Below are 144,179 nucleotides of genomic sequence, written 5' to 3'. Positions count from 1 at the left end.
GTGAGATATGCACCACTGCTAGCTTATTCAAAGGCTAAGCTAAGCTGCAGTGGATGGCTCTGTGTTTCCTTACCTTCCGTATTACTTGGTGGTGTTGCAAAAAGTGGAGGAACTGAGTAGTAGCATAAGAAAGGTAGCAGCTCTTCAATTTTTTATTTTTTTTTTCCCTTTGAAGACTGATAGATCACTTCATTTACTGAGGATGATCTTTAAGAGAGATTTATCAGAGAAACATGCAAAAGGACTATGAAAAGCAGGCTGTCCTAATAAAGTTCTTCATAGCAACAGACATAAATGTTCCCTCCGAGTCAACAGTGGTTTCAATGATTTGCCTCAGTGGTACAGTGGTAGAGTCAATACCTGCTTGGTACTAGGAGGAAAGCACTAGAGTTCAATTCCATAAGGTATCTAGGCACCAAATTTCTAAGCCAAAAGCTTTCTTTGCTTAGGTCTTCAACACTTAAGACCAGCTTAAGTGGGTCTCAGTGCCCTAAGCTGGAGGACTATGACTGCAAAAATGATAAACACATGCTAGGCTCTGTGCAGAATCTGTTGTTCCAGCTGGATCCCTCTAACTCCATGGGACCTCATGAGATTAATCTGAGAATACTGAAAGTTCTGGCTGGTGTCATTGCAAGGTCTCTCTCAATGATTTTTGTACTGTCTTAGACTCTGGAGAGATCCTAGTTCACTGAAAACTGGTTAATGTCCCAGTGTTCAAGAAGGACAGAAAGGATGATTATGGAAACTACAGGCCTGTCAGTCTCACTTCAGTGCCTGGTAAAATTATGGATAAGATTATTCTTCTGGGAATGATTGAAAAACACCTGAAGGACAAGTGAGTATTGATCAGAGCCAGCACGGCTTCATGACAGGAGGGTCCTGCTTGTCAGCCTAATTTCCTTTTATGACAAGGTAATACCTGGTTATTCAAGGGGAGACAGAACACATAATCTTTTTGGATTTCAGTAAAGCTTTCAATACTGTCTTTCACGGTATCCTCCTGGAAAAAAGTGTCCTATGCACAATGCAGCGAATGCCTCCGGGAATGGGTGAGCAAGTGGGGTTGGGCATGGGGGGTTTCAGTGAATGAGGTGACAGCAGACTGGTGACCTGTCACTGCTGGGGTTCCACAGGGCTCCATCCCTGGCTCTGTGCTCCTCAACATCTTCAAAAATAATTTGGATGCAGGGCTTGAGAGGATTCTGAGTGAGTTTGCCAATGATCCTAAACTGGGAGGAGTTGTCTGACTCTTGTAAAGGCAGAGGGGTCCTTGATAAATCTGAGGGCTGAGCAAACACCAATGACATATTGTTTACAAGGGAGGGTGCACCAGGGGTGGGGCTTCCCTGGATGTATGGACAGACTGGGAAATGAGATGCTGGGAAGCAGTGTCAGGGAAAGGGACCTGAGGGTCCTGGTCAGTGGAAAGCTGAACATGAGCCAGCAGTGCCCTGGCAGCCAGGAGGGACAACCCTGTCCTGGGGGGCATCAGGCACAGCATCACCAGCAGGGCAAGGGAGGGGATTGTCCTGCTATGCTCTGGGCTGGGGCAGCCTCACCTCCAGTGCTGGGGGCAGTTCTGGATTCCACAATATAAGAAATTAAACTGTCAGAGTGTGCCCAAAGGAGGGCAATGAGGATGGTGAAGGGCCTTGAGGGGAAGCTGTATGAGGAGTGGCTGAGGTCACTTGGCCTGTTCAGCCTGGAAGAGACTAAGGGGGGACCTCACTACAGTCTAAAACTTACTGAGGCGAAGAGGAGAGGCAGGCACTGATGTCTTCTCTGTGATGACCAGTGACAGGACCCAAGAAAATGGCCTGAAGTCAGGGGAGATTTAGGGTGAATATCAGGAAAAAGCTCTTCATCCAGAGGGTGGCTGAATACTGGAATGAGGTCCCCAGGGAGGTGGTCATGGGAGAGTTCAAGAAGAGTTTGGACAGCATTTTCAGACACACAGTGAGATTCTTATGGTTGTCCTGCATAGGGCCAGGAGCTGGACTTTGTCAATGTTTGTAAGGCCCTTCCAACTCAGGATAATTTATGATCCTATTATTCTAGCAGTTTGGTGAATTATGCACTACCCTTCATCCAAGGCAACAGAAGAAAAGCCACGTCCTCTGAGAAAAGCATAAGGACATGCAAATTGGTAGTAAATACAATGAGAAACTTGTCCTGTTGCAGCCTCCTATTTTTGTTTCTTTTTCTAGCCAGGTGCCAAACTGATAAAGATTGGCACAAACAAGAGTGAGCAAGGTTAGCTTGGTCAAAGCTCAGTTTCCTCTCACACTCCATGGTGGTGCCCTCAGGGCTGCAGTGCTACAGTCCCAGCAGCTCGGCATCAACAAAAGGCACAAACACTCTAAAATTTTTGGAATTAAACATACTGAAGGCATGTATCATGAAAATAATAGAATTGCATATGAGTGTGCATTGATGGAAGCAATAAAATTAATTTGACTGCTCATGTTGGCCAGATCCACTAGGCAAATAGAATAAAAAAAATATACATCATCTGACTTGAAATACATATTACATAGTTCATGTCCATAGTCGATCCAGTTCAGTATTTTAAATTCACAAAAACATGAATAAAACATAGTTTTAAAATAGAGAAAGCAGAGTCTTCATATCATTTTGAGGAAAAGGGTATTTTTAAATAGATAGTGACTGACTGAAAACTACAGATACAGCTAAATATTGAAGGCATTTGGAAACCTGGCCCAGATGCAAATTTTGTCTTTGTGTCTGTAACGATCTAACTCAAAAGTGAGAAGCGAACATCACAGAGCCTGGAGGTAAGGTAGTAATAGAAATCTTGGTGTGAATTCTGTGATTCCAATGTGTATCTTCCTACACATACTACTTTTGAGGGCAACCCCATCTTTATGTAAATGATGAATTCCTAAAATGTGTACCATATGATTTGCAGAATAACAATGCCCCGGTTTTGCATAAATTAAACAGCAGATCCTGATAACTAAGCTTTCCCATTTACATTATGCCTCAGTTCCAAATCCATGGGATATAAATGAGAGCAGCATATGGTCCAGAATGGGAAAGCTGTGGGACTTTCATGTATGCGCCATGGGAGCAAATGGCTGTCCCACAGATGGTGCAGTGTTTAGATGCATCTCCCGTATGATGGATGCCAACGCACAGGAGGATGAAGCCATGAGTAGCCTCTAGAGGTCCCCACTGGCAGGCATGCCTAGAACAGATGCTAGAGCTACACAAAGGGTTTGCAAGGGTAGATCTTTTTATATCTTGGCTTTCTGTGTTCATTGCTTGTCTGTATGTAGAAATTTATGGCATAGCTGAATGATCTTTCCAAAAAGCTGTACTATAGTTAGAACTTCTCTGTGACAGCAGTAACAATAAAAATAATTTTATTTCAGATTAATCACTTCAGTTTTTTTTACATGGGCAGTGCAGGGAACAGATACACTGTCTGTGGTTTGTTTTTAACTCTCTTGGCCTGGGGCTGTGGAAAGAAATTCACAGAGCAGAACAGGTAGTAAAGGAAGGTCTGAGATGCTACTTCCATATTCCTGACCTTCATAGGCACAAATTATATACAATGCCATAAACATTGACAGAGGTGAGCATTTAGACACAGACAACAGGGACAGCATCACTGATAGGAAAGCAAGAAAAATCTTTATGTGAAAAGCAATTCAGTCCACTGGTATACTTTTAAATATGTTTGGTTATTTGGAGAAAATTTATAAGATATTGAAAAAAAAAAAATTATTTCAAAAACTGTTCTGTATTTGCCTGTGAATCCATAGCCAGCTGAAAACAATAAAAGAGCTTGCCCATAAGGCAATGTGCTAGGATTAGCACACTGGTGCATGTCCCATCAGCTATAATCAAAACACGCATATAAAGCAGCAGAAAATTGTCACAACAAAAGATAAAAAAACACTTGTGACAAATGACATCACAGAACTTAGTAAAGCAAGGCGCTGTGAGCATAAAAAATTCCTCTCCCTTGCCTTCTTCTCATGGCTAACCATATCTCCCACACCCTGCCTGCCCTGCATGCACTCTCCTCCTGACCCCTCTCCCACTTCCTCCTCCTACAGCCATGCAATTTGCCCTCCAGATGCTTTCATGAGTACTTTATAGTATTTCTGACATCAGGATTCTTGCCACAGACTGGGAACTTGATGTCCTTTTGAAAATGCCCAGCTGGGCATCAAGGGGTGGGCTTCCATGTGAGTTTTGGAGAAAGCAAGTGGTGGGAGCTAAGCCAGGAGCAGAAAGGATTGATCCTTCTCTGTTATCAAAATGAGGATTTCTGGATCAGAGCCTGGCTAGCAGAAAAGAGAGCAGAAACACACTAAAGCAGGCATGGGTGCAGAGATGTGGCAGCAGCAGAGTGTGTGGTTAACTCCATATAGTGGAATTGATACTGTTGGGGAATGCTCTCTGCTTACTCTGCTTAAGGTGCCAAAAACTTCTCACACATGCTTCATACACACATGAAGTATGTTTCTTCACACTTTTGTCTCCTTGCCCTTTTATCCTCTCCTTCTGTGAAACAGTTTTCTTTCATAACAGAGTTACAGTGAGTCAGCAAATTTCCTTATAAGAATTCACCTCAGCCCTTCAAAAAACCTCTGCTAGCACTTTCTAAGGATAAGGGTCAAGAGAGAGCAGAGATAGATCAGGATTTCTTTTGCCCTTGTCCAGGTGTAACTAAAATCCCAGTTTATCCACAGCATATAAGAAGAATATGATGCATAAATGGAAAATTTTATAAAATCTTGTTATGTCTGAGATTACAGAACAGATGTGGACCTCAGATCCCTAGCAGGTTCACTGCACTGGTGGAATCCAAAGAACAGAGATTTTTCTGTGTGGTCATTCTGTAAATCAAGGACAGACTGTATATATGTTATAAAAACCTTAATCCCTGAATTTTCCCCAACCACCACCCACACCCTTGTCTCTTTATTTATTTATGTGACTTTTCTTTTTCAATTTATGTTTACATTCAGTTATATTAAGGACATTTTGCTTCATCCTACTTTTTTGTTTCAAACATCTGTCAGTTTTTTGATTCTATCTTGCTTTTTCCCCTCTTAAATAGTGGTGAATCATTTTTCTCAGCCTTTCATTAAGCTTTTATTCGTGTTCTGAGATTTTTCAGAATTCTTCTCTGTGAAGACATTTTCTCCATTTCCATTCCATTTTTGAGAGGAGGTCAGTTTAATCTCTCTTCTACCTTTCACATTTTTGTCCTTAGAGTCTCACTGTATTTGAAGTTAAAAAGCCTTTCTAGAGATTACCTATTGAGAACAATGTGTCTACACAGACTGAAAGTCACAGTCAATCCCGGGGTGGGGAACTCTCATTAAGAAGCCATTTGGTCTTCAGCAGATCAAAAAACACCCATACATACCATCTGTATAAACACATGACATGTATAATGTAATTTAGTGTTGCTTATATGAAAATTTCACAGATAAATGTACATGACTGTATAAAAGTCAACTGCCCTCTTCACCCCCAAAGGTGTTTCATAGGGGACCAAATGTATCCCTGAACAGTTTCATAGCAGCCACTGAAGTAACACAGAAACTAAATCAGGCATAGAGTGTTCTGGTAGACATCAAAGACCCATAAAATATCTAAATTTGTGAAGTACAATGACTGTTAAATATAAAAAATAATTGCAGGCAGAAGTGGTTACTATTTTTTTCCTAATCATATAATTTGAATTTATATTATTATTTTTTATTGTTTAATTTACTCAGTAGGATGATCCATTTATAAAGTTATACACACAATGCCTGACAAGTTTTATTTGGTACAGTCAGTGTCATGAGTCAATTTACTTAAACATTTAATCATTAGATCAACTTTCACTATTAAAAAAAAAAAAAAAAAGCATGAGGGGCTAACTAGATTTCTAGCCACTCACAATAAATTTCCAAATGAAAAATGCATAATCTCTTCAGTTACACTAGTATAGATCAAAATTATGACCCTTTTCTTCCACCAGTTTAATTGAAAATACAATTAATCTTAGTAACTCTTTTCCATTTCTTTTTTTCTATGTAAGATTACAAAAAGTTTGATAACTTCAGTAAAGCCAGGAAAAGCAAATTATTTCTTAATATAGAAAATTATCTCTAATAGCTAAAACAAAATAGAAAAAAAAATCCTGCTAATCATGAAAATATAGCAAATCAGCTCAGTGCATTTATAGCTCCAAAGTTTAAATTTGACCTGCTTATTGGCATCCAAGTGAGTAATGGAGTTTTATTTGGAAATACTTTTGGAGAGCATTCAACCCAATTTTGGCAGCAATAATTTCACTGTAGTTTGGGGAGAACTTCACCTTCTTGGAGTGTGCAACTTGCTGGCATTAACCCAGAAATAATCTGCCAGAATCACATTATCTAGTTCTTAAACACATTCAATGAGCATTTTGGGAAGAGTCACTAGAAGGACACACAGAATTTCTTCTGTTATGCATGTGGTATCTTATCTTGGTCTCAAATGCAGAATGTCAAAGTCTTAAGAAGGACTTTTCAACCAAGGAAATATTTTTCACAAATATAATATACAGACAACAGCATTTGGAGTTGAATTTACAATCTGCCCACTGCTGCCTCTCTCACTGGAATTAACCTGGTCAGAAACAACTTCCAAAAATATTTCCATCTCTTGTGTAATTATTTTTTTCCCACATAGTTACACCAGCTTTTAAACTCCATTTTATTTTATTTTCTAGAAACTTAAAGAAAACTTCTTTTTGATTGGATTTAATTGTGTCAGTTGCAGAATCATAGGATCACAGAATGCTTTGGGTTAGAAGGGGACTTAAAGGTCACCTGGTTCCAATGCCTGTGCTGTGTTCAGGGGCATCTTCCAGTAGAAGACTCACAGAACCACATTGTGTCTGATGCTAGCCAGCACCTCTAGAGAGAGTCCAGTCCTACCTCCATTGTTATTAGAGACAGCTGCAGAAGGTTTCTCAGAGGTATGTCCCCATAGTGTTTGATTATCTCCAAAGATGGAGACTCCACAGCCTTTGTGGGCTCTTCATCAGTGTTCAACTGTGATTGTTATTACAAAAGAAAAAAGTATTTTTAAATCTTATGTTTAAGCAGTATTTACTGCATTTCAGTTCAGTTTTTACCCGTCACTTCTCATCCTGTCACTGAGTGCAGCTGAGAAGGATTTGTCTCCATTTTCTTTAATCACACAGAGATTAGCATCTCCTGAGTCTTCCTTAGGGTAAGGTGTTGCAGAATTCTCAGCCTGTTTTCATATGGCAGATGCATCAGTACTTTCAAATTTTTAGTGACCTTGTTACTTCCACAGTATTTCTTTCTTGGAGGGGAAAGCCCAGCCCTGGGCCCAGCATTCCAGGGAGAGTCTCACCAATGCTGTGAGTGGAGGGAAAGGGTCACATCACTTGGTCTGTTTGTAACATTTTTTCTAATGGAGTTCCAGATACTCTTGGATTTCTCAAGGGGAAGGGCACACTGCTGACTCATGGTCAGACTATTGTCTACCAGGACTCCCTGTACCTCTTCTGCAAAGCTACTTTCCAGCTGGTTGGCTCCCAGTTTTTGTTGGTGAATGGAAATATTCCTTACCAGATATAGACTTTGCTTTCCACTCATTTAAATTTATGGAGTTCCTTGAATCCTACTTCTCCAGTGTGTCCAGGTCCCTCTGAATGGCAGGCAGCAAGGACAGCTCATGCAACATAAAACCACTCTTCCTGGCTTTTTATCTTCAGCAAATTTTATGAGTGTGCACCTATCCCATCATCAAGGTCCTTAAAACAGGTGTTAAACACTGTTGGACTGACTACTGACTCCTGGAATAAACCTGTGATTATCCTCCAGCTGGAGCTCATGCTCCTTTTACATTTCCTTATCTAGTAAAGAGATTTTGACAGATTTCAATTACTGTGCATTTATCCAGCCTGTACCTCCTCATCTTTGTCAGCATTTTCTGTGATAGTGGCAAAACACTTGTTACATCAAGCTTAATAGCATCTACTTCTTGTCCTCCTGCCCTTCGTCCATAAAGCCCTTTTTATCATTGTAGAAGACTATGGGAATGGTCAGATGTGATCTCACTTTATATATCCGTATTTATTTCTTCAAATACACTGCTTGTCCTCAATATGCTTTGAAATAATTTTCAGAGTTCTTAGTCCACGATCTTCCTGGGGATTAAGGTGAGGCTGAGCAGTGCTTCCCCAAACATTCCTTCTTGCCCTTCTTGAAGATAGGAGTGATGTTTACTTCATTCCAGTCATCAGGTATTTTTCCTGATCACCATGACCTTGCAGAGACAACCAAGAGTCATTTCACAGTGACCTGGGCCAGCTGTATCAGCACTCACAGGTAGGTACATTTTGTGAGAACCTGTGTATGCCCAATTCACTTAAATATACCCTAGCCTGATCCCCTCCAGCAGCAGTAAGTTTTCTTTGCTCTAGATTCACATTTGTTGGTTTAAATTGACTGTTGCTTAAACTTAAATATAATTTTCAGAAGGGATTTGGTCAAATGTCTCATGAAATTTAATAATCACCAAGACACAACCCTGCATCACTACTTGAAAAATTTGCGCTAAAACTTACTAAATACTACTTTTGTAACTTTTGGACAGAAATGTTAGGAAAATTATTTTTGTGGGAAGAATAGGAAGAGATAGGTTGGCTGAATGTTAAAAGTTTTGAGAAAACTAATAGCCTAAAAAGTCCTTCATGTGGAGTCTTTCAATTCAAATCACTGAAATCAGAATGCAGTATTGAACAAATTTGCATCAGTTCACCTTTATGAAATGGACTTCTCAGATCCCCAAGATAAGGAAAAAACTGTTTAATACCCAAGCTGGATCCAAAATAAGACTGTTCATGTACGGAATTATTTTTGAAAGCTGTACCTCCAGGAGTAGGTCAATACAGAGTCATGGATGACTCCCGTGCATGTTAGAAGAGCTTCCTTGGAACAAGAAGACAGTGGATACTGTCAGTAAAAGATCATCTTCTGCCAATACTAAGATTTTTATACAGAAACAAGGGCTTATTTTGAAAAACAAACATCATTTAAATATATGAAATTGCCTAAGACAAGGTAAAAAATGGGTACTCCAAGCTTGAAGAGTATGAAAGAACCTATTCCAAAACAGAACAAAACATAATATGCAGACCTTACAGCAATAAGCTTCCAATAAAACAAAACTTCTGCACATCTGTTAGTGCTGTAGGCATTATCCTATGTGCGGTGAAGAACCAACACGTTTTTGCCAGACATGAAATAAGACAAGATGAATCTCTGGAAATAGGCAAAGATGAATGATTAGATGTGGCTTCACTCTCTGGATTAATCTCTGTTCTTTCTTTACATTTAAGTGCACCACTAACTGCCATATGATATGTAGCTCAAAGTAAAATGAAGAGTAAAAAAGTTTCATCCATACCAGCTGGCAAAGAGTTGGTTTTATGCCAGTGTTAGTGGGATGTGCAGGAGCTGTGTTGGGATTTAGTAGCTCTGCAAAAATATCTGCATGCTGAAAACATCAACTCTATGGAGTTATCTGTTTCTGCTGGGTGTTACCTGTCCGGAAACAAATGCTGACCACCCAGAAATGTACTTTACTTTGATAAAGTTCAGGAAGGAATGTTCTTTGGGGAGAAGGAAAGGCGGAAATGATCTGGGAAACAATGATAAATGTTGAAATCAACCATCAAATCTACGTACTTATAAATATACTCAGTGTGAGATCAGGAAACAGGAAATGTGCATAGTGTTTATTACCCACACACAGCAGTGAGACCAGCTGCCTACATGTCCTGGAGTGGTCAGGATAACCCTGTAATTAACAATGTGCCTCAGTGGGAAAAAAAAATAAATCTAGTCATCTCATACTTGATGATGAATGTGTGGAGGAAGAGGGCAGCAAAGAGCATTTAAAGACCTCTACCAGGAATTACTGAGGAGCTGATTCCATGCCATGTTCACAATGCAGTTTTCCTGCACTCAAGCACACCCTCGAGCTGCCCAGAGATCTTCTAGAGGTCCTGTATCATACACAAGCTGTATTTCTCTTAGAAACAAAGAGATGCTACTGTAGAACTGTAACACTAGATGTAATTCTACTAGTGCCTGATGCCAACAGGGATATACAAGTCTGATAGAGATATACAATTAAGATTAACTCTTTAAGATATTATTTTTATACTTCCAGCCCTCACCTTGAAAAGAAAAAGATTTCTAAGATCTTAACAGCCAAAGGGATGGACATTTTTACAAGCTTTTTTTTTGTAGGGATGGCAAATACAGAATTTCTCTCTGGAAGACTCAAAATTGCAAAAATATTTGATTTATATTTTTTTTTTTTTTAGTGTGTAACGGCTACTCTATTCCTCCTCTGTGCATTGCAGTTTCTAAGATGTGTATTTCTTGCACTTTAAAAGTCAATATAATGCGACAACCTTGTGTAGAGAACAAGCTAAAATGTTATTAAGGGATTAAATCTGCATAACTACTAACAGGTTATATCCTTTACTCCTTCATTCACAGATAGACAGAAATGTTGCCACTGAACAGCAGAACATCTTGGTGTTGATTAAGGATCATTTAACCACAGACAAATTTCTTTCATTGATTTTTGCTAGATGAGAGAGAGTGGTTTGACGGCAGGACTGCATAAAGGAAGGCACAGATTCAATGATTCATAACAACTGAGCCTTACTTGCAGTATAATTGTCATACCCGTGCCTGCTTTGTAAGGCTTTTTTTACTTTACCATCTCAAAACTCACATTCTGTAAAGCATATAGTAGTAATGATTATTGATGTATCAGAGAGCAGCACTACAAAACAGCCTCACTGGTCTGACTAAGCCAAGCTCTGAAAATGAGGAGGGATAAGATTTCTGATTTTAGGCAGAGATAGCATTTATTCTCTCTCTACTGGGTTTTCACTTAACCCCAGATTTTACCTGAGAAGCACAGATCAACTCCTCTGATGCTGAGCAGCATTGTGAAGATACTACCTCCAAAAAGTTCAAATCCTATTTTATTTGGGGTAAGACTGTCAAATATTGGTGCCTTGGATACATTCCATGCACATACTTAAAATCACAAAATGATATTGCTATCTTATTTGGGGTAAGACTGTCAAATATTGGTGCCTTGGATACATTCCATGCACATACTTAAAATCACAAAATGATATTTCATCTTTGCTCTGACTGATGGTGGAGAACACAGTGGGCAACTTAAATAATTTAGAGTTCCCTTCTACTTCCTACACCCACAGAAGACATTAATTTTGCTGTTTATCCATGTGCCTTGACACTGTATTTTGTTCCAGACGCTGGAAATTTGTGATTTGAATGTCAAAATCATGTCATTATGACCAAAAGTGACTAAATAGTGCACAAATTCTTAGTGATGTTTCATTTTCATACTTTAATGGAGACACGAACATTTGAAAATACTGTGCTGTACTCTGCTCCAAGTGCCTGCTAGTGTGGCAAGGGATGAAGGGTTAAAAAATTCTCCTTGTCCTTTCAAAAGTTCCACTTTTGTTTTTAAGCTTAAAATAGCCTCCAGTTCATCTACGTCTCTCAAAAGGGAGCTGTTTGCAAACAGCTCTTTCCTTTTCTCCCTGCCTACAGCCCCTCCTGCCCAGACCAGAGCCTTCATTCTCCCAGCCAAGGCAAATGGGTTGCAATTCCCCTTGGATTTCATCCACAAATCCCCTTGGATTTCATCCACAAATCCCCTTAATTGGCAGCAAAGATTGCCATTGAGTGGTGTAAAGGACTCTTTCCTCCGCAGGGGTTGATTGTGCTGCCTCCACAGGACTACCTGCACCTGCCAGCCGGCAGAGCAAGAAGCCAGCATTGGTCATCATCAGATATGAGCCTCCTGCCTAGTTAGAATACAATGCTTTAAAGGGCTTCTAGAGGACTACATGGAGCGCACTTGAATATAGCATTATTTTTTTGTGACGAGCACTATTGTGTTTGGCACTCAAAATGAGTAAACCATTGCAGTACAATGTCCTTCTCTTTCTTGATGGACTTTGTGGACTAAATAGTGAGTATTTAATGCTACCTAAGCAGTGGTGTCATCATGGGATTACAGCCAGAGAAAAAAACACTGAGTAAATGGCAACGGATCAGAGATCAGCACTTTGTCTTTCACCTGTATCACCCATAAGAACATCCTTTGCAGTCCTCCTAGCTCCAGGACGGCAACTGCAGGAGAAAAGGTTTGTTCATTGAGGTACATAACCATTGGGAAAAGCGTGCCAGAGAAAAATGCTCGGTAGCATCACTTTCTCAATTGGAGGGTACTTACCAGCAGTGAATGTCAAGAGCCATGTGGGTTGGCAGCAGTCAGCTCTTGCTTTCAGGCCATAATGTTCAATGCACAATAGTAACTCTTTTCAAGCTTGTGCAGCTGTTCAGCTCCATCAAGCACCTACTGAGTTGAAGGGTAAGTGCTCTATTTGAACACTGAAGCCTCCATTTCGAAAGGCAAATGAATTTCCTGAAATCTGCAAAAGCCTTAGCAAGTCATGCAAATAGCATACATGAGTTGGTCATGGTAATTTGGACACTTAATTTGGATACCAGTTTTCTCAATTAAAAAAAATGAAAAAAAACAGGAACAAAAAAATCCCAGTGTTCCATCTGTCTCTAAATGGCTAGCCATTTTCAGTCTGTTTGTAGGTCCACAATACAATATGAGCTTGGAAAGCAAGTGGGCTAACCAGCTTTATAGCACTAAATAGGAACGAGCAAATACTTTATAGAAAAACATTTATTTGGCAAATTTCTTACTTTAGCCATTAATAAAACTCCTGAAATCAAATGTGTTCTGGGAAAGTTTTTTTCCCAAATTGTTACTGTGTGTAATTCTTGCTTTACTCTTCACCTGACGGCAAGTAGTTTGGCCTCTGTAAGTTTAGCAACTTGAAATTCAGATTGTCCTGTTCAGGTTTTGTCAGATGTATAGGAATTGCACTGAAAAATATTATCTAGCTCAGCTAATCCTCCAAATTCTCCATTTAAACATTTTACAGGATGGTGGAAGCTAGGGCTTGCCAGGTGTCACCAACTTGAGCCTATGTTTCTGAAGACCACAGGTCCTATTCACAGTCATGACCCACTTTCAGCTGCCATGCAAGTCATGCTGTAAGTGTGCTAATGTCTAGCTCAGCTTTAGATGGATACTGGAAAGGAGCATCTCACCTGGCAGCCAGTACCCCTGCCAGTGGCCATCAAACAACACTGCCTTAGTGCTGGCATAATCTGAGGCAAAACATGAGTAAAGAGTCAAAGCAGAAAGCAAGGTAAAGTTGAAAACAAATTTATGTGAAATGCCCATGGATACAGGAGAGGAATGTTGGCCTTTTCCCTCGTGATGACACACCACTCATTCTTGAGGCAGGAGTTAAAGCTCTCAATTCTCAAATGATGAATATTGAAGCTTCTTTTCTGTGTGTGAGCAAGATCTCTTTAGGACAATTTGAAAATTAGCAGAATGCTGCTGAAGACTGTTGTGCTGTTTGGCCACTCACCCCAGAAATATTACATGCAATATAAGGTAATGTAAGGTCCCAAACAGACTCATTGCACAAGAGAAAATTTTATCCAAAGACAATAGAAGCTATGAATTCTTGGAAAAAAGTGCTGCTGCATAGTTTATTCTCTGGACTGGATGTAATTCTATAGAAATGTAGCAGTCTGGCCAAGAGAAAATTAAGGAAATAAGTTTTGGTAGGGTATCTGTTTTGTTTAGTTTTACATCAGAGAACAGTTTATGATTCTAGGATTCTATGAACATTATGTCTTTGCAAATGAGGCATTCAGACAAGAAATTCAAAGTTGGAAAAATAGGTAACCTGAAAGATGAGTGCTTCATAATTAAATAGGATGTTAGCTATTGAAAGAATTATTTTCTAAAACTGATTTTTCTGATGATATGTGATTTTATTTTTCTTGTACCGTGATGTCTCATAGGAAAAAAAGGTGGAAAGGAAGATGTGGTCACAAAACCTTGAGAATGCCCAGTGCCCAGCGATATAACTTACAGCTCCACTTCTGCAAAAACTTAGTCTCCCTCCATCTGCACAGTTTCAGTTATGCCAGTCACAGCTTATTCAATTCATACTTGTATCCTCTGTATCTACATTATAAATACCCTCACTAGGAATTAGCTGCTAAGGAATTAAAAAAGAATGCAGTAACCTAGTTAGTAGTAAGGAAGGAACAGGTTTAGAAATGCAGCTTTGTTATTGCAAAGGGACGAAACTCCCTGTTAATTGACCAAGCTCCTAGTTAGGGATTTCAGTTGTGCTTAAAACTCAAAAGAAGTTAACTTTTTTATGCCTAGGTAAGAAATTATGTAGTATGGCAACAAAATTCTGTTGAAAGTCATGGGTAATACTATAGAAACAAGAACTGTAAATCTCTGTCAAACTTCTGTTTTAATCATCCCATTATCTCCAGCTTGTCTTAGTATTGAGTTACTGCTTGGCCTATACTTACACATCTATACAGTCTCTGATGAGGTCTTAAATCACATTTCAGGAGGCAAACACCCTCATCAGTGCTTTGTTCTTAACTGTCCAGATTAAGATAAACAGTTCATTCACTAACACAGTTAGTGCATTTTGGAGGAAATAATATACTGCACTTGTCTCAAAGGTAGAATTCTTCTTTATTAAAAACAATTGGGATTTTATTGAATATAAGTGGAATATTGCTTAAATAAAGCAGTTTGTCAGACCATCTCATAACATTTTCAGATTATGTAAAAATATTTTGCAGCTGCAGCACCGAACTCCACTGAAGATATTTATATATATATGAGAAATTACCTTTATAATCTCATTATTAATATTGTATGTGCAGATACCCATGTGTGAAGACTGATTAACTTGGCTAAATTCCTTCTGAAGCTTAATAACAGTAATTTTATGTAATTGTATATAATGTTGACTGAAGCATGCAAGATTCAGCCATCCATTAACACATTAACATCTGAAACTTTGGTTGGAATAAAAACCACCAATTTAATTCATTCCATTAAATTCCGTATTTGATAATTCAAACTTAAATCTTTTCTTTATTCCTTTTCTACGACCATTTAAAATACCATTCAAAATAAATGAAAGAAAAGATCCTCTTAAATGTGAAGGAAAACATTGTAAACATCTCTGAATATTTGTTGCCTTTGTCCAATTTTAATAGTTTTGACTGAATGATTAAAGGTGAAAGATTGATAGGACAAGAAATTGCTTCTTTTTCTCTCCCAGTACTAGACTGAAGTTCAGCAAACCAAACTAATTTATTTGGCTTGCTGTGTCACCTCTCCATTTGCCCATCAGTACGTGTTTTTCACTATTTAAAACCAGGCCACAGCTTCAGTCATTGAGAAGAAAGTGAAAAAAGGCAAGCAGTTGAGAATTAAAAATTATATTTTTGTAATTCAACTCTTTAACCTAAATTCCCTCTGTTAATAACATGTAGGAAAAAAGTTAGTGACTACTTCTATTGTCCTGCCAGACTCAATGGGTGGTTAATCCTAATTTGAATTTTAATTCAGTTTTAAATGAGTGTAAGGAGTGTGAAACATTGGACTAGAACCATTTATAGTTAAATAGAAACTCTGGAGCAGCCTTCATCAATATGAATTTTATCTGGATGCAAAAAAGCATTTACTATTTATAGAACTTTTTTTTTTTACTTCATTTTTCTTCACAATACACAGTGGTTATTCTAGAATGTCACAGAAGCCTTAATATATAAAAGAAAAATGCCTGTGTCAGAAGTAATTAAACACAAAAGTGTTTGGAATTATTAAGCACATTTTTTATTTCTGTCTAAATTTCCTGCACTTTGTGTGTGTGATTTAAAAGAGAGGCACTTGGTTGAAATTGCAATTTCATATCTAAAAAAATGGGAAAAGAGAAGAAAATAAATAATTTTGATTACCATGCTTCAGTTTTGTAGCTGTATGAAGGAAATGCATTCATCAGCGTGGTATCTTAATTTCTTATCTGCTGAGTTTTGAGGTGCATAAAATCATATCCCATTCTCCAAGACACAGAAAGCATAACAATAAAGTTTACAAACTGCTTGAGAATCAAGTACTCTTTCCTAGACAGTGTCCAAAGACAGTAAACAACTATGCTCATAGTCAATGTACTTTGACTTGGTTAAACAATCTAAAGATATGAAGGACCATCTTATTCTTTGGCCACATTATTTTCAAGTAATGTTGTTGTAACAAAATAAAAAAGAATAAAGTAAAAAATATATATATTATGAAGATAAGGAATTGATTTGAATTTTGCAGTGCTCTTCTAGAGGTGAACAGCAGTCTCATCTATTTTTTCTGTGCTATGGTCAATCAGACTGTAAAAGTAAATCAGCCAACCAACCAATAAATATGACCTACAAATTGTATGTCTGCTTGTAAAGTAAATAAACACATAGACAAAAACTAGCTCTTTGATGCTTTGAGAAAAGACAACATGTACTTGTACACTCAGCCTAGTTTTGATAGCCAGTGAACATCCCACTGGAAACTGCTGTAACCTACATGAAGGAAAATTGCAGGTGTCCACCCCCAATAACCACCTATGCCTGTAGGATGCTTCTGCTGTACAGGAGTTACTGGAAGGCATCATCAAGGTAGACCAGACTGCTCATTAGGATTATGAGGTAGCTCAGACTTACAGAGAAGATGTCATTTCCCTGGAAGGACTCTATACCAGCAGCTTGTGGCATTGCATATGCCCTGCTTAGGCTAAATTTTTATGGTAGACAGCACAAAGCTAAAGCTGAATCTCAAGAGATTTTCATAAGGGAGGACATGGCCTGAAAGAAAATGAGGTTGCTACCACTTATTTTTTCTTTTTTTCTTTTTTTTTTTCTTTTTTTGAAAAACAAAACAACCAACCAACCAACCAAACACCCCCACCCCCCAAAAAAAACCTCAAAAAACAAAAACCAAAAATCAACAAACCACCTAATTTCACCAGGACAAAAATATTCCAGTTTGTTTATTATCTAGCTTCTGGCACAATGTGGCCCCGGGGGTGCAGGACACAGCTGTGTTGCACAAGACCCTGTGTATGCAAGCACAGCCCAGCAAGTGTTCTTACTTTCCAGGAGCTCTGGCAGCACAGCCATTTATGAATCCACCCCACAGCAACAGTTGTGTGTAAGGCAGGAGCATCCTGTCAGGGACATATGGGCCTCCCCAGGCTGGTGATGAAACCTGGGGATGCAAGGACACAGTCCCACATGCAAACCACCAAAGGGATCTGCAGGGAAGCTCACCTGCAGCCTGGCTCTGAGGTGGATCCCATGCATACCCCACTCCTGACCTGTCTGTCTGGTCCCAGCGCTTGCAAGCAGGGGTCTTTCTTCCCACAGTTGACTATGCTGACCTCTGCTCTTCCTTGCAGCCTGAGGACTGCCTTTGTCTCAGGTCTTATCTTGGCAGTCCCTCATCCCTCATCCTCACCCTGTAACCCACCAACTGGAGTTTCCTGTTTTCCACCCCTGCACACAGCAATCTCTGCCTTATCTCCCTGCTGGTTTCATTCTCAGCTCCATCTGTTCATTTGACATTTATGAACCTCATCAAGCTTTTGTTTTCAGACCCATCCAAATTTAAATACCTTCCATTGTATTTGTGCTTGCTCGGTTCTCACATTTGTCACTGGGATGATAACTGTGCTGAATAACCTAAATTTGGTTCTAAATTTGGTTCTAACTTCAGCTTCTATCCTTTTCAAAAATCCTGCCGTACTTTCAAAGCTTCACAATGAGGTCCCCATGCCTAAAGCAGCCTTTTTTTTCGCTCTGTGCCTGTCAGGCAGTCTCCAGATGCATGAAACTTCTCATATAATCATAGTTATTCATCCTACCCCTGTCTTCTCACAGCCATAAAATGTATTTATTTGTCTTCAAACATCATCTGATTTTGTCAGACTCTCTCTTAGTTTCATGATTTAGTGATTTGCATTCCTGTGAAAAGCATTTTTTACAGTTCCGGGATGCTTTTGCCATCTCTAAATTCAACAGGAAACCTTTCCTTCACTTGGCCTTCCTTCTTAGCAGAGGAAAGGTTTGAAAAGAGAATACATTCTTTAAAAGTATATTTTTTTAAAACATATATTCCCTCCTCACTTATGGTTATATCTCTTGGATGTTTGTGCTCATCTGAAAATGTCTCATTCCTCCATAACTTTTTCTATAGTAAAGTGTTACATAGATAAAGACAGGAAGGAAATACACCTAACTTAATTTATCCTTATTTTTATCTCCAAATCTGATTTAAATCCCTCAGTTATTAAATCGGCTCAATTCCAAGTATGCCACCTGCACAGGATACTACAAGAAATATGTTGCAATCAGGAGGTCAGCTCAGGAGCTGGAACTTAAAGAAAAAAAAATATCCTACAGTTCCCCTGCCCTCAACACAAAAAATAAACTTGAAAGCCAAAAAAACCCATTTCAAATGCACAAAGTGCAGCCCAGCATTGATATCCCAACTTTGTAGATAATTTAAAACTCCACACTCTCTAGTCACCTTACCGAAGAATCCACAGAAAATCCATACCTCACTGTTGTGGGGTTTTTTGATCTATAAACTAGTTGAGTTTTTTAAATATTATCCTAGGTTCTTAGGTTAGAATCTGATAGCATGCAGGTATCCTGACTAAAGCAGCTACCAACTTTTCCTTTTATTTCTATCCTTCAGCTGTTTGGGTTCCTGTGTTCCCTACAAAACCTGCTTTATTCTTGTTCAAATGATTCTCTAGACAGACACTTTTTCTACCCAAGTACCTAGTAATGGTTCAGATTGGTTTAGTGAATATTTTTGCCTTAATCCAAGGAATTTTATTTCCATTATCAGTGTCACTGCTCATCACTGAATTTTATTTAATGTATCTATCTTTCATTAGTTTTAGGACTGTTTAATAATCTTCAGCAAATAAATCATGACTCTTCACTTCTATGATTTCTCAATATGCTATCAAATATTTTTGCATTTAAAGATGTTTTTCTCCTTCTCTCATGCTTTCCAGTTTAGTCCACAAAGTGGTCAAAACATAGACAAAGAATTTTCACAAACTCTCTCAAAATCAATGACTCTCATTTTGCCAAGCTATAGAACAAAATGATGATCACAGCAGATATTGCTATGCAATAAAGTCAAAGGAACTCACTCATAAAACTGTAGAAAATTAATTAACATGAGTATCTTTCTGAAATTAAATATGATAAAGAATCCCAGGAGCAAACAGAGTTTACTATGAACTATGGCATAGTTCTGAACTTGTTATTTCATGACCAACATGTGATCAACTAGCAACACCTGTACTAATAGCACAGCTATCTCAGAGTTGACTTCTGACTTTTCCAGGGTATAACATGGGGCAGCAGGATAGATTTGTGCAATTAAAATGCAAACACCTGGGCTTACTTTTAAAGACCAGATGTGCTTCAATTAAACACGCCCTGAGGTTTGCTTAAAACTAGCACCTGCTTTGTGGTTACATGCAGTCACCTGGGTTTCTGTGTAAATTTTAGGTTTTGAATGTCTTTGGTTATTTTTGAACAGGAAATTCCTCTATTTAGGTACTTTGCAAGCAAGTCAAATTACCTTTTCTGCAAGGTATGTTCTAAATTTAATTCTCACCCCTCAGCTTCCTGCAGAGGTTTGCTCCTAGATGTTGTAAAACAGCCAAAAGCTAAAAGCTGCCTGCTGTGCTGTCCCTCAGTACTTAGTTTTTGATACTTTTAGCTGCAGTGAACAATGGCAGAATTGAAAGCAAACCTCTAATGAGTCAACACAGCCAGTTAAACTACAGCATCCCTTAGGCCACAGGAAAAAAGGCAAAGTTAGTCAGTAGCTGTACTCTTTTGGCACTTTGTGGACATGTTCATAGGCTCTGCCTGGCAACCTCCTGATTTAAAACAACATGGATTTGACTCTGGGGATGAGCACAAATGAATCCTCTGACTAGGGACTCCCTTGTGCCATCTGTTGTGTGCCAGCTGTACTGAACCAGCATGCACTAAAAAACTCACACATTTTGAGACTTGCAGGTAAGACAAAGCTGACAACTGCCTCCTGGTGAGCAGATTCATAATTAGAGGAATATAAATTTCCACAAACTGAGCTCAGTTGTTCCAATTAATAAATCTCAGGTTCTGCATCCATGTTGTACTTATAAATATATTACTATATTTGGCGGGAAAGAAATCAGCTGGATATCTCAGTCAGCATCTCTTTCAGATATTGGAAGAAATTACGATTTCAGTGTAAATCACTATGTGATTACTTTCCTCTCAGCCTTAGTCAATGGTGGCTGATACAGAAAAGAGTTTTAAAAACATTGTTTTTTAAACAAATTAGTACTCAGGGACCTCAGCTAGATTAGGAACTGGTTGATTTTAGGGTGTTTTTAATGCCTGGTGAGATTTATGGAAAAGGGGTAGGGCTAGAAGGTGGGTCTCAATTTTTTTTCTGTTAGTCTTCTCAATAGCTAGTGGTAAGCTCTGCAATTTGCTATCATCATAAGCCAACTGGCCTAGTAAGTGGTCTAATACAACAGAGCAGAAATACCCTACCTCAGTTAATGAGCAGCCAGCACTTTACAGGGCCTGTCCAGCAGCAGAGGGAAAACTGCAAAATAAAGATGCAGCTGTATTCAGTGAAGTAGGCTGAGTTTTTACGTGGAAGAAATTTGCTAGGGACTTCCAAGGTAAAGCAAAAAGCAGAGGTGTTGTTGACTTAAAGCAGGATGAGCAACTGGTTCCCCAAGATGCTTGTCTACAAATCCCTAAGGCATTGTGTCACTATATAAGTTGACATCATGGTTTTCAAATTATCTTAATTTTTATCCTAACTCCTCAAACAAAAAACACCTCCTATGTTTAAACACAGCTTAGAAAAAAAATCACTTCTGAATCTGCAGAAACTTTTATCTCCAAGGCAGCTGAACAGCAGGATCAACAAAGCAATCCATGACTATTTTTATCTAGGTGCCTGTGGGGAGAACAGATATTTGATGATTTGCCTACAGTATCAGGCTTAGCATCATCTTTCAAAGTGTAAGATACACAGAGACGGACATGAAATGTTCAGAATGTGTTAGACTGGTCTTCTGTAGTGCCTGATGGAATGATTGGGATCATTGCATTCACCCAAAGGTGGTCAGCTTGAGGAAGCCAGTGGGAGTTGACATCAGCTCTTGATGTAAAGACTGAGCATAAGCATGAAAATATTATGGTTCTCTGCCTACAGCATTTTCAGAAGCCCTGGCTTCATAAGTAGTAACTCTTGATAGGTTTTTACCCAGGTCATTACCTAGGTAATTTCTAGAAGGCAAGTAACTTGCACACCTCAGTAGCACTTAGCTACTTTCTGACACAGCTCTTTCTGATAGTATGTAAAAGGCACAGACATATACATACGGTGTAAGCGTGCAATTTTATATGCCTAAACACACAGACAAACATCTATAAGAAAAAAATATGGAGCCAATAGTGAGTTTAATTTTACTGTCTTTTTCTGATTTTTAATGAGTATGGTAAACCTCAGAAACACAGTATACATCAAGGAACAAGAGAATGTATTTTATTGGTATTTTGGTAGTGTAAATCACTATGATTTGAGAAATATGACTGAAAGGATCCTTTATTAACACAAAAACCTCTTTTTTTTGGTACTAAATCATCTGAAGCTGTAAGTAGTGAGACTGTGCTATTCCTTTGGGTTAAGTGCCCCACATTGCTTTGTCTTGTTTTGTGATCTCTAGTTCACAATTTTAGGGAAAAGTATTTCCAAATACAAACATACATATATACATACATACATATACACCGAGGTATTTAATGCTAGGATGCAGGTTTTCCTTTACCAAGGAAGCACCTGAAGAAATGGAGAGAAACTCTCCTCTTCTGTCTCCCTCTAGCACAAAGTTTCTGGCACCCATCCCAGGCAACAGGAAAGCTCTGCCAGGACCCTGCCTGCCCCTTCTCCCAAGATATTTTTCTTCAGCAGCACTGTGCTGCTCCTGAGAACATGATGCAGCTTGGGATATAAGAATAGGCTGTGTCCTCTTTTGTGGGCAAGGCATTGCCAGTGACCTGGCACTGTATCTGCTCATCACATGCCCACTGACTGCACAGAGTTGTACAGAGAGAAGAGGGAAAGCAGATAGAGAAATAATTCAGAGAGGGGAAATTAGCTCCAGTATTGGAGCAAATGGAGAAAACAATGATGTTGAGCTCTTTGCTCCCAGAAAACAATTTCCAGAGATGTGAGAAGGAACTGAGTCTGCAAATTGGTATGTGCAAGTAGAAGTTATCCAAGGGAGGTCAGGTTTTGCAAGATGTTTAGGTGGCCACAGATGCTGATAGACACATAGCCCCAGACCCTTGGAAATATTTAGTATTTATGTATCTCTAGTAAAATTAAAAGAAATCTTAATTGAGTGTCAACAACTAATTAATTTCTGTGGGTTTGGCCCTTGTGTGTTTTCGGAGAGGAGGCCCTTATCAGATTCCTCAGGTACCTACATACCTTTACAAATCTGTCCTCACATGTCTAAGTAAAGATGTGAAATACAATCAACATTCTTATTTCACTTCCTCTAACTTGCATCAACAAGTCTTTTTTTGACAGTTAAAGCACAGAACTTGAATGACTGTAACTGAAATCCTGACTGAATTGCCAGTAGGCAGGTCCTTTTTAATATCCAGATTCTACATTGGGCCTTCTATGAGAATTACTGGCACTGGTCCATAGTTTTTCCTTCTGGATCTCACTCCCCCCAGTAGTATTCCCTCCTCTCTTATTATTGACTACAATTTTCAGGTCAGGACTGGATAATCTTGCTTTATTTTTTGAAATTAACCAATAGTGACATTTTTTAAAAAGGGAGCGAATATACATAAGACACTCAGACATCTTGGTCTGACAGTCAAGAAGTCAATGTTGCCCTATGATCACACGCAATTGTCACAGATCCACCTTACAGCACACAGCTTTACATTCTACTTGTTCTCCAGTATGTTTGAGCCTTTTTTCCCTTGCTGTCAGAGCAACACACAGGCCATTACCTAGTTCAGTCTTGCTGTGCTTGTTTCATTTCCAATGTAACTTCATCTTCCTATTCCTTTGTGAATATTCCTGTGTGATTATATTCAGTGATTCACTTTGATTTGTTCTGGGTTTTTTAACCATTGCAGAAGCTGGTATTTCGACAGCTTTGAAAATCATCTCTTCAGGGAGTAACAAGCATGAGTAGTACTGCAAATTTTCTCAATCCTGTTCAGCAAGGATACAACTCCACAAGAGAAACCACTCTCAGCTCTGAAAGTTTTTTTCTTCGCTCAGATCATTTGGGTCTTGCATTCCTTTGAAAGACAGCATGCAAGCATGGACTGGTTAATGGTGGCTGCAGCAGTATCTTTCTGACAGCATCTTGACATGGGCCATGTTCCTGATTTGTAGAAGCCAGCATGTGATGGCAATATATATTTTTGTCACAACTGCCTTAATTTGTATTTGGACCAAAGACCTGGAGATGAAAGGCAATATTTTAGCCTCTTAAGACATCCAGTATATCTTATCATCTCTCCTTCTCACTACATATTTTCTTAAATCTTTGTTTTTTTCTTTTTTCTTCCAAGTTTCTATTCATCCTCCTTGAACCAGAATTAGGCTCCTCAATAGAGCATAATCCACATATTGCAGAATCTCTACTGCACCTTTTGAATTCTCTCTCTTTGTGATATCACTATGCTTTCCATGGACCAGAAGTGTTCCATGTCTTTTCTGTTCTTTGTCTACCCTCTCGTAGTATAAAACATCCCATAATACTAGTGGGTTTAGTGTTAATGGGCACAGTTTGATTCTGACTCTCTTTGACAATGCTAATAAACTTCCTGGCCATGGGGAAGGTCAGACTGTATTTCTTCTTGCCCCAATTGAAATATGTGCCATAAAATTAAATTAAATAAATATTGCCTCTGTCAGTAATACATGAATTTAATGGCAGACTTAGCTATACTGAGGTATGATTTAACAGCAATGAAGGCACTTATAATGAAGGCAACCTAATTATGAAATAAATTAGTACCCATCATAATGGTATGACATTGACTCCTTTAGACAGGGTCTTCCCCATTGTGTTTTTTTATAAACTCCAGGAATAATAAGAAACAGCTTCTAAAACTTGCTTCCTTCAATTCTTTTTTTTCTGGATGCACTAAGAACACTAGCAGACAAGATTATTTTGGCAGTTCTTTGTCACCAGCCTCATTCCAAATTAAGCGAACCATAGATACTTTTTCTACATTTTTCTGTTCTAGTCGCAACTTGAAAAAAATAAAGTCAGCAACGTATTTTACTGTATCCACCCTATTAGAATTCCCCCAGTTACCCAGCTATAGCTTGGCATGTCAAGCATGTGCATGTGAGTCCTGAATTCTCCTGATCACGGTGACCTATTACATATGATTAAAACCAAGCAACATGATAGTGTTGGAGAGAAGTGAGCAATCAAAAGACAAAGCCCGTGACATCTGGCTGAACACACTGTCCTTCTGGTGGAGATAATTTATGGTTTGTTTTCATTTCTTCACTGAAGTGCCATGGTGTAACCTTTCTGACCTCACACTTATGGGATTTGTGGTAGTTCAAATCATCATCAGGCCTTCATAAATGCTCCCACAAGTAACAACAGAAAGCAATTCAACAGGAATTTATTGAGGAATTTTGATTAAGTCCTGAAAATGGGAATGGATTGACCTTCACAAAGTTTTATCTGAGAAGGAAAATTTCTTGAATCCTAAGGCTTCTAATATTTTCCAAGAAATGTGACCACATAAAAAATCCAGTTATTCTCTAAAGCTCAAGAATCATTCACTTACAGACATTGTATTATTATTATGCATGATGCCAGGTTAATATAAAGTACTTGTGCAGTTATTTTCCTTTATAGTTCTTTTCTTTCCTTCTTTGAGGATTTCCTTTGAGGTTTATGTAAGAATGTGTGTGGGTACTGCAACTGCTATATCAATCATATTTAGTAATTTCTTTTTACAATGTTAAACACAAGCTGCAAACAAAAGAGTCATTGATATCAAAAAAATAACAATTATTGTCTGCAAACTGAGTATTATTATTCATTGTTACAGGCAATAAAGTCTGCTTTTTGAGGAGACAGACTGTTTCGTATCAAAGCTATATGATATTATGGACGGATACAGAGCGGTTTTTTAATATTATCTCTTTAAAGATATCAAAATGCTTATCTCTTTAAGATAGCAAAGACAGGAAATATGTCCTAAAATACAGTGGATTTTTTTTCATAGGTGGAGTAGAGTGTTGTCCTTTTCTTTCTTGCTTTCTTCCCATCTAATATCTTAATGTTTTTATCATCTTAAATCATTTCCAATATATTACCTTGCTGCATTGATCTACCATTCATCTGATTGTTGAGAGGAGGACATTAATGGTTTCCATTAGTCCATTTTCTAATTTCCATGTGTTCTGATGATAATAAATCTTTACTTCATCCGTTTACAAGGAGCAGCTGGTTCCAGCAGAATGGACTGCATTGCAGATAATGGATTTTTCTAGAAGGAGAAAAAAAGCACGGAGCAATGACTATCTCTTCAGCAGGAAGGACTGCTGGTTCCTTTGCAGAATACATTCATGAGAAAGGGGAGGAAGTGAAGACAGGCAAAGGGGCTCAGGCTGTAGTATGTGATTGGAAATCTGGGGACCAGCATCAGTCTTATAAAATCAGAGAGGAGGGGTGAGGCAGGAGGCTCAGTGTCAGGGTTCAGCAATGTGCTTCCCAGATGGGAGGCAGCTTGAATCTAGGCCACTCAAAGTGGGCAGAGTGACCACATACCTACCTGAAAACTACACCAAGGAATGTAGCTGTAATTCCATGTGTATTTGTCATCCCCGTGTTGTTGGCTTTGAACTGCCTTATTCTCTGATTAGCACTGAATTTTAACATTTTGTGCAGTTCCTATATATAGTCTGAAGAAAAAGGGTGGGCTTGAAGTTGAGTTGAACTAAATAGAGTAGGATGGTGTTGATTTGATAGACCAAAAGAATAAACACTGCACATATTCACAGACTTGCACTGCACCAATACCATTAATTTATTATCTTCCTTGTTTTTTCTTTGATCTAGGTATCTTCACTCCCTGTCTTTCCTGCCAAAACCATTACAAAGACAATAGTAAATGCATCACTATTCCAAAATCTTATTTTCTATTCTATAACTTCAACACCCTGGAAAAGCACTATGCTTTGGAGCACAGAGAAGAAAATTTGAAATGTTCTGTGAAGGAAAACATCTAGGCAGAAGAGTAATTTTGAAAAAAAGGACATTTTATTCTGGAACAAAGCAGTGATGTCAGACTGAGCTATAAACTCCTCAATTCAGCCATGACATTCTCTCCTTTTTCACCCTGAGAGAAGAACTACATACCCAGGAGCTCTCAGAGGCACCAAGGAGGCCCTCAGTGGCTGATGGAGGTTCTGGATTCACAGCAGGTATGCCCTACAGGAGCCCCAATACCCAGGCTTCTACCTTGCAACAAGACTGCCACAGGACTAAGTGCCCAAATTCTTCACCTCACAGCCTTTTCTTAGAAGCTCCTTGCATTTCAGACATTTTGACAGATGCTCATTTTCACTAAAAATGCATGTATTATGTTGAGATCTGTTTAGATATTGGTGGGAAGAGGCTGTATAAATTTGCCTTCTCTTCTTGCCATCAGATTTTGTTCATTTTCATGTAACCACCACATGTTTAAATAACTGAATTTTATATAGTTGTGTGAATTTTGAAAAGTATAAGAGTAATGTAGACAGGTTGGGAATGAGGCTCATATATAATGCAGAATTCTGTTGTTACTCAGGAGCGAGACAGGAATATGCCTGTTTTCTACATGCTGTTCAGAAAATACATTGCATCCTATAGTGTAGTGTAAAAAAAAATAACAGCTAATGAATCACCAGAGCTGTTCCATGTACCAGACTGCTGTGTTTTAGAGAGAATCCTTCTTTGAAAGAGAATTGATCAGTCTAATCTACTCTATATCTGAAAAGCAGATTCCACCTCTGCTTCATCTGTTTTCACACTGTGAGGCCTGTGGCAGCAATGAGTAAAGTAAAGATGATTAGAAGAGCTTAAAGGTAAGATCAACGGAATCATCATTCCTTCTTTGGGAACAGGCAGTAATAAAAGATCATGAAGTTCTTTTCCTTGGCAAGATTTCAATGTTAAGTCTCTAAAACACAGCTTTGATGGTCATGACTTGGCAAATCATCCTTAAATGTATCACATGCACACACATATTGCTCAGTTTGAACTTGGTCTGACATCATCAGTTTCAAAGTTGGACATAAAATTCAGGACTTCAGAGTTTATTGATAAGAAGAGGGAAAGAAAAAGAAACAGCCTGATCTTTAAAGAAGACGTTCACCTACATCACAGAGAGAACATGTACACATGCAAACCTGTAAGACGAAAATTAGGGTAGTAAAAGGCAGGTTCTAATGCAAAATGAACTGTGTTAAACAATGCATCTGCTGAAAATAGGGCATACATTTTGCAAAGATATTTATTGGAAGAGTTATTTTAGCCATAATGCTAAAACAGTGTTTTAGCTAACAAGTTTTAAAATTGAATCTAGCTTTGAAGTGGATGAGAAGAGCCCAGACAATCAGTTCCAAGAAAAAGTGGTCATGAACTGAACAAGCTTTCTACTCTCACCCTCAGCATAAATACTTCTGGAAATTCTCAACAGGTTTTCAGACTCCGAGGACTGCATCTTAGTGAAGAAGCTTGGAAAAAAAGAGTAAGATACTTATCTATTAAGGAAAAAGATAAAAAAAAAAAAAAAAAAAAAAAAAAAAAAAAAAAAAAAAGAAAAAGGGGGGGAGGGAAATTCCCAGAACCTAAAACCCCCAAAAAACCAAAAAAATACCAAAACCAGCACCAACAAAAAGCCCCCCTCTCCCCAAATAAAGAAACCAAAAAACAAAATAAAATACAACAGCAGCAAAAAAAAAAAGTTAAGAGCAAACATTAAATGCTTGGCAGCATACTACCTCCCAGGGCAGTTGAAAACCTATGTGTTACACTTAATACTATTTAGGCAGAGCTACCCATGAGTTCAGTCACTGAAATAAATAATAAATGCAACCAAGAGAGTTGGCATGGCATGAGAAGCAACTGCTATATTATATGAATTGCATATTGGGATTTTGAGAGAGAGATGGGACTATAGGGATTTCTTAAAACATGATATGTTGCTCTTCTTCCGTAGTCTCATGAAGGTGCGAGTGTCCTCATCATGTTCACCAGATGTTCATGGTCAGTGGTCACAAGACCACAGGTTAAAAGGGTTTTTAAAGGTTAACTTTCACACCAATAGTAAATGATCTTGTTTTATATGTCTTTGACACAGTGGGGACTTTCTTAACTAAACATATGACACACAAAACTACTTGTTAAACCTTAAACTTCTTATTGCCTTTATAACAAATTCTATATCTTAGCTTTAAAACCTTAAAACTTTCCACTACTTAGCTTAGTGTCTTTCCTATCTAAACTACAAACCCACATTCTTGATTATGGCTTTAAATCTGGAAGTATTTTCCAATGCTTGAGGTCAAACCCTGTGTTCATGTCTATGTTTGAGCTTGCATACACAAGATTTTGAGAACATTCTGTTCTTGGAATTCCCACAACTGTACACTGATTTTAAAAACTTTCTTCAATCAATATTTTAGCTTTAGGTATGAATGCCTAGACTGAAAAAGCACTGTAAGCATTGGAGCACCCTGCAAGCACATAGAATCTTCTTGGGAAGAAGTCCTGTCAAATGAATATATGAGCTTTGGGTGGGTGCTTCTAAATCAGTCTTCTCCATCTGATGGATAATTATGTCCTTTCCCAAATAATTCTGTGTGGTAACCACAAAATGATTGTAGAAATGGTCCCTCCTGAATGTTGTAGTTAATATGTGCCCAAGCAGAAAGAGGAGAATAGTAATTGCAGGCAAAAGGAAGAGAGGAGTGAGAGACCTTGGGACACAGCCTGGAGGTGACCTCTTTCCTGTTGTTAGGGGACAAAAAGGAATTTGCTCTTTTTTCCTGATGTTAAAAATCTTCAGCTTGAAGAAAGAAATTTAAAAAAAAAATAAAATAAATAGATGTTAATGGTTCACACGTTCACATTCAGTATAACCTTAAGATATTCTACTGTATCGTTTTGAGCAAGGTGTGAAAAAGACTGATTGGCCAGTACAGTCCACTGTCATCAACAAAAAAACAAAAAAAAAGGAAGAAATATGTGGTGGAGAAAATGGGATGGGTGGAGGAAGAGAAAGGGGAACTCTGAGGAGAAATCAAATGACCAGATTTGCACTGGCAAGTGAGATTCTTCATACAGCAAGAGCAAAAGTGTCGGCATCACCGACCAAGCAACAAACAAATTTCTTAAAACATGTGCTGTTTCTGAAGTGCCTGGGGAAGGGATAAATGGAATCAGCTTCCCCCTACATCTACAGAACACAGAGGAAGAATCAATTTCTTCACACTGTATCTCCAAGCCAAAAAATCAACTCCACTAATTCTAGAGAAACACACTTGCCACCTATGTTATGCTGGGTAACAGCATAAGTTGCGTGGAGCAACAAAATGGCAGAATTTAATTAGTTTGTTTTCGTATTAGAAGCCGCATCCTAACCCCAGACACTCTTGCAGTGTAGGCTCCAGTGAAACCACATCACACATCTGACTTAATTAATTGTTAAGTGTCTCACATTTGGGCAAAAATGGGAAGGGACTCCACACCACGATGCCACAAAACCATCCAAATACTGAAACTTTTCCATAGGCTAGGACTGATCTCTGATTCTCCTAATTGCTTGTGCTGACTGCAGGAGGTGCTCTGGGTGCTCTGGCCACCAGAGAAGTCTTGCACTGAGTGAGGTGCAGGTGAGTAGCTGAGCAGAGCCACTGCTGGTAGCTGTGAGATGAATTTCTGGTAGCCATACTGGGAATCCAACAAGACAGGAGCATGGTATCCTCGATGAGCAAAGCTAAATCCCACCCTCCTATAAATGGTTTGGAGTGGGGGTACAACACTTGTCTAACCCACCCTTACACCTTCCCATGATGTGAGGCTTTGGGAAGGGGTTAAGAGGAGAGATGTAGGCTCCTGCTTCTGAGTAGGTAAATTCAGTTTGTGGAGCAATTGAAAAAGGGACTGCAATCTGATTGTTTCCCTGGTAATTTTTTATATCAATTTCAAAATGAGGAAGAAAAATTCCAGAAATTTCCAGGAAAATTTCCAGAGAAAAACTTCATCACAAGTAGTCTTGATGCCTTCTTTCCTACACATGGCCTGAGAGAGCTCATAACTCAATTAAATATGATCCAAGCCTTTTCTTGTGCTTTACAAGACCAACAGGATTCTTTATTGCATCTCTTTTCTTTGCTTATTAGTATTTGTTTTCCTTTATTCATATGCTTATTGGTTATTTATTCTAACAATAAATTCTGTCTCTCCTTTTTTTTGAAAACCAGACTGTAACAGGTTTTTTTTTCTCCAGATTCTACAAGGCATAACCTACTACATCTGACTGAATGCCTAAAAATTTAAACTTTAAATCCAAGAGATATATCATGTAACTACCCATTCACCTGACTTTGACAAAGCTTTATTTGTGTTTAAATCACATTTTCTAAACTGAGAGACAGATACTTGCTTGTAATATTAAAATTTAAAAGTTCAGCTTAGAATAAAAGGAGCGAAGAGCCAGGGAAACACAGGCAATGAAGCAGTCAAGAGTTGGGACTAATAGAAAAAGTCAAAGAAAAGCAACTTTGGGAAGTTTTGATAGGTTATTTGACACTGTAAAATATTGGTGATTAGCTTTTGAGCTACTTCTCTGCAGGGCAATCATGAAGAACAGAACAAGTAAAGCTTAGCAGGAATTAATACAAAGTTGATTTAATGTCATTGAGCTTAAATGGGTAGCCTCAGATTGCTCAGCAGAAAGTCCTACAGCTTGTACTCACAGAACAGAAGAAGACTACTTAGTTAAGCCTAAATCTGTCTTTGCAATGGCATGCTTTTTGTTTATCCACCAGTAGCCACTAGGATGTTGTGATTTTATTTAAATAACAGTGGATCTCCAGTCAGAGCCATATGTTGATGGAGTGTATTCTTTATGCCACAGTGAAAATTAGGATCCACATCTTTAGATTTCCATGGCTGGAAATACACTTACATCAACTAAATTGATAACTATGCAATTGATAATTATGATCACTGTTCTGTGCTTCATATTACATTGAGTTTAGTCCATGTATATCTACACTAAGTTTCAGCAACTCTTCATGCCTTTTTTTTTTGTTCCCTCATTGGTGCAATGATACTTGTTCATCTCAGTTGCAGGCAAACTGCAAACCTTAATATACACTGTTTTTACCCACTACAAATTAATATACTGCAAGAATCAAAGATGAATGGTGCTTGAGGAACTGTACCAAACCAGAAAAAAAAGAGCATTCATTCTCCATTGCCTTAAAAATCAGGAACAGGGTCTACTAAATGATAATGCACAACATGCAAAGGCTCTTAAAGTAGTAGAAGGAAGGGGTTACCAGTGAAGGAAGAGCTATGCTCAGGAGCAATAAAGATTCTGGACAGGAAGGCAGAAAATATTAATTTTTAGGGTCTGTAGAAGAGTATGGGGGAGGATGTGGCTTTCATATCAAAGGTACCCTGTACTTGATCTTATGAACTGCTCATAGATCTTCAGAAAAGGCATACATCTGAAAAGAGCCTAGAAAAAGGAGAACTAGGAGGAATGAGTCAGAGATTCTGTAGCAGTAACCTTGAGGAAAGAACTTGTAGAAATATGGCAAAATTTCAGCTTAATGGAAAACAGTAGTAATGTAGTCAATACAGAGGAGCAATTAAAAATTCTCTTGATGTAGATAGATGAGGAAGAGGAGCTGTTAAGCCGTTTATTTCTCATAGTAAAAAAATATCAGTTAATGGTGCTAAAGGAAATAAAGAAATCAAGAGCATCTGCCATGAAAAGATATATTACACTAAACAAGAAAAATATCTAGCAGTCATAAGAGTGTGACCTCTTTCAATTCACAAACAACATCAGAAGACATATCCCAAAATGAAAGTGTGGCAATCATACTAACTGCAGGACTGGAAGAAAACAAATCATACCAGTTTTCTGCAATTTTAAAATTAAAGTAAAATAAAAGTCTTGAAGAATGAACCCTAATATTGCTTTTAAGTAGCTTTTAAGTACAAATTCCTTGAAACACACATGCAAATACACACATGAAAAATTATTCTTCACTGAGTATATCAACTCAATCTTCAAACCGTGTGGATGTCTCCTGGGGTTTTCCAGTACAGACTGCTGATCAAATGTGATAGCTGGTGCGTTGGCTATTCTTCACATGGAGGTTGGTTTAGAATTAAATTAACAACTTCATTGTGAAACTTGAGGCTTTGTTTTGACTATTTTCCAGAGACCTTGTAAATTATTCACGTGGGGCAGTATTGCCTCCTCTCCTTCTAGTTTTACTTTTACTCACACAAGTGTACTCTGATGGGCTCAGAGCTAGTTTTTAAAAGGTTTTATTCTCCCATCAGTGTTTATGATTATCACACAGGGGAAAGTCCTCATCCTCTTACACATTGCAACTGTGGCAAGTCCACAAGTTCCCATTTGTGAAAGAATCTTCAAGTGTTCCTTTCAGATAAGTCTTCCATGTTAACAGTTACTCCAATATACAACAGATTCATGACATTTAGGTATATTTTATATCTACTAGAAGGAAGAAATACCACTGCTCAGGCATCTCCATGGAGCTTTAAAACTTGAACATAGCCCAGACCCCAAGAGCAATGTCAGAGCAACACCCAACCAAATCTTGAAGGGCATGCAAAGAAAGATAAGCAACTCAAGGGCTAGTCACATAGAAAGGAAAGTCTGATATATGTTAATATTGCAAGTATTATCCATTTGTTGTGCAGCAATAAATAACATAGCAGTATATGAAGAACATCTTAAATGCCAGATGGCTGTGACAACTGCTGCTGATTCAAGGCAAGGCTTTGTCTGAATGATGAAACCATTTGGAAACTACAGCAACTGAAATAAAGAAAAGTGGAAAGTCTATAGAGGCAATCTTCTCTAAACTCCCAATCATCCAGATTTTCAGGAAGATAGTCAACCTATCACATGACCATCTTGAATAAGTGGGGACACATGGCTGTGCCCCAGTGCAAATGTTCTTTGCCCACAGCAGGTGGAAACAAGGACAATTGGCAAGGGAAGACCACAGTAACATTTTCCAGGCATGCAGAATATTGCTGGAAAAGCTAAGTTCAGCTGAGACTGAAATTGCCAAAGGACACCATGGGAAAAAAGACAAACTTCTCTCAGCACAAGCGAATATAAAGGGTAAAACACAAACATATCATCATGAAGCTAAATGAAACAATTGAATTAGTGACCCTGGACATGTCAAAGGCTGAGATACTGTGTGTTCATTTCCTCTGCCGTTATGGAAACAACATCCCATGTCTATCCTGCCAGAGTCCCCATGAAGAGATCTGCTAGCAGAAGTGGATGAACATTAATTCTGAATTTAGTTTGTCTACTGCGGTAAAAGACAATAAAACATGCTTCTTTAAATAAATTCACAGTAAAAGGAAAGTCAAGGAGAATCTCCATCCCTTATTTGGTGGTGTTGGGAAACAGTTACAAGGGTTAGCAAAAGGCTGAGGTACTGTATGTCTTCTTTTCCTCAGTCTTTTATGGTATGAGCAACTGTTCTCAGTGTACTCAGCTGACAGAGGTGGAAGACAGAGATGGGGAGCAGAGGAAGACAGAGATGGGGAGCAGAATGAAGCCCCCATAACCCAAGGAGAAATGGTCAATGACCTGTTACACATATAGGTCTGTGGAGCTAGATGGGATACACCCAACAGTACTGAGACCACTGCCAGAATTATCTTATTGAGCCACTTTCAGTCCTTTCTGAGTGTCCCTGACTAACTGGAGATTAGCCAATGTGATCTCCATCTAAGAAAAGGACCACAAAGACAATCCAGGGAACTGCAGGCCTGTCCTCAGTGATGCAGAAGGTCATGGGACTGATTATTTGAAGTGTCATTTGAAGTGGTAGATGTAGAACAACCAGGTAATCAGGTCCAGCCACCATGACTTTGTGAAAAGCAGGTCCTGCTTGAGCAATCCAATCTCCTTCTATGACAGAGTGGCCCACTTGTTAGATGAGAGAAGCACTGTAGGTGTCGTCTACCTGGACTTTAGTGAAATGTTTGACATTGTCTCCCAGCATTCTTATTTATGAGCTGGCTGCTGATGGCTTAGGCATGTGTACTTTGTGTTGGTAAAAGCAATCTGGATGGCTGGGCCTGAAGAGTGGTGGTGAATGGAGTTGCACTCAGCAGACAACTGGTCACCAGGGGTGTCCCTCAGGGCTCAGTACTGGGGCCAGTTCTGTTTAACATCCTTATCAATGGTCAGGGAACCGTGTGCACCCTCAGTCAGTTTACAGACAACACTGGATTGGAGCATTGATGTGCTGCAGGGCAGGCAGGCTCTGCAGAGGGATCTGGACAGGCTGGATCAAGGGTTTGAGGCCGGTGATGTTAGTGTGTGTGTTCAACAAAGCCAAGTACTGGGTCCTGCCCTTGGGTCACAACAACCCCAGACAGCACCACAGGCTGGGGCAGAGTGACTGGAAAGTTCCCTGGTGGAAAAGGACCTGGGGGTGCTGGTGACAGCAGCTGAACATGAGCCAGCAGTGCCCAGGTGGCCAAGGAGGCCAATGGCATCCTGGCCTGTATCAGCAGGACCAGGGAAGTAAACATTGCCCTGTATTCAACACCAGGGAGGATCAATCCTATTTTCAGTTTTGGACCCTTCATGACAAGAAGGACAATAAAGTGCTGGAGTGAGTCCAGCAAGGGGACATGAAGGTGATGAAGGGTCTGGAACAAAAGTGAGGAGCAGCTGAGGGAGCTGGGACTGCTTAGCCAGTAGAGAAGGAGGCAGCTCAAGGCACCTCATTTCTCTCTGCAACTACCTGAAAGCAGGCTGTAGCCAGGTGGGAGGTGATCTCTTCTCTCATGCAACAAGTAAAAGGAAAAGAGGAAATGGCCTCAAGTTGTATCAGGAGATGTTTACATTGGAAATTAGGAAGAATTTTGTCATGAAAAGAATGGTCAGGTGATGGAACAGGCTGCCAAGGGAAGTGATGGAATCACCATCCCTGAGAGCATTCAAAAACTATGTAGATGTGTTTATTAACCTGGTTTAGTGGTAGACTTGGCAGTGCTAGGTTTATGGTTGGACACAATTCTTTTAAGAGTGTTTTCCAACATAAATAGCTCTATGATTCTTGAGTAATCTTGACCCCTGCAAGTCCCCAGAACATAGTAGGAAGTATTTAATGATGCCTCATCTTTGCAAATTTCTATAAAAATCTCCTGATGACAGGAAAAAGTAAAATCTTGAAGTCATCGTCAAAATGGACAACACACTAGATCAAAAGAACTTCAAGCAAGGTCAGAGGTGCCAGTCAAGATGGTGGGGCTGGAGCCTTTGCTCTGCAAGGAGAGACTGTAGGGCTGGGGCTGATTCATCTGGGAGAAGATATGGATTCAAAAGCAGACAACAGTAGTCCAGGCCCCAAGGGGAGGGGGCTGAGGAGTTGCAATTGGACTGTTTTCTAAGGCATTCAGACGGCTGATGAGACACAGTGTTCAGAAACATTGTTGATTCTCACTGGGTATTGCGAAACAAAATTTCACTATAAGGATAATTAAGGCATAGAAAAGATTGCATAGAGAGATTGTGCCATCTCAACCACTAGAGGCTTTCAAGATCCAAGACTTAGGACAATGTCCTAAGAAACCTGACCTAAATTCAGTGTTGTTCTTTTTCTTGGTGCAGAAGTCTGGATTGGAGACTCTCAAGGTCCCTTCCAAAATGGAAGCACAGTGGAAGCCTGTGGAAATTTAGACTGGAGATGAAGACTAGCTGTACCAGTTTCTATAGTTCAGTTTCTACAATTCATCTCAGTTCTGGAATTAAAGTTCTTGTCCTTTGTCTTCTATGCTTTGTCTACCACTTTGTAGGGCTTTCTTCCACCTTCTCCTGTTTTGTCTTCTAAAGGAGATCCAAGGTATGGATCACATAACACATCAGTTATGTGTCATAGGTATGAAATAGAAAGTACAATGGCAGTTTTAAATTGTTCACAGTGCAATGGCCTGCTTGATTTTTGACACTGAAAGACTTTGAGTGTCTTTGAATGAATTTAACATTATTGATGCACAAGTAGCAATAAGACGAGAACTTTAATTCTAGAACTGAGATGAATTGTAGGAAGACAAGGATTGACTGAGATTAAAACAGGAGCCTGTTTAGACTAATTTCTTCCTTTTGAGAGTAGGAAGTAATATGTGCTTCAGGAAGCTGAAAAAAGGGAGATTTTTGTCCATCTACTGTAGGTGGAGCTCCCTCTAAAGTAAACAGAATGTGTACATACATGGTTTTCCAATCAAGTCTCATTTTACCATGGAGTTATAGGTCATGAGTGCAGTGCCCTTCAACAGACCTTACAACATGTAGAACACTTCATGCTTTAAAACAGTGTCCATATAATTAAGAAACTGGATTCACATGTCTAAAGAAATAAGAAAATTTTCAAATAAGATGTGAGCTTTCTGGTCCTGCCAGCCTCAGTGGAATGTGTGTGAATTCAGCTCTTCTAAAGACTCATCCACAACTATTTATATATGAAAAAGAAATAGTAATGTTATTATTATTATTATTATTATTATTAAAATTAAAATTAAAATTAAAATTAAAATTAAAATTAAAATTAAAATTAAAATTAAAAATATTATGCATTAAAAAGAAATAGAGAAGCCTATACTCAGCTACCTAAATTATATATTGTTTTTTATGTCTTCAATACCTGGGATAACTCTTACTCACCAGTACCTGTAAACTCTCTGCTTTTTTAATATGTGTAGATATTTTTCCATTTTTTTCCTGCCCTAACATCTAATCAGACAACCATTAAACACCAACTGGAATACTCAACCAGATGTAGATGGCTGATCTGTTTTTACCAGCTTTCATTCTGTTTTTGTTTTCTCCTTTCTCTTCTACCCTCTGTTTACAGTGTGGTTGCTAAGGTGAGGTACAGCAAAATTCTTAGTTAATTTACAGCTCGTTCTTTGCAAGTCTATTCTGGTAAATACACTACTCCATTGTATACAACTCCTTAGTTTTTCATATTTGCAATTGCCTACATCAATACCACTTTCCATCTCCCCTTTCAAAACTTTGCCAGTGTAAGTGAGGGTGACTGCAAAACACTCTCGTTTGGAAGTGAAAAATGACAGACTTACATTAAGAGTCTTCCTCTTTTCTATCAGCTTGATGCAGCCTTTTAGAATTCATTTCTAAAGTTTTAAAAAACAGAAAAAAAAAAAAAAAGGAAGAAAGGTTTCATTTCATTGTGCATTTAAGTGAAATCTTTAAACCCCTTTGCATTATTTTATCACATCAGACTTGTCAAGTCACACTCATTTGAATGAGTGAGATTTGAAAACTTCTGAGTGTTATATTACATTTTCCATTGATATATGCCGTGAATCTTTATGGCTGCATGAAAATGAAGCCAAGAGCAAAAGGAGACAGCTCACTTCAAATGAGTGAGACTGGATAGGTCTGTCATATGTTATTTCAGGTGCTCAAAGGATAGCAATTCTAAGCAGAGATGGGTGATGGGGTTGACAGGTTTGCATGGATTTAGAGAAAGAAGAGAAACTTAATCGCAGAGACAGAAACAAAAGGCAATGATTCCAATAGAAGAGTCATACCCTTTGAAAACTAAATTGAGTGTCATTGCATACTGAAGAGTTGAAATGTCAGAGCTGAGGGCCCTTCTGGAGGTGCCCTTGCACTCCTGCAATGACAGAACCCTTTGTAGGAGAAAGCTGGCATCACCTGCTCTGCAGGCCATTCTTTTTGGCTGGAAGGGGGGAACTGTGACCCCATAGCCACCTCCTCCCCAGTGCATTAAGTGCTGTCACTGTCCCCTTAATGAGAAAATGTCTGTGTGGCAGCATCTGGAGACACTGCACATCTTGCTTGCACATTTGTTCAAAAGCCAGCCACAAATTGGACCCTATTCCTAATTTTCAATAATACTTTTCCTCTGATTATGCATGCAGAAATTGACTTTATATTCCTGTATATCTTTATTTTAAAGTGGTCAAACAGTCTTCTACAAGTTTTTCAGAGGCTTTTCAATTGAGATTTGATTTTCTTTGCAACCGAGGAGGGGAAATCTGGTACAAGACTGATTCCAGACCTGCGCTGTGTGAGGAGGTGCCTGCGAGTTGATGTTGTTTTAGCAAAAAATAAAAAAAAGACACTTCAAAGAGCTCATTACCACGTGCATGGGGTGTTTAGCAATGCACAGTTCTAGCAAAAAGGCTAATATGAAAGATGCCAAAGGGAAGCTCTTGCATTTAATGGGTTTGCTCCCAGAGTGGGAGCGCACATCCTAAGTGCCTGCTGCGCTCAGGGGACGCCGGGGCCAGCTCCCAAATTATCCCCAGGATCGCCCAGCCGCTGCACCAGCATGCCGGCAGCAGAGGGAGATGTCGGCATGCCTTTCGGTAGAGACTTGTCTCGGCTGGGATCTGCACTTCATCAATTCAGTACTTGAGATCAAACCAGCGTTTAAACGGCGCTGCTAATAATGCGCTAGGGTAGACATGCAATGTGGATAATTTCCACTAAAATTGCTACACAACCACAGATTTTGAGTTCTTTTGTGGGATGTTTTTGGATAGTCAGTACATCAGAGGTAGTCTTACAGCAAAATATTCTCTGGAAAGAGTTCACTGAGACATTTGTTCAGCTTTTCTGAGACTGAAAATGAATCAAATGTGATGAGTGGTAGGGAGAGAGAATCAAACTTAAAATTTGTGTTTATTTGTATATGTGACCCTTTGTATCCATTTCAAAGGAAAAGAGGCGTGGAGAAAATTAATATATATTCTTCAGTAATATTAGTCTACGCTGGATAAACATATGAGCATACTTTGATGCCGTGGTTGTGGTGAGATCAAACTTGATCATTTTTATCTCGGAAAGCAGCAATACTACTAATAATAAAAATAAAAAAATAATCTTTGTTCAGTTCAACATAGCCAAAGGGCCACAGAAGATATGCATCAAATTTGTATCACACGAGAACTTTTTCTTTGTGTCCGGATTTCATTTGCAGAGGAAAAAAAACACATGAGTGCTCTCACTTTTCCGTATGGGAAGAATAACTGGCCACTTGGGATGCTGCAACTAGAGCAAGCATTAACTCTTGTACTTCTTACAAGAGTCAAGTGGATGTTAGATTTGTTTTTAGAAACTAGGTAGAAGGAGAAATACAGAATTGATCCTATTTTGGCTGAAGACAGTTTTCAGCAGAGAGTGCTCCACTGAATTGATAGTGAAGATAAGTGTGAGAAGGGTGAGGTGCTTCTCTGCTGTTCCAAAGGAGAAATGCTTAGTGTTGATAGCTCTGCTTTCCCAGTCACTCTGCAGGTTTGCTTATCACTCTGTTCAACTCAAGTACTGTATGGAAAATAACTGGGAAGAAAGAAATTTGACAGTTTTTTCTGGAAATTGTTTTGCTTGTAGAGTTGAAACTGATTTTGAATTAAACATTCCTTAATTTTTGGGTTGATCTTACTGACGACTTTTAGCTTCTTGGATTTTGTTTAAGTGTAAAAGAAAGAAAAAGGTGAGATATTTCTTCCTATTGAATTTTTTTCAGAGGAAAAAGATAGAATTACCCAAAGATACTTACAGAGTTATCACTGTGCACTGATGCAAGAAGAACATGTTATTGAACATCCAGCTCCTTGGGACAGCGGTACTTCAAGCCAAATAAATTATAACCAAGACTTATAATTTAGGCAGCTACACTGAAGCACAAATCCAGCTTCATTCAAATTATGCCTGCCCCTTCAAGTGGGTAGGATAGGCAGCACAGTGCAGTCACACAGCCCATGCTCCCTCGGCAGGTGGGACTCACGCCATGGAGGGCAGCTGCTGCTACCAGTCAGAGTGCCAATGGGTGCTGCAGGCATGGCAGGAGAAACCTCCCTTCATCCCCTGTCCCACGTTGTGCTAATAGTTGTTTTTGGAAAATGGTGTTTGCATGAACTTTTGAAGCACAAGAGCTGTGCTTTTTCCACATTCTGATATTTCACTGGTAATTACAGCTGATCTATTTTTTTTCCATTTTGTCAATACAGAACCACGGCAGCTTTTCCAAAATCCACAGAGCTTCTCCAAACTTGATTGTGATGCAAGCAAAAGCTATGGTAGGTCCTGAATGTCTACAAGACATAAAAATATTGATTTCTACTCTGCCATACTATGAAGTGCAGTGGCAGCCTCCTACACACAAGTGTGTGGGAGAAAATGTGAAGTGACACATAAACTAATGTCTAAAAGAAATGTGAGGGATACAGTCTGATTTTTTTTTTTAAGAAAAGAATCTAAAATGTAGAAGCACTGAGAGAAAAAAAGACAGAGTTGTAATGAGAAAATTCTCTGCATTTCCTGGATCAAGTTTTTAAGTGGAAAATTGTAATGAGAAGACACTGGGGTAAACTTAGTATTACATATAGCATTAATTTTAATGATAGATTTTTTGGTTTTTTTCCCTTTTGAATAATAATATAAAGTCAAATTTAAATTGTAAATAGTATCCAGATACTACTAGTTTCCTGGCTCAAATTCTTTAGCACATATGGCAGAAGCATAAGCTTGTGCCAGTCTGCCCACTTTGGGTAATTTTGCATGCAAATAGTTTAGTCCCTATACTGAGGTGCTAGAATGTGTTTAGTACACTTGAAAATATTTGCATTGCAAAGGAAGAGCTAATCTCCTGAGAAAAATCAAATGGATATTTTTATATTTAAGGGACTGCTTTGGACATTGTGTGGCACTGTTATATGGAAAATTTTTACAGGAAAATGTTTACAGTACAGCTAGAATTTTTAACTGACCTTCAAGAGAGAAGGACCCACTACTGCTTTGACAAATTTGAAAGCTACTGGAACAGTCTCTACTTGTCATTCACCACAATGCCCCTTTTCTACTTCTGAATCTTTAACAATTTCATCACTTTGATAAAACTATTACCCATAAACCGGTTTAGCAGTGTTTGCAATGTTTAATAAGTACTCAAGTGGCTGGAAAAAAGAACCAACTCTTATTAATGGTGTGAATAATTAGCACACCTGAGTCTGCTCTAGTTTCTGGAAATGACTCTTTCATACTGGACATATTTAGAGGCTCAACAGGCCAATTCATGGCCTTGCTTCCCATCCAAAGCAATGGAAATATATGCATTCCCATTCCAGTAAGTTGATATTCAGATGTATATTCCAACTGCCCTTGACACACAATCACACATGAATCATAAATTAATCTCTGACAATATTCATCTATGAAACTGGGTGTGGCAGGTGAATACATCATCTAATACAGTGCTGGTTCATCTACTTAGTCTGTGGTCTTTGCAGCCTGTCCCTGCTGTGTATGTGGCTGGCTGTCATGACACAGGACCAGCAAGACTCAGTTCAATTTGTTAAATTCAGCTGGTGGTAGGTGGACTCTGTGGCAGTGGCGATGCTGGAGTCAGCAATGACTCAATACTCAATGCTTCCTCTGAAACCCATCTCTCAGGACACTGGAAGTAGTCTGGATTCCCAAATATTTTGTTTCCTGCCATCTGCACACTGTTTGTCAAGGTGGCATTTAAAAGGTGTCTTTTCTGAAAGTACTGCTGTAAGTTCAGCCATACATTTCTATAGTTTCAGCACAATGTGTACATGAATACATTTTCATGAATATATTTTTTATATGGTTATTTTCATATGGGGGAGTTAAGTTTTTGAATTAACTATGGTTTATGTAATTACATTACTCATGTGTAATGCTATTGTATTTAGAGAAAAGCTGATAAAGTTACAAGTTGGCTCTTTTTGTTTGGGTGTTTTTTTTTTTTTTCTTTCAGTCTAAGCACAGATTTTACTGCCCTGTTTGCTGATCCACATGCAGATACAGCTGTCTCTGTTGCAAGGAAAGCTCTTCTGAGGCCTAATTGTGTACTGCCTCACACAGCTGTCATAAACACTCAAGAAGAAAGGTGTAAGCTCCTTGGGAAATTCCTGAAGAAGTAGCCCTTGATATGGCTGATAGCCTCATCCCAAGCAGGTGGGTGAGGGATGGTGTAGTAGTCAGTGAGGCAAGGTGGAGAACTTGAGTCTCTTGCAATGGACCCATTTGTGGCAATGGAATCCATTTGTGGCAACCAAAGCTGTCCTGCACACTTTATTTTTGTTCTGATGACCAGGCAACTGATTAGCTAAGTCTTCATAATTTTAAAATGGCTATTGTAAATGTCTGCTGAACTCCAGGTGAAGTAGTTTTCAATCAGGCCCCATGAGGGCCTGTTGACTTTCAATGTGTATAAAAGGAATTTAATGTGAAATCAAAAGTTGTGTAGATACACCCTGTATTGTGAATGGAGCCTTTATTTAATTTGAATTAGCAATTAAGTTGTCTATTTTTAGTGTTTGCTTAATAGCTGTAATGGTTGCTAAAATAATTTTTAGACTTTTTAAAATTCAGAGATTTACATTTTCTTTATAAGGAAGTAAGTTTTCATGTTCTGTGTCATTGACAATCCAGACTAAGTCACCATTTATTGCAATATAATTACCATGTAATCCTTCAAAAATCCATTAAATTACTCTATTAAATACCCCAGGTACCAAACTAATATCAAGTTGCAATTTATGTGTCTTCAAACCTTCAAATGCTATATTTGAAGTCTTCTAGCTTTTTTGTTTGACTTGCCAAAAGGCAAACCTTACATCCCAATTTCAAATATGGTTATTTATGACACAGAAACTTTTGCATCCCAAGTTTTTCATTGAATAATGCTTAGATCTTTGTTTTGATACCATTTCTGAGAAGGTGTCATGCTTGCTAAATGCTGGTGAGGCAGACAGTTTGGAGGGAAAACTCTCAAGTAATACCTGTCACTTTTTGGCTGTGCATTGTTAAGGCTTCAGAGCACTTCTGTATGAATATGGGCATGCTCAGAAGCCTTTTGCCTCATATTTGTATACTAATTGGCAAGAATAATGCTGAGAGACTATCCCTTCTGTTGCTATTTCATTCTCAGAGCTCTTCTTGAAGGTGCTGTACTATCACTGAAATATGCTACTGTCTCACATTATTACTTTTAATGCTCATTTCTATTAATGTGTTTCTGTTTGTTGGTGAGTTTGGGGACATACAGTTGCTTTTAAATATGCCATGTGGGTATGGTAGAAAAAGCCACAGGGCAATTTCAGGGCTTCTTGTCTTCAGGAAGATTTTGGTGCTGTGCTCAATTTCTAGATACCAACCAAGTTCATTCACCAGTGATCACCAGTGACACAGTTCAAGGTGTTGATAATCTTTTTTGCTTGATTCTAACGTCAGACGAAAAAAGTTGAATTCCACATCAGCCAGCAAGCATCCCCTTCTCAATACCAGTAGCACAGTTAACTACATACTTTGTAGCTCTATCAGTAAGTCCCTGAATAATATCAACAAAGAGCCACCAGTAATAAAATAATAGTGATAGTATTGAAAGCAGTTCAGTCTTAGATGTATGTGTCAGGCTGACTTCGGACTCAGGCCCCTACTCTACTACATTTCAATTATTATCCTATCATCCATAAGGCAAGTATTTAATATTTGTCATGAAAACTGAGATTCTCAAGTACAATTATTCCAAAAGTTAAAAAAAGAAAGCATCCATTTGGGCAGCTGCATAATGATATTTTGGGTCTTTGTATTAATGCATCTGTTAGCATAGATACTTCCATAGGAGCGCCACCTCATCATTAGTATATTCAGCCCCATACTAACAATATGATACCTGTCTGTACAGCAAGGTGCCAAACCAACTGCAGAGACAGTTTGATGAGAAGCAGAGTTGTTGATTTGTGAGCACTGAAATGCTCTCTCTGATTTGCAGGGGACCAGCTGGTTAGAATCTGAACTGAAGCAAATAATGTGCACTTTGGTGCACACAGTCAGCTGTGCTGCTATTTGTTCTTCCATTATGTTGAATCAAGGGAAGCATGCTCAAACAGTCTCAGTACAGATCTGGGATCTCTTCCTTGTCTCACATTATTCTTTTCTGTTGCTGTAACTTAACTTCCCAGTTATATCCCTTCTATGAAGCGGCCTACAACCTGTTTTGCAGCGGACTGTGAGGCTTGCTTAGTTACATCTGTAAAACACTTAGATCAAAACCCACCAACAACAGCAAGACAGTGCCAGGCTTCTTTAAGGGAAAGCAAAAGGTTCTGATCCAAGCCCCATGCTCCAGCTGATTTGCTCTGATTTTCCACCACAATCTTTTATTTAACTTTAGTTCTTCCTGTTGTCAGGAGCAAACCTCCAGAGGTCTGCAGCCAGCTGGAACAGCCCACCTGGGAAATAAAAGAAGAAATGGGGCCAGCTGAATCTTCAATATTTGCTCAGGTACAGTCACATAGAGGTTTTACTATGCCTTTCTGCTTTGAAATATATTGTGATCCACCAGAATATGACAGAGAAGAAATAAGGTAATGTTAAAAACAAAGGTAAAAAGAGGTAATAGTTGTAAATGGTGAATATGAGAAGGGTGGAGGAGCAAAGAAAGACCACGTGGTAGCAAATGTAAGCACCTGTTCCTCTCTGCATGACACTGCCTATTCCCAGATACTGCTGCCCCTTTTAGAAGGAATATGCATCTTAAAATTAATATTAGGTAGATAGATAGCCACATGAAGCAGCAGGTGATGTGAAGTCTCCACTTTAGTAAGTCACACTTTAGTCCACTGTGCCTCCACATTTCTATTTTAGGTAAGCAATACCTGATGGGATAGTAATAATTCCCATTCTTAAATAATGTGCTGATACTTCTAGGAAAGTGCTGGAAAGACCAGCATCCTCTGAGCATCCAGGCCAGTGAAAAATACTGCTTGAATTCCACAGTGTTCTGCAGTATTTTATTTGTACGGAGACTGCCATAATTCACATCTGACCAGTGTGACTTTGTTTCAACAGATAGGCAGTCACAGGTACTGAACGTGCACCAAAAGGAACTTATTAAAAACACAGAAAAAATAAGGAGTATCTGACTTAGTATGTTTGTGAAACTCCTGTCTGTTAGCAAATAATTTCTTCTGAAAAAACAGAAATGAGGCTTCTGCTTCCTGGGGGATGCTATCACATTAATCAATCCATTAGATATGTAAATAAAGCAATAACTAAAGAATAAATAGTTTCTAAAATCCACCCATAAAATCTTCAAATATATATGTCACCAGAATGAAATGATTCATGAACAATTTGGTGGCTATAGTATATCTCAAAGCGGGGATTTTTTTCTTTTAAAAAATGAAAAGAACAGTAGGGCCAACTGGAAAACTTTCATCTCTCTCTGATCCTCCAAATCTTTCCTTTACTCCTTCTCACTCACAATTTATTGTAAGAAAAAAAGAAAAAAGATAAAAAAGAAAAAAATCCAGCAGTACATTTCCTCTAGCACAGAGGGTGGGCAAAATAGCTGCCTTCACAGATGATGGCACCATTAACTCCCTGTACTTGCTTGACTAATGTAAAAGCACATGAGCCCCTGGAAGGCACAACACACAGCTCTACAAATAAAGTGCCCAGCTCTCCTGGTGCTGCAGCATTCCATCTCCTCAACAGCAGACACAATAGGTATATGAAAACAGGCCTTCTGAATGATTCTTTCCTCATGTTGGGAAAAAAAACCCCAAAGAAATAATACATTTACTAGTAGGTAAGTGCATACCAATTCTTTTTAAGGAGGGAAACCAATTTAGAGTTGAAGCTTTTTGTTTCCATTATACCAATCATTGACAGCTTCAGCAGGTATATTTTGTGTGCTGAAAGCCCTGTACGAATCCTTTTCATTAATTATTATTGCTATGATTATGAGTTATTGCTGTTAATCTTTTAGCATTTCAGCTTTTCAACTGGACCATGCATGTCTAGTCCCATTGAAGAGACCACATAGTCGAGACTGAACTCCTAGTGAGATGGGATAGTTCTAAGAAAGGCAATAATAAGCTCAAAGTGATTGCCAGTTGCAAAGCAATGTGTTGAACAGAAGCCTAAAACTGAGGTTTTCATTCATATTACAATATTCTGAAGCCAAGACTTTTGTGGATTGGACCCTAAATTGTTTTAGTATAGCTTAAGTACTCACTAATTTAACACCATTTAAATTGGCAATAAAAACACCCCCAACTGTGTTGAGCTGTCATCCTGTTTATGCAAAATAGCTTCAAATCTTAATACTAACTATGCTAAGTAATGCCACTGGGATGAAATTGATAGTGAATGTGCACAGCATTTTTTTTTTTCTTTTTGAATGTACTATGAGGCAGCCTAGCCAAGTTTTTTTTAATTACTAGTACTACTTTAACGTCACATAGTTTTTTCCATAGTATAAACACTGGAGGGGAAAGTGTTATTCCTCCAACAACTTTGAAGCAAGAAGTCTTTGTGGTTAACCATTTCCAATTCATTACATGCTCTGCCAAGATTTAAACAGTGCCTCTTTACCACCTTGTAGTTATGTACCTTCCTTTGCAATTTGCCAGAGGAGCGTATTCTTATATAATTGATTTCTTTACAGTCTGACTTGCAGGTAAACCACAAGCACCCAATGTTAAGGATGGAGGCGGCATTCAGCAGATAAAGAAGGGAGGTACAAGAACTCCTATGCCTATCCCTGACAATCGGTCACTGAAGCATTTAATGGAAATTCTGAGATCTGAGTCAATATATAGCTGTGAACCTTAATAATGAAACACACCTTGAGTTTTCAAAGTGGCTGGAAGTATTCCAGAGGAAAGTTAAATAGTATTAAAGGAAACAATCCACACTTGGCAGTCTACTGAAATGTGAGTTTTAAGTTCCTTGCTTATTCAAATACTTCACTGACCCATTTTGCATAAAGGAACATAGATCTTGATGCTCTATCAAGCCAAAAGACATCTCTCCATCATCTCTGGCTAACATATGATTATTTTACATTCTCCAGAGACTGGGCTGTTGCTCTCTGCAATCACTGCAGGGAGCTGAAAAATGCACTACATTGTTACATTCTACACTCAGAGGCAGTGGTCCCATTTTTGCCAAGATGCCCATAGAAGAAGAGAATCAATTTCTTTGATTGACTTAAAAAAATTAATTATGGGTGTCCGTGACCAGGACTTCCCCTGTTCTGCTACAGCACATTTATAGATACTTCTTGATATTCAGAAAGAGTCACAGAACCATAGAAGGTCCTGAATTGGATGGGATCCACAAGGGCATGATGAGTGATGGGATCATCAAAGCCCAGCTTCTGGCCTTACATAAGATGGGCCCAAGAGTCACACCATGTGCCTGAGAGCACTGTCCAAATGCTTCTTGTCAGGCTGGTGCTGTGACCACTGCCCTGGGGAGCTGCTTCAGTGCCCAAACAGCCTCTGGGGGAGGAACCTTTTCCTAAGGCACAACTTAAAACTCCCCTGACACAGCTTCATGCCATTTCTTTGAGTCCTGTCAATGGAACACAGTAAGTTCTAGAATGCTGTGAATTCTCAAACACAGAGAGACAGCAATGGGTGAAGAGACAAAATAACTGATTTTTATTATTGCATCTCAAATGCTCTCCTTCTGTGTTTTCCTATATGTCTTGCTCTTCTTTTCTCTAATTGGGTCAAGGTGTGACCTTTCCCCAAGCTGAAGTCAGGTGCAATGTTTAATATATAGGTATCAATAATTTTCTTAATTCCTAACCAGAAAACTAGTTATTTTTAATTTTGTTTTTTTCTTCTTTAAGATATGTGGAAATCTGTCTGTTAGTCCAAGGGCAATGAATTACAGGAGATTCCCAAAATTAATTTTTTATCCAAACAATTTCTGCAGTTTTAAGTAACACCACAAGCATGGACAAGGAGATCAAAATCGGAAGTTTCTATAGGTGTAGAAATTGTGACAGCCATGGTTTTAAAACCACCACAATACCTTTAGAACCACAGGCAGAATATCTGTTTTGAGGACATTATCAAGAGATGTTTATTCATACAATTCTTAAAATGCAGTATATTTTACATCTTTTATATATACCCTGTTCTGTTCATCTCTTCATATTTAAGAAAGCTTTTACTGTTAATCCATGCTAATTTTCAAGCCACTGTCTTTCAACTCTTCCCTCCCCTATCCAGTCCCCCTCTGTTAGCCACAGAAAGCAACTTATGACAGCCTTTTTGTAAAACCATTTATGTATTAAGATATTGTTGCTGTGTGTCAGCTTCTTCTCACGTTCCCAAACTGTATTGAATAAATTTTTTCAACTCTTTTCCTTGCCTTTCATTCCAGTCATCTTTCTTTGGACAATGACCACATCTTTTTTTGTGTTCAACAAATTCTAGCTTCATGTAACTGTTACTTTTAATAACTTCACTATGGTTATTTTATACCAAAATAGCATACTGAAATTAAAAAAAGATAAGATATTTCAGCAAGACAATAGTTTCAGCTGACAATTACAAATACAACTAAACTACTGTTTGGGTTGGTTTATTTTTTGGTATCAGCACAAGCAGCCCAGCTTTTAGATTAAGAGCAGAACACATAGACATGTAAGAGATTTTAAGATACTGGCCAGGGATTTTCATCCAGTAACAATAAAACAGATTTAATCCTAAATTTATAATGGATCATTAGGTAAAATATTGGTTATTGGAGGCAATTTAGACACCTGCAACAGTAGAATTTTAGTAAAGTGATACCTGGACACCAGTACTTTGAAATGAGTCTCAAACTCCATTTCCAAGAGGCAAGAAATAATTTTGAAAACGTTACTCTTGATAAGAGAGGGTTGAATAAGGTTCAGCTACCAGTTTTCTCCTTCCAAGAATGCTTTATTTTTGTTTATCCAAATGCTATCATGATTCTTTGTCACAAGTCTGTCACAATCAGAAAGACCATGTTATAACTTACAAGATGTATTAACACTTCACAATAACTGCAGTGAAAATGTTCAGCCAAAGGCTGTCATAACTGAGCCATGTTTGTGCTCCAGCTCCTCTTGCCAAGTGTGGATGACCTAATCTGCCTTTGCTTAGTTTAGCTTCCCATTTCAGACTTCCCAGAATTTATGCAGGAGAAAAGTTTCTAATAAGAGGCTGCACTTATGTGCTGTCATGAAGTCTTATAAAAACATGATTCCCACAAAAGGGAAAATGTGTTATTTTGTTGTAGTCCACAGATGCGGGTGCATTTGTGGTGCTATGCCTCCTGGAGTACCTACTCAAAATGTATTGCTACAGTGTTCATCATGACCAAATACATCATATTTTTGCAGCACCTGATGTGTCAGCTCCATGACACGATTGAACAATCATAGGTCAAATGACTGCGGATACACACATCCCATATTGAATATGCAGTAGAAATAGCCATAAATAAATAAATACATAAACAATTCAGTTTATCCTCTAGATTTCTTCTCTATGGAGCATTTACACCTTTTTTTATTTTTCAGAGGAAGTTCTTCTAATTTCCAGTTATGTTTTGTTTTTGTTGTCACTCCCAATTCATACTGCCACATGCAAGAAATTACTTCATTTTGAGGATGGAGTGTTTTTATAGAGATCTTGAGAAAAGGGATCATGCTTCTTGCTCCTATTAGGCCACTTTCTTAGTGAAAAAGAAAAACTTAGTGTCTTGGGACAACACAATCATAACATTGCCACTCAGGTATGTGTGCCATTTTAAAACTGCCATTTAAAAAACATTTAATAATAAGCAACAATAAACCTTTACTGGCATGGAAGCAAGTCTTGCAGCAACCACGAGACAGTAAGTTTACTTCTTCACACCCACACCCTGTTAAGGGAAAATTACTTCAGTACTTGTTTTATAATTGCTGCATTTAATGTTGTTTGCATTGGAACACTTTCTGACTGATTTCTTAAACTACTGAATTTGTATATAGAAGAGCAAATATTCTTTTTCTGAATAAAGTTCAATTTATAGTGAGTTGTTTGGAGTTGTAAATAGGGGTTGATATATCTGATATAGATTTATCTCCTGCCAAATTCACGCCTGTGTGATATTCTATATGGATTACACAAGTACTGATGAAGTTACTTTCTTTATCATTCTTATCTTTCTGTCTGCAGTAGGTTCATGTGCCCTAGAAGTGAGTAAAAATATAATGTATTCTGTTTTAGATAAACACATATGTATTAATAGGATAAATAATTTCTGGTCTAACACCTCTGACAGATGCTTCACTCTGGAATTGTGAAATCAAGTACTGGCCCTAAAAGCCACTATATTTTAATTCTAGTTTGTGACCAAAATACAGCCATAGTATTTGTGGATGAGTCTGCCTCATTTACAAATTCTGACTTTTGTAAAATCTCAAGAGAGGGCTAGAAACATCATTCATGTAAAAGAAGATTTCGTCACTTAGATATCTAGCCCAATACAAACACATATATGAAAGAAAATTGTGAATCTTTATAAAACTTATTAAAGCTGAAAAAACCCCCATGCTACGAATTAAAATGGTATCATTTGTTTTATAGCAGTCTGTCTAGAAAGTGTAAAAAAGATTTTTGAAAAATTATTCTTTCACAAACTATGGATGAAATTTTTTTTCCATACCTCTGTCACTGAGCCATCCACAGTACAGAACTTCTTTTTCTGGTGTTGAATTTTTAGTTGCATTTCTTAAATCCATGCTGTCTCAAGGAGATAATTACTACTAAATCATCAACTGCTGCCCCAGTGGAGAATGGTGACTAGGGAAATGATATAGCTCCTCACTTATTTGCAGAACAAAACATGATTGTTCACTGGACAGAAACTGAGTCTCTAATTTTCTTAGATTTTCTTAATTGCTTTTATTAAATGGGAAGGTGGAGTTTTAATTTCTTAGAAAAAGCTACTGTACTCTTTTTCACCCAAGAGTAGGATGAAGGAAAATATTATTGTGGGATATCCATCTTTTGGTATTAGATGCAAATTTATGTATATGCCATGCAGCAGGGTGAAGGAAGGGGAATCTTCCTTCCTTCCTCAACTATTAATTCAAATTTCCACCACATCTTAGTCTTTGCATGTGGTCAGTAGGTCAAGATTCTCCCCTTCTACTCAGCCCTCATCAGACCCCATCTTCAGCAGTACCTACAAGTAGGTCTGGAGGGCTCAGCACATGTTAGAGCAGGTCCAGAGAAGGGCATGAAGACGGTCAGAGGGCTGAAGCAGCTCTAATAAGGAGACAGGCTGAGAGAGTTGGGGTTGTTCAGCCTGGAGAGGGGAAGGCTCTGGGAGAACCTCATTGTGGCTAGTAGTTAAAGGGGGCTTATAAAAAAGATGGAGGACAACTTTTTACATGGGGTGATAGTGATAGGAGAAGGAGGAGGAACAGTTTTAAATTTAGAGAAATTCAGGTTATATATCAGGAAGGATTTTTTTATTAAGAGTATAGTGAGGCACCAGAACTGATCATCTAGAGAAGTAGTAGATTCCCATGCCTGGAAGTACTCCAAGCCAGGTTGAATGCAGCCCCCAGAAACCTGATCTGGTGGGTGGCATCCTTACTCATGTCAGGGGGTGTTGGAACTAGATGATCTTTAAAGTCCCTTCCAACCCAAGCCATTCTATTATTCTGTGATTGCTCAGTATATGTACTCCACTCTTATTAATAAGGTGTAATAGATATTGTATTCAATGTAAACATAAAAAAATATGATCTCCACTCTGAAAAGCATTGCTTACCTCTCTAAATGCTGTTTTATTCTACTGTAGGCCCACCATATTTAAGAGCAATTACAACAGGCACATGATGCTCTAAAGAGGACAAATTAAAAAGAACTGTATTTTTCCCAGTGGACTGTGATGTTTAAATTTAAGTCAAGATCTGGGAAGGGGTGTTTTGTTTTGTAAGTCAATGGTTCTCTCATGACTAATTTATTACAGTAATGCTCTGTGCTATAGGAAAGTTGATGTCATTCCATTGTAGACTGGGATTGTCAGGGCAGTACACACTGACTTATACATTTAAGTTCGTTATATCTCTTCAAATTTCATTAAGTCAGCTATAAAAATAGCAATAAAAATAACATCAATAACAATAACAATAAATCTAGACAGCTTGCATTTCAGAGGAAAAATAACAGTAAGGTGTAGGGTGAGTCCACCATTCACACAATAATTTTTATGATGTCATAAATTCATCCATAGTCATCTGCAATGACAACAAACTTATTGTTCAGTAGGGACTGATCCAGCCAATCTTCAAAGGAGAACATTTTAACAAAAAGAGCAATACATATTTTCTATATATTTCTCAATAGAGCTTTCTATCCTTTGGAGTGACTTGAAAAACATAAATTAATTTCTGTGGCAATAAATCTACTGATAAAGCATAATCTGAGTAATAGTGTAACTATTCTCCTGTGCCTTATGAAAAACCCAAAAATTCTCCCCTGCCCACCTGTGAGTTTGGACTTACGGCACTGTGGCAAGCTGAAGATGAGTTCAGTAACTAAGTGCTCTTTGCAGCTGTATTAGGATAATTGATTCTTCAATTCAGCTTCCTCAAGTATGTGCCTCTACTATGAATCATACCACACATACTTTCTGAGACAAAAAGAGAACATGCAGTATTCTACTAAATTTTTTAAACATGCAGAGCTCTAAAAGGTGTATAAGAGCCTTAAGACCAATGCAAATCATAAGTACTGTAAATTCAGTCCTGATGGAGATAAATCTAAAGCCACTTCTATTAAGGTAGACTTGCAAGATTCAAACCATTTTTAGTAAAATATTCCATTAAAGGAGGTTTATAAGTCTTCCATCTTTCTGAAGAACTTCACAAATTACTTGTCTTGAAAAGAAAGTTAAACTTTAAAAAGGCACTAATTAACTAGTCTTGTTGTCACTGAGTACAGTCCAAGGGTGGATGTTTAACCAGCCATGCTGATTTCAGTTTTTTTCTCCATTTCATTTCTGACAACCCACTCCCCATTTCCCATTTGTTTCCAAACTTTTCTAGTTTGAAAAAGGTGTGGAGGACAGCATGCAGATTTCATTGCCATATCTTGAGATAATCTCCATTATTACTATAAACACTCTGTAGCTTTCCAAAGTTGACAGTTTTAAAAGGTATCAAAATGGAAAAAATGAAACCAAAACCAAATGTAAAGGATCCAGATAGCATATACAGCAGCTTCATCCCCTGAAGGTTATGAATGGAATTCACTATATTGCATTCAATGAAAATGAGAAACAGAAGATAAAGAGAAAAATCAGAGACTGAAATACTAAACACACATGGTACCATCACAGACATGAGAGAACATTTTCCATTATTTCCACTGCTTAGTGAAGAGCTACACTCATATCAGTCATACATCCACCACTCCCTTAGTTGGTCCACCTGATCAGAAAAGATCACATCTTCACAGGAAACATGCCATCCCCCTCCTCTCTGCAGCTTTTATACTTCCCTCTGCTGACTCTTGCTCTTTGACACACATTTTTCCATGCAGGTCATTCATACCCCTGTATCCCTGTAAGGCCTTCAGAGTAGAAATATGGTAAGATATTTCTCAAATATACCACCAAAAGTAAAAGCAACAGCTATCTGTACTGCCCACATTGTTCTTAGATTGATTGTCTTTGAATTCTTTGATCAAAATTCAGCATCAGAGATTTTTGTAGAAAGGCTGCACATTCAATTCAGCTTCCAAAGTATTTACTGCACCTGTACTTTTAAATTACTTAGTAGCTTAATGGGAAGAATGAAAATGTTCCAAGAGGAGGATCCCAAAATTAATTTCTACCAGGTTTTGAGAGTCATGTACTTTTCTGTACTGATTTATAGAAATTTATGCTGAATGAATCTTATCTAAGTTTGGTTGTCATCTCATAATGCATTTCACTCAGAAAGCTCAGAATTTCAGCAGGAAAAAAATCAAGCATTTATTCAAGATGTGAGTGAGTAAAAAAAATAGTAGTGAACAGAAACAATATTTGAAAACTGTCTTAATCTAGTAATTTTTATTCTCTCCTGCATCTCTACCCCTTCTCTACTACACCTTCTATTACAAGTCACTTTACCCACCCCCTCTTCCTCTATTAATAAATTGTATAAAATGTACAGGCGAGACTTGACTTCTATGTCAATCAAATTCTGACCTTGTTGTTCAAGCCATTTATTCTCCTGTGCCTATGGATTGGGATTTATGAATAAATAAAACTGGTTTGTCAAATTCTGTGTTTGAGATGTACAAATTCTGGCTATGGAAACATTAGACATTCTAGGGCCTTTCGTCCTCCTCTCCTAGTGGCCTTTCATGACAGCAGACCAGCTATTCCTTTCAGGTGCTTCTCTGTGGCATGCAGAGGATAAGACATTATTCCATACTCCAGCTTTGGAATGAGTATTATCCAAAGGTGTTGGAACACCTGGATTACCTGATGGCATATGAGGTATGTCAGAGATCTTCCAATGCCGTAAATCTCTCCCTTTTTGTTATGCATCTAAGTGCATTTGCAAGTGCCCTATAGAAGGGAAGAAACAGCAGATATTAAACTTTTCTCTGTAGAAATATAGACTTTAGGAGTCAAATTACACCAGTTCTGCATTCCATGTGCAGTTTGGGAACTTCACTTTAAAACTGGGAAATTTGAAAATGTATAAATCAAAATTAGTACAATCCTTCTCACCAGTCAAGTCAGTCATAAATTTGGAAAATATGATGTGGGGAGGACATTTCCAGATGATCTCTGTACAGTCAGTGCAGTTCTTCGCTGACTGGGTGCAGCCAGAGTAGAGAAAACTGTGAGGAGAGGCATGGGTTGTCCCAAAGTAAACAGAGGATTCAACCAGCTCAACCAAAATAATCTCTTTCACAGTCTTGCATGGCACTTGGATTTCATTCCCGTGTTCAGCCACCATGAGCACTTCCAGCAGCTGCAGCAGACCAAGGCCACCAGCCCGTCAGCTTCCTCCCACAGACACCCAGGGAGGATTGCTCGGGTCTCTTCCCCCGCAGCCAGCAGATAGCCAGGGCTGGGAGGGTCGCTGGCAAACTCCAGCTGATAAAATAGACCCGGTGCCTACCCTGCTGCTGTCTGCCTGCTCATCCCACCCCTTGGCAGAAGCAAGGGCTTAAAGCTTCCGGTGCAATCAACAGCAAGAATCCCATGAATCCACTGGGAGCAGGCTCAAACAGAAAGCAGATCTTCTGTGCTCAACACTTACAGGGTACAGAGTTACAGAGGAGTCTGTGAAAACAGTTCATAGTGGGGGGTATGCTGAAATAAAATCCAAGTGGATTTGAGTTGCTTTACGTGGGAGCAGTCGACATTATTTTATTTTTTATTTGCCAAGGTAGGTGGTGGCATGCCAAATCCATGGGAGAAGGTAGATATTCTTCACAGATCCTTCAAGTTAAAACAATTTGAAATAATACAGTAGTTAGACTTCACCCGTTTTTGCTGGAATTTTTCCTAGTCAAATTGGATTTGTATTTCATAGTGGGCTTTTTGGGAGAGAACAACTTAAACAGGCTGTATTGCCATGCACCCCCAAATATTTTTAATCTGTGTATAACAACGCTTAAATCTCCATGGCATTTACAATAAATACTAAGTTATTTATTTATTTCTTTAACTTTAATTGGCACAGTTTATTAACAGCAATGTTGTCAAGGTGCCCATTATGAGTTCACCAGCATTAAAGAACAAATCCTGCATGAATTACGCTAAGCACTTTTTCTCACTTTCCTTACTTTCTTTTAGCATAAATGTACTTTAAAAAAATAAAATAAATAAACAAGCAAATAATCCAAATTCTTAATTTTGCAGACTTTCTGATGTATTAGAGTTGATTTGGCTTTACTAAACTCAGACATTATTTCCATCCTGATATTTTCCACTGTATGTTATGCATTTTGTCCCAAAGATAGCCCTCCCCATAAGAAAGCACCTACAAACCTTCCCTTCTTCCCAAACTGTTTTACTCTTTGAGAGATTTTTATTGTTCCATTTCATTGCTATTTAGGGTAAAAGCTCATTAAAATATTATGAAGCTCAGAGCATAACTGGGCAGAAGCACTTGCCAATGAATAACATCTGCAGCAATGTGTATGTGTATTTATATTACAGTAAACTTAAACCCACTTTTTTTTTTTTTTTTTTCTTTTTCTTTCATTGTCTGCTTCTAAATTCTTTGTCCTAAGTAAAGCACTAGTCAAATGTATAAACCACACAGGCTGCAGAGCAGTCATTGTCGCTGAGTGCAGTGCCAAATATAATTTCATCATTTGACCAAGGTTCATGCCAGGGTAAACTACTCTGTGTTAGATGTCTGCAAAATGCTATTTGTTCTTTTTATTATATTATTATTTTAAACTTATCTGTGCTGAGATTGGGCTCTCTCTGTGTGTCTGGCTTTGATGCTTACTGTCTGTGCATGTGATGTCCTAAGCCGAACTGCATTTGGAAAACAAGTAGAGACTATCTAATATTTACTGCCCTCTCCCAGTCTGTCTTACAATAAAACACAACTGGAGTCCTCTTGTAATGAAAATTTTGTCAATAATGAGAGACAGTCCAATCCACAAGTATTTGGATAGGCACACTGTGTCATTTCAGTTTGACTACTTTCCACTTTGTGGAATTGGGTTCACTGTAACACAATCATTAAAAAAAGAGAAGGAAAGAGAGCTTTTCTCCTATTAAAAATAAAGAAAAATACTTGTAATAGAAGAGAGAGAATTACCGCAATTTGTGGCAGAGACAATAGAGCATACAAACCCTTCTGAGCAAAGCATGTTGACCTAGCCAGCCTATATAACACTGTGTGCAGCCTTGGAAAATTACGTTTAGAAAAACACAGTATGGAGACTTTAAAAAAATGCTTAGGGAAATGGGCTGCAATTGAAGCTTTTGTGGTGCTGAGGTCTTTTCAGGACTGTGTTCCTCCCTCCCTCCCTGACACCACCCAAGAGCTCAAGCTCTGACTTTTTGCCAAGAATCTGACATACACCTACCCGTCATTTAAAACTGCCAATTGTTCTCATGCTTATAAATAAATAAAATGAATTTCCAAAATAATTTAGATCCCAGAAACTGATAAGAGATCTTAAAAAAAACTCTGACTGTAGTTTGTGCCTTTAATTCGCCCATGTTAACCTTCCTATTATTGAATATATTGTCCTCTGGGAATTCTACTGAGCTTTCTCTCTTCCCAGTTTTTTTCCTGCATTCTCTGCCAATTGTTTCTAGATTGAAACCATTTTGCTAGACAATTACAAGCATATGCATTAGAAATATACATTTTTCTGAATTAAGTAATAAAATATATGAAAAATACAGGTAGCCTTTAGGAAAGTTTGTGTTCTCATGCAGTATCATCCAAAAAATGTGTTGATCAGGAAGACAAGGTAGGAGCCTTCTCTTAACATACATATTTAGAAGCACTGTACCTTGGAGCTCTGACCTAAGCATTTTGGTATTTTTCACTCAAGTCAAGATCAGACTCTGCATTGCAGAACTCTCATCTCATCACCCAGTCTTCTCCAAAATCATCACTACAGTTCTCAGTTTGAATCTCCTCTGGACAGTCTCTCACAGCCTCAGGTGACCCTATTTCCTTCTCTTATTACTAACATGCCTCTCTCCACATGTGTTTAGAATAAGATCCTGTTCAGGGTGAAAGAATGGAATTAGGAGGTTTTGTTTTGCTCCAGATGAAAAAGGTTTGCAAGAAAAATTAAAAAAAAAAAAAAGGTAATAAAAGACAAGGAAAATTAACTCATAGAGCTCAGAACAGAAAGAAAAGCCAAAATTTGCTATTTGTGACCCTTTGAGAATAAGCAGATGAAGGTATCAAACTGCAATTCTGTTCCCTCCTACCCTAATCAACTCAAATTTTTCTAGAGCATCAAATACGAGTTGGGAACTGGTGAATGGAGGAGAAAGATAGTCTATAAAGAGAGCAGAATTCATTGCCTTAAATTGGCTCAGATAATGTGTGTTTAATACTAATATGAAAAAAATTAGACCTCTTAATGAAGTTTTATATTACATCTTTTAATGTCTGCCAAACTCGTGGAGAGATTTTGTGGTTCTTCAAATAACTCAAACTTAAATGCAAGAGACAACAAAGATACATGGTAATTTATATTGGAGGAATAAAGATTTGAACAAGAGAAAAGTAAATGAGTCTTCCATTCCCTCCTTCTCCTCTTTTAAAATGTCTAAAGATAGAAAAGGATTTATGTTGCAAAAAATGAATTATTATACTTTTATACTTTTTTTTTTTCACACCCTGTGCATTTTAAATTTATAATGTTGCCTGAACCACTTAACTTCTACCTATGTCCTTTTGGAAGTAATTCCAGTGGAAAAGCCTTGTCAGATTTTTTTCTGTGCACCTCATTTTCATAAAAAAGGAAAAGTCCACCACATTGTCCAGAAATTTAAATAGCAGAAATCTACCTCTTATGTGCTAGTCCAGGACCACAAAATGAGAAAACCCCCAAATTAAATTTACAATTAGAATTTGGGGGGTGAGGGGGAGTGGGGGGAATGTCTTTTGACTATCCATTTGATTTTATGACTCAAATTTTCTTGGTGGAATGTAACTCCATGTATTGAAGAGAGCTACATGCTAAAACATTATATAAACAACTTTTCTCAAGATTTTGGTGTGTAGTCATTGCAAACAGATTCTCCTGTAAAGTGTAGCAACAGCTGGATGCTCTTTGAATCATGATAAAGTTTTTTTCCCCAACTTTGCAGAGCTGGGAATCCACGGACTTGACTTCAGCAAAAAGACATAGGATGAATAAAGTAAAAGGAAATCAAGAAATGAAAACACCAGTGCAACATATAGCATGCAGAGTAAAAACTATTTTCTAAGAAACCCTGAGAGACATGAGAGTGGTATTTCATTTTTCCTGATCAAAGATAGTGATGTATGCTCCTTCCTTTTAACATGTTATGTTACAGGATGTGAAGAAAAACAGAATCTGTATTTCAAGACTAATCTCTTAGCCTGGAAAAAAGGATGAATTTGGTCAGTTATATGCAGACAGACATGCCCTGACCATATATTCCTGTATATTTGTGTCTTCAGATTTGAATCACTGTCAGTCACCCATGTGAGATGCTCTTCCCAGACATCTCACATTGTCTGATTTACAGAGGGTAAAGAAGAATATTCCTTCCTCAGACTAATCAAAAAGATTCATTGAAAAACTTTCATTTCTTTATGAATCAAAACTGGCCATCAGAAAAATGGATGGAAAGTATTCCATTTATATCTAAGATAATGTATTTACAAACAAAATCCATGTATTTATTTCAACCTTTGCATCCATTTTTAGATGAAGCTGTTAGGATAGAGGTAAGTAATACACACAATAAAACTCCAACTTAAACTGCAGAAAACAATCCTGCTAATTTAATTGCATATGTCATAGAAACAGTTAGTGAAAAGCCAGGAAATTCACAGCATCCCCTGCCATTAAAAGAAAATGACTAGTGAGATTTTATCTTTCCCTAATAAATTTCAGTTAAGGCTTGATTATAATTAGACAACCCAAGAGAATTCATTCCTGTTTTGCATGTGGCTGAACTGAAATCTGAGAAGAGAATAAGCTTGGACAAAGAACTACACGATAAATGTATGTGCAGTCAACTCTGGATTATCCATGGTTATCTCATTTGAACTAGTCAGTGCCTCGCACCACATGAGTAATAGCAGGCTTCACTATTCTCCTGAGCTCTGCTCTTTCTGTTACTTCTTGCTCATTCATTGTTCTGGACAGAAATTTTTAATTGCTGTGTATTTTCTATGTCTTTATTTTTACACAAGGTGTTCCATTTTATACCCATCTTTACTCCCCAGGATGACTGAATCAGCTGTTTCCTTCCCAGTGTTTCTTTTATTAGTTTCACTCTGGTTTAAATTGTTTCAGCAGTTAGAAGAATCTAATTCTTGGTCCTAGTTACTGTCCACTTTAGTTTTCATGAAAGTTGAATAGAGCCTTTTGCACACTGGAGGCCTGAATTTTGTCTGTGCTGGTGAAGGATAATTATATATTATATGCCTTATTCTCCTCATTCTTTTTAAATTAAGGCTAAATCCACTAAAGTCAAAGAAGGTAAGGAAACACAGGCAGAGAAACAGGACCTCTGTGTATAATCTTTTCCTCTTTAACATCAGAAACAGTGAGTGAGTTCCCCATTGTTACAAAAAAAGATGGTGTGAAATGAATAATGTTGGTGTGATGCAGAGCACAATCACATCACATCTGCTGAGAAAAACAGAAAAGGGAAAGTGGCAGCCAGCTGCCACTGCCAGACAGATTCATTCCAAAGGCTGCACATCTGGATCCTGCAGCTGCCAAACTCATACTGACTGATTGCTTCCAATGCTGGAGTAATCAGAGGTTAAGTAACAGAAGCAGCACCATCCCAGTGCAATCAGAAAAGATATAGTAGCTATTACTCATCAGTAAAAAACTATTTTGTCTGTTTTCTCCACATTTTTAAGATATCTACTAACATGTGGGTATCTAAACCCCTAAAACTGGGAATGGTGAAGGATGTTTTTTTAAGTAGCCCTTTTTACAAAATATCATACCTGTTCTTAGCACAGTTACATTAAGTATGATCCTGCTTTCTGGTTCAAAGAAAACGAGTCCTCATTCTCTGACTGGCATAACTCCATTGTTAGAGCTGGTCTGAACATGTTCCCTCTCTCTTTCCCCCTCCTTCAGCTCATTTTCTTGTCTCCTAAAATAATCCAATAAACCCCAACTTATTTCCAATTAGAAATAAGCATTTTTCAACAGAAGAAATTGGTTCACATATTAATAAAATTTAAAACAAAAAATAAAAATTAGTAAAAAAGATTTTTCCCCGAAGATCCATTTAATCAAAAGCTTAAGCAAAATAAACAGAAACACTATTCAATTAGATAAATTATCTAATCAAATCTAATCTAAATAAATAGAAAACTATTCAATTCTTAGTATGCTCAGAATAACTTCTGATTTGTAATGCAATGAAGACTGAATCAGATCATCAGAATGATTTTGCAGCTTTTTCCAGTGTATACTTATGCTACTATTTCAGAGCAGTTATATATATTATATATGAGATTTTTAGGTTTCTCTTTCATTTTTACATCAGTGCAGTTGCCTAAAAATATGTATTAATCACATCTAGTGACTATAAACATATTTTTAATAAAGAGTATATATATCTGCAATTTAAATATGCACACTGAAATATTGATTTCTTTTTCTTCCCAACTGGATAAAAATAAAAAAGTGTTCAGAGTGTGACTAAAATACACTCATACCAGTGAACTGTAAGAATCTGAAAGTTCTATGCTTCTTGAATTGGGGTACATCTTTCATTACCTTGAACAATCAGAAGTCTCATCTAGGAATCAATAGGAAAACACTCAAGTACTGTGAGGTGGATAAAGGTAGTTGTGAATTCTATCTCTGAACAGCTATCAATAATTCTCAGCTATCAGTAAAACCCAGCTATTAGTAATTCCCAGACTTCATTTGAGTGGTTTAATATGTCTCTGTGATGGTGAAACCGCAAGGTACTACTATAAGGATTACAACAGTTCCATCCAAATAAATGTCTTTGTAAATTTTTCAATGTTCCTACTTTGTATTATTATATTTATTATTATATCTACCACGCCCTTGCTGTGTACTGGACATGTACTAGATAAAATCAAGTATTTTTGAGTATCATTTGCGAACTGTGTACAGTGGGAAGTACACAGAAGCATATATAAATCTTCAGGATGGAGACATTAAATTAGAAGCAGTACAATGCATTAGAATCATAGAATCATAGAACATGCTGATTTGGAAGGGACCCACAATGATCATTCGGTCCAAACCCTGGCCCTGTACGGGACAGCACCAAGAATTGCAGGCACACTATGTGCCTGCAAGCATTGTCAAAATGTTTCTTGAACTCAGGCTGGTGCTGTGATCACTCCCTTGACTTAAAATGTGCTCTGTAGTGAATCAGTGCCAAAGCTATGAAAATAATACTAGCTATAGACAGAGAATTTAAGGAAATTTAGCTGGTTATACAAGTAGAAATTTAGAAATGTTTTCAGGCTGCTTTATCCACTTGTGTGGTTTGCTCCATTCAGTAATTTCACTGGACAGTCTGATTTCCAACATCCAGAAGGATGATTAACCACTTTTATCTTTGCCACATGCACTTGAGGTAGGGAAGCACTACCCTGATTTAAAGACCTTTGACCCTTTCAAAAGATGAATTGTGAATTGTGTCAGATCAACCCTCATATATGGTAGAAAATGGGATTTTTATGATGTCTTCAAAATCTTAGTTCAACAAGCTGGATAGACTGGAAGAACATATTTTAATATTTCACTGAGTTTTTGCTTGGTTGTTTGGTTGCTTAGTCACATTCAAGTTGCTAACCCATAGATTTTTGAAGAATTGGTGGAGAGAATGAAAATTTCTGCCTTGTGTGTCTAAAGGGGTTTTTCTAATATTTCTGGTTAAAAATCTCCTGTAAATCCTGAGATGTACCACACTAGGATTTATTCCGGTTTAACTAGAAGAGGACATAGAATGAATGACTATTTCACAGATTGTGTAATCAGAAAACTGGTAGAAGTACCATGAAATACCACAGAAAAGTGGGTACTGTTTGCTGCTAGACTGCTTGTGCATTGGATTGAGGAGTCTAAACATGAGATTGGCAATGGCAGCTAAAGTCATTCAGGAGCAAGTCACATGAGCTACTTAATCATAGCCAGAGTTATTCCATAAGTGCAATATACACAGCAGATTATGTAGGCCAGTGCCTTTGCCCATGGCTGGGGGTGATTTTTTGACTGAACTGAGTTCCTCAGGCAGTCAGGACTGTGAAACCAATAGCAAAAGGACCCTCACTTATTTCTAAACTATGAGTTCTTGTAAAGAAGCATCCAGGACCAAGTATCGTTACAGAACAGACCAGTACTGTAGTACTGTCTGTACTGGGTATCACTTTTCAATTCTCTCTATTCATACTGTAAGCCAGAGTTCTTTTATTAATCATGCCAAAACAATTTGCTTTCTTTATCTCCTATCAGATATCAATTTTTTTCCCTGTGTAAAAGGTATGATCCTTTCAAAAGTTAAAGGACCAGAGGAAGCCAATATTGAGGATTTTATTGCTTTTTCAAAGCAATAAAAGACCCCCTCCGAGCAGTCACAGTATGATATGAATAGAGACAGAAATTAATAGAGTCAAAGGCAATAATGAACAAAATTGCATTAGCTGCTATAGCCTGACATCAAATACTCTGTTACCTTTCTCAAAAAAACAACATGAAGCAAAATGCAGCTAGTTAGCCTCCATGGTTCTTTTTTATTTCAAAGGCCACTTCCTTGATGCATCTAATTAGCAGCACTTCTTCCCTGAATTAATATTATCTTCTTTCCTTCTACTTCCTTCTGACATTTGCTACTGTCTTTGTAGTCTTTGTCCCTGCTGCTTCAGAAAAATCATAAAAATCATAAAAATTGAGATTATTTTGAAGATGTGATCACCAAACTAGAAATTGTCACCTGATTTTAGTTATCATCAGCAATATATAAAGGCCATGTCTAGTCTTCTCAGATGGTGAAACTTCACCCATTATATATGTCTCTTAAGCAGAATTTGACTCAGTGAATTTAACAAGAAGGTTTTATTTTTCCTTTTCTTCTTTTTCTTTTGTCATTAATTATACAGTGGAATTTACCACTTTTCCCACAAAATAGATCTTAAATTTTGTTTATGGTCAGAAGAATAACTGTAGAAATTATGTGTATGCAACAGAAAAGCATCATGTTTGCATTGAGTTACATGTGCTTTGTGTTTTGAACATCAATAGACTTTTTTTCTCTTTATTTCACAGAAACTAGGAGACAATAAGCTAGTTTCTTTCATGATTCATTCATTATCAACACAATTGTTAAGTGTTTACAGTTGCAGATCTTTATTTAATGCAGAAAAAGGAATTAAAGTAGTCAGAAAAAAAACCCCAGCTTACATTCCAATTTCTCTTTCATATCCAGTAACTATTTTGCAGTTGTGTCTTTCATGTTTGGCTAGAAATCACATACACATTAAACAGTAAAGTTTTACCTTATGGTTAGTGATAAAATGTGGAAGAAGAAGATTTAAGAAAGAGAATAGGTCTAATTTATAAATGGGAGGAGGACAGTTTCCACAGTCTTTCTTTTCAGAGAAAACCCTGTATTTTATGAGAATTTAGTGAGGATTTTTTAGGATGTTCTTATTTCTCTTTTAAGTCTTTTGTACTAACAACAGTGTTCCTGGTGTATCAATTTAATTCAGTTCTGGAGACTAATGTTATACTTGTTACCCATCAGTGTCTTCAGACAGGAATATTAAACTAAAAACATGGTATGGAAAATCATGGCTCTGTTGTAACAATACAATTTGCAGTGCAAAATTCACATCCTATTTCTTTGGCAGGTGAGGAATTTCAGACCGGCTGAGAAGGATCTGAATCTGAAACAAAATGAGCTCACATGAAAAAAATCTTATACTGCTTGACTACTTATTAGTTCATCAACCTGCTTTCATAATTATTTTTCTCCTAGTTGACTTTATTTCCATCATTACTCCCTTTAGCAAGGTTTGTTTCTCATAACACAGGCATAACAGATCAACCAGGACTATGGCTTAAACTTATTATCAATGCTAATTGTAGCAGGTGATAATCCTGCTGGTATAAAACCTCAAAAAGTTTGGAGTATCAAACATATTTTAGACCTTCAGCATCTATTACTTTGTTGGTTTGCATTTTCTCAAAACTCACTTTAAAATTTCTTCCCATTGGATTTGTATTACCCCAATCCTTTTTCCAAAGAGAGTTTCAGGGTTCAGGAGGGTATTTGTTGATTGAAGAGTGTGCATTAAACCTCACAAAACATTAAAAAAGCTCAAACAAGCAAGAAAATCAAACTCATGGTAACTGGAGGACTGTAGAGAAAAAGCCATTTCATGCAGTGTTCCAAGCATGTATTATACTAATATTTCTCTAAAAAATAACTTTTTAATGTTAATTATGAAGTGTCCAGGAAATGCATTTTTCCTTGTCTAAAGTGAGAGTTTTCTGGACATTTTTTGTGTCTTAAAGCCTCCAGCACGCATTGCAGAGAGTGTGATTTTAGGTTTGATTAGGTAAGAATGTCTTTTTCAACAAAGCTGGTTAGGTATGTATTTCCCTTGAGGCATGTAAACATCACACCTATTTCCTGAGCATTAACTGAAAAAGAAGTAAACCATCCTTCAAGTGGGAAGAGGGCTGGATGTTTACTTGTATGTAATATCTTCAGGGAACATTATGTATATGTAGCTTTCTATTCTTAAGTCAAATACCATCTCACTGTAAAAACATGTGGATAAAGCCGCTCTTGAATCAAAGCAGTCATTAAATTTTGGGGGTTTCTGCATTTGATTGCAAATTAAATGTGATGGTAGAAGTGTGCTCCTTAATTGTAACTTTTGTAACTTTTAATTCACGAAGGGTTTTGATAAACCAGTTTCCATGGTATGAGACCAGTTTAAGGCCAGAATCTCTGTAACCATTTGGTCTTGAATCCAGTATGTAATTTGGTTGAATGCTAATAGGTGTAGTTCTGTTTGCCTAGATTGACTAGTCTGCATTTCACAGGTTGAAACAGTAGAAAAAGGAAAAAAGACTCAACCAGCTAAAGAAAAAGCTTTTCCCAAGACAAGAGAGATGAAATCCCACTTTAGAGTGAAAAGTCATCAAATTTGTGATATCTGAACATTTTTTTATGAATTTTGAAGAGTGGAGAGTTTTAGACTTACCTATATACAACAACAGACTGAAAAATATTTTATTTCTTTCCCAACAAGAGAAAGATATAAGCCATATTTATTACAATGGCAAACAGATTTTATATTCTCTATTCTTGTTACATTCCAACCAAGTAATCATGTGGGAGTTGAATTGACAGGGACTGACAATGAGTTTGCCTTTGCCAGCTGAGAAGAGGCCACTAATCCAAGGCCATGGGAAACATCTAGTTAGGTCATGGTGAGGAGGATAGGATGATGGGAAGGATTATGTTAAAATTCTGTTAATGTGTTAAGACATATAAGGTAATGTTCTTGGTTCTTGTTGATGATTGGTTGTTTTATAGGTAAGGTTATGTTCTGAGTTCCTGCTGATGATTCTTTGTCAGTGTTCTATATGTTGTTAAATTTCCCCCATTTCAGGGTCTTTTGAGGTTGCCCTATACTGCTGTTCAGATTATGTTCTTTTAAGTCTGGCCTGATGACAATGGTGTAAGGGCAACAGGAAGTCAAACCAACCTTGACTGAACAGGGAGGATTCAGTGAGGAGGATTCCTGTGGTGGATAGCAGGTAAGCTGGAAGGACATTGACTCACAGCTACTGAGATTAAAAAAGCAGTACAGGTTTTTGGAACTTTCCCCGATAGCATTGCTACTAACAACAGCGAGGTCCTAGCCCTGCCAGGCATGGGGCCCCTCAAGGACCACAACAACAAGGTCCTGGGCCCATGTTTTGAATGTGGCAAACATGGACATTTTAGAAAAAGTTGTCCCCAACAAGGAGCAAAACCCAAGGTTTCTGCATGTCTTAGGTGTAGAAGGAGTTGCCATCACACTAATCAGTGCCGCTCAAAACATGAGGGAAACAGTAACCCCTTCCCATGGAGACTTCCCATGGAGCACAGGACAGCACCGTGTGATGACACAAATACTCCAACTCAAGAGCTTCATCTTGTCTCAGGGCTACCAGCAGCATTTTCCCCAGGTGCCAGGTTGGAGTTAGCAAGTGCCAAGTCAGTAATGTTGATTGATTATTTCACACACACTATATCTACAGGTCAACTTTGGGCCAAAGATTGGCCCTGTGAACTGTTTATTTTGGGGAATTGCAGAATCCATAGGATTTTTTGTGTTAGCTTCTATGTTATTGGCGACCTCAGAACAGGAGATTACTGTGTTAGACATGTGTCCTGACCTACCCTGGTTCATCCCACCAGGACTGGAAATTGCTCAGGCAATTTTACCGACTAAGGCGCTAACACTACATCAGAGTCCTTAGCAGTGTAGACTAAAATAACAAGTCATAATTGACCTTAGATGACTTGCACACTTGAAATTAACACAAAAAGATTGTCCTCACAGGACTGGTAGACACAGGTACAGATGTGATGGTTATCTCATGATGCAGCCAGCCTTCTGACTGGACTCTAACACCTGCTCCAAGAACACTATCTGGGGGACTGGCGATAAGAGCAACAGCCTGAGGAGTGTGCAATTGATCAAGTTAAAGGGACTTGAAGGCTGTATTGCCATCACCAGACCCCTCATGGTAAGAGCCCCCAGAGTTTTGTGGGGAAGAGACATCTTGTTCCAGCGGGGAATGCACCTAGAGACTCTTGTGTTGCATTTTCCTTTCAATAGTTTATTCTGTTTCTCCCCTATGCTGTTGGTTTGACCTTAAGTTGTATCTTCCCACCTATTTGTCAATCCTGTCCTAACCATGCACCCTGCTCCTCGACATTCTCAGTTTCTCCTTCCTACGGTTGTCAATCCTACCTTGTACCAACCCCTTGTTCTAGAGAGTTCCCTGTCCCTCAAAGCCCCTTTGGTTTATTTAAACTGGTCCCCTCCTTTGTGTTTCTCATTGGTTAAGGTATTACATTCCATGCCTTGTACCCCTCCCTTCCCTATTGGACAAAATTTTGAATCCTTCCCTTAAACCTCCATGGTATAAAATCCCCTGCATGCTTGGGTTCAGGGTCTTCTGTCCCTGGACCCTCCCTGGAATAAAACTTTACTTGAAACCTACACAAAAGACCTCCTCCTCATCCTTGCCCCCACCTTGTGCCTGACACCCAGACTGTGCCATAAAGCATCCACTCTGAGCCACACCTTGGGCCATCCTGCTCCTGAAGTGTGTCCCACACTCGGCATGGTGCCGTGGGTGAGCTAACAGAATTCCAGCACCGTGTCGACAAATTTTTAATTGGGGCCATTGAACACTGCAACACCCTTAAATTTACCTGGAAGACAAATAAACCCATGTGGATAGACCAGTGGCCCCTTCCTGAAGGAAAACTTGCCTCACTTGAGTCTCTAGTGCAGAAACAGCTCCAAAAAGGACATATAATACCAGCCACAAGCCCACATAATAGACCTCTCTTCATCATCCAAAAACAAAACAATAATATATGGTGACTTCTGCACAGAAAGATTGATGAGGTCAAGGAGGACATGGGCACATTACAACCAGTGTAGAAGTTAACTGTTTAAAGGATTGATTCTTTGACATACCCCTTCATCCTGATGATGCTCCTCAATTTGCTTTTTCAGTCCCTAGCATTAATAGACAGGCATCTTTCCAAAGATACCACTAGACAGTACCATCCCAAGGGATGAAAAACAGCCCAACTATATGAAAATGGTTTTTGGCTAAAGTTTTGGCTCCTGTTCGCCGAGAACATCCTCAAGTCATCATCTACCATTACATGGATGTCATATTCACTGTGGCCGAGAATGACCCGTCTTTGAATATACCTTTGAAAGCCACCGTCACAGCAGGACTTAGCATCACAGAGGAAATGATACAACAGATGCCACCTTGGAAGTACTTGGGAGTTAAAATCCTTTCTCAAACTATACAGCACCAGCCATTGCAATGAAATGAGAAACCAGATACACTCCATAATCTACAAAAACTACTGGGAACCATCAATTGTGCTAGGCCTCTGCTGGGGGATTACTAAGGAATATTTGGTTCTGTTATTTGTTTTATTAAAGGGACATCCTGTGCTGAATTCACCTAGGCAGCTAACTGACAAAGCAAGGGCTGTCTTAGGCAAAGTATCCCAAGACATCCAAGAACATCAGGCACACAGAATAAATCCAAATTTGCCTTTTCTGTTAGCTATTTTGGTAGCTAACAGGGATCTCAACTCCACGCATTCATTTTCCAATGGGATCCTAAATTGTCTGATCCTTTTTTAATTTTAGAGTGGGTCTTTCTGCCAAATCAACCAGCAAAAACAATTACCAAACCAGAGATGATGGTTCAACTCTTTATAAGAGCCCAGTTGCATTTGATTTCCCTCGCAGGAAAAGATTTCTTTACTGTATTTTTACCAATAACTACTGTATATTTAGATTGGTTAGTACAACAATCAGAATCTTTACAAATTTCACTCAGAAAATTTACTGGGCAAATTTCGATCTGTTACCCTACACATAAGTTGTTACATTCTTCTCTTAATCTAATTCCCCACCCACTAAAAAGTAACGTATCCCATAATGCACTTACCATCTTTACCAATGGATCAGGATGGTCCCACAAATTAGTCATAGTATGGCAAGACCCTATAACACATACCTGGGAGTCAGGCATCAGAACAGTGGAGCAAATAGCAGAGCTAGCAGTACTTGTTACAGCTTTTTCTAGGTTTACATGTCCTCTTAATTTGGTAACCAATTCTGCTTAAGTTGCAGGTATTTTTAACAGAGCTGAAAATTCATTTCTAAAGATGATTGTTAATGATCAGTTATATACTTTGCTAAAAACTTTAATTTCCATTCTTTTCCAGAGACAGCATCCTTATTTTGTTATCCATATACATTCTCATACTTCTTTGCTGGGATTCATAGCACAAGCTGGGACCCTTTCAATGGCCATACAGACCACATTTCCAAATATCTTCAAACAGGCTCAGTCATTCATTTTTCCACCAAAATGCTCCTGCACTAACGCGTAAGTTTGACATCGCTGTACACCAAGCTAGGGCAATTGTCACCACATGCCCTGACTTCCAATAGTTATCTCTACAATCTATCAGGGCATGATTAAGTCCTAGAGGGCTTAACAGCTTACAAATTTGTTAGACTGATGTTACACATTATGCATTCTTTGGATGATTCATGTCTCAATTGACACCTTTTTCAGGAGTAATCTTTGCCTCTGCACATATAGGAGAAGCAGCCAAAGATTTCATCAAACATTTTTTACAGGCTTTTGTGACATTGGACATACCTCATGAAATAAAAACAGATAAAGGATCAGCCTATGTCCCTCAGAAAGCACGACATTCTTTAGATTATGGGGAATCAAACATAACACAGGTATTCCTCACTCCCCACAGCCCAGTCAATTATTGAGAGAGCACATGGATCTCTCAATCAACAGTGCCTGTTGGATCAACAGAAAGGGGGAGTAGACACCCTATCCATCACAGAAGGGCTTGCCAAAGCCATATATGTATTTAATTTTTTTAATGACTCATTCATGGAACCAAATCCCCTAATTATCAGGCATTTTTCTAACACAGTACATTAAAAGAAAGACCCCCAGTGTTAATTTAGGATCTAGACATAGGTCAAATTTTAGGACCTTATCCACTGTTTACCTGGGGGAGGGGATATACTTGTGTCTCTACAGCTAAAGGACCTCGGTGGATCCCAGGGAAGAATGTAAAGCCATACTCACAACCATTGCAAGAATACCTGCAAGATCTCCAGAAAGAAAATCCCTCAGGGTAGAAGAGACAGAGGTGTCCAAAGAAAGTTCTAACCCTTAATTGCTTGCTCATTGTTAAAAATTTCTCAAGTCTGCTAAAAATTAGCATCCAGACATGGCTTTCAAAAGACTCCTGCTCACTGCACTTGGCATATTTAACCTGCTCCTCGGTAAAGATTGGACAGTCCTGCAGCCAAAGCAGAATGCATGAACAACCTTAGCCAACATAACCCAGCAGGAAACTCTGTGTCTGTCAGTAGCCAGACCAGGTAACACCTTTTCCACCTGCTTAGTAGGGTTGCCCATGGATGTGTGGCCAGCACCAGAGGATGCCATCCATGCTATGTGGGGTCATAGTCTTGATGGTGAATGACCTCCCTCGTGCACCCTTGGAGTCCCAGGAGTTCTTGTTAAAATGTTCAGTTCTTGTTAAAATGTATTTTTGTATTGAGTTTCAGTTTAAGGAGAGAGCCCAGCTGGTGATGTGGGATGTTGCTAAGCATAGATAAGAACCAGACAGCACTGTGGGATGTTTCCCCTCACCACCCTGCATATAGAAATGAAAGTCTATGATATAATTATATTTCACCTACCCCCCTCCCGGTCTAGTGACAACCTCCTACAATGACCACCAGGAATATTTTTTATTTGTGGGGATTGGGCATGGCCTGCTATTCTCTCACGCATCAAGGGTGGACCATGTAGCCTTGGGGGGCTTACTTTGCTAACACCCTATCTTACATTGATTCACAATAAAAAGGTATGACAATTGGCACATCAAAAACTATTTCTCCATCAAATTCATATATTTTCATCAGTGAGACTGTTTTAATGAGTTCTAAACAAAAATCTGCTGGAAGGAAGCTAAAAGATGACTCTCTGAATCATAGATTAGGTTTAGCAATCCCATTTATAAATTTGTTCATTCTTCTCTCAGCATAACAGAAAAGAGCAGCTCACTTTGCTTTTCCTTTAATTTAGACTTCTGATTAAGCATGAATTTAGTTGTTTGGGCAGTAAAATAACAGCCTGATTAAAAATATTATAAGCATGTTCAGAACAATTTGTGATGAAATAGATTATTTCTCCACATGTTCAGAACAATACTTATAGGTTAACCGTATACTTTCACTGTCATAAATGCTGACCTTAGTTTCTATGTGATAGGTTTAAATTCACTATCATCTACATGTTCTTAAAATAGCTACTAATTACTAAATGTCTACTAAATATCTACTAAACAACAGCCAGTGAATCTATTTAGCAGAATTTTTAGCAGTGTTAAAACCTGTTAACTTTTACACCATGACTGTCAGATGAGAAAAAAAGCACTGTTCAGAAACCATGAATTATATATTATTATGCTTACACTGGTACAATATTTTCTTGGGCATCTGAGTGTGTAAAAATTAGTAATATGAAAGGAAATAGCAGAATAGTGAGCTTTAGAACAAATAAGTCAAGCTGCTATACCTGTAAAAATTGTGAGAATGGTTTAATTACTTGAAGAACAGATACTGTATTTGTGTCTCTAATTTTATTACTTTATATTAGGACTTTTTTTTATAGTCATGGTTTCTCTTTTTATTTATGAAGCCTGAAATGAAGTTTAGTAATAGTAGAAATATGTCTATTAATTTTTGTTCTATGGTATTAATAATATGTAAAAATTAACAAATGGAAGACACTGTTCTAGTGCTATTAGGTTTTATGATTTCATAACCATCTTTGCGGTTTTAAAGCTGAAAATCCTGAAAATAATTTTCTTAACTTGCATTTTTATTAATTAATGATACAACAACACATTACAATGACCTACTAAATCTATATATCTCTGAAATGTATTATAGATAATTCTAAGAGAGAAGGGAGGTTGGGTTCAAATTCTATTCTTTTTATTTTAATGTCAACGGCTATTTATTTTAGGAAGGACAATTGTGCTTTGAAGACTGATCATATATTATCTGTTCTCCCACAGAAATAATTGGAAAGTAGTGACTCTTGATTGTTTAGGTTAAGAGAGAGTAATTCTCAGATGAATTCTGAAAACTGTCGTACTTAAGGGATTTGGCAAATAAAAGCTGGTAGAAGAATACTGCTCAGATACTAAGAAAGTAAAATCCTGTGAAGTTCCCATCCAGATTTGTCAGATGTTTAATATAGATTTACACTTTACCAATATTGCTAACATTAATTATTTACTTCTTCCGGTATGTGCTTCAGACCAATTAATGCGTACCTGAATTAAAAAAAAAAAAAAAAAAAAAGCTGTGGGGTTGAATCTGGCATGATGCCATGATCACAATCACTTCTGTAACAGCAGCAAAAGATTGTCTGCTTTGGTTCCCAAGAAAAGGTAAAAAAGTATATCAAAGAAGCTCTAAAAACTGTATTTCACAAATTTCACAAGTAACACCCTCTGTTCCATGTCAACTGTATCAACATCAAATTTGCATCCAAACTTTTCTGAAGTAATCAGGCTGGTTTTCACCAAGCAATATTTCTGAAACTCAAATTATAGTGTCAGCCAATCCTGGTCATTCTGTTGTACAGGTAAATATTATACAAGTTTGTCATCTCTACTAGTTTGAGCTATATTCTCCCCTCCCATCTCCCCTCCCATGTGTTGGAAGGGACCCATCAGGTGGAAGCTTATTATCAATTCCATCTATGACATAAGAGCTTCCTCTGGTTGCAGCATTGGACTACCTGTATTACTAAGGCTTGTTTACCTTTGGGTACAAAATTCTGTAGGGTATAATAGCGAATTTCATATATACTCATGTTGAATGTTCTTCTGGTGGTGGCTTGTTCGCTAATGTGACATTCCACAGACACGGTTATTAGTTTAACACATTATGGGCAAGTATCACACACAGTCATCAGCTTGTTTCAAGTTGACTGTGGACCTGCCTTCTGTGCTCTTACATCAAGTAGTTCTTTTTATTTTGCACTCTTTAAGTACTTGAAATCCACTAAACATACAGCAAAATAGCAAAATTTAGCTAGCATGCATGCACAAGTTTCCTCTTTTTTTTTTTTTTTTAATTAAGCACTCAGACCTACTTCAAACGTAGCACAAATATGCAAGTCAACTTTATGATTAATAGCTTCAGACTCAAATCTGCTTTTATTTTTTGTCTTCATGGAGAATCTACTATTTCCACTGAGATTTTTTCAACAACTTCAGCTGTATTTAAAGTTAATGAGCTTTTTCAATTAAAGCTTCAGATATTTAGCCTTTGGATAACATTTAGATGAACCAGGGTGTATCTAATTATGTTGGGTGAATTATTAAGAGGCTCTGCATATACTTCATTCATAACAAGCACATTTTATGTTGTGGGCACGTACTGGACTTCAATCTAGACTGAATGCAAATCACCCTTGTGAAAACAGTGTTACCAATAGGTCTGAGAGTTCGAGGAATGACTGCACTAGCAAATGCCCCTGAGAATGTACAACATCAACCATTCTGAGTGGCAGAGAAACCAGGACTGCCACTAGGGTAAAAACTAAACAAAGAAAAGAAGGTTGGGTAAAGATTTAAGAACGTTGTCTAAACTTGGCAAAACATGTCAGAACAGCATATTGAAATCTTACTGCTTGCTTATAGAAACTAGCATTGAAACCAATGAAGGAATTAAACTAAAACCCCCAACAGTTTAACATGATAAAAAAGAGGATGGAGGGAAGCTGTGTGGTTTTCAAATTGTGTACTTTAGTCCAGATGTAATGTGAGGAAAACTTTATGCACTGAATTCCCTGGGAAATGGTATCCTCTGCTTTGGGAGTCCTTTGTTCCTGATCACGCTACCAGACTCCGGGGTGCAGAAGCCATCACAAAAGATAGTCTGACTAGACTAGAAGATTGGCACATCAGATTAAGCTGACAACTTTTATTCAGGGCAGACATTTAAACCTGTGCCATGTGTAGCTTTTACAACCCTGAGAAGATCACTTACAGTGTCCCATTCTTGATTTACCACCTGCAGAACAAGAAGGCCTTAGAGATATGTGAGTATATTTGCTGGAGCAAAGGCCTTGCCACAAGAGTACGATAAATACCTATCTAAACAAAGATTTTTAAACCTAGGAACCTAGATTGAGCCTGTGTATTCAGTTCAGGTTTCTGTTACATTCTAATGAATGGCTGTCCAATTGTAGAAATGCCTTCAAACATACAAATGTAGAATTGTAGAAATGCCTTCAAATAACAACATTCCAAAACCCCAGCTCCCTTCTATAAGTCTGTGTTTTAAACTCATAAAAACAAATTTCTGTGTATCTTTAGCTAATGTTCCACATGCATGGTTTTCTCAGCATTGCTCTGTGTCTGTTTGCAGGCTGGTTACAGGTTGGCTAGATATACTTAGCACACTCAGGGTAGTCTCTGACTTGTCTGGGAAAACTTTTTGATGGGGCAACCTGTCAATATAGAAATACATTTCTTCAATATGAAAGGGAAATTAATTGCAATTCTTTATCCACCATAGAGAAAAGCTGATAAAAATTTATTAACTTTTGTCTTTATCAAATTTTCTGAAGTTGACCACTGCCTGCAAAACTGGTAGATTCAACAGCTAAGACAGACCAAGAAACAGAACAATGTGATTGTGCAACATTTTTTTCTCCAGCACTCTTGATAAAGAGAATTTAAAGGCAGGGAAAGAATTTCAATGAACATAATTGTCACAATTGTGATCTGACTAAAAGAACTACTGGTAAAGTGCCTGCTCTCATTTCTCTCTTCCACCCAACCCTGCTATAGCAAAGCACTAGAGAAACTAGGATGCAGTTCTGAAGTCAGCACTTGTAATACAGCTTTCTGATAGTACTGCAGTGAATGATTAAAGAAGAAATTGCTGTCTTTGTGACTGAAGCCTCTGTCTAAATCAGAAGAGAATCAGAATCTGACAGCTGTTTCTTCAAGATTATTCTAACAATATATCTGATCCAAAAAGAAAACACCACTTTTCTCATCAGCAAATGTTGCATTAAATCGGAAATGTAGAAAAATTCCAACTGAACTTGCCAAAATTGTGAGAGTAAAGGTATTTGCCTTAGGAAGAAAAATATCCACCATGTTCTCAGCACTGAAGCATAAAATGGCTGTTTTCCTTCCATCTGAATTTCCTGTGGTTTCTGGTTTTTTTTACTAAAAACAAAGTAGAAAAAATCTTGGAGGCTAAAAAAACCACACTTTCATATTTTTTTTCTTTTTTGAGGATACTTTGTACATAGCACAATCCAGATCCAATGTCACACTTCTGCTTTTCATCTGTGGAATAACACAGCCTGTATCACTACAAGCTGACTTTTCATTGCTAGGTAACAAAACCATTTCTGCTTGGCAGACTTGGTCACAACATCATCATCTCCAGGGACTGCCCCAATGCACAGGAGATTTATCTGTCATGCAAAGCCCCATCCTAGACAGTTAATCCTGAGGCGTTACTTGAGTGCTTACTGGGTGCTAGAGCCAGATTTGGGAGTTAGGAGGGAATGCCTTACAATAACTATATTTGAGAAGCCACAGTCTTCATTTGTATCTATAGTCATAATCACTGATTTGGCTTTTTGAAATGCTTCGTGTGACTTGATTGCTTTTAGTAGCTACTTGGCTTTAACTGCACTGGAAGCAGAAATACATTAAAACAGCAAGCCCAGTTGGAGCTACAAAAAACTGAAAAAGGTGCTTTCAGAACTTACCAAGATACCTTTGTCGCTGCTTTTTGGGCTCCTGTCCCAATGACTTCAGCTTGAAAGCATTAAAATGAGTTCCTTATACATGCTTTGCAGGTGAGGGGGTTTTTTGAGCTTTAATTTGCTGCTTGATTTGCCCCGGGATTTTCAGGTGTTGCATGAGGGAGTAAAGAACAGAAAGTACCTCAGTTCTTGGTTGTCAGCCATTGGATGATGGCCACAGCATTATTAAACCATCCAAGCATGCTGGGTCTCAACCACAAAATTTAATTTTCCCTACTGCAGGGACTAATCAACTACCAGAGGCACTAAGTCCTGGGGATACTGTTTTTTATCTGTTTTTTTCTCTTTCAAAGACTGAAACACAGTTAATTTTACAGTTTCGTCTATCCTCAGGCTTACAAACAATGACAGAAATGCAGCTTGATGAGAAGCAGATAAAAATTAGAAACTGTGCTTACACTATGACATAAATTAAAGAAAGATGAAAGGTTTAAATAATTAACAGCACCTCTAAAAGTCAGATAGAAAGACCCCAGATTCCCTTAAGTAAGGGAAGAAAAAAAGACTGAAAGGGGAATAAAGCATGCTGAATGCTATCTGCAGCTACCTCTTGCTTTATGTGAAACTGAGAAGGAAAGTTGGTTCTTAGTGTGATTGTTCATTTCCACAAAACCACCTCATCTGACAAACTAAATTTACATTTTTAAGTCTTCAGAAGGCCTTTACAGTAAACACACATTTTTATCTCAAATTTAGTATTCCAAGGAACTATTCTCACAGATTCATAGTCATGGATTCACTGCATAATAGTTCTTTAGCTTCTTAAACAGTTTCTAAAATAGTGGGATTTTTTTTCAGGAAATCTATATGTATGTTCTCCACCCTAGAAATGTGACTAGGCAATTGAACCACTTATATTTCATTTATTATGAAGCATAGGGTTTCATGCTAAGAAGGGAAATCTGAGAAGGAAGTAAGGACAGCAAGGGAAGGAAAGAAATACTGCAGCTCAGCACAACCTTAGTATTAATCTATATTGTTTCTAATCATAGAAACTGTTTCTTGGAGTTCTTCCAGGAAAGGGGAGCAGGGGGGAAACTCCACAATGAAATAATGATACCTGAAAATCTACCAATACTGAAGATAAAGGCTGTACTATGCACATGTTAAATTTATCAGAAAAAGATGGTTGCAAGGAGCAGTTCACATGACTAAGAGAGAATTCCTTTAAAATGACGGCTGTTCAGGCTTTATAGGAAACATTAGCTTAAAAGAAATTTGGAAATAGAAGAAAGTTCCAACTAAAGAAAACAATTATAAATATTCTTAATTGCCTGGAAATAATTTGTCATACAAAATTGGACTGAGATACATTTGTACAAAAGCTTCAGATGCGTTGATGTTGTAATGCCTTTTAGGAGCCCAGCATATTTTTGCACAGTGTTCCAAAAACACATTACAGAAAAGGATATGACTTTCACTTTTATCTTCTGTCTCCCTTCCTCACTCCATTCTCCTCCACTTTTTTCACTTCACTTCACTTTACTTTTTTTTTTTTTTCATTTTGCAGGGCAGGGGGGGAGCATAAAATAACTGGAAGACACAGTAACTGCTACTCAGTGTGTTTTATTATTTCAGGAATTTGTTCCAAGATGGGTTGCAATTACATTTAAAACTTGAGAATAATGGGCTATTGACATGTATATAGTTTTAGAAATATAAGGCCTCATTTTCTCAGCTGGAATTTCCCCACAGTGTGCATTTGCATTACATTAGAGATGTTCTTTCTAAAAAGAGCATAGCATATTCAGACATTTTGACATTATCTGGGTCAGAGGCAACATTTAAAAGCAATAGCCTTACATCTACTGGGAATCTCTTAGAAGCACACACAATACATTAGTGAAAATGAGGGAAAAACTGAGAGGTTCTCCATATTAAGCTATAGTTTATGACATACCTGCCTGCACCAGACATTAATCTGCAGGAGATAGATTGTCATGGTCATGGTCCCCTGCTCTACTCCAATTGCATATACATTACCTAAATTGAAATCTGCACTTCTTCACACCATGTGCTGTTTGATGTGACCTAGAAATGGTAGAATGCATAAGCTTGTGGTTTTCATGGTGCATATAATCATCTCCATTTTCCGTGTATTTACCTACATATATAGCAGCTGCAAGTTTTTTCTTCTGGCTTAACAATGAGGACTTTATTTTCCCTTAGCTTAGCTGAGGTCTAGCTAGTTTGTCAGGCTCAAAATTGCATGGTAGTGGTTAAGTATATAAGGAACTCAGTACCTTTCTTGTTCCCAGAAGTGCCTAAGACATAATGAGAAAGGAATGCAGAAGTTTTTCACCTGTTATAATTGTTTTATAAAGCCCTTACAATGTATTCTTTGTCATCTTCCAAGAATGGGTCATTTATGATGGTAATGCTTACACAAGTGTGTTTTATGAATAGGAAGATCTGCATAATTGGTGCGGTATTACAAGTGAAAACCCATGGAGGCTGCACAAGATGTATTTAACTTTCTAATTCACCACCTGCAATGCTTCCAGATATCAGATGTTTAATTTGTCCTCCATTGACATATTCCATTTTAAATGAAAAGGGCTCCAAATCTGTACCACCAATTTGTAATTACTGAGTCATTAAAGCCAGAGTAAAATACGGAGTTTTCTTGCTTTTTTTTTTTTTTCCATGTCTCTTTTCTAGTATTTCTCTCCACTTCCACTTCCACCACCATCACAAATTTTCCCTTTTCAAATTCCCATATTTAAATGCTATTCCTCTCCTTCCTCCTTAAAAATCAGACATCACCTTTGTTTTTCTCTTGGATTTTGACTTTTTCTAATCCTGGCCAATCCCTAACACACAATATATCTCTCCTATCACTTTTTATGCTTTCAGTCTTTTTTCTTCACAGCCTCACCTCTCTTCCTGTTTTGCTGTTCATTCTACAGTATTCCCTTCTAACCAGAAAACCACAATTGTCAGTCGCTTTACCTCTCTCTTCCCTCTCTTTTAATTGAACCCTGGATTTTCTTTGATAAAGCAGTCCTTTATGATCACCTGTCCCCATTTCTCCTTCACCAGCTGGCAGAAGAATATTTATCTTGCATTCCAGTGCTTGAATTTTCAGCTCTTGCTTCCAGAGCTATTGAGCCAGCAGCCACCACAGAAAAAACTTCTTAGCTGAACCACACATATATGCCAAATAGCAAATGGCAGTGCCTTGACTCCTGGAAAAAAAAAAGAAAACCCTAAAACAAGCAGATTTGCAAGGAAGCTTTTATAATCCTGCAAGGAGGACATCCCAGAAGACTGAAGCTTGTCATTCTTCCAGTTAGTTAAGGAGGCTAGATAGGACCTAAAGAAAGGAGAATTTGGGATGTCCTTTTCCCTGTCTCATCAGGAACTATAACTTTTCTTCCAAACTTTGCTCCAAAGTTCCTTGTCTTTGCAACAAACCTAGGCAAAGGTATGTGTTTTTCATCTGGGCAAAGGATCTGTTGCCTCCTACTGCAGCAGGGAGGGAAGACAACCTATTCCACTGCTTACATACAGCGTTGGGTTCCCTGCTCCACTGACACATGAGAAACTGTATCACAGTTTTCTTTCCACAAGGCAAAACAACCTTCACAGGTCTCTCCTTCCTAAGTGGAGAAGGTGTGTGAAAGTGGGAACAGATGGAGAAGTATTATTTTTTTTCCACAGCAAGTAGGCAGTTTCTGCTCTTTTCTTTTCCTCAAATTTAGCTAGCTGGCAAACACTGTGCTTGTGAACAAGCATTCCTACCAACACACTTGATTCCTATGCTTTGTTCCATTAGACAAGATAAAGTGCTTTTACTTTGCTCCACCATAAAATACCAACACTTAGGCTGCCAGGTTATGCTAGAAAGCACAAACTGCCTCTGTTTTTCATCTCTTTTTCTTGCAGGCAAAGTCAATCCCTGCTGCCCGACCCAGGTCTGGGAGAAAAAAACAATTTCCATGTGATTCTGTTAGCAGTACTTCTCACTCCAATGCCTTTGTGATGAAAATTAACTCCTTTAAAGAACTTATAGACATTTAAAATATGTTTTTGTGGATTTAGCACATGACAATTAGCATTTTAAATAGCAATTGTGGCTTAAAATATCATAGTGAGAAGCAAAGAGACCTGAGGAAGGAAAAATGCAAGGAATTGTGTTGGTGTCTAAAAAGCAGCAGGAAATGAAGCAGGAAGAGACAGTGGTGATTAAACAGAGACTAGGTATAGAAATTAAATTGCTCTTATCTTGGTAAAATTCTTTTTCAGATTGAGAAGGAAAATAAAATAATTTATTTATATTAAATAAGATATTAAATATTTATATTTAGTTATTGTTTTTATGACTTTCTAAACCCTAAATGAATTAGAAAGATCTGTTCATAAAATGGATACACTTTGGAAGGAAATTCCTTTGAAACTATATAATATGTTGTGTAAAAAGAAATTCTCTTATATTCCTAGGATTAAGATATATCCCAACGTCGTGGTTTTAAACCAGTAACTAACAAAAAATTACTTATTTCTTGCTGTGAGATATGGATTAGAACAAGAGCAAAACAGGCATAAAACTTAAAAGGAATAAAGAAAGTTTATTGACAAACCACAATAATAAGAACGCCAGAACAAACTTCCAGAAAAACCTTTTCATCCCTTATCTACCTACTATTCCCTTGTTCACATGACAACAGAGACAAAAACTTTGGAACTTTGGTGGTTAAAACAGTCCCAATTCCTGCTACAGTCTTTTCACCAGTCTTTGTAGAGAAACAGAAGTTTCTTCCTGTTAATTTATGGAGTTTCTCACAAAAAACCTATTTTTGTTATAGTTTTCCATCGCTCTGATGCTAGTTTGTCAGAATTGCTGTTATCAGAGCCCACTCCTCCCATTTCACATTACTCTGAGGTGTGTATGGGCCATGAGTCTAGAGATAGCATTTTTAAGGATGAGTTATTCAAAGGCAAAAAGTCTTCTTCATCTGTTTCTGTGAGCTTCACTAGAAAACAGTTCTCTCATTGCCTCTCAAGGCTTCAAATCTCCCAGCACTTCACTATACCATAATTACTCTACTTTTTACTCAAATTTACACTTTGAACACTTTATTCCTCCCTACATACTTTATTATGAATTAAAGGAGTTCTTTTCAGGACTTCATTGTCCATCTCTATAGTTTTAACAGAAAGATATTTCAGCTCAATTAAAGCATCTTCTTAATTCTCTACCTTTCCTGAAGCTTCTTTTCTTTCCTGTCACTGGTAGTTTATAAAGTCTCTTTTCATGTTGATCACTCTCTCTCTCTCTGGATAAAAAGATTAATCCGCAAGTCTCATCTGGGTAATGAAAGAGTTAACATCTTGCCCAGGCTTTTGTAGATGGTTCGGAGATCTCTGCCGAACAGGAGCTGGAGCCGTCTGCGATGGAAAGTTCTTCATAGCTGCTCTGGAGCGTGTGGCTGTCTCTGCTTACTGCAGGTCCAGAGCCTCTCTCCTTCTTCACTGGGCAGTGTCTAGTGAATGTAGTTACAGCAAAACCTGCAGCCGAGCCAGAGATCGGCCCGGCCCGGCCCGGCCCCAAGGAAAACCTTCCCCAGGCCCCCCCATCTCCCGGCCGGGAGACGGGGCAGGCCCGGCCCCATCCCCGCCCGGCCGCATGGCCTGGGCAGGGACGGGAGGCCTGGAGCTCCGCCACCCTTCACAGCCAGGAAACAAAACGCGCACCCAAGTACCCTGACTTTACATCTTAAGGTAGGGTTCACAAGTTGATCCCACTTTTCAATGGCCTAAACTGCTGTCAGTTCTCAGCAATGACCGATAATTGGTCAGGAGAAAAGACTCCAAGCACTTCCCAGCAACTTCAACTTCCTTAAAGGTAAAGTAACTCCATGACACCCAAACATACAACAAGGTTTTAAATTGCTGATAAGCAGCAATAGCAGATGATTTTGGCAGCTGTATAGCAGGTAAATAAATATTGCAATATTTTTGTAGTGTAAGCAATTTTGTTTACAATTAATAATTGAGACTATTTGGGAAATTAATATGATCTGAAAAAACAGAACTTGAGTTCTTTGTCACATGTACTGTCTGATGCAGCAGCAAAGAAGTCCTGATCAAGATTAAGCAACATATCACCAAAGATCCTTGAGGATGATACTGTGGCCTGTCTGCTGTCTACTTTGTGCCTCATTCAGTGCTCCAGGAAGTACAATCACCATTCCTTCATGTAATTTAGCTCCAGGAACAGTTCTTGTTCCATTTAACAAATTTAACCTATTCCGTTTTTGTCTAAAAATTATTTCTTATTATCAGGTGTTTTCCATTTCCAAGTTTTACTGGCAATTTGGAGCTCACATATGCTGTCTTTGCTTGGTTTTTCTTTCTTCCTTAGCCCCTTCATTGCTTTATCTCATAATGATTGGGACATTTTCTCTTCGATAATCAGTTACTGTTTCTTTTAAAACTAGAGCTATTTGTTATATGTGAAAGTCAAAAAATATGTCCTGATCATTCCTTAAGCATATTTATAAAGTAAAACTCCTGTTTAGGGCACAGTAAATCAAAACTAGAAGTGCTACAATACTTAGAATTTAAGCAGAGATATTCTGGATATGTTTAACTGCTTCTAAGACAAGCATTTGAGTTTCATTACATTACAGTTTGAGAATAGAAATTTTCACTTTTGGAAATGCAGATGCTGCTGATGCAGGAATAAGTTTTCTAATTTTTGACAAACCCATCTTTTATAGGCAGACTCAATTAAAAAAAAAAAACTAAAAAAAAATATTTTCCAAAAGAATGTGCCTATTTTAATGAAATTGCAAGTACAGGATGGTGTTTATTCTTTGAAATAAAAAGGAAATACCCCCAGTGAAAAACAACAGTTAGATGGGCTGGTCATTTACCTGATAAAAGGAGACATTTACCTGATGAAGGAAGATGTGAGAATTCAAATAATGTCCATCTCATAAATAGCTCAGCTGTCTGGATCACAAGTAGTGGATGACTTCCAAACCAGTTCCACTGGGATGTAAAACTAGAAAATGCTGAGAGAATCAGCAGACAAACTTAGTTGCTGGGAAATAGGCAATGGAGTTGGCTTATTCTTTTCTGTGATCTCAATGACTCTGCTGACCGAGTCATTAAAATTATGTGTAACTGGAGAAGTCTAAAAATACACATAAATTAATATGGAAAAATTAACAATTACCAATGTTCCAATATTTATCCATGTTGAAATAACAAACTTCCTGTCTGACAAACTTCCAATATGCATGAACTTCATTCTAACATTTTGCCAAGCAATTCTTTATAAAAATTATTATGAAAATCACATTCTGTTTGGTATAAACTGTAACCACAAATTGGAAGTGCTGATACTTTCTGAAAGCCATGTTCTAACAGCTTTATCTAGATGGGATATTTCATTGGCATTACAGACATCACCCAATCTTGTAAACTTATCATCATTTTGAAAAAAATTTGCACACAATGATTTCCAAACCCTGGTTAAATCACTCTGCATTATGACAGTCAGCACCATTCTAAGGGTTTGCAGTGTAGCAAAACATTTGCAGACACTTCAGCTGAGGAGAAGGACAGGACTTCCTACAAACTGTAAGCCTGCAAGTCCTCTGTGTCCAGAGTTAAAGGCCTATTTCATTCTTCAATGGGGACTTCATGTTTCCCATCCAAGACAACCTTAAATAAAGCTGCCAAAAAAGAATCAGGCAAAGTTTTGAAGATACACATAGAAGGTACACATCTTTGTCTGTGTCTACATTTCTAAATCCATACACATGTGTATGGACATGAGTATACAACATACACAAAGGGAGAGGAGTACAGCTTGTACTTTGAAAAATATCCTATGACTTCTCATTTTAGCATATGATTCAACAGCAGGAGCCACTCCTGGAACTGCAAAGTGTCACAGGTTACAGTCCACTGCAGGTAAGAGCCACACTCTTAAGCTGTCCCTGTAAGAATTCCTATGTGAATAGTGAAATCATCTCTGATCACCTTTTCCCTGTTTCATAAGTGATTGCAATGAAAAGCAACATTATTTATATGCTATTTCTCATACACAACAGTAAAAGTCTTTGAGCTTTACAATTGTTGGTCAAATAGGGAGCAGAAAACTTAGGAGACTAGTAAAAGAATAACACTGGTTATTATTAATTGCTGAAATTATGCCCTAGTGGAGGCTTGCAAGTAGTAGCTGCTAAGACCTCAAAAAGCAAAATGGGGAACTACTTTTACTGATGTTATTGAATAAATAGATAAGAGTAAAAACCCATCAGGGCAAGACTGTGGCAAATAAGTGTTCAGACAAGTTCCCCTAAAATTCCTGTCTCAAAAAATACTATGCATTACCTTAAATCCCTACTAGTGCGAAGGGATTTGATTTCCATTCAACTATTCCAACACCAACTTAATCACTGCAAAAACAACAAAAAGGTGCAACAGGAGTCTTGAATACCTATAAAGTGCATCTCAATGCACTTTTATGCAATAACCAGATTTCGATCTAAACAAAAGCAGACAGCATCTCAGTCACGCTACATGGAATCATAAGATGAACATTTATACTTACAAGTGTTGGTCTGATTGATTAAATGAGACTAAACATGAAGCATAAAGAACTACAATTTCAAAGTAGGTATGTCATGTCCCTCTTTAACAGTAAAATGATTAGACCAATATAAGTGTCTACATAAGGTCATTCACAAAATGGTGGAATACAAAGAAGATATTCCAGTCTGCTTCATATTCTGGGACTGATTTCCTACAGAGCCCTTCCCTAGCTGATAATATTTTAAAATTAAATCTTTAAGAGAAGATTGTATCTGCCAGACTCTGTAAGCACTGCATATTAGGTCTTCTTTAAATTGTATTACAGAAGAGGAATAAAACCAGATGGGAACATGAAAGTAGGTCTGTAGTTTTTGTTTGTTTGTTTGTTTTTAAAAAAGATGTAAAAGCCTTAGTTTACAACTTACATTTGAAGGACTAATATCAAAAGAGGTCTTCAGCCAAATATGATGATTTGGGCCCACATAGTTTCAACTGACCAGAAAGCAAGTCATCTGGAACAAGAACTGGAACCAGGCTAGAGCACCAAGTTTGGACTATGCTGGTAAGCCACAGCAGGGACTGGATTAGACAGGGGATGCCAGGCTATAGTTAAGAGAGGCACCAAGAAACAGGTGTGCTTAGGATATGAGCTTGTTAGACATAGGATCGTCATTAAGTTGAAGATGAACTTCAACCAGATGAAGAAATAAGGATTTTAGATGTGAAGCTAAGACAGAGTACTAGAATTGCCTTGTTGTGGAGAAGTTAGCTTCTGGAGTTCACTCGCTGTAATAGTGCAAGAGCAGGAATTGAAACTACTATGGCCCACCTGACCTACTGATCCATCAGGAGTTATGTTAAGATTTGTCTGGCTCCTAGAGGATCCAGGGCTGGATTTTACAGCCTTTATTAAAGGGTGTATTACTACACCTTCAGTGTTCAATTTTTTTTAATTTTTTTTTTTAATTTTATTTTACTACAGAGTCTGCATTCAGAAAATGTTAAACAACTATATATCAGTCTCTGTACATCTAAAGACTTTACTCACTGTTCTTAAAATGATACATAGGCCATGTCTACCTAAACCCTGTAAAGATTTAACTCATTTCTAACTTATTCATTTTATAATGTAAGGAAGCTGATATGAAAAATTAGATATGCCTGGCAAGCAAACATCCAAATTAGCAAAATTCACGACTACTGGTTTTATTATTGGTTTTTGCCCTTCTCTGTTTGTGCATTAGCTATCCTACTTGCCCAACAGAAAAGATACAGTATCTCTGGAGAAGAGCCATCTAGGTGTTACCTATGAACACTCTGAAAATAAACACAGAAGCAGTAGGTCATTTGGAGCTATATCTCATCCTTTACCATCTATGATATACCTCAGAGAACTTACCATCTCTGTGACACCTGGAGGACACATCTTTGCATAGCTTCATTTCTATCTCACACCTCCCCCAACACGCATTTTGTTATTTTTTAAAAAAAGCAAAATATTTCTGATGTTCTATGAAGCTCAGCTTGCATCCAGTTCTCATTTCCTCAAAGGAAAACTCAGTTTTCGTAAATAAACCTACACTTTCAATTGGAGCATCATCTTGTTGAGGGCATGTGTGCTGGTTTTGCATTAATTGACACTTGATGAGAAGAAGCCACCCAGGGAAATTATTTTTCTGGGAGGGTCTGCTAAGAGCTTCCCCTGTGCCTAACAAACAAACAATAGCTGGCTAGCTCTGGGAATTGACAAGCAATTGAACCATTTAGAAGCTGTGTTCACCTCTGTGAGAGTCACATTTTAAAAACAGGCAAGCCCAAGAAATCTCTTTCTTGGCTTTTGGCTTTGAAGAGGTAACTGGGTGCTGGTCAGGCCTGCCCCACACAGCCTGCATGTGTTACGGTGCCTGCCACAACAAGATCCCAGAGACTGACCTGTGTCTCTGAGACCAGAGCACACCGTAGAAAATGCTGGTGATTTAAGACAAAGGAATGGGTTCTCATTTGGTACTCTGACAGCTGGTTTGTTGAACACAGCCTCAAATAGATTCAGGGACAATAATGAAGGATTGGGCTAAAGGCACAGGATTAAATACAGGGCAAAATGGGGCAGGTCTGAGGGTTGAGGTCCAATAGGGACGAGGGAAAGTGGTGCAGGGGCGTGGATAAAGACAGGGATAACGGGTGCAGCACTGTGGCAAAACAGAGACAATGAGGGTTAAGGGAATGAAAAGCGTTCTAGGAAGAGTACATAAATGGAAAATAGGGGCTGAACAATGATGACACCAATTTTCACAAACCACTAGAACACCAGAACCAAAAGGCACCAATATGTGGCTGCAAAAATCTGTGGGAACAAGGTTTTCCCCACCCTAATCTAGTGGGGCATCTCCCCTATCCTGGTGCTGCCCCCCTCCAGGTTCAAGGCACCCTGGCAACAGGCCCCTGGGCCTCCGCATGCCAGACCAGGCGTGCCCCATGCAGCCCAGCCGAGATTTTCTCCCCTGAGGGGTGCTGAGCAGGCTGCCGAGTCCCTCACCAGGGAGTCCACTGGGCCGCGTCCTGCCGGGCCGCTGGGACCCCTTCCCAGCGGGGCTGGGCCCTTTCCCGGTGGAGCCCGCCGCTCCTTTTTTCAGCAGCACCGCTGGGCCGTGCTGACCAGGGGCTCTGCTGGTGCTGGGAGCAGCCCTGAGGACAGGAGCCAGCAGGGGCAAGAGGTGGCCACTGCCAGGCTGGGTCTAGGAGCAGCCATGTGGCCAGGACTAATCTAATGAGTAGCTTGAACAGAGAGAGATGAGAAACTTTGCCCTAGGGATAGAAGAAGAGAAGCCTCTGTTCCCAGAGATAAAAGAACTTTTCGGGTTTTTTATGCTGGAACAGCTCATACTTAAAATAGTACCCCATAAGTTGACATGGCCCTTGAAAGCAGCTATGGGGAAGCTGCAAGGCTTGGGAGGGACTTTGACACTGTGAACAGATTTCCCTTTCCCAAGTAGCTGATTCACTGTGACACTGAAGCCACAAGAGAACAGTTTTTTGTGGAAAATCTCCATGTCATGGCAAGAGAAAGTCCTCTCCCTACAAGAATTGATGAAAGACTGTTATAGAGGTAGTAACCAATTGAAAATCCCAGGTTTTGCCTCTACATTGTCTGTGGTGAAAAAAAAGAGGTTGTAGGCAGGGGAGGAGAAGTGTTCTGAAGGTTTTATTCTGATTCCTATTATTTTTTTTTAGTTCTGTAAATAGTTTCCATTATATCTTCTATGTTTTCAGCCTGCTTTACCCTCCTCCTAATTTATGTCTCATAGCAGGAAATGAGTACTTACTTCTAGTAGGTGCACTGATGATTTTAGCCAGTGCTGAACTCACTACAGCATGGAAAGCCAAGGTGGGGCCAGGGGAAAAATTGCCACAAGATGTTTATATGTTTTGAACAAACATACATAAAACTGGTATATGCTTCTAAGCAGAATTTGTCTCAAAAGAAGAGCACTGTGTTTGCTAATAAAGACTGGGGGATTTGCAGCCCTAATAATAACCAGCCCTAATCATCAAAGTCTTACGGGTCCAACAACATGAAGAAGATGTATCAGCTAGAGACAGAGAATCTCCTTACAGATTGTGTAATCAGAAAATGCGATTGAACCACAGGAAACACAAAGCAGAGAGAACGTGACAGAACAGATCCCTCTGAGGACTATTTAGCTCTGCTCCCTCTACAGAGCTGCAGTCACATGGGATAGGAGGGAGAGGGTTAATGTACTAATGAGTTTGACTTAGGGTGAGTTGGAGTGCCAACTCAAAAAGATGGGTAGTTTTATTTCTGAAATAGTTGTAATCTGGGTAATAAGATCTATGGTGTAGCTTCATGAAGACTGGCTAAATGCAGAATCTCTGGCCATCCTGAAATTAAGAGAAATTGTCTTTATCCTTTTCCACGAGAATGATTTTCATTTTGGTGTAATGAAAAATTCCTGTTCCAGTCTAGAATCTATGATTTTTTGTGTATTCTACAATTATTCTTTTGTGTTTTGTCTGGCAAGTACTTGCATTTTGTCAGCAATGCTGTATTTATATTCCTGTTAAATATCTCTGTACCTTTGCTGCCACTCTATGATGAAGACATTTTTTTCCACCAAAGCTTTTGCTTGAACTCATATATTGACTACCTCTCATCTAGGCAGCTGGATCACTGTTTCCCTAGTGGACTGGGTTTTCTGAATAAAGAATATCTTGTCAGGCACTCTGTCTATCTTGCCTCTAGTGGGAAGGTGAGTAGGAGGTATGTCTTCACCCATCCCAGCCCTCTCAGATGGAGCTGTCTATGGGCTATATAACATCACTACGTAATTTACCTTTTAGCAATAATTTTAATTTGGATGAAGTTCATATTTTTCATGAGTTATTAGCTAACTTCAAAAGCAATAACTTCACAGTCCCCTCAAGACATAAGGACTATTACACAATTACAGAAGCTATCACAGAGGACACAAGGTATTTAACAACTTGGCATTTCCTAAGGTATTTTTTTTTTACATAATTTTTCTTCAGTGAGGATGAATCTTGACAGTGAGTAATTCACATTCAATATGTCCTTAGGAATAAATAGTTTCTTCTTTTCTATAAGCCGAGTAGCCTATGGAAGGGGTTGACAGTAACCAGCAAAAAGTTGTTTTATTGGGGAATGATTGTAAACTAAGAACTCCTTGCATTTCTTTCCTTACTGTAGTTACTGGGCTTTTTTTTCAAGAGAGCAGTTTGGCAATCCTGAAACTTTAGCCTTTAATTATAAATCAAAGAATTATCGCCTTATATTGACAGTTGCTATATAAAATCCATTTCTTGCAAGTTTTTAAGTGGTCCAGTGTATGAAATTTAAGAAATTGCAGTACACATAAATTAAAGGCTTTTATACTCGAGTCAATGACTTGCTTTTAGCATAATGCAGACAGGATACTGAAGTGTCAAGGTTGAACGTAACAGAGCTATAGCAAAAATTATTTTCATTTTTTCTTCTTCAGCCTGAGACAATAATTTACAGACATTTACATCTAGAGTGACAAAAACACTTTTAAGATTCTAATTGAAAGATCAGAAATAATACAGACATGTACAGTATTTGTGCATGGATTTACAAGTGGACTATCAGTGCTCTGATGAAGATTTATTAAAGAAGCCACAGAATTTCCCTGTTGCAGAGTCCAGAAATTACTCAGTAGTTAAGACCCCAAAATGATACTAACAAGGGATTAAGGCTCAATATGGGCTTTCAGTGAGTTCTGTCCACATTGATAACACTTTGCCAAATGAGAACTCAGAGAACTAAAAGAACTGCATATGTCCTTACTGTGTCCCTAAAATTTAGTGTGATTAGAGATATTAAAGAGAATGATGACTAGGATAATCTACCTGTGGAAATAAACAAGAGTTTGCTTCCAAAAGTGATGGAGGAGTTTGCTGGGTATGTGAGTCCTCATAGGCAGAAAACATTTTATTAGTAGTATATCACTTTTCATTGCACCTGAATTTCTAACTGTCTATTAACAGTTGGATATTCATTATGTAAATATGAATGGTGGCCCTATTCTCCACATTTCACTTTTTCTTTAATTGGCTGAAATTTGGCAACACGATCCTGGAACAATCTACCAACACCTCAATGACTTCTGGGATTTTATTTATTTTTTTGTTTTAATGTAAGAAAAAAGTGACTTCACATCCACTACACAGCTGTAGTAATATCTTATAAAAAAAAAATCTCATTTCTTGAAGATGGTGTGGAAGCATGGAAACTTGTTGGAATAATCCATTTACACAAATAAAGAGAAATGTATCTGTTTGTGTCTTTCCCTCAGAGTCTTCTGACATACAAGTCAGTATGACCTCCACCCTGGGCCTAGAGTTATGAGGTCTGTTCAGGGACATCCCCACCTTCTGCTGATGGTCCTGGGACTAACCTTTATGGGACTTCAGCTGTAGTTGGGGGATAGGCTCACAGCTTTGCCAAGGGCTTCCCCCAAAGTCAGACAACATGGGTCCTGGCCCCACAGCCAGTATGGCTTCATCCACCATTGTGTCCCATGGAGCTCCTTTCTCAGAGACTTTGTCCAAAAAGTGTCCAAGACACAGCAGCAGGTCACAGCCCCATGGGCTGATCTTAACCCACTGTACCCAGAGCAACCCCTTCCCTTCAGTTCAGGAAATGCTTTAATGAGGATCCCAAGAAGGGAACAAGATTTAATCAGTCAGGCAAGCCTAATATTGAATGCTGTGCAATGCCTTACCTACCTGACAGACACAGGTAGGTAGCGCATCCTCAGCAGTAATTTTCCACCCCTTTAGTATGGCCAGCTGCATGTCACCTCAGGCAGAGGGCAAAGAGCCATGTCTTAGGCCCCAGGCTCACTGTTCATTGCTCTGGAACAGCACCTTGGAAAGAGTAATGTCCCAGCCATTGCTGAGACTCTCTTGCTTAAGCTCAAGTAGAGTGGCCAGTTAGTCACCAAGGGCACTGACTGGTTCATGGAACTGATTATGGGAACTGGCTAGGAGAGAGTAAGTCCTTGTAGCCCACTACATGCTATCACTGAGAGTCTCAATTTCCAGATGACCAGGGTAGAGTCCCATGGAGCTTGTGAGAACTCCTGAACTTGTCACTTTGGAGAGGTACATGATGACATGCAAGAGAGAGCACCAGAACCCTTGTGGAAGCCCAGCCGCAATTTCTTCTACTTACCACCCAGAGAGGAAGAGCCCATGTAGGTGGGCACCACCCAACCTCAATGTAGACCGTAAGGCGATGGGTGTGGGCAAGGGTCATGCTTCTGTTGTGTTGAGAAATGCCACTAGAATGACATTCATCCCCAGACCACTGCAAAGGCAGTATTGTTGGGAGGCATGGCACCAGCACCCTGACACACAGTGCTCTTTGTCTTATCCTTTTGGGACAGAAGCACTGTCTAATCCACTGTGTTGTGGATTAGATAGTTTTGTGGCCTCCAAATATGTATGAATGTCCAGGTGCTTACTTGTCTGCAACACACATTACCAAGTTAATTGCTATGCGTGGGAACTGCGGAGATACTCTGCCTACAGTAAGCTGTGGGACCTGGACAGGCAGAGACTCCTGTTTATACCCCTCTACATGGTTATCCTCAGGCTGCCTTGGCTGGAGGAACCAAACCCTATCACTAACTGCTGGTTGGGATCCTTGTGCTCATGTGTCATTATCCCTAGCTCCTTATGGTGCCAGCCCAGTCTTTCTGCTTTCTGAATCTGAAGAGTTTCTTTGCCCTCCAAGCTTTGGATTTAAAATGCATTCAGTGAAAATAGCAACCAAAATTAGATGATTGTCCTCTCACTATCACTCATTAAATAGGCTCTTGGGTTTTGTCCTCTTTCCAAAGGATAATTTACTTGTCACAAAATCACACCTTCAGATGTCAGTCTTCTCATTGAAAAAGACAGAGCTGAAAGATCTTGGAGAGTAAAGTGCCATTTCGCTGTAAATGTTCCATAAAGACCGAGCTCCACAAAAGACATAACGGTATTCTGACATTGTTGTACCTGTGCTATACTCGATCTACGGATATGTGGCAAACTGGCGGTCTCTGAGTGCTCAATTTTCTAGCTTCCTTAAAGAATGAGAGGTATTTTAAAACTTGCAGTGGTGCAAATTTATCACTCTTTCTGTCCAGTAACTTTGTGGGCAATTATTGAGGTCACAGAGCTTATACACCATTTCTTCCCTTCCATGCAAAGGTTAATGGACAGTTTTCATCTGGTTTTAGTGTTGCATGGTGACCACAGCAGAGCCTAGCCTTTGACCAGCGTGTGTGTACTCCCTGAATTTAGCGCTTGGTTTCCTTGGCACACCATATCAACAAAGAGCTTTATGAACCTTAGACAGAGATAATTTACAGAGTGATTTTCTCTGAAATTTTCAAAATTCCAAAGGAAGGAACAGAAAATTCTTAGACCATGTGCAAAAAAAAACCCCCAAAAAACCAACAAAAAACCCCCCAGAATATTTAAGTTGAATATTGATATGAACCTGCATGTATTTATAACCCAATAGTTGCATCTCAACATGTTTCAGTGTTTTTTCCAGGTAGCATCAATATTCAGTCAAATGAGAACTTAATGGTTAGCCTCTTTGAATCTCACCATTTCCATGAGGTAAGTCTCTAAATGGTAAGAGATGGTTCTTTTACTCATTTCCATAATATGTTTTCTTCAGCACATCCTCCATTTCTTTAATTAACCTTTCCTCTCTGGAAGTGATTTTCTTTTCAAAACCACTACAGCCAATTCTATATGATGGTTGTAGCACACCTGGAACTTTGTAGCACACCTAGAACAGCAAGTGTTGTACTACAGTCACTGAGACTTAAACTTGTGATTTACTCATATCTGACATTTTTTGCTGCATGAGCACTAGACTCAGACAAAAAAAGATGGCCAAATGCCTGTGACACACAGAATAGACAGAAAAATAACATTACAGATCTACAGCTGACATGTATATCTATGGAAATGCAAGGTGAAAATCTGATGCAGATTATGTAATTAGGTATCTAGTTGTATGCAGCTGATAAATATTCCTACTCTATACACATACACAAAAATTATTCCATTTTTTCTACTATAAAATTCCAGGTGAGCAGATTTGTTAATTGGTCTCTAGTCTCACTGCTATTTAAATTTTGGTCAAATAGCATTTATCCTCAGAAACTGGTGTGCTGCCTGGTTTCTGTTGAAAAAATTTGAAATTAATTTGAACAGTTTTCTTAGCTGCAAAAAAACCAAAAACATTTTATTCTCAACAGATTTTGAATATGGTACTATTATTTTTTCCCCTCTGGCTAGAAAAAAGCCTCATTAAGAAGTAAGAATTGTTACAGAATCTTAACAAGGCTGAAGTTTCCATGACTGATGTATTTATTACAAAGAATGGATTCATTTAATGACCATGCAAATTATCTCTTTTTTTTTATTTTTACGTTTTATTTTATACTCAGCTGGTGCATCAAGTAGAGCAAGTCTAAACCCTTCAATTTTTTTGACAATGGCAATTTTATAGTTGTTGTCATATTAATAGATATAAGCAGAACTCTTCAGCTGGAAACTAGATTACACTTTAAGAAAAGTATATCAATTCTATTTTTTTTTCCTCACAGAATCCTACAGTTCATGCTCTTGTAATACAGAAATTTATGATACTGTCCATTTACATTATATTCTGAGGGTCTGATCCAGCTCCTGTGTAACCCTACAAGAATGCTTCCACAGAATACACTGGAGCACAAAACTACCACAAAACCGGATTCAAACATTCCCAAGCTTTGAAAAGTTTGGAACTTTTTCCAGAATTTTTACTCAAATCCATCTGCAGTTAAACTACAAAGTAATGTCTTGGTTTCATCTTAGACTGCAGTGTGTATTCTAATTATGCAAAATTTTAGGAAAGAAAATTAGGCTAATAATGCCATATAAGGAGCTGTTATTATGCCAAAGAAAATACTGCATGATTTTAATTGGCAACTTATTTTAGAAAGTCTATTGATATGTTTTGACATCAGTGAATGGTTAATTAAAATTTTATTTTATTGTTTACACTACTGTTTCTAAGATAACTGGTTAAATTTAGGAAGACAATTGTTATTGCTGTTCAGTTTTTATTTTTTTTCTTGATAGCTCAGCTCACATCTAAGACATAAATACCCACCTTGTCAGTTCTGCTCAGTGTTCTGAGTAGGATAATTTCTGAATTGCTCTGAGTTTGAATTAATTATATCAATATGAAGAAGATAGACTTGATGTATCTTTACTCACACAAATCTAAATCTTTATTCCCACAAAATATATAATATATGGATGGCTTTAAATATTATACTCTGAAGAAGGAATATAAGCAGGTAAAACTTCTTTGAAATTTCACACTCCTTGAGCAGTTTGAATTTGATACTTTAATCTGAAAGTATGAATTCTGGAAAAATCCAGACATAAGTAAGTATTTATAAGACAAATTGAGTCTAGCTGTCACAATTTTGAAAATCCTTACCTTTGCCAACAAACACAAATCTTTGACACAAAGAATAAGCATGTGGAGTGAGTAGGAGTGTTTTTCAGCCTGTTTTTGTTCTCATTCTGTTATTAAATGTTTGCAGATGACCATCAGGTTTTTTTCTAAAATTAACCAGTAGGTCCTGCTAAAATTGTTTTTTATGGCCATAATTTCACCCATGAATAAGGCTTACATTTCTGAAAACAAAGGAGCTCCAGTGATCTGTGGAAAAAAATTCTTAATACTGAATGTATTAAGGAAATAAATGCTGTAAAAGTCCCAACTAAGAAAAATGTTGTTGGCACTTTTTGTTTGTTTGTCGAATTTTGATTTTTTGGGGGTTTTTTTTGGTAGTCATTCTTCATAGCTCATATTACTATACTTAGTAGAGGCCTATCTCTCAGTTTCATCTCCCATCAGGGGTCCTATATGAGCAGCCATTTCAGATACACTGGAATGAAAAATGTGTGTTTGACATGGAGTCATTGAATAAGGATTAAAGGCATTACTCTTGTCCGGTCTACTAGCCACTAACAAAAATCTGTGGTCCTGCAGGTATACCATGTAAAGAAATGTGTCTATATCTGTTCCTGATTTTATTTAGAAACTATTGAATATTCAGAAAAGTTACTCTTTTTCACTTACAGAGAATGTCATGGCAAATCCAAAAACATGGTTTTTGATTTGAAACCATTATAATTTTGAATTATTGTACATCTACCTTGGAACCCAAAGGCAGTTGAAATGCTGTGTGATTTCATTTCTAAGACAGCATTTCTTAGAAAACTGGGCAATACATAGATGTATTAAATACAATTAATAAAATACAATTAGTGAGCAGAAGAATTCAGCAGGATTTCTCCAGTGAACAAGAAGGCAGTCAATTCACTGATTATTGTGGAGAAAAAGAGAAAAAAGTGTACTAGAATTAGGCCTAGGCCCTTTCCCTGTGAAAATTCATGAAAATAATAAATCTATAACATTAGCATTATTATGTAAGGCAATAAGATATTTCTGCTATTTTTTTTCCAGTGCAGCCAGGAAAAGTGTAAGTGGTTGCATGCAAAACCTACTAGTGGTTTTAAGTTTGTTCTAGCAGCTAGTGGGAGCTAAGTAGTACCTTCATTTTGAAGAACTCTCTGCAAAGGCTGTCCTTGCTTCTAATGTATTAGCTACCAATAACCACACAATTTTTTTCATAGTCGGTCCTGAGATTCTGTCTGCCATAGGTAGGTCTGGGTTTTTCCTCTACTCAGATAGCAGATGGAAAAAAGACCTTCATATCATAGCTGGGAAGAGTTGTTTACTGTGTCTCATGGTGCTTCATTTATATTCAGCCCAAAGTTTTGTAGGAAGAAGCTTACAATAAGATGAAACACACTTCTGTGTTGCCAAGTGTGCAAATTTGGGTACATGTACAAAGAAGGAAGGTAGATATAAAGGAAACAGGACATGAAAAGATTATAGTATTTAGGGCCAAAAAAAAAAAATGTGCTTCAAGTGATAAAATTTACTTTGGGATAGAGGTCCAGTAACCAACTTGATAGACTCGTGGCTTGCTTAAGAACTTTCTTCAAAAGTTTATAGCAGAGAAAGTGTGTGTTTGAACATGGACAAACTTTTCTCTATAAGCATCTACTTTTCATTCCTCTTCGCAGCAACACCTGTAGGGAAAAATTGCCCAAACCCCGTACATATCTGAGAACAGAATAACCTCCAAATACCAGGAAAAATAAATGTATGTAGTACTAATGCACCTTACTTTTCAGGTTTTATTTATGCACAGTGAGAAGTTAAAAAAGAAAACCTTTTAATTTCAGTTGACACTTCAATTAATGTAAAAATCTGAAGTAGCACAATTTTCTGCATTTTGGCGTTGCCCCAGCTGAAACCACAGCTACCATTCTATATATCTTGGCTTGCAGAGATTCTGGCTTTGAAATTTTTATGTCTGTTTGTGTTCTCTTGTTTTGCAGCCAGACTACCTATTTGCTTATATGGATCACCATCCTCTATTCCACTTATGATGATATGAAATGTGACAATTACTGGGTGCTGATGTAATGTCACGGACACTGAGAAAGAAACACCAAATTTTAATATTGTGAAAGAAACACCCAAACAGTAAGAGAATACTCAGGTAATAAATCAGGAAGAGGATCCCACCCAAAATTTACAGAATCAGAAATACCTTTCTAACCAGTCACAAGTGTAAAAAATTCACTAAAAAGTAGAACTCTCTTAATGACAACAACTATTATGAACCTTTTCTCTGATGCCATGCACTTTAGTGAGTAAATAGTTTGTAAGGTGCTTTGTTTCCACACTGAAAAAAATCCCAATAAAAGATACTTGTTGAAAAAAGTGCTTAGAGTGAAAAATGAAATAAATGCTTTGTTAATGAAAGTGGATTTTTATGCTATAGAGGAAGAATCCTGTTGCAATTTACTAGAATATAAAGCAAGAAAAGCTTAAAGGCTTTGATTTCACATTTCAAAATGCACCAGAATCTAATAATGACCTAATATTGTGTTTTACTTTGGAAATTGGGCCCCGCATACTTGAGGATCTTGAAGGTACTTAGTATTTCTTTGCTTAAACTTTACCAACCCAAAATACCCAGAAGAAAACATGCTTGTTTCTGCCATGAGAGATTTTTTCTTATGCAAAGTTACTTGCATAAGTCTTGTTATCATCATATTTAACGTAGTCTGACCTTTTGTTATATATTTTGTCATTTTGATTTTAGACATATAATACTTAAAACCCATCCAAGAACTTCATTCTACATGTAAGGATCATGAAATGCATCAGCACACAGAATAATAACATCAGTTCAGAGACTAAGCAACTGCAACCATACATACAGTCACATCATTCACAGGGTGCATTGAATTTCATTATTTGACCAATACAGATCATAATGAATAAGGAAATATAAAATAGAGAGATTATTTTCACGAAGAGTAAAATGGAAAAGAATAATTAGGGCCCTTACTTTGCCAAATATTAATCTGCAGCAAAAGGGTCAGCAAACTAAAGGAAAAAAAAAAGTAATTTTTCCATAAGCAACATGATACAGTATGTGATATATTTACAGCAGGATGTGAATGTTTGAGGCTATAAGTTTATAATGGGGAGATCATTTCTCCTTCTCCACTGATATAGTATTTCAAACAGTGGATTATAATTTTTGGATAGTGTTCAAAATGTACAAAATTCAAAGACCGATGACATAAGTTCACTTCATCTATGGTTTCATTTAATAGGCCCTGGTTGTATATTTTTTTATATATATAACTATAAGCTAGTTCAGTTTACAGAAAATGTACCCCATTTGCAGTTTCTTGACTTTACAAATGAGCTATTGTACTTTTGTTAGAGTATGAGCATCTTTTTGTGTGTACCTATCTATATAAAAATATATTCATATTTATCTTAAAACACTCATTGTTTTAAATTTTAATCATAATCTAACAATAGTCATAATCATAATTTAATCATAACTGCAAAGTGCTTAGAGTTTCAAATGTTTTCCTGAGTGCTGCAGAAATAAAACCAGAGAAGTTATAGCAATGTTTAGCAGAGATCAAATGCTTAAACGTACAGTGTTTCATTTTGCTATGATAATCCTTTGAAATATCTCATCTCTTCAAACCGGTATAAATGCTCCTAAAAAAGAAAAAAAAAATAGGAGGATATAAGTTCAAGGATAAAAAAGAGCAGAATGAGATGACTCTGTCTGATTCATATGTGCCTCTTATCCATCATGCACACAGAGACTACACCTTTATCATTTAGTTCCTACCACAATTTGGAACATACCACAAATGCATATCTCTGCTTTTGGTGCTTGCTTGCTCCAAATCTCACATACTCTGGATACTTCATCCAGGACAGTTCCTGGAAGCTTACTCAAAGAATTCTCTTCTTATGTTGTTACAGTCTGGCTTATGTTCCACATGAAAAAATATAGGACTTGCACTGGGAAAAGACTTCAGTTTGATTCCTAATGAGAAGAATTGACTTGTCAAAACTATACATGCAGATCTAAAACTACATCTACAGGGCTTGAGAAGGTCATAGGATCATATAACGGTTTCGGTTGGAAGGGAGCTTAAACGGATATCTAGTTACAAACCCCCCTGCCATGAGGGGGGCACCTTCCACTAGACCAGGCAGTTCAGAACCTCATCTAATCTGGCCTTGAACACCTTCAGGAGCAAGACAGCCATAACTTCTCTGGGAAACCTGTTTCAGTGTCTCACCATCCTGACAGTGAATATTTTTTTTCCTAATAGCTAATCTAAACCTACTCTCTTCCAGGTTAAAGCCATTCCCTCTTGTCCTGTCACCACACGCTCTTGTAAAATGTACCTCTTCCTCTTCCTTGTAGACTCCCACTAGGTAGTGGAAGGCCATAATTAGGTCACCTTCTCTTTCCCAGGCTGAGCAATCCCAATTCTCTTAGCCATTCCTCACAGCAGAGCTGCTCCATCCATCTAATCAACTTGGTATACCTCCTCTGGATTAACTCCAACAGGTCAATGTCCTTTTGGTGCTCACAATTTTTCAAAAAAATACATTGAAAGCTTTTGCTTCCTGGGTCCCTATCCTGCTGTCCATATATGTCCATATGTCAAGAGGTGTGGAAAGAGAGATTGTCATTGAAGACTGAGGCAAAAAGGTTGTTGAGTACTTCAGCCTTCTTCTCATCTGTGGTGTCCATTTTTCCAGCATTGATTATCAGGAGAGTTACTTTCTTTGACCTTCCTTTTTCTTTTTATTTAACATACCTGTAAATACCATTATTCTTTGCATCACATGTCAGGTTCAGTACCAGCTTCACCTTGGTCTTAGTCACCCCATTCCTACACAACCAAACTTCATCTCTACACTCTTCCCAGGTCACCTGTCCTAGTTTCCTCAGCCTATGCAGTTGCTTCTTTCCCTTTAGTTTGATGAGCAGACCCCTACTTGTCCAAGCCAGTCCTGTGTGTTAAGAAAGCCTTAATGTTTTACCATATGTGGGCAGTCTTATATGCAATGACATTTCACAGAAAACACAATAGATTTACTTATGTTTAATCTCTCTTTTGAAAAGATAAGTGATTTACCTCTGTACTTATCCAAACGTTTTGGTGCCTTTCTAAAGAGCTCCAGCTATTGGAATCATTCTTTTGAGAATATCAGTTTTTGTCAGAATAGAAGACTAGTTCCCCCCAGATTGTTAGAGTTGGAGGAAACACTTGAAAGCTTAGGGTAGGTATTTTAAAAATCCTACAACGTATACATCAATTTAATTAATTGAAGGACTGCTCACTTTTACTGGGAAATGAATGTTCAGCCTGAGTTCACTGTTGATTTGTAAATTCTCTTTTGCATGTTCTGTACATTTTTTATCCTGAAGCAGACTGTATGTTTCTTGCTGAGTTAGAGGAATATTACCACTTTGAATCAGTTTATTAGCACTCTGAAAATGAGATGCCATTATAAAGACGAGTGGCAAATGGAAATACTGACATGCCTGTATCTCAGTCCTTAATTTCCTGGACATTTTGAAAGAGGAGAGTAAGAAGCAGTTGGATACTAAGTAAAAGTTTAAGAGGAGAAAATTCACTATCATTAAAAACACAAAAATGTTTTAATATGCAATATAAACTGGAAAAGTAGAATTATTTTCCTTTAGAATACACAGTCTGTATAAATGGAAAATCAAGTCAGTTTCAAGACTGTGCTACTTCTAAACAGTAAGACAGTCATCAATTTAGTTTCAACAACCTCTCCTGAGACAGAAAAAATCTGAAATAAAAAATACAGCTTTTGATTCAAAATCATAGTATTTAGAACCTGGGAAGGAAGAATTTTAAATCACAAGTGACACAGAAGCATTCATTTATGTTGATTTCTTTTATTTTGCTTTATTTGGTTTTTTTAACTGCCCAGTATGACTTTAGCTGCTGCTTTTATCTACAGAAAAACCAAATCAGAAAGGAAAATATTTTAGCTGCCAATAGAAGGAATTCCTTAAAGGGTAGTAAACAATAAAGATGCCCAAATTCCCAGTTCTACTAAGTGACGCACCTTTTCTCTTATCAGTGGGACCAGTAAGTATGAAATGATTAGAAATCAAGGCTTTTAGTAAAGAGTTTCAGAGAAGCTTCCCACCTTCAGCCATGTGCATTTCAGGGTTTTGAGGTTTTACCTTCATAAAAAGATGTTTTATCTTTCTTCTTTTTGGCCTTGTGCTCCTTATGATTAGCAAATGTATTTCCTCTTTGTGGCATCCCTAAAGGCAGCCAAGACCTCTCACAAAGTTTCTTGCAGAGCTCACTAATATGTAGGCTATACCGGTCTCAATGCTTTTTATAGCTGATCTTAAGAAAAAGAACAGAAGATATTTCACAAAATAATCAGTAGCCCATTGCATTAGTGTATTTACAAATGTAAATTCTTAGCACCTAATGTTTCCTGCTATGCATCTTATCAGACAGCAGTTTACTAAGGTCCTGAACCAGTGACATGGCACAGCAAAGACAGAGACTTGATCTGGGGAAACTGCTCTGTTCCCAGGCCCTGGACTAATAGAGGTGGGAGTGTGTAAAAAGCACTTTGCTTGGGGGAAGGAACAAGAGGCATTACGAAGCAGATGCTCTCAATCTCTAAAAGAAAGCTGCCATAATCAGTATACAGCATTCTCTCAGTCAATCCAAGGCTTTACGGGGGGCGGGGGGAAGCTCAACAAAGTTCTTTTACATCAGTGTATGAAAGTAAGAGGATTGTCAAACTAGATAGGCAGGAGTCTATCACACTAAAATTTATTATTCAAGTTTAAAGTAAAGCTTTGTTTAGGTTTTAATGAAAGCAAGAGAATTTTAACAACAGAAGTACTGTTCTTTCTTTCTCTCCCTTTCCACATTCAATTCCTCTACCCCTGCACCTGCTTCCAGTTTTGGCTTCTTGGCAGTGACGCTTAAAGAGACATCAGCTGGCAGTGGCAAACTGTTAAAAGCTTCCCTGCAATGCAGCTTTGCAAATGCCAGCCATTTATTCACTGGTGCATGCCAGCTTAACACAAGGTTTCTTTTCCTCTCGCTTCTCTGCTCTCAGGTTTCAGTTCCAAACAACAGTAAGCAGTCTGAGTCATGGCCTAGCTGTGTGAGTATCCATTAAATGTGGTCACTGCTATCTGTTGTCGTAATATTTTGATCCAAAGGGTGTTGCCTAGAATTTAAAGTATAGCACTGTTTCTTCTCTGCAGACATAGCTGTTGGACCACAAGTTTTGTTTTATTTAATGTTTTGTCCTTTTAAACAGATGGTAGGATAGCTAAGCTGCTAGACCCTGGAATTATTTTGTTGACTTTGTATCTTTCTTCTTCTGCTTTTCCAAGTCCATAACGCTGCACTGAATAAAGAAATACAGAAAAAAAATTAAGACAAAGAAAGTGGCAAGCAGCTTAAGTATTCGACACAAGCTGACCGTTTCGATGCTGACTTAGAGATGACAGTTTGCTCTGATCTCCTGTGCCCCAGTGCAAATTCATAGCTATTAGGAACATTATATTCATTAGACTGACTCCAGAATTCTACGTGTGGTAAGATAAAAGATTCTCCCTAATAGGACATTTTTCAATTTACTGCATCACTTCAGCAGAGAGTGAGAAAGTACCACAGATGTGCAAAAATTCCACAGTATGTTTTATTCAGAAATTTCAAGTTTATCTTTAGTCTGTGTTGTCTGAAGGTTCTTTCTATGCCATCTAGGGAGGTAAAGAATTTGATTTTCATAGTTTGAACTACTAAAGTTTTTCCCTGTATTCTAAGAGCTTTCTAGAGGTAGCTCTGTGTCAGAAAGGGTTGCCACAGTGCTGTTAGCATGGATAGGCTAAAAAATAAAACTTCACTGCAGCAATATTTTGGCATGGGACAGAAACCACAAGTCTTATGGACCTTTTGATCTCATGGTCCCATTCAATAAGACCTGAACCTATTCCCATTTGTCAAATGACAAATTGACTTTCACCGAGACTGGGCCAAGTCCTTCTACAAAGGAATTAGCAGGGGCAGTGCACCCTAACTCTTTGAGTCAATAAAAGGTGTGTTGCAGAAGAGTTACAATAAACCCATGAAAAATAAAAGCAATGTTGAGAGGGAGGTTGAAGAGAAAATAAAAATCTGAGGAAGTTAGCACCAGTATGATGAGTAGCTGTGTCACTCAGCCAGATTAACATTTCTTTATTAAGCTATGGAAAAACTTTAAAATACATAATATGGTCAAAGAAAAGACACATTCAAAGGAAGAATAAAGTAAATGCATCCTAACACCTATTTATTTTTTTATTTGTGTTTGAGAAATTGTGAATTTTTAAGATTGAGAAACCTAGCAGCCTACAAACTAGTTGTACTGGTGTATATTGCACATACCTTGATATGTGTCCTTCTGTGTTTTAATACTGGTTGCTAATATTCATGTGCTGACTGTAATATTTTGAGATACTTTCTATATATTTTATGTAAAAAAAAATCAGTCATTAATTTTGAATGGTTTGGGTTATACTATCAGGATGGAGGTCCATGAACATAACAGCCAGCTTGCAGGCAAATAAGCCACTGAGTTTTGGTAAGTATATTCACAGCGGAAACAAACGTGGTCCTTGAATCAATGTAAGTGCTCTCTGTTGCCCAGAGCAGTAGCACAGAGTGATTTGATGTGAATTAATTCTCTGAAGGATCAATTGCCTCAGAGTAGAAGAAAAAAAGAAAATAGAACAGCTTGAAAACAAAAGCTTTTATATGAAGCCTGACCAACACAGAATTGAAAAAAAAGAGCAAATTTAAACAGCTTTTATTTTGAGGCAAAAAAGGTTTGAAGTTGTGAGTAGACAGCTACCTTCTGCTTGGTTTCTCCATATTCAGAGGAAAAAAAAAAAAAAAATTATCTTTTCTGTGAACAAGAAAGAGATATGGCTTCATACCACTGAACAATCTCCTAACCTGAATTTTGGCCAACGTCTTGGGTCAGAAGAACAGAGAGAATGAGATCAGTAGGTACATTTCTGCTTGCAGCTTTAAATTTGAACCCAAATCCATGATTACAAGACGACTGAGACAAAGGATGCCGAAAACAAATGTTGGCAATCATATGACTTCTGTAGCTAAACAAGATGGAGAAGAAATGCTCTATCACTGTTTTCACTTACATGTGTTGTTTCAGAGATCTAGCTGCTCCAAAATAGTGTCGTAATAAGTGTGACATACTTCTGGTTTTGGAAAGTTTATTTCGTAAGGTTGATGAAGCAGATAGTTGTCTTGCTGACTCTGAAAAATAGGAATAGATTTCATAACAAAGTATGTGCTTGTCTCGAGTTTGACTTACACTGGAAGATCTTGGTCACATGTTTGTTGTCCCAGATAAACTCCAAACAGAGTTTCCTGGACAATGGATAGATTTGGAAACCCAGAGGCATGACAGAAAACCTAAAGATTTGACTGAATTATTAAGAAAAATTGTCTCTATTCTACTTCAGAACATCTTCAAATATTGAATACAAATAAAGGGCCTTATAAGCAGATGACTGGAAAAGAACTTCTGCAGGCCCCATGTGGACTGCATTCCCCAAATGCACACTATTTTGATCTATCCAGCCCCTGTCTATAGTTGGGTTTACATTCCTGACTGCTTCTGATCTCAAAGTGCAAGAATGGCCCGTTGGCCCATGAGGCCCACAGCTGAATTCACATCTATCTGCAATATCTCTGGTGGGATCAAGAAATCAAGCTCTTCAATGACAATTTCAATAGTAATATACCTTTCAATAGCAGTACAAGACATGCTTGCAGGCCTTAACAGAATCAGAATAAAAATGCACCTGTTTGGCTACACCTCTTTTTTTTGTTTCTTTTTAAATTAAAAATGAAGCAACACATTCTGAAATTGCCCCCTTATAATTTATGGCTATACAATCAGCCGTACTTAAATCTCAGTCTAGCTGTAGTAGGTGTAAGCCTGAAAAGATGATCTTTTCTATCTAGTGAGTTATCTAGATGCTTTTATAGTTGCAAAGCAGAATACAGGTAAAGGTAAAATCACCTTGGGTAGATAAAATGCATAAATTTTAATTTAATGTCAGCTAATCTTAACGAAACTAACTACAATTTTCCTGATAAAATTTCCTAGACTTGAAAGTCAAAAAAGAGGAAACAGTCAGTTAAGGTTCTATTACCTATGCCCACATATAGCCCACTTATAGCCTGTGTCCATTACTTATAACCCACTACCTATGGTAGACTAAAGAAAGGAAAAATCACCAAAGAAATACCAAGTTATTAATAAGTTTTAGAGACTACATAGGAAAAATAGACAGAAAAATGCCGTGGCAATGGAAAGTAATTAATTATCTGTTCTTTGGATTGGGTCTCATAATCTGTGTATGGGATAGAAAACAGAAATCAGGCAAATGCATATTAATATGTACCTATAGGTACAATTATTGGCAAAAGTTTTTAAAGACTTTTAAATGACTCTCAAAAAAAGAAATCTCTCTTTTCTTACTGAAGGCATTGGGTGAGACAGTTTACCATGACTTCCCATTTATTCATTTAATTTAGCATATAAAATTTAAAAGCAAATTTATTCTGATGGGTTTGGATGTAATGAAAACTTTAGAAGACATGTTGAGTCTTTCATATTTTAACAATTGAGGAATTGTTACATTTGGTGAAAGAAAAAAACACAGGAGCTTGGGGAAGAGTACTTTCCAGAGTAACACTGAGTTCCTGAAATGCTTGGGAAGAGAGAGAGCCTGTAATAAGAGCTGGCATAACGAGGTAACACCACTTTATACCTGAAAAGCAACATGCAAGAAGAATGGCATTTAAAAGAAGTATATCAAATGAATCTTAATTTTTCACTGCTCAAAACCACATGCCTTCATGCAGGTAAAAACGAAAAAAATGTGGAAGGGCAATGAAAGCTCAAATGAGCTCTTGGAAAAGCAGTATCAAGATGACACATTACTAAAACTTTAAACCAGATATGTAACTCTACCATATTTTGTAAAATTAAACACTGTTTGGAAAAAATACTTTTTCAAACAAGGAAAGAAAGTTTTAATCAAGATAGAATGTTTATCAGTTTTTAGATGCTCAGTAAAGGTATCTAACCTTTAAATATTATGTACATTTTAGTGAAAATCAAATGAATCAGGCTTTTCCTAATTTTTTAATGAAATTTCAACATTAATTACAATATTTCATCTAAAAACCACTATGGTTTGAATTCATATGTTGTGTTATTCACTTCTCCTCAAATGGGAGGCAGGGTTAACCTGGCATTGCTGAACAGCTGGCACATTTCAGCCCAGAGGTGGTTACACTTCAAAACAGGCTTAAAAGTAAAACACGATGGTTTCTGCAATGTTTATTTTTTAAATAGTGCTTTTAAGAAGGCCCATGAGAATATTCATGTAATAGTGAGTTTCCTTTCCAGGGACCTAGGTGGGTACCTTAAATGGGTACTAAATTGCTCAGATAGTTTGGCAATATACACCACTAGTACTTGCACTCATTCAGAGCATGTTGATTAATCACATGCCAAATTTTCAAGCAAAAACACATTTATTTAATTCCAAACACATTTAGAGTATTTAATTTGCATGTGCATTCCGTTTACATTGATAACTGCCCCACATTTACATAGTCCTTCATCTTGAAGAGCCTTGAAGCAATTTACAGCTCCAGAACAAGTCAATTTAAGACAAGCCACACAAACAGATCTCCCCTTTTCTGCATGCACTTGAGGTGGGGGAAGGGTATCAGCCAGCTGTAGAGCATTGGATTTCATCCCTGAGACTCTGAAGAACCCTGTACACTAGTTATGATGGCCATGCATGTGAAGAGCATAATGAGAACCCACATTCCTTTCCTACAATATCAGCAGGGAATTTGCAGAAGTTCAGGCTGGCTGGTGCCCCAGATGCAGCCTTGCCCTGATTTTTACTGTATGTCTTTTTCCTCTTCCACTCAGACCTACTTTTAGACTTGTGCTGCCAACCTAAAAGGCAGACCAGACCACTCTTGTTCAAACTGCCACTAGTGTGGTGCAGCACATCCATCAGCCAGAGAGGTAGGGCCACCTAAGAGGCCAGGACATTTCCAGCCTCTTACTCTTCCTGGGAGGAAGTCTAGAGATAAGAAAAGCAAATCAAACAGCTTTCAGTATCTCTTTTCAAGGCACTTTGCTTACATATCTGTTCAGGCTGGATGTTTTCAGTTTTCCAGATCAATGACTGTGACCCTTAAAAAATATGGGGTCTATAGCTAGCATTTTTAAATGGCCTCTGTAAAATCTTTCATTGCACATGGCTGATTTCTCAAGGCATTTTTCATTCCCTTTGTTTTTCACTCCTTTGGGAAGTACCAGAGGGTGTAAAATGATAACATCATGCATGTTCATGCAGTATTTTGAAAGAAAAATGTGTCACTTTTTTTTTTTTTTTTGTTTTTTTTTTTTTTGTTTTGTTTTCCTGGGGTACCAGGAAAATCTCTATTATCATGCAGTGTTTCATGCAGACTTCTGAATTATTGCATTTCTGAGTCAGGCATGAACAACTCTGTGTCTCACTCTCTTAAATTTAGCTTTCAAAGACAGTTGAAAAAATGCAAGAAATCTATCATTTTTTCATGTAAAGAAAACAATCTAGTACTCATTGACAAAATGCATCTTCAATCAAAATCTCCTTTTCTCTCTGAAAGTGGATTGTTTTTCTGTGTTGATTAGAATAATAGATACAATTTTTTTATACCAGATAATGCTTCCAATTTTGGAAATCTTGGGTTTTTTTCCCTTTCAATGATCAAAACCTGATCAATGACTATCACCTCATAAAACCCCAATATTTTTCAGTTCATGCTCCCAGCACTGGCTGGATCATGCTTCAGAATTCTGCATGCTTGGGAGACCTGTCAGCTAGAAATAGTACCAGTTGTTCCTCAGCAAAGGGGAGTGCCACTGTTATTTGTTTTGCTTAGGGTAGATTTGGCAGGTCAAGGTGGGTCTCAGAAACCTGTAAATGTGAAAAGTAAGCACAGTAGATGGAAGCCAGCCATAGGATGCAAGAAGGGTAATTTCTCCATGAATTCTCATTTATTTCCCTTACTTTCAGAAAGGAAGTACAACTCTTGTTATCTTTGTTATCTCGAATGGATTTTTTGGTTTTTCCTTCATTGCATGTAATCACGGTGTGCATATTGGTTTGTCTCTTGCATACACTCCTTATTGGTGATGTTTTGATTTTAGAGAGAGAAAAGTAAAACAGCTGAGTTTACGTGTAAAGACTGATTAAAGATTGACATTGACACCAAGATAAGAATTTTCACTGTCCTAAACCAGCTCTGGGAAGGACAAAGTATGATCTTTTGAATAATCAGTTCATGTTTGCCATCAGACCCAGGGTCATATATTTTATTAACTCAGAGCTTTTTTAGAATTGTCTGTGTAGAACAGAGTTCAGTGTAGGATGTCACTGCAAAAGAGCACAACAGAGGGCATTAAAGTACCCACAGTTGTCCTCTAGTAAAGAAATGTGCCTGTGTGATCCCCCCCAGGCTTCTGACTGAAGAACTGATGCATTACTCACTGAGTTTATCTGTAATGGGGTACATGCAATCTCTTTCAGAGTTGTTCTTCCAAATGCTATTGACTTGAGCTCTAGCTCAGAATCTGAATAATCTGATGAGCAGTAGCTGTATTTTGCATTTATGGTGGTTTTAGATTATCCATAAAGTGTTTTTTTCTATAAACATTGCCATTGACACAGCAATGCAGTTTATCCAGAAGAAAAGCTAGAGTTAACCTTAAAACGAAACAAAGGCAAGGAAAAGGAAACCAAATATACAGGATCTGAACAAGCCATTACCTTCTATAAATGTGGATAAACTTCCATGAAAATTACTGATAAACAAGCAACAGAATCTTAACTTTTTTAGCCTCATCTTACAAATAGATTGGGCAACTATTTACGAAGATGTAACTGGTCATGAGATCAACTGAGTCTCATTATATTTGAGTAATCCACACTCTAATTGTAAGGTCATTATCACTGGTAGCTGCAGAAAATTCTCTTGCATACTTCTCTACTTACATGAAACTCCATGTATGGAAAAAAAACGAAAACAACTGGATGGAGGGCAGTAAGGAGAATAGCAATATTCTTTTTTCCCTGGCAGGCTGGCAAATGCTCCTGACATCTGCTGTATCCAAGAATGAAAGAGTGGTTAAAGTCCCTGACTCTTCCAATCTCCTCTTCTCCCTCCTGTTTCACCATTTATGGTGCAGGTTTCAGGTGCTTGTTAACTTTATTAATTTGAAGACTTCAACATTTTTTTCTTTTAATTTATCAGACATCTTAGTTGGTGGTAACCTTCATCCTTTCAAGAACAAGACACACTTGCAAAGTGGAGAAATCACAGACGAACTCTGGCATATGTAGAAACAATGACATGCATTCTCTACCTGTTAATATACATACATTTTTAATTTGATTTAATCTGTTTGCATATACATTGGATAGTGCCATAGGCATGCAAGCAGTCATTTTAGATGTAGAGAAAAGACGACTGAAAGGGATTCTAAAGGGACAGTGAGGAAAAAACAGACAAAGGGAAAAGAGAAAGCTTCGAAGAAGATGGACAGAAGACATGAGGAAGAGACAGTATCTCTGCATTGAGCTGAGCAAAAGGAAGCTGGAGAAATGCCATGGCACCCAAGAGCAACACACTGGTCTTGAGGACCTCTTGGTTATAAAGGTTCTCTTTTATTTTTCTCTTTACGCCCCCTTCCCACATCTGTCTCCTTCGGATACTTTCTTTTAGCAAAGGAGCAGGCACATAATGTCAATTTTCACACCATTCTTCAGCTTTTTCAAAAGGCAGGAATTTCTACTAAATGGAATCTTGTGTGTAGGCACAAGCATAAATACCCCTTCCTGATAGAAAGGAGTCATTTCAGTTTTTAGCTTTAAACACTCTAGTCACATCTCTGTGACTTGTCCCTGAGTTCAGCCATTTTCATAGTTACTTTATTTAGGTTTCCACCACAGACATCATGAAATTCAGGGCTGTCAGTATGTAAAATCAAAATTACACTTGTTTTTTCTCTCCTAAAAGCACCTTGCTCAGGTTGTGCATCTTGTTTATGCACACCTTATTTCACAGTAAGCAAGCACTGCTGCTCAGCTAATCTGATGAAATATTGTCTTTTCTCTTCATCTCCCCCTCTTCTCTCTTCTGCTACATCCTCCTCTTCCTTCCCCTTTTCTCTTCTCTTTTGCACTTGCCATAGGAAAGGAAGAAAAAAAAAAGGCAACAGAAAAAAGAAAGACGCCTTTGGGATTCCTTAAGTCTCTGTTGGCAGGACTCCTTGTTTGTGGTGCAGGTGTGCAAGGGACCTCCTCCATGTCGTCACCACAGCAACCTGCCTGTCTAATCTGCTGAATATAAAAAAGAAATAGACAGAGAAAAGCCACCCACCCCCTTTTACTCCATCTATGAGCCCAACAGAAGGATATAGTTTCCAAGCATTCCTTATAATTCCCCAGCCATTGCCCAGGCAACAGCCACAAGGAGCTGGCAGGCCCTGTGGAGAGAAAGCAGTCCCTGTCTGGAATTCATTCCACCACCAGTGCTGAACACCTCCCTCCCCCACCTCATGATTCTCTGTTCTTTGCCCTACGCAAATGTTGCATGCACGTGCATGCACACACACACTTGCACATGCAGAGCTTAGACCCTTGCATGTTCCTTCATACCTTCCCCCCTTTGTAGCAGGTCAGATCAGGAGCACATGCATTTCATCACCCTTGACTTCACGTGACCCCCTGTTCCCAGAATACACACAGGGAGAGGCCAACAGAATATTTCAAAGCTGTCATTGCCTGGATATTTATTATAAAATGACCCCATGTCCCTTCTATTGTGTCTCTTTTAATTATTCACTGTTACCAATAACAAGGTAAATGTTAGATCTAACTTTGTGAAGTTCAGCCTCCCATAGGAAAAAAAATCTATGTTTTACATTACTCAGTTATTATTGAGCTCATATGGCTCAGCAGCCAGATACTGTAGTGATAGATACTTCAGAAATGCCAGCTGGGAACTCAACATAAGCATTTGGGAGAAGTTATAAAAAGAGGGGGTTGGAAACCTTTGAAGGTATTTAAATCTCTAGTCACCTTTCAGATGGGCTGTTCTGCTAGAAGTGTGTTTATTGTCTAGAGAAAGGATTGGTGAGAGAATACTCCTTATCAAAGCTCGTGGTTTAAAAAGCAGTCCCTCGCAGTTTCAGTTATGACAGCTGTTTCTGGAATATGAAGAGGTTTTTCATACTGTGGGCTCTCTATCCCCTGTATCCAGCAGTGAAAGCTCTCATTTGTCTTCCCACCATCATGTTGATGCAGCTGGGTTTGACGCTGCTTACCTCAGCACTTTTTTTTTGTTAAAAGACAGAAGGCTTACTTGTGATCCCAGCCTTTTCCTATCATATGACACTCAGCTAGTGGTTTTGGTGACTTATTTACTGGCACTAACCCAGTAAAAACAAAAATGAACGTTCACAACTAATAAATCCTTGAGCCCAGATAGCTTCAGCTACATTATAGTAGGATTACATCAAACTGTCCAGACTGTCCAGTGTTCCCTGGGAACCTGAAATCTAGCAAGTACAGTGGGGGTGTCTATTTCATCCTCACTTGAGCTGGTCTTTGATAACACAATGTACAGGACAGCTAGGTGTACAGTGCTAGAAAGGGGTGTGCATAAAAAAAGACCTTCCCTCATCCTTTGATTTATTTGGACACTTCTATTAAACTAAATAGTATAACAGTATAAAAAGTTTGCAGAGCATAATAGCATCTGCCAGAACTGGGGAGACTGGAAGAGAATTTCCATCTTCCTCCACTGCTGTGAGGGACACCATTTTACTGCAGATGAAAGGTCAAAAATGTTTAGCTAATGTAAATCTGTGCTGTGCTCTACTGCATACAGGCTGAGGTCAGTCCCCTCTGTAACATTATAGGAAGTAAAAGCATTCCTTCAGTGTGCTGATGATAACATTGTTTAGCATTGCATTCCTCTTTCTGATCACTGTAACTTCCTTACAGATCTGACGTATAGTATTTCCATCAGTGACAGGGCTCTGCTCTCTAACCCTTTGACACTGGTACCTTTAAAATACTGCAGCTCAGTGGGGACAATGTTGAGTAATTGTGCTTATAGCAAAGAATATTTTTATTAACTTGCAGCCACAATTCTTTGACGTGCAAGTCAACAGAGTTGACTAAACAGCCCAGAGTTCAGTAGTTGAGGATGTAGGGCTCAAGCAGTCATGTGTTATTGTAAGACAAGGAGTTTATTTCATTTAATAAGAAAGCAGCTACATGAAATGCATTAAACAGCCTAGCTGTTTTTGCTCTCCAGCACGGTTTACTACTTCCTTCTTCTTAGCAAAAATAACTAAGATTACTTTATGTGCTATTTGAGAACTGGCATGCAAGTGACCTGCTCTCCATGCACAGAGTGACATGTTGCACAGGGGAACTCTTCCCTTCCTTTCCCGTCCATCTGCCTAGCAATGGACAAAATCTGAACATTAGTGCTGCTGCCACAGAAAGGAAAACATGTGTCCAGCAAGTTGATTGGGAAAAGAAATGAAGGTGTGCTTGGTTCTTAACTGTGTCTTCTAGAAAGCTGTGTGGGAGGTATGTAGATGAGGTTTCACTGAAGGGGAAAGCAGGGGAAGTATTCTAGATCTGACATATGCTCTTAATGAAAAATGTTAGATAAACCAGGCATTCTGCCATCTTATGACATCCACTTACCACTTGCAAAACATGAAAGAGTTAAGAAGAGAGAAGGTATGATGAAAAGAAAGAAGTTTATGCTGTTAGGCTTGGCTGTCAATGCCAGTGCTGCCACAGGTTGCGTGCATAACCCTGGTCACAACAAATATTGCATTGGCTCCATTTCCCATCTGCAAAGTAGGAATTCTTTGTCAGATATTATTTTTTTTTCTTTTTTTTTGACCATAAGTTTAATCTTTTGTTTGCTTAAATTTCAGGACAATGATTCATGATTACCAATGCCTTAAAGATTAGAATTCTAATTTTCTATGTGATATTTACATAGGAAAAATATTTCAAAATTTAAAATTAGAAAATCTACACAGCAGAAAATAGGTACTGTCCTGTAATTAAAAATACAGTATGTTGAGAAAGCTTTCTTCCATATGGTACAGTTAAAATCCTAACAACTTGTGTGGTTTCCAGGAATCTGAAAAATTGGAGTAAAGGTATGAATTAAGTTAATGCAAAAGCAGAACTCCAAAATCTGAAATAAACCCATAGTAAATTACTTAGGATTATTGCTTAACTAAGCTTTTTTTCTTAAACTTGTTGAACTTACTTTCTTTTGTCTGTTTTAGTTTAACTTAACATTTAATTTGTCTTTGGGATTCAGCTTCCTGAAAGTAAATCAGAGTTTTGTATTTTTTTAAGCAAAGAAGAATACTGATGTTTAAAAAATCAAAGCAATTGAAAGACGTGTTCTCATCTCTGGAAATGAGCTGTGTACAGGACGTTACTAGCATGCCACTGTATTTCTTAGGTGCTCGAAACTGCATGTTTCCCAAAGGAGAGGGTGTTTTTTTCCTCTGGCAAGTACAGCCACTGCAGACAAGCAGTACAGTTGTCTAATGACAGAGAATGTTCTGGTGAAAGAACATTTTGGAGGAACTTGGGGGAAAAAAACTAACCCCAAGTTCTCTTAAACATATATGATACTGTGTAAATGTCAGCATATTTGCTGGCCACTGCAGATGTCTATCTGAAAAAAAAATCAGCTCTCATACATTCAGTATCTGTCTCTGTTATTTAAGTGTCAATTTATAGCTCTATTTTTGTGGGCATAGAAGCCTTACACCACCTTCATAAAGGAGAGTCCTCATTCTACCGGTATAGTCCTTTATGATGATAGACCACAGATTTTAAATCCTGCTTACTTTTTATGAGATAAAGAAAATGATGGTTCCTATAATACTCCATCCAAAAAATCAGAAAATGTTATATTTTTCTATCATCCGGTATTCACTTGTTTTCAGTTCCATTCTATTAGGCTTCTATATAGGTAAAAGTGGAGACAGGAAATAAACCTGTTTAACAGCCATACCCTCATTAAGCAAAAATTCCACAGGCTATAAGGTCAGGAGGGATCAATGCGTTCATCCAGTCTGACCGCCAGCCCAAACACACACCATCAGACTTCCATAGAAGTCCTTGATTAATTGCAGCAGGTCATGTGCTTGAGCTAAGAATAGAGGATTACACAGAACAGTAACTTCTCCCTAAAAGATCCATCTTCATAATCACTGTTCAACTGGAATACCAGCTCTAAGTCAATCAAACAGATGTTTATTCATTGAAGAGAAGAAGCTTACAGTGCAGTGACAATGAATATAGCAACAATAACTCTCATAAAGCACATCTGCCTTTCAAATATTTTTTTTTAAGAGAACCTTCAGTTTTTTGAATGTTTCTCTTGGTTTTTTTTCTCTCTGTTCTGGAAGTTAGTCCTCTTGGCATTTTGTCTTAATGTCTTGACTGTAGATTTAGTTGAGAATAACACCTTGGACTTAATCAAACCAGAAGGAAACTGCTTTATGGTGAACTTTGGAGGTAATTCCCTGCACTTGGAGAAATATTTACAATATCCCTGCTCAGCAGTACTTAAGTGACAAAAAAGAAATAGTAGGACATTAAACTTTTCTGCTCCTTCTCTTCGTACATTATGCTAGGAAGAAATATGCTTTGGATCTAGGTGTACTAAAACCAGCAGTCACTAAAATCACTTCACCTAAATAAGTCACTGCACCTAAATAAACACTGACAGTGTACTCAAAGGAGAGCTATAATTCTGCACCTGAAATCATTGGAGGTCAATGAAATTGTCTGCATTGCCTGGAAGCTTTGTCTTCTGTCAATCACAGGTAAGCTAGTGCATTTTTTTCCTTCAATGCTTATTCAGCAAAAACATAGGTACAGACAATAAGCATTTAGAGACTGGCAAAATGGAAAGTATGAGCAGAATTAAACAAAAAAAAAATAAAAGCCCCAAACCCTACTACTTTATATATACGAACTCCCAAGTAATTTCTTAATGACACAAAATTATATACACAAGCAGAAGAGTCAGAATAGAAAATACATATCAACAAATGGCTATTAACTGTATAAATGAGCAAATACTGACTTAGGTAGTTCCCTAAAATAAACTCCTTGTCCAGAATGCAAAATACAAATAGCACTTATTTAATTTGCTAAGGAAAGATTAGAGATTTCTTTCTCATGTCAGATAAATAGAATAAATAAGTAACTCAATGCTGAGCTCTCTTTTTCCTTTATTTTTTACTATTAACTCTATGAAGATGGGATGGTGCAATTACAGAGATAAAATCTTTTAGCTAATGTCTAAGCAATACAGAAGAACTCCCTAACAACAATCCTCTGTTAGGATGTACCTGAACTACATTTCTCAGTTACCTTTTGCTGTGGGATACCGAGCAGGTTTGTAGTTAAGGAATGATTCAGACTTAAGGGGGACCATATGAAGTTCTTAGACCAATGCCAAAGAATTCCTGTGCAGTCTTAGATGTTTTTTCTTGATCTCTTTGAATATTGCTTGTCTCTTTGCACCAAAGGGGATAACAGACTTGGTCTCCCACCTTGATTCTGTCTCTCTTCATTAGACTATAAAGCCATCAGGAAGTTAACTTCTTATGGGTAAAAAAAGAGGGCCCTGGCATTAATCAGGACTTCAAGACAAAAGAGTAGTTCATATTATCAGTAGCACTGTTATTACTAGTATGACTGGATGGTTGGTTAGCTGGGCACCTCTGCACCGTCATTTTGCCTGTGAAGACAAGTACTTCTCCTTCCCACAACAATCTCTTTGACTTTATTAGAACAGGTTTTAAGCTCATACGACCCAGTCTATATAAATGAGATATCAAAGATCAATATGAGTCAAAGGCTGGCAGATCTGTGAAGCTTGTTTGATGTTCATCAAGAAATACAGTGAAAGGAATTGTAGGCAATCCCTAAAAAGCTTCCTCAGTCTTTTAACAGAAAATACAGGTAGAAATTGAGCTACACTCCCTCTTGAAAACAGCATTAAATATGTTACCCTACATTTTACTGCTTCTTTTTCTGGCAAGTCTCACCAAAGCAGATGAAATAGATCATAGAGCTTGCCAGTCATGCTTTTGTACCTGATCCGTGAGAGTCAGTGTGGATTTTCCATGGGAGCAGATAAACATCAGTTAAAAAAAATCTAAGGTAACAAGATGGTGTAAAGATAGCATCCCATTCAATCTCCTGTTTGAAAATTGGCGTAGAGGAAATATCTATATGGATAATGGACAACATAATGTACACCATGTACTCGCCCTGAGGTCAAACTCTGTGAAGTTCAGAAAAAGGTTGGATTTTGGACCTGTCTCTCAAAGGATTTGTGAAGTAGAGAGCATCATAGTAACTAGATTCAGATCTGAACAACTCCATTATCCATCTCAGGAGACAGCAGAGAAAAGCTGGGAGAAGGATACTGAAATCTTACTTCATCAATGGAAAAGGAAATCTTTCTTAAACAGAACTTTGCCACAAATTACAAAAGTAGCAAATATAAATGGTGTACTGCTGTTAGAAATTACCATAGACCCAAGTTTAGCTAGTGTTTAGAGTGAAAAAGATAAAGTCAAGACTGAGTTTTACCATAAAAAAAATAAATAAAAAATTGCATTTTTCTCTTGAAATGTAAAAGTATTATAATTCTTATTATAATTGTTCATCCTTCTGTCACCAAAAACACTTGCTAAGGAACTTTAAATCTGTTTTCAAAATGTAACTCTTTGCCAAAAGAAGTCAGGAAAAGGCACTGTGCAGACATTTTCTCTGGCAGTAGAGTACAACTAATAAATATTGAACTATACCTCTAAATCATTAGGTCAAGGCATACACTTAAAGACTTTTTATCTTTAGTCTTTTCTAACCATCATTGCAGGTAGCGAATATTTGCAAAAAGCAGACATGCACAAGATGTAAGTTTTCCAAAATTAAACAATCCAGTACAGTTGGATCATTGACTGATAATTTTCTGTATATCTTTTCAGCAGTGAAAAAGTGCAAAACATTTTAAAGGGCTAAATCATTCTTACTAATGCCTCCATACCTACTGTAATGCAGTATGCTCTCCTGGTTTTCATAACATCTAACCATGTGATGTTAATGGCATTGTCTCATTGTCATTCCAAATATCCTACAACAAAAGGGATTGGTCTTTGACTCTAGTTCCTGTTGTATTTGAAAAGCAGCAAGGAGTAGTCTACTCTTTCTGTAATTAGAAGTACAGTAAGAAGAAATATGAGAGGGGTGCTGTAGCTCTATCTGTAGTCAGAACTCATTTTCAATATAAATGTCACTGCAAAACATCAGCAGAATTCAGGTAGCATATCTTACCTTGTTTTCAGCAGCTGAATCCTAGAATCCTTGTAACTTCTTGTCCACTAACAGGAGCAGACATGAAAAGTCGTTTACTTCTATTCACATATTGTCTCCTACAATCTAGAAAAATGTCTTTTGATTCAGGAAAACAAGCTAAGACATTAAATCTGTCGCTTGTCTCAAATTCCCAAAGTGCATGTTCAACTAGTCTTCATTAAAAATAAACAAGGATACATATACATCTAAACCCTCATTCAGCTAGCAATTGCAATCATTTGAGCAAAAACGCAAAAGATCCAAAAGTTCTTCTATATCATGAAAATTTTATTAGCAATAGCATTTGATCCTGTATTCATAGCAGTTTCCTTAGGCACTGTGGAATGGCATATATGGTTCTCTCTGTTGCGAATTGAATATATATTTCGAAGTTGGCTTCTCAAAGTCTTTGTGTTTTGACCAGAGAAAGAAGATTCACATATTTCATATTTATTAGAAATGGGAGGTGAAACTTACTTACTTACTGAGTTGTACTGATTAGAGGATCAAACCAAATAAGGGAGAGTAGTGAGTGCTTGAATTCGGGTTAATAGATGAGGGCATTAAAGTTTCACAGTTTTTCAAATATATGAGCCGAATCTGTGGCAGAATATTCAGAACATTATCTGGGGATGACCAGATCCAAAAACTGATGCAATTTCTGAGTGCAAACCTCAAATGTTCTCTCTTTCCCAAACTTGGCGTGGAACATTTAATTTGAAAATATTTTCCTTAAATTTGTTATGAGTGTAGTTTTTTTACTATCATGCAAAAGGAGTTTGTGTTCATAGCCAACAAAAAACCTAAGTTTTCTCTTTGTTATTTTTCTTGTTCCTAGCTCTCTTTATTTTCTTTGTGCTGAGTTATGCTTCTTGTCAGTCACCAGAAGCAGCACTAAAATAATACATTTTTAAAAAGAAATCAGGTAAAATAATAAAACATTGTCTACTAAAATGGCCAACACCAGCAGGAGTGCTTATTTATTCGATGTAAATGTACATAGTAGTAAATCACAGCAGAGAAAGACAGGGAGACAAAAATTAAATAATCTCACCTACACTTTTTAATTTAATATCCTATTAAAATAGATGTTCCATAGGCAATTTTCTAAATTTCTGATTTTCTTGATAGTCTTTCTTGAACTATTATTGTGCTATTTATTACCTTTTTCTCTCATGTAAGTGACAACATAAGAGATGGAAAAAGAAAATATTGCTGGGATCTTATTGTTCCTTTAAAACAATTTACAAGTGAAATTGGAACATGTTTTCTTCCCAAAAGGTAGTAGCTCAATACTCCAGCTTCATCATGTGTTCCTTAGAATAGTTCTTCTAAAAACTGTAGTAGCAGAATGGTACTGCTGGTACCTACTACCTACTAATGGTACTTCCTATGCTGGGCAACTCACAGCCTATCCTTGCTTCTGAAAGTATGACAACATTTGTAAGGAGGCTAATAAGCTTACTAGAAGTTAATATTTGGAAGGTTCTACAGGACTCATGTTTGGCAAGCAGAGTATAGTAAAAAAAGTGTCATTATTTTTGATCATATTTAAAAATACATTTTCCTGAAGACTAAAGGATGCTGTGGGGAATGAGGCCCTGAATTAGTTTCTTCCTTTTTGCAGAAGACTCAGTTTCTAAGAATGAATTCTGTTTAATTACTGTGACAGTAGCCCCTGTTTTGATTCTGGTTTTTCAGCCTTTTCCAACTTCCTGCGCTAGAATTGTGCCTGGAAAGGAACAACAAAACCAAACCAAACCAAACCAAACCAAACTAAACCAAAACCAAAACCAAACAAAACAAAACAAAAAAATAAATCAAACGAAAAACCAACCAAACCAACCCAAAAAAAAACCCAACCAAACAAACAAAAGCAGAAAATGGATTCAAAGGAAAGGAAATTGGAATGATTAAAAAGTCCTTCATTTACAATAAGCTCTACTTAGCAATAACTAAAAAATCAGTGTATTATAGTGGAAACACTATTTCCATACTAAACCCAAAATATTGTACCAACTTCTAAGAACATTATCTCTATCCTAGCTGAAAATTATCATTTCCAGACAGACTCTTAAGGGTTATCCACAGGGGAGTAAGTTGCTTATTTTAAGTAAGTAAAGCTATTATTACTTGAATAGCTTTCAGGTCCGCTCATGTACCAAGGTTAACAAGATAGTTCAACTAATAATAGTCGTAAATACAAAGAGTGTGTGTAATCCTGTATTTTAAAAAAAGGCGAAGTGTCAAAAACTGGCTTGCACTGTGAAAATCTAAGACATCGAAAGTTATGGCTAGAGCTAAGTCAATTCAAACTGTTAGGGAGGATAGATAGGACAACAGGACGAAATAACAACCTTAGCTTTGATTTTCTGGCTTCAGCCTAGGTCTTATGAGCAGAACTATTAGTGTTGTGGAACAGAAGGGATGGGACTGGCTCTTCTTCCATTTTATTCAACTAAGGATCAAGAATATTTCCACTAAAATCACTCAAATTAAGTAAATCATACTTTACTCATACCATACTGGGTTTTGGGAGAGATCATTCCTCACTCCTGTGTAGTGTGTATAACTGAATGTTCTTGCACACTGCATCAGACCTTGTTCAGTAAGTAGTTTTCTCTCCTTGAAAGCTTTCTGTTTTTACAGAAAACATTTTTATTATCAATGCTCTTCTTAATCATATGACAAGAATGGAACTCTCCTAGATGAAATGTATATTAATTTCCCTATGGAAGATAAGGAAAAGGCAGCTAAGGGATAATCTATCACAGTAGACTAAGGCAAAAGTGTTGACCAACTAGTCCTTTAGACAGCTCTTACTCTTTTTCATTCTTTCCTTTTCTAAGTTTTTTAATCATACAAGTTCTCAGCTGAAATTACTTCCAGAGCTTTCTAAAGGATTGAAGCACATACAGTGAATATTTACAACATAAAAAATAGTGCTAAACAAGAAAAACATTACTTCATTTTTTCTAGCAAACTCAAACATCCTCTACAATCTCGTTGATAAAATCTGTTTCTTATACCTTATGAATCTAGTCAACCTCCCAATTTGTGATCCCTCTAATTCCAGTAGTATTTCTCCTTTAAATTTGTATCTACAGTCAAAATGTAAAGGTTAACACTCCAGCTGTTTGAGAAACTTCTTAAGATTTCTTCAAATGAATGCATGTTATAAGGACATTAATGTTTCAAGAATGAATATGAGGATATAAAAAACCTTTATTTCTAGAATAAACACTACATTGATTGTAGACAATTAAAAAATGCATGTTTTGGAGATGTTTTGCTAGAATGTGACACTAAGTTGGCTATATGCACTGAATGGCCTTCATTATCAAGTGTGTAGTGCTTTTGTTATGAATTCATTTCACATGAAAAAAGAATTTTTTTTCCTCAATCAAAATTCATCCAAATAAGTTTTTTCAGCAGAACTCGGAAGACAAGAATTTATTAGAGCAATTCCCATTATGAATGTTCTTTTATATTTTCTTTTTTTTTTATTTTTAAATTCTTAGTAAAAGCACTGGAGATGTTGAAAGAGAACATTGAAAATCTTAGTGTATAAACAAACTAAATGGGTACTGAATTATATTCTGTTGTACTTGGGTAAAACTGATTTGTTGATCTCAAGCATTCATTAACAAACTCTCTTTCAAACACGGGAGTGATAAGGAGAACTCAGCCTCTGTCTCTATGTATATTTAAGATTGCATTAAGGTAAATTTTTCTATGATACTTACGTACAAAGTTTTCTTCCTCCAAATAATTAATTTTCCAAAGATGGTCACAGATAACACCCATAGCTATAGTACCCATTCATAAGCTTTTTGTACACTTCCCCAATCCCAAAATTGTCCATTACCTAAAGGTGAAAAAATTGATCAATCTAATCTACCTGAATGGATTCTAAATAGATTAGAAATCAGTATGGTGCCCAGTACCACAGAGCTGAAGTTTTCTGTCTCATACTCCTCATGATCTAGTACAGGTTAAGGACTTGCCTAAGTGTGCTCTTGTTAATTTCAAAATGGAGACATCATACCTGTACAATCTAAGCTACCAGTCCAAGCTCAAAAAAGGATGTTTGCATTAGATATGGAACCCAGCTCATGCAAACTGCAGAAAAGTATTTTAACTGACTGAGCATCCTTATCTATGCTCTGATTGAAGTAGAATAATCTATATTCAAACAAGTTTGTTCTGCTCTTAGACACAAAATCTCTTCAGTAGCCATCCCTTCACATAAAAATGTCTATACATCCTTTAAATTTTGATTAACCATCAAGGCATGGTATTCAACATGCAAACTAGCAAGGATACAAGACAAGAGTGAGAGCACCTTTCAGTAGTGTTTTGTCCATTTGGATGTGAGTTAAGCAGCCAAATGATAGAAGCAACAAATTCAAGTGTGTGCATATGGGACTCCTAGCTGTCCCTCCTGTCCCAGCATCAGTGTAAGCAGCAGACTTCAACAAACTTCTAAACTAGGCACATCAAGTTAATTCATGGTTATTTTTAAGGAGCTGAAGTCCCTGGCCTTCATTCTCAAGTTTGGAAGACAAAATGAGGCATCAAACCTGACACATACACTTCAGTATCTAAAACACAATGTCTTTTAGAAGCAAATTACTTATATGTGCAAGTTTCTCATAGCACAAAAAGTGAAGAACAACACAGGAATCGTAAAACAGTTCACTTCCCATGACCAAACCACAAGAACAAATTTACGGGAGAGGCAGAACGACATGCTGTCTCTCGGAACACATACACCATCTGTGTTCCTCAGAAGGAATAAGTTTATTTTCCAGCATGCTGAAGAACATATTTCTTCTGTTTTGGGTAACCATCTCAGACACGACATACATTTCCAAGGAAAGGGCTGCGTTCATTTTTTTAAACATCTCACTTCTGAAATATTTTGTGTAATTATATATAGAAAAAGAATTAGCACTTCTAAATGCAGTGCCTCTGAAAACTATCTTGCTGAAAACTGACCTTGGTATCATTAATTCTGGATAGTTTAGTTTTTTCAGCTGCATAGGTTTTGTGAAGTTCTCTGTAGAGAAATACAAGCACAGAGAGATTTTCTGTCAAAAACCCAGATTCTGCTTCTGTTTGACTTGAGGGATAGTGCTTTTCTTCACAAGCAGCTCCCCTTATATTAAAATCTACCCAGAACTAATACAGTGAAGACAAAGTTGGAACACAAGATATGAGAAAGAGGAATGGCAAACATATGGAACAGGTGAAAGACAATCTAGACTGCAGCAATAAAATAGGAATCTTTCTTGGATTACAAGTAGTATTGCATTAAGCTGCCATTTATTTAAAGCTTACAGGTATAAGAATCAGTACTACACTGGTATTCAGGAGAGGACATTTTCTTAACATGGCAAGCAGATAGTTTTAAGAATAGATTTAACACTCAGTGATATGCCAGAACCAATAGTAAAATAGATATTTTTATCTCCAAATCTTTACATCTATTTTGGTGAGCACTGTGTCTGGACTCTGTCCTGAAAAGAATCAATCCTGAAAAATCCAAAACTCATCCTGGGAGTACAAGTATATAAGCATAAGGCAAGAGCAATGGTAATTTCCAAATGGATTTGCATGTGTCCTTCAGGGGTTTCAGTAATTATCCACTCAGATTGGTAAAGTGTACTGATGGAGCATCACTCACATTGACACGATTTGGAACTGGCACCCTTTTTAAAATGTAATTATGGCAAGAACCATCCAAAGACTTCGTTTAGTTATTTACATCCATAGTAACTTCAGGAAGGCATCAGCTAAAGGACAAGTACAATTGTTCCTATGTGCACAAAAATCAACAAAGAAATGGGAACCCACATTCTCCCTGGAGAACAAAGTCACAGACTGTTTCTCTGGCTTCCATGTCATTTCTTGGAGTATTGTAAATACTCTCTTTCCTTGATTACATACCTTGTAGATCATCCAGGTAGGTAAAGATGTTGTCTATGGTTAACCTTAAGGAATACATAATCAAATCCGTCCACTAAGCATATTTCCTTGCTGGCTGCTGAATCAGTAATTAGAACTGAAAAGAAGGTGCTCTATTGCTGCAGGTCTTCCTCATCTGACCAAAAATACAGCACTGGTATGAGCATGTACACTTTGGCTTATTTCAAACAACTTTTGGCTTTAGATGGAGATTTTCTCTTTTTAACTCTTTTAGAGTTAAATCAAGAGACTATTAGAAAACTGTTCATTAGGCAGTCTGTTAGCTCCTTAGCTCCTTTGTTCCATTGTCAGGCACAAGATATCCATAAATATATCCTTCTTATTTAGAGTGCAACCTGGACGGGATCATACCTAGATGTTGATGCAATCAGAATTGAACATAAGATTATGTTATCTGCAGAACAGCAGTAGCACCATAGATACTCATCCTTTTCTTGGTTTTCATTGTCTTGCTTTGTTCTGTGTCCTTTGCAAATTTTCAGTTGTATGATTTCTCCAAAGGAAAATAACAACCAGATTAAATTTAGACAGTATAGGTGGCTTATTTGCTTTTTAAAAAAAATTCCATTTCAAGATTTTTGAACTGACTCTGAGAACAAAGTAGTCTTCTAACAAACAAAACTGAATACTAAAATTTTATGTCAGTATAGGTAAAGCTTGAAGAAAAGAGCAAATACCACAATTATTATTCTAAAGATCAGATATGATGGATTCAGGGGTCTATAAAAAATTCCAAACATGTTTCATGTATGTTTCATATATTTAAGGTAGAGCAAAGATGCAGATTGTACACTGCTGTTGGGAAAATTCAGTTTTCAGAGGTGAATTTTTAAAACTGTTTTTCCCTCTCAATCCCTCATTTCTGTTGCCACATAAATGCTTTCAGCTTGCTGTCACTCATACTTCTGTGTTATGGTCAAGACCCTTGTGAAACTTGTGCAGTAAATTAATAAAGAAAATATCTTCTGATGACAGTTCTGAAATGGTACTGAACTATATTTTTGTAATGGTTTAGGAATGGCATTCCCAACTTAAGTACTCCCACTGAAAGGAAGGCCACAGACTGCTCCCTCCTCCCCTATCTCCCAATATCCCCTCCTATGAAAGGGACAAAAGGAAGAGATGAAGAGTTGCGATAAGGAACAATTTACTGGAAACAGCTATGATATATGAAAACAAACAGTGGCAGCAAGAATATTAATAATGGTGTACAAGAGATGATGATTCCCATATAAAAATACCAGCCATGCCTGACCTGACAGCTGCCCAGCAGTGAACAGTGGTGGATGGGTTCTCTGCCCCACCACACTCTGTTCCTCCCAAAACCATGGCCCTGCTCCCAGAAGCAAGAGTCATTCACTCCTGCCCCAGGTGGTAAACTGGATTTGGAATAACAACCCAGACTTGCCTAGGAGGCTTAAGGCTCCTCCCCTCATGGCTACCGCCAAAAATTAACTCTGTCCTGGCTGAAACCAGGACAATTTCTCATCAAAGTCATATCTAAGATCTTAACTATTACCAAAGTAAGCTGAAATCAGAACTTTGTCCAAGCTCTAAAATAACATTAAGAATGTCTCTATTAAATTAGCTCTGTTATGCTTATGGAGGATCACTGGTCCAACTATGCAACACTCACAAAAAAATACTTTCAAAACCAGCAAGCTGACACCAACAGAGGTTTTGGGGAATCTTGGCATTCTTTTTCTCATCCTTTCATAGTCAATGAAAACTGACTCAGACTGATTTGCTCTCATTATGTAAACTAGAAAGCAAAGACTGGGAGGAGGAGGAGAAGGGTTAAAAAAGAGGGTACTTCCAATTTTTATTTTTTATTTTTTTTCTATTTGCAGAAAAAGCTTTGCACCTGAGAAGTGACTTCTAGTTTAAAGGAAAATAAGTCATCTCCATCTGACACCAGATACAGCCTGCACATATGAGTCTCTCTCATTGCTTTCTTCCGAGAAAGGATGTCATAGATGCTGATATGAATGCAACATCTATTGTCCTACAGTGGAGTAGAAACCAGGAAATGAAGGTATGAAAAGGAAGCTTTTGTCCATAATTTTGCTATCTTATTCCAATTATTTTTTATATAAATTTTCTTAATCAAGGTGTGAAGCATAATTCAATATACAGAAAATATTCACCATGGCTATGTGGAACCAGAAACCTGGGTTTCTGACATCTCATCCTGCTTAATAACATCTCAGTGCAGTGTTTTCCTTAGAGGAATATGGTATACAAGAGAAGAAACAGGCCAAGAACTTTTACAGTGACCAAAGTGGCTCAAATTATCTAGTTTTTTACTTTACTATACTGTAGTACCTCTAGCTGCAAAACACCAGACCATAAAGGCATAGCCAGAATATCATGGAGGAAAGGGAGAAGAAAAAATATCTGGGCAGAACGATTGAGAACAAAACATCTTACAGTTCTGGCAACCTTTCAGAGCTTACTTTTTTTCCTCCAAAATTATGAGCAGATGTGAGCAAATGCTGTGTAAAAAACTGAGCTTCCACCTTAAATGGAAGACAAAATGCAAAAACAATCTAGAAAGCAGTGCCTGCAACACCAATACTGTGAGAGATTTTGAGGAACGGAAAGGTTAGGACAAATTTCAGGAGAAATTCTTAAATTGCAACTGCTTCTTTGAACAAAATGTGGTCTACAGGACTTAAGGTACCCCAACTCAAAATGTCCTTTTCTGTGCTAAAAAGCATTTAATAACAATAATAAGAGAGGAAAGTTTGCAAAACTGGAACTCTGCAGTTATTCTTAAAATACTCTCAATCGTTTTCCATCCTCTGTCAAATAAAGCTTATAGATGAATCCAGGATAAATTTTGTACCATCACTAACATTGTTCATCTAGTATACTAAGTGAATCTGCACAAGAAAAGGGGTCGATAATAGGGGATTTTTTCAAGGAAAGCACATTTAAGCTGTATCAAGAGAGTGGTGAAAGGGAGGAAAATGGAAATTCACAACCATTCAAACAGGAAGACTCAACTGGTCCCCTATGGAAAGGCCACTAATTTAAAATAAGACCAAGAGAACTTAATTTATCTACTACATTTAAGGGTAAGCTCTGAGTTTCAAAATGCACTTCTGCTGACACACTGACTTAGTTTTTGTGCTTAGTACTGGATTTTCACAGTCTGGCAATTTTTTTATGGTATTCCTTTAATTTCTCCAGAGCCAGTTAAACCTAACATAACTTGTGGTTTTCAGGACAGAATAGAATATAAACATAGTTGCCTTTCTAAATGAAGCCTAAACAATCAAGATATCTGGGCAAAGTGTGGTATGTGAATCTACAGAAACGTTGTAAAATTGCTTCATTTTGCATTACATGCTACTTTACTTTTGATTTTTGGCTGTTCAAGAAATTTTGTTTGCCACTTTTCATATCCCAGTCATGCAGTAACATTGTTTCATGAGAAAATACTGAACTGAGAGCAAACCTAAGTGCAAACCACCAATTCCTATACTTTGTAATAGCAAGCCTTTCATTTTTCTCAAAGTCTGTTGCTACCAGAGACAAGCATATATAAAAGGGAGCCTCTAACCTTTATATTTGAAGAATTAATTTGAAAATATATGATAAATATACATCAGGTCCTCAACGACACCAAAACAAAATGGAAAGCCCCAAGATACCCTTATCATATTTTTTTTGGAGAAGTCAGGGGGGGTCTACCCTCTGTGTTTCCTTACTTTTATGTTGGCTGTACTACAAATTTCTCATCATCTTCTGCAATTGCAGTAAGTGTTATAAGGAGAAAGCTCAGTAAATGAAGAAAAGACTTCTAAGCTGCTCAGCCCATACCAGGTCAAACACACCTGCACATACCTTCTGAATCAGAATTGTCTCAGGGGGAAGGGCTAGAAATACTTCTTTAGCACACAATTTGGCAACATGTCAGAGATGTCAAGTCAGCTCTGAGCATGCTCTCACAATTGTCAGGGATGCTAGTTACCTGAAGCATGGAGCAGGCCAGTGCAGCTGCACTGACACAAGTGGCTCTTGAACCCTGCTCTCTTGACCAGGACATAGGCAGTCACAAAAGTCCCTGTGAAACTGAGGCTGGTCTTTCTGTGGTGGTCCAACAGCCACGTTCACAAATGCTACCATAAAATTCCCAGGGATGGGCCTAACAGTGAGATGAAGGATTTACTGACAGAATGCAGTTAAAATAGCCTCTGAAGGATAGTCCCAAAAGCTTCACCACAATGTAGAGCAATTCACTCATTTTTTGCAGCCTTACAGAAAGAACTCTGGAATCTTCTTTTCCTCAAGAGGGTTAAAGGGAAACCTGTAGGCTAAAGGATCCTTTACCTGATCAGAAAAGTAAGGTTTGACAAAACATAGGGAAAAAAAAAAATAAGGTACGGAAGTGACTGTCATTTGAAAAGGACTCAGTGCAGAAAAGCTGTTTTACACAGGGTCTGCACTCTTTGAAAACCTTCCAGTATATTTTATGCTGCCATGTGATCTGTCTTTGTAATCAATAGTGAAGAAATGTGATTAGGGAAAAGAATGAAAGGTTTTAAATATGGTGGGGAGTTTAAACAGAAAAAAATAATCAAACAGTCTACTGAAAATTGTAGCTTGTAAGCACAGGACATTATTTTTCTAAACAAGAAAAAAATTTCTGCAAAAAAAATAATGCATACAGATATTTTTTCCAGAAACTCTCACTTCATTATCCTCATAAAAACACTAAAAATCATAGAATTATCTTCAGCCATTTTAAGTCTGTGTTTATTTGCAGCTGCAAACTGTATAGAAATGCACAGTGTTCAAAACTTGGAATTTATTAAAAAGTGGTTAAGAGCAATGTGAATTTCAGCCAACTGAAAAGAAAAAGGGAGACTATTAAGCTAGAATATATCATTATTCCAACCTCTCTCAGCATCCTAATTTCAATCTATTTACAGAAACCTTAAGGAGATATGAACTAAAAAGAATTGGGCTGTGGTAGTCCTGTCAGCTATGCTAATCTGGAGAATAGAATTTTGTAGGGGAATGTAAATCTCATGGTTTTCAAAAGGGGCTGAACATTCACCTCCTCCCTAAACTCTATTTTTTTTTTAGTGGGTGGTAGAGGGGAAGAAGAAGGAGGAGGGAGAAAACAGGAAGGGGGGAGGGAGGAGAAGTTTAGAGATTAAAATCACTTACCCCTTTGTTTAAATATACGGTGTGTGTGTTTAAATATACAGTGTGTGTATATACAAGGTACTCAGTTTATTAGGGCACAGGAATTATAAATCAGTTTTACAGAGCCAAAACTGGTATGATATAAACTTCCAGTTTGTCAGTCTCTTCTTGGAACAGGCTTTACATCAGAAATGTGTCAGTAAAGCTAAAACCTTATGAAGATCTGCTAGTCTAAAATTCTTATTATGTTTATTATTGTACCTGTTTCTGCAAAGTAATGGGAACCTTAATTCTCACATAAATCCTCCTTTTTTATACTATTTTCTGAGGTTGTACTCAAAATCAACATGGTTTCTTAAATTTATCCTAGACCCCTAATTGCTTAGAATACTATTTTTTCATTCCGCAGATAAGCCAATGCTGTAATTAATTATATGCTATACACAACAACTGTCTTAGATCTGTCTTCAAAAGCCAGGTGTAGTTTAAAACTAAGATCTAAGACTCCCTAAACTGCGCCTCTTCCCCAAAGACATTCACATGCATACATGCTTTTTTTTTAGTATGGTTAATATGCTGTGAACTCTAGACTCTGTCATAAATAAAAGTGAGAAAATGTAATTAATGTTACTCTGGGAACCGTAACTTCAGGATTTTTTTGGCCATGTGACTCAACTCATTAACTGGGGTTATGGTAGTTTTTGTAACCTATCTACATTCTTGTACATATCAGGAGGCCTGCTTCCATTGTAATGTTTTCAATCAATTTTTACAGAAGAAACCACAAAATATTTCCAGCTGAAATTTCTCTGTTACATGTGTTCATTCTTTTTCCTTTCTATTTCATACCTTTACATTGTGAGGTTTTGTACTTCTTATCTTAGAACTGCTCTATTTCACCTTTTTCTTTATATCTGGCATGGTTTTGCTCTCAGATTAACCTGTCTGTAAATTTCTCCCCACGCCTAATTCTTCTAATATCCTATCTATCCTAATCCTTATTTTCTATTTAGAACTAGTGAGGCTGTACTAGTGAGAGTGCTCTTGTCAGTGGTGGGTTTCCCAGTACAAGAGACAAGAATGCTATGGAGAAAGTCCATCACAGGGCCAGAAAGATGAACAGTGAAGTGGAGCATCTGCCCCACATGGATAGGCTTGATACTGCATTGCCCTTGGTTTCCTGTAGGTTCCTGTGGCCTTTTTTCACAAACTTTGTGTGTGTTCTATTTAAAGTCAGTCCCTCCTGCATGTAGCCCACTGCTAAAAACTGAGGGGGAAAATCCACAGATTTCTGACTCATTTGAATTCAGGAGTGAGAGCTCTAAGGTTGAAATGATGAAACTAGTTAAATACAAAATAAAATTGAAACCATCCCAAGCATACATATCTCTCAGCTTGGGAGTTTAAGAGTTCAGTTAGGGTTTAGAAACAAGAAATGGAAATCTAATCTGAAAGCATTTATAGGACTTGCACTTTGTAGTAACATAACCAGAAGTTTCTGCCTTAGAGCCAAGGGTGCAATCAGCATGCTTGATATTGTATGCAGTCAATGTGGTAAGAAGCACTCAGCTCAAAGAGCAGGCTGTGGTAGTGGTTTTTTTCCCATGCACAGAATCATTTACTGGCTGTCTCTTCCACTCCATCCAGAGACTTGCATGTGTTTCAAGAGTTTAGGTGCCCCTACTCTTCTGAGCTGGGGTCAGAACTCTGCAAGTACATTCATTCTTCAGTGACCTGATCAGACAAGGAAGTTCTGGAACACTCACAGGAGAATCCAAACCCTCTTTTACACCCTCTTTCTGGCCTAGAAAAAAGCCAGATAGGTTCATTTAACCTATCCTCTTCAAAAATGAGCTGCTGTGCTCTATTTCAGGCAGCCTTATTATCTAAGCAGCTTTTTCCAAGAACTGGAAGACAAGATACTGAAAATGAGAAGTTTCATAGAGCATGATTTATAAATCAAAAATATCTAAGAATTTTCATTGCTGCAATCCTGGTAAAATACTTCATTTGACATACATGCAGCTTTTAAAATGCAAGTGCTTAGCTTCATGTAAAATAGAGTGAAAGTAAGTATTTTTTGCTTTCATTGTAGAAGTATTATGAAATAAAGTTTCAATTTAGTTTTAGATAGAGTATGCACAACATATGTATGTATTTATATTAAACATTTTCTTTTATTTATTTCTCCTCAATTTTAAACATGAAACTCACAGGAAAAATTGTTTGGGTATGTGTTTCCACATATGTAAAAAAGTGTTTTGCAGCATCCCAAAATTGTGCTTCCTACTTTGCACGCACAACTCCAGGTATGGTGCCAATAGCCAGAATACAGTATTTGTCAGTTGGCCTTGTCAAGGACTCTAAGCTGACACACGATCCACACTGCTCTCCAGGGAACTAGGAGACACTAATTGAGTCAGGGATGTTGTGGAATATTAAGGCAGTTTTATAAAGCAAGTGTCAGTCCACTAAGAAGTGAAGTAGAAACAGAAATTATATATGAAGAATCTTTGAAAAAGTCTACTTCCTCGGCAGACTGCCCTTGTCTAAGGGATGATGGAGAAGGCTGCCATACAATAATTGTGTCTCGCCCTACATAGTTGCAGGCATAGTGGTTTTACAATATATAATGCTATTAGGATTGGACTCTGATATGGTAAATTATGGGGAAAATCATGAATTAGTCGCAGTCAAAATATCAAAAGCAATAGGAATCATAGTTTAAAAACCCAGATAAAATTCTATACATGAAACATGTTTGAGGTGAAATTACCATTTTAGAGCACCTGTAGTTACAATTCTTATTTGTTTATACAACATAATTTATGGGACTATACTGATAAATAGAAGACAATACCCTATGCTGAAAATTTACAGTGTCAAAAGCCAGTCTTGTCACAGGACTTTGTTCAGCTAAAAGAGGGCTAAGAAATAAGAACATTTTTGCTGGGTCCCTCCAGCACTCAAACATTCCAAACCCTTGCAGCTGAGTCCTTGATATTGTTCTAGGGGTGCAAAGAGGACAGGAATGTACCACAGTTGTAACACAGGTGGGCATCAGTCTGACTTTTCTAATCCCATAACAAAAGCAGAAAGAGGAGTAGTCAGGCAGTGATCACCTGTATCTTCATTAGCCCTAAGGCTCATGTGGGTTGCATGTTAGGCACAATACGATATCCAGAATGAAGTTGGTGCAAAACCGCTTATACTACCATCTGCAGGGACTCAGACACAGACAGCACTGAAAAGAGAGCTAGAGATGCAAAGCTACTTTTTGAAAGATGAGCTACTCGTTGAGGGAGCCCATCAGTCATGCGTGTCAACTCTTAACTGCGTTTTGCCAGGGGCGTTAACGGATAAACTAACAGTTGTAGCTGCAAGGAATCTATCTTCTTCATGTTTTCCAAGTCCTGCCGTAGGCTGTCATTTAGCAAATAAAAAAACATCTCTAATACAGCTTTTGGAGGAAGAAGCAGGAAGAACAGATGAATAGGGGAATCTTGTGTAAGATCTAGAGTTCCCAACCCTTTCTACCTTTGCCTTACATTCATCACTGTGAAATGTGTGTGATTGGGAGAGTATGTGCTAAAAGAAGCAAATACTTTGTGAAATACCCGTGTCATTGATAACTTGAGAGCTACAATTTGAGTGGCAGCATGTGGGGATGTCAATGTTATGACAAGACATTCTTGGGGTACGAATACTAATGATAAAACTTTTTACTGAATCAGCAGCTCTAGTAGCAGTGATGGTACCAGAATCAGTTAAAGTGTTTTTATTGCTTGATTCAGTTGAAAATGGACAAAAATTAACAATTGTAACAATTAATTTTATTAAATGTTGTATTCATTTTTATATATTGAAAAGCCTTTTTTTTATTCATCCTCATAAGGAAAATATCTGAAGGGCTAGGAGCTATCATGATGTTGAAAAAATAGCTTTGGAAAGGAAAGTTTGTAAAAGACACTGAAATTACAGGAAGTTTTTTAGACAGTAATATCGCTCTTGCTCGTTAAAAACCTACATTTTCAGCTATTAGTAAAAGTAAAAATAATTTGATAATGCCTGAAACATATTATTGAATTATTTAAATTAATTGAATTAATTAGTTAATTGAAACTGAATTACTTAAAAACAGTACCATTGCTCTAAAATATTTATAAACTGATGGTGGTCAGAGTGCTTGAATGTCTGTGAAAATAATCTCTTGCATTGTTGCCACAAGAATAAAAGGAACTTTTTTTAATACTTTGCAAAGCTGATACTTCCAAACTTTTAAAATTTGCAGACCTATTGCAGAGAAGCCATGAGAATTTTAGGGACAATATTTTACAAGATTGTCTCTTTCCTTTTTTTACAATATGTATCTCTTTCCTGGATTTTGAACTTTTATTACTCATGATAGTGCCATCTTAATTTTTTTATTAAAAGTACTACTGGTCAATTCTCTTCTGAAAGTTGGATTGTCACACCACTTGAAGATATATGGTCATAGGTAAAAAAACCATTCTAAAGTTACTGCAAGTGACACATTTTTAAAAAACCTACAGGGTGTGGAACTAAAGAGAAGGAGGAATAAAGCAAATTTCCTTGTTATTTCTGGAAAGAAAGTATATCCGCCATATCTTACCACAGTAGGGCCTGCAAGGTGCATGTCATTATATGTTACAAATTAGCCATGTCCGCTTTTCTTCCCAACTGACCCTCAGAAAGGCCTTGCTTTTTCTCTTACAATTTTTTTTTTTTACAATTTCTTTACAATTGTTAACTACAGAGGGTCTTTCCTCTGGCAGAGACAAAAAACTAAACTAGAAATTAACAGTTAAATGCTACTGTTACTACTACTACTAGGAGTAACTTTAAAAATTCCTCTCCATAAGGGCTAAAGTAACATTACTCAGCTAACTGGACCTCAAGAAACCTCTGAAGCTCAGAGGAATGCCAATTTCCACATCTCTGGCTCACTGATGTGCTCTCTCTAGAAAGGTCCACTGAATCAGATTGAAAGCCAAAAGGGAATTGAGAAAAATGCACGTATGGACTGGTTGGGAGAACTTTTAACTGCAAGTGAGTTAGAAATAACACATGTGAGTGTATTATTTATTTCTTCTGCTAGACACTGGGAGCCATGCAGACTACAGAAAGTCTTCACATGAATTAAAATAAGAGAACCTCTGTTTTTCATATACATACTCATAGAATTCTGGTTTCTGTTAAAGTGTTCTTTCAAAAGGAGACAATACGTTGTAAAATTGAAATGCTTCTTATTGAAGTGTTAGCTATAGCCTGCATTTAGATTTGAAATATTTGAGAGTTACCTGCAAGTATATTCTGATTTAGTTTGCTTGTTTTCCTACCCTTTAAAGAGTAAGGCCTTGATTTATGTACTTCAAGGAGTAAAGAACCATGAAAATGTCAGAAATATATATATATATATATATATCTGGTGCAACATGTTTTACTCAAAACACTCCCCTTATTTTTCTTTTTCAGATGTCACCTCCTCTACATTAACTTATTGTCCTGCTTTCAGCAGGACAGAGTTAATTTCTTCTCAGTTGCTGTTACAGTCCTGTGTTTTGGATCTGGAATGAGAATGGATAACACACTGATGTTTTGGGTTTTTGCTAAGTCATGTTTATCTTAAGTCAAGGACTTTTCCTTGTCTCATGCTCCGCCAGTGAGGAGGTAAGCAAGAGAAACTGTGAAGGAGAACAGCTGGGATATGTCACCCAAAGTGTCTGAAAGGATACTACACATCATAAAACATCATGACCAGTATGTAAACCAGGGAAAGTTACCCAGAAGGGGCAGATCTGGGTTCAGGAAGGGGGGTCTGGTATCAGTCAGTGGCTGGTGAGCAATTGCATTGTGCATAATTTGTTTTTTTTTCCTTGTTATTATCATTATGAATATATTTTTTACCATTATTATAACTAATATATTTTATTTTGTTTTCAATTCTTAAACTGATCTTTCCCCAGCCTACAAGTTTTACTTTGATTCTTCTCGCCATTCCACCAGATTGGAGTACAGGAGGAGAGGAAAGGTTGAGCAAGTGGCTGCATAGTATTTAGTCTCCAGCTGGGCTTAAAATGACAACACCCATATATCCATGTGCTCATTTTGAAGTAAATTATACCAAGTAAAGTCAGGATAAAATTTGGATCCAGAATCTGGCATTTTCTAGAGGGTTTTAAGGTCATATTAAGGACAATTGGAGTCAAAGAATAAAATTAGATAGATAGATAGATAGATAGATAGATAGATAGATAGATAGATAGATAGATGGAAAAGTGCCATGAGAGAAAAAGGCAACCAGCATGGATCTCAGTATAGCTTCAGTTGCTCAGGCAGCAGAATTCACAAGAATAAGAAATAAGAATTGGGAATCTGTCTCCATGTCACCCCTTAGAGACAAAATTTCATTCCAAACCAAACTGCTGTTTTAAATGAAAAACATATTTTCTCATCAAGATTAATATATTACTATTAAGTTGTTTATCAAGTTCTAATAAAAACATTTTAGAAACTTTGCTGTGGTCCCTAGAGTTGCTTGAAGCATTGTATTCCAGGATGCTTCGGAATGCTGATCAGCTGTAAGATTGCAATTAGAGAACTTCTGACATATCTGTATGTACCACAAGACTTTCTCCCTAAAGAAGCTGTTCAAGAATGTGGTGTATTATATAAGGAATGCCACGAATTCTGTGAAATCTAAAATTTCATTAAGGGCTTTCAGTGGCAGTTTTAGTTAGAAGTCATTATGTAAGATTTCTAGATTAAAGACATTTGTGTCTGTTGTTTTGATACAAAAATGTGGAATTATATTTTACAAGCATTCTTACTGGCAGTCATAATGCTATTTTATAATTTACCCGAGTGTGTCTGAAACTATGAAACATCATGTCAAAGTCCAAGGTATTTGAAAACAGTGAATAAGAAACATGAGTGCATTTTTTCTTTATTAAATGATAGTTGAGAACACCAGGATTTCATTTTTCTACATCTAAATATATACTAAATGTATTCTCTTTCAAGAACATGTAGTTTTGATGCTTATCTCAATGTATCTGCACAAGTTAGGCTTCTCGGCGAGAAAAAATGAGCTGAAAAGTTTGAAAACAGAAAGTTGTTTGAGATTTTTGCTACTTTCTACACCTGAACAGTCTCAAAATATTAAGAGGACCAAGATTTCCTCCAAGTATTTTGGCCCTTTTAGTTCATATCCAAAGCAAATGACAGAATAAAAAGCACAGAATATTAAAGATAATTCTGTCTAATACTTCATGGCTTTGGTCTCTGTTTAAGCAAACTTTGTACTCCTCCAGCTCTGTAAAGTATATGTAAATGGTACACAACAGCTTTCTATTAAAGTTTCTCTTTACCATCAAGACAGATTTTTGCCCCTAACTAATTCCTTGCTCTTTATCTTATAGAACCTTCTGCTTTATCATAAAATGATGTTACAGCTTTTACTTCGGTAGAAACAATATTATCACTTGTACCTGGAAGAAATTGGCAAGGTAAAATTTGCTTGGTATTTCCTCAAGACAAATATAACTGAGATGAGTACAGCCAGCAAAATCTTACATCATTTTCAAGTTACCCTAAAATTCTAATTCAAAACCAAGGATCTTTCAACCTGACAGATATCTTTATTGATGATCTGGATAAGGGGACTGAGTCTACCATTAAAAAAATTGCAGATGACACCAAGCTTTGGGGAGAGTATTGATCTGCTGGAGGGTAGGAAGGTTCTGCAGAGGGAAAAGCTGAATAGATGGGTTGAATCCAACAATGTGAGGTTTAGCAAGGCCAAGTGCCAGGTCCTTCACTTTGGCCACAACAACCCCATGCAGTGCTACAGGCTGGAGCAGAGTGGCTGGACAGTGGCCAGGCAGAAGTGACTGACTGCAGCTGAACATCAGCCAGCTGTGCCCAGGTGGCCAAGAAGGCCAGTGGCATCCTGGCCTGTACCAGTAATGGTGTGGCCAGCAGGGCCAGGACAGGACACCTCTGTGCTTGGTGATGGTGAGGTCACACCTTGAATTCTGTGTCCATTGCTCAAGTTGACCCTTAAGTTGAGAAAGGATGCTGAGGTGCTGGTGTGTTATGAGTAGGGCAACAATGGTGGAGAAGGGTCTGGAGCACAAGTCCTGTGAGCAGTGGCTGTGGGAGCTGGCAGTGTTTAGCCTGGAGAGGATGAGGCTCAGAGGTGACCTTATCACTCTCTATAACTACCTGAAAGGAGAGTGTAGCACCCCTGAAAGGTGGGGTTCAGTCTCACAGGCAATCAGCACTGGGACAAGAGGACACACTCTTAAGGTGCAGCAGGGGAGTTTTAGGTTGGAGATTGGGAAGAAATTCTTCTCAAGAAAGAGTGACTGGGTATTGGAATGAGCTGCTTAGGGAGGTGGTGGAGTCACCACCCCTGGAGGTACTAAAGACTGAATGTGTCACTCAGTGCCATGGTCTAACTGATGCAGTGGTATCTGTGGCATCATAGATTGGACTCCTTGATCTCACAGGTCTTTTCAACCAGTTGATTCTGTGATTCTGTTACAGGAGGGGAAAAAACCAAACCTGCAGGCCTGCACTAAAGTCAGATGATTCAACAGAGACTTGTGGTGGTGCATCCACCTACCCCTCTCCTCCTCAAGCAGCTCTACAGTCTCCTCAGGAATTCTTGTTAGGCCTCACTTGGTTAATGGCTCCTGGGTAGTTAACCTTCCCTTAAGCTTATTGGAAACACTGTCCTTATCCAGGCACAAACAACAACTGGAAGCCACCTGGGAACCCTAGTATGGCAAGTGAAAGACTGTCAACTATTATTAAATATAGACAGGAAAACTTGAGAAATTTTTCTTATGGAGTATTCTTGATATAGATTGAAGTTACAACCAGGTCATTCTGGTTGTATATATATATTGGCTTCAGCTGTGATTGAGTTAAATTTTGTTTTTCTTAGTAAGTGGTGAAGTGCTGTGTTTTGGATTTAGTATGAGATTAATGCTGATAACACACCAATGTTTAAGTTTTTGCAAAGCAGCTCTTAATCTATACCAAGGACCTTTAGGCTTTATATACTCTGCCAGAGAGCGGGTGCACATGAAGTCTGGTTGACCTGTGAGGCAAATAGTCTTTCCCAAAGCAGAACCTGATGCTCCATCTTCAAATCCAATAGCATCACATCCAGACAAACCTGGTATAGTTACAGTAAATTTATCATGAATTGCAATTGTGTCTCTGATTTAAACTAAATCTCATGGCCTGCTTCCTCGGAAGGTACTGCTTAGTACACAGAATTAGTGCATGATGGACTTACCTGGATCGTGAAAAGGATAATCCCAAGGCCTCTGTACAATAATTTTCTTAATAGTTAACAACATGTTAGACACAGAGAAAGAAGTTTTGTACTTAGAGTAGTATGTGTGGCACTGCCGTGCAATGTATGAGAAATGGAAAAACTGGAAATTGAAATGATCCCCATAGTAAACACAGAAAACTTTGGGCTCTGATGCTAAAATGGAAAACCTTCATTTACTAGTTCAAAATTGTTAGTCTACAGTAAGAATGTAATAAATTTATTTTATGATTAGGGCTTCTTATGCTGTCTCTCTCCATACAATAAAATATCAAAATTTCAGCATCAGTGAACTTCCTAGAACGTTGTTCTCTAAATATGAAAATTTAAACAGTGTATCTTCATGTTTGACTCTAAGGAAAACCCTCAAATACCACTGTACTACTATAATTCTTTCTCTTAGCTCTATTTCCAAGCAAAACAAACAAACAAACAAATATATAAATGAACAACCTTTGTCAGAGTGTCACTCATAAAAAAGGGAAATCAGCTCTTACAGACTCTAGGTAGAAAAGTACAGAACCTTGTGACTACCTCACTCTAATCAGCACAATGTGTTTTTTAAAAGTCTAATTTAAATCTTCCTAGATTTAGCCATGAGGTCTATTCTTCTTTCTTTCTGAGTGATAATAAAAGAGTTGCTACTTTTCCCTTTTTTTTACAACATAAACTCTAGCCGTTTTTAAAAGGTCCAGATACTCATAGAAGGAAAGAAAAAGTGGAGATAAGTACAGCTTCCCATTCAGCTTGATGCCATACAATCCCAACATTTTGTGAGAATGCACTTAATAGTAAGTTAACTGTGATAATCTGTATGACTGGGCAATGTTTAAAAGAGTTTTGAACTTACCTTTCATCAAGATCACTTTTTTATGCATATCAAACCTATGCCTTGACAGATATACTTCCCCACCCTTCTTCCTCCCCAGTCACTAGCAGGATGTTTCTTATCTTTTTCTTTGTTTTCCTGTTAGACAGTAGGAGTGTTGAATGTTTTGGAAGAAAAACAAGAGAAGGAAATAAGAGTGGGTTTGATTTTATGCCAACTAAAACTGAAAGAAGATTATCCTGTCCTATCAATCTGATGTCTGTGTTATGGTATTCCATCATGACACCACACTAGAAGACTTTATGGGTATCTGATGAGTGGAAGAAGACTGTTGAAAGAAGAGAGAATAAACAGAATAAACAGAGCTGCTTTCCCTCTCTGACTGTTCCTAGAGCCCAGAACTGGGTGGCACTGGAACATCAAATTATCTTCTCTAACAGCATGAGTTACTTACTTGTGGCTCTCACTCTCTTCTTTAAAAATTAATTAATTCATTATTCTACTGTTTAAGATTACCACCTATGAAAACTGGGATTTAAAAATATCAGGGTTTTTAGAAAAACTATTTTGCTGACTTTTCTGCAACTCTTTTGCAGGCTGTCATATATATGTTCTATTTGCTACATAAAAGCATGATATAGCTCTGGACTTGCTTCATTGGAACAAAAAGAATATAGTGCAGAATAAAAGATAATTCTATCTTCATCACATGAATGCCACCACTAGCTCCAATTAAAAATATGATGTCACGATTTAGAAAAAAAAAAATTCTGAAAAAAATGCTTTCAGAGGGAAAGGGCAGTTGTTGCTGCTTCTCTCCAAGAAGTTTTCTTTCATCCACTTTTCTCAGTCTACAAATATCTTTTGTATCCTTCATCCTTTAGTTTTGCCAAAATAATCTGTTCAGACATATCCAAAGGCAAGCAGATCCTTACTGGTCAGGTATGGCCTTACAAAGATAAAATGCAAAGTACGTTTCATTTCTGCTTTTTTTTTTTCTTTTTCTTTTTTTTTTTTTTTTTTTCCTGTTCACAGTGAAGCTTACAAGCCTGCTTTCTTTCTAACATTTTTTTTTCTAATGGAACCCTAAAATATAAACTTTTAGGGTGCTTGAGGGTAAATGAGAATTTTCCTCATTTCAGATAGGATTCTTCTAATAAGGCTGTTTGAAAGACTTTTGTATTAATAGTCAGCTTCAAAATTAATTTTAGTGTTTCTCCTAATACTAAGTGATCTGACTCATTGTCCCATTGCTTTCTGATCTGAGTATGTGGGTGGTTATGTTAGAGACTTTCTGCACGGGTATTTTACATTTTAGACTCAGGAACACTCCTCCATCAAGTCTCTGAGATCTAGGAAATACTAGAGAATCTCAAATTCGGTATTCTCCTCTCACCTTAATCAGTGGTCTGTTGGGCTAACCAGTTTTTCTTGCAATGTCTGTTTCTCTGCAATCTGAGATTAATGATACTTTGTAAAATACTGTGAGATCTACTGATAAAAATTACTTGCAAAAAGCAGTAAGTGCTTTGCCTATGGTAGAAGTTATTTTCAGTAATATGACCTAATATTTGCTGCTTAAAAGTATCATATTTTTACAGATTCCACTTTTCCTGGACCTTTTTTCCTCCTGTTTCTAGGCATAGCATCTTTACTAGATGCTACTGATACTAGACATTGATGAAGATTTCCATGAAGATATAATTTCTTTGTCTAGAATGTCACACTGTTACTTGCTTCTCAAAAACTAGGACAAAAAAGGGTATTGTTAACATAGCAAAATTCTTTCCCCTCAAAAGGGAACTCTTTCTGGATATCTCCAATGTAATGACATCTATCAGTGCTCACTAGTGATTAATATGTCTCATTAATGTTAACAGCTCCAAGTACTCTACTGGCACTGGTGATGTTCAGGAAGCTTCTCCTCTGGATATATGCCTTTAATCTGTGTCCTGTACTTCCACTTACAACCTCATCACTTTTGAATGTTATCTTTTTGAAATTTTTGATATGTGTGTGTAAACATCACTTGTTAATAAATTACTACAACAAACATGTACAGGACATATGAAAAAAAACAAAACTAAGAAATGGTCGGCACTTCCTTAAAATTCAAAAACAGCACCAATTTATTAAAAACAACTCCTCCAGAATGTGGCCATAAGGAAAGAGTTTGCACAATCTGTTCATCTGCATAATTAGTAATTGAGGACCTGAGAACAGTTGGAACATTGCTGTGGGCAAGCCAGGTCAGATCACTGATAACGTAAATAACAAAGATTCAGATTTCCAAAATCTACAAACATCAGAATGGAGCTAACAACAAGTCTAATAAGAAGACAGAAAACAAACAGACAGATAATTCAGGAAGCCATGAAGGACCATTAGAGTACAGAGGGAAAAAAAAATGCCCAGTGTAATGTAAGTTTCATCTGAGGCTGAAAAGAAACATTGAAAGAGAATGGGAAAGGGATGGGGGAAGGTGGGAGAGGAGGAAAAGGAAGGAAAAAAAAAAAAGAAAGATACATGAGAAAACACAGTAACTTATTTTACTTATTATTTGCATAATGGTACAAGTATGTGAATATTTCTGCCAGAAATACATAAACAAGTATTACACCTCAGTATTAGGGAAAAAAAACCCACAAATCTGATTATTATTATTTATAATAATATAATAGCATGATTAATACCTTGAGGAGAAAAAATTTTTGTAACAAGAATGGAATCCTTTGCTTTCAGCGGACCATGATGAAAAAACATGGAACATACAAAGCACTGCAAAGGCCATATGTTCTACTTTGGGAGATGAGGAGTAATATAGGTAAGGCAGTGGTGCATTAATCAGCTGCAGATTCATTCTTTCCAGTGATTTTGTTTGCTGCATCTTTGTTGGATACATGCATCAGGAGACCAAAAGAAGATAAGTTCTTCTTGCTGGCTCTAAACCTTTCATACAATGGTTTCAGTTTGTCAGCCTCATTTCTTACGCACAGTACAAAAGCATTATCCAAATTGACTGGCTAACAACACACAATTTATGGATATTTATTTATTTCAGCCTCCTGGCAAATCATAAGTAATAATGACACAGAATTCAGTTTATTTGTTATTACTGGCAGAAGGAAAATTTTGCATAAGATCACAAGATTACTTTTTTGTTAAATAAGAATATCTGCTTCACTATTCACCAATGTTTGATCTATATAAATCCTTGGGTATTCAAAATGTCAAAAAAAGTAAAGGGGGACTCTAGTTCTCTCCATTTACAAAAGTCAAGATTATTCATGTTACACCTAGGTGACATAAAAAGTAATATCTGAAGGCAACACTATGTTTGAAATTCTGTCCCTTTCAGGAACATTATGTTATTTTTAATTGGATTAAAATAGTGTTTGGGACTCTAATGTTTTTGTCCCTTCAGTGGGTAAGGTAAAATATTGAAGCAAAGGACGAACTGAGAAAAATAATGCCAGAAAGAGGAATATGAAAATGACAACAGTGAAATCTGTTGAAGAGAATAAAAATGCCATTGATGAAATAGTAACTACAAAAGCCACTGTTTTTATTTTAATTATATTTAATAACCCTAAAGATATATGCCTACTAACATGAAAATACTATCAGGTAGCATCTGCAAAAACCTGGTTTTGTCTCCATTCTCCCAAACTCAAATTCAACAGGTTGTTAGCCCAGTCTTTTGATCAGAGTCTAAAAACAGGCATATAAAAACTGGAAATAGCTGAACTTGGAGAACATATGAACTTGGAGCACATAAATGAAGTTTTGAAAGGAGGAAGGCTAGAAATTCTTTCTAATGGAGGAAAAAGAAATTGCTAATACCACAGAGGAAAAAAAACATTTTATGTCCTGCAAAATTTTCTTAACACAGGTTAAGGATCCCCCCATTTGGAGTTAAGGGTCAGTAACAGACTCTAGTTTGAAACAGATTAAATGTAAATCAGATTAAATGTACCATCTAGATACACATTACTTGACACAGGAAAGCTTGATATGTGTGATACCATTTTTTGCTATTAAGTGGAAATAATAAAGTGTCAGACATGCCTCTCACTCTTGCTTAAAATTAAGCCATTGAAGTGTTTTTAACCCTTTGTATTACCTATATATAATATATAAATATATATTATATAACCCTTTATATATAACTATTAAAAGGTTAATTATTCAAAAGGTATTATTAAAAGTTGTCATTTGTATTGTTATTGGTAGTAGTAGTAGTAGTAGTAGTAGTAGTAGTAGTAGTAGTAGTAATAACCTTTTAAAAGGATATTAACCCTGTAATTGATTTACTCACTGAGATCTCCTGGTTCCTCAAGACCCTCAGCTCATTCTGTTGAAGGAAAAAAAATTGAAATAATTTAATGGGTCAATAGTCCAAACCCTAACTACAAATTCAGTTATGTAGGTCTTATCTGACTTTTGAAGTGTAAGCCCTTTCAAAGCACTCTACCTTTCAAATATCATTCATTTCACTCTCATTAAATTTATTTCTGATTTTTTCATACTAATGCAGTATTGCATACCAACCAAGTCCATATGTTTTTTTCACCTCTCCATCACACCAATATGAAATATACCTGACGATGCTTGATGTCGTGGTTTAAGCTTGGATGACAGCTACTCAGCACAAAGTTACTCACACACAACTTCTCTGGAAAAGGGAGGAAAATCAAAAGCAAAACCTGTAGGTTGAGATCAAGATAGCTTAATAATTAAAACAAAATAAAATATAGTAACAATGGTTTACAACAACAACAACAACAACAACAGTAATAAGAATAAGAATAAGAATAAGAATAAGAATAAGAATAAGAATAAGAATAAGAATAAGAATAAGAATAAGAATAAGAATAAGAATAAGAATAA

At 37.6% G+C, this 144,179-nt stretch overlaps 5 long non-coding RNA genes across 9 annotated transcripts; 2 read left to right on the top strand and 3 right to left on the bottom strand.

The window, feature by feature from the left end:
- The first annotated feature begins 40,486 nt into the window (after nucleotides 1-40,486).
- LOC111940872 (uncharacterized) lies at nucleotides 40,487-48,675 on the top strand. The gene is made up of 4 exons (XR_002869744.2): nucleotides 40,487-40,558; nucleotides 42,262-42,461; nucleotides 44,699-44,792; nucleotides 46,963-48,675. It is a non-coding gene; the product is annotated as an uncharacterized LOC111940872 (long non-coding RNA).
- LOC147648435 (uncharacterized) lies at nucleotides 42,764-76,728 on the bottom strand. The gene is made up of 3 exons (XR_015280298.1): nucleotides 76,682-76,728; nucleotides 69,764-69,819; nucleotides 42,764-44,740 (listed from the first exon to the last, which is right to left on the bottom strand). It is a non-coding gene; the product is annotated as an uncharacterized LOC147648435 (long non-coding RNA).
- Nucleotides 76,729-78,284: 1,556 nt separating this feature from the next.
- Nucleotides 78,285-84,609, bottom strand: LOC111940682 (uncharacterized). 2 transcript variants are annotated; one of them, XR_002869612.2, is made up of 2 exons: nucleotides 83,641-84,609; nucleotides 78,285-79,926 (listed from the first exon to the last, which is right to left on the bottom strand). It is a non-coding gene; the product is annotated as an uncharacterized LOC111940682 (long non-coding RNA). The 2 variants fall into 2 exon arrangements; XR_002869613.2 differs by lacking the exon at nucleotides 83,641-84,609 and adding an exon at nucleotides 81,941-82,361.
- Nucleotides 82,349-143,401, top strand: LOC111940783 (uncharacterized). Of its 4 annotated transcripts, XR_015280294.1 has the most exons (9): nucleotides 82,349-82,462; nucleotides 84,602-84,667; nucleotides 85,725-85,853; nucleotides 86,536-93,466; nucleotides 97,331-97,494; nucleotides 125,781-125,965; nucleotides 134,587-134,781; nucleotides 136,533-136,619; nucleotides 137,662-139,653. It is a non-coding gene; the product is annotated as an uncharacterized LOC111940783 (long non-coding RNA). The 4 variants fall into 4 exon arrangements; XR_015280296.1 differs by lacking the exon at nucleotides 137,662-139,653 and adding an exon at nucleotides 142,032-143,401 and having other exon boundaries at nucleotides 85,725-93,466; XR_015280295.1 differs by having other exon boundaries at nucleotides 85,725-93,466; nucleotides 139,435-139,653.
- Nucleotides 98,098-104,907, bottom strand: LOC147648434 (uncharacterized). The gene is made up of 2 exons (XR_015280297.1): nucleotides 104,557-104,907; nucleotides 98,098-102,761 (listed from the first exon to the last, which is right to left on the bottom strand). It is a non-coding gene; the product is annotated as an uncharacterized LOC147648434 (long non-coding RNA).
- Nucleotides 143,402-144,179: the final 778 nt, after the last annotated feature.

This window comes from Cyanistes caeruleus, chromosome Z (genome assembly GCF_971803275.1).
Source record: "Cyanistes caeruleus chromosome Z, bCyaCae1.hap1.1, whole genome shotgun sequence".
Taxonomy (NCBI): Eukaryota; Metazoa; Chordata; class Aves; order Passeriformes; family Paridae; genus Cyanistes; species Cyanistes caeruleus.
The sequence above is the reverse complement of the archived record's forward strand: the minus strand, read 5'-3'. Positions and strand labels throughout refer to the sequence as shown.